The sequence below is a fragment of the Rhipicephalus sanguineus genome, chromosome 3, assembly GCF_013339695.2.
Source record: "Rhipicephalus sanguineus isolate Rsan-2018 chromosome 3, BIME_Rsan_1.4, whole genome shotgun sequence".
NCBI lineage: Eukaryota > Metazoa > Arthropoda > Arachnida > Ixodida > Ixodidae > Rhipicephalus > Rhipicephalus sanguineus.
The window spans coordinates 186,462,523-186,585,861 of NC_051178.1; the positions used below are offsets into that span (position 1 = coordinate 186,462,523).

The 123,339-nt window shown below is 46.1% G+C and overlaps 1 protein-coding gene and 1 non-coding gene across 6 annotated transcripts; both read left to right on the top strand.

Moving 5' to 3' along the window:
• The first annotated feature begins 48,290 nt into the window (after positions 1-48,290).
• On the top strand, positions 48,291-109,993 carry LOC119387837 (histone deacetylase complex subunit SAP130-A). 5 transcript variants are annotated; one of them, XM_037655367.2, is made up of 25 exons: positions 48,291-48,442; positions 49,299-49,500; positions 54,246-54,366; positions 55,885-56,085; positions 58,629-58,738; positions 62,685-62,777; positions 66,307-66,404; positions 68,355-68,526; positions 70,178-70,360; positions 71,631-71,723; positions 71,817-71,976; positions 75,838-75,969; positions 78,402-78,690; positions 80,079-80,248; positions 90,432-90,698; positions 91,515-91,811; positions 95,093-95,273; positions 95,877-95,993; positions 100,644-100,774; positions 101,636-101,720; positions 101,849-101,946; positions 102,710-102,829; positions 103,004-103,107; positions 104,678-104,815; positions 106,875-109,993. In XM_037655367.2, exons 1-25 carry the CDS (start codon positions 48,348-48,350, stop codon positions 107,022-107,024), a joined length of 3,807 nt encoding a protein of 1,268 aa, XP_037511295.1. In that variant the 5' UTR covers positions 48,291-48,347; the 3' UTR covers positions 107,025-109,993. The 5 variants fall into 5 exon arrangements, with proteins under 5 accessions (XP_037511295.1, XP_037511296.1, XP_037511297.1 ...); XM_037655368.2 differs by having other exon boundaries at positions 75,841-75,969; XM_037655369.2 differs by having other exon boundaries at positions 68,373-68,526.
• Positions 109,994-115,086: 5,093 nt separating this feature from the next.
• On the top strand, positions 115,087-115,211 carry LOC119388462 (U5 spliceosomal RNA). Its single transcript, XR_005182742.1, has one exon. It is a non-coding gene; the product is annotated as a U5 spliceosomal RNA (small nuclear RNA).
• Positions 115,212-123,339: the final 8,128 nt, after the last annotated feature.

Below are 123,339 nucleotides of genomic sequence, written 5' to 3' on the forward strand. Positions count from 1 at the left end.
TCTATACACGGAGAACGCGACGCGTATTCAAACCTTGTATCTCTATTCTATTGTATACATACGTATTGCGCGAGTGGGAAGCATCGACGACGAACCCCAATGACGCGTGGTCTGCGTGAGTATGCACGCGATACGGATCTTATACTATACATGCGGATCCCCCGCGAATAAGACATGGCATCGGGCCAGAGCCTGTAATTTGTGTGCGCTGCTGCGGAGATATGTCCCCATTATTGTCCTTATAAAAGTAGCACGCGGGCAGCGAAGCCTTGCGGGATGTGATTACATGTATATGTGCTCCGCAGTTGAACGCGTGCATAAATTGAACCCCTTCGAGCTTCTCTTCATGTGCAGGCCTTCAACGAAGAGCTCTTTAAGCTAAGTGAGCGTACAAAGATATATTCAGCATATGGCGAGCTGCAAACAACCGGAAAAGGGAATGAGATCGAACGAATGGCACATTTGTTGAACACAGAGAAGAGCATCGCTCCTATCGTGTTCCTGTCACTTGTCGGTCAGTGCTGATGATTTGGGCTGGTTGATATGCCACTATAAATGTTTCGTCCGCGACATCGCTTGTGCAAATGAGCGCTCGCTCTCCTGTTTTATTCATCAGGCGTTTAGAGCGGCGTGTGTGTGTGTGTGTGTGTGTGTGTGTGTGTGTGTGTGTGTGTGTGTGTGTGTGTGTGTGTGTGTGTGTGTGTGTGTGTGTGTGTGTGTGTGTGTGTGTGTGTGTGTGTGTGTGTGTGTGTGTGTGTGTGTGTGTGTGTGTGTGTGTGTGTGTGTGTGTGCGCGCGCGCGTGTGCGCGTGCGTGCGCGTGCGTGCGTGCGTGCGTGCGTGTCATCTTATCTACATATTATCTGCATCACACGCAGAGGCGTATTATCCCCGTATACAAACAGAAAAGGGGGACGAAAACATATATAGCGAAACATGATGTATACAGTGTGGATATATTTGCGTTATATTTGGATACACCGATAAATAACCAACCCACGATTCGAAGCTTAAAATTCAATATGCTACTCCACGTACTAGTTTACTTTATTTTATTTTGCCGGGATAGCTGAGGCGGTATACGTATTTCCGCTGGCAGAAACGAAAAATTTATCTAAGCTCGTGCCCGTTGCTCAATGAGAATCGATATGTCTTTGGGATCGCCCTGGCGGCAAGGCGGCTCGACTTTGGCCATGGTGTAAGTGTACACCTCGCATTATGGGCACATTTACATTCGGCAGAACTGCTTTTGTGTCCTTCCTGACATTCGTTCCACCCACTTTATCACCTTGAGCGCCTAATCTTCGATGTAATGTGTATATACATCCCCACGCTTGAACACAAGGATGATTTAAGAATGTTCGTGCTTACAAGTTTACTGCGAAGCGCGCACGAAGATAGAAAGGACAAAAAAGCACGCAGCGGTGACATAGTTTTTTGCCGAAAACAATCATCATGCGCAGTCCCTGCCAAATGTTTCCGACGCAAATTGGTTCGAACGGAGGTTATAGGCCAGAGGTTATACACACAGCTGCTCAAATATGGCTTTGGCTTATTGTTCGTCGCTGCTTCGCGGCGTAGCGAATTCATTCCAGGCAGGAGATGCGCGCGCACACAGCTCTTCGTTTTCTGCGTGACCCTGGAACACGCGTAGATTGCGAGGCCTTCCCATCGGCTGTCCATCCGTTTCCTGTCATACAGGAGCACAATATATCGCCGCGTGACAGAGATCACATACCTTCGTTTTAGGAAAGATTCCTTCGTACGTTCAAATGAGAGGGAGAAAAAAAGAAAAATGAACGTTTCCGGATGGCTGGCGTTTCACAAAGAACACCAAGGACACGAAGCAACGTGACACCGCGGATGATCGTCGAGCGCGAACGTTACACATCGTTGTAACACGAAACCACGGAACTCATTTAGGAGAGAACACAATTGAAGGGCGTGTGTGTACAAGAGAAATCATATACACAATCCAAAGGAGTTGGGAAAGAAGTTATTTGAAATACCTGAAAAGAGAAAATGATATTAAAAATAACTTGGAGGACGCTTGAGCTTCGCCTTCAAGAGTAGAACGCGATAGCGAAATTGGGTTTCGCTTCTCGCTGGGCACCTCAACCGCGTCGCGAGTAAGGAACTTTTCGTCGCTTTAAAATATTCTAGAATGCCTATACTGCAGATAGGACGGTAAAAATTGGATTTTTCCATTTGAAAGGAAAGGGCGCAAAGAGATAGGGACAGGGGGAGATTACTAGACACGGTAGTCCTCCGGAACTCTCCTTGCCCAACTCGGGATGGCCTCCTGGGTGCCGGGTTTGGAGCTGCGCAAGGCAGCCTCCCACTGCTCCTGCAAGTATATAGTTGCGAAGTGTCCACTGCAACGTAATTAATTATTCTGCGAATTATCGAAGTTCCGACTACGTGTCCGTAAGGCATCACGTGCACTTACTCATCTGCACACTTTGTTGATGCTGTTGCCGCTGATGATGATGAATTATTATGCCTGAGCGATGAGTGGGCATAGTTTTTTTTTTCTCTCGTAACAGTTTCAAGCAGAGGCGTTACTCCGTGGAAGAACACCTGCTTTCCACGCCGAAGGCCTGGGATCGATTCCGGCTGGGAGCCATGATTTCTGTTTTTCGCTGTTTTTCGCTCACAACTATATATAACGACGCCATCATTAGAACTTCTGCGAAAAGAGCTCTTTAACGCTATCGCGTTAAAATTTGCGAGCACTTTAGCTAACGCTAAGGATAGCGCATGCGAAAGCCTATACGCATTGACGAGGCGCTCATCAAATTACTTTTGATTAAATTTAATTCACTTTAATATGTCACTCGCTGTGATCCAGTTAACATTTGATTCACTTGCATACCCTTACTATACTTCAACTCCCTTTAATTGAACTTTGATTTACATTTAGTTAACATTAATTTACATGTCATTGGCATACCCCCCCCCTTTTTTTTTTCGCGAAGTTCTTTTTTCTGCACCTTAGCCGGTGCACGCACCTCCCAGTGACTCTCTTTTTTTTCCCTTCCCAGCACTTCCGGTCGAGCTCTTACTTCCGCTGTTTCGAATATAAAAAAATGTATTCTGAAATATAAAACTGCTACGAAATCGACGGTTCTGGTTCCAGTTGAGAGTTTTAATGGATACATAAGTTATCGGATCATTAATTCACTTAAGATGTGGGCCAATTAAGTGTCGAGATAATTAATGAAAATTAATTGAATGAGTTAACTTAGGGAGCAGACTGTTTTCTTGTGAGCTGCTGGGATCGTTGCGGCACCTGGCGGAGCAGATCTCAACCACGCGCTTATTTCTGCGTGGCCTCCGAGATCCGCTTCTGTCCTATCCCTCTCTCCGCCGCAGCCGCCAGCTGTTGTTGTGTTTAGTGGCAATTAAAGCTTGGTCACAAGTCGTCATTTGCTATTTTTTTTAGCCCTTCGATGAAACTCGGACCCCCCCCAATAATGGAAAACAGTACATTTCCATTCACAACGTGCCAGATACCACGTGAACCGCAATTATGCCGCTTCTTTTATTTAGTTAGTTATCTTGGATATGTCTCGCCCGATTGTGGTTTCCCATTGCTTCGTGAAAATCTGCTCCAATACCCGTGTTCACTGTTGCTCGAACAAAGGGCCCCCCACTCCAGAGCCTGCAACGTAGCGGGCTTTCGTAATTTTAACTCTCGGCAACCGTTCCGTTCGAATAGACCGGATAACTGCATCCATGCAGTCAGCGACGCGGAAACAGTAGCACACCAACTCGTGTGTACGTACAGCTGCCAACTTCCGATTTCATCGTTCCCATGGCGCAGGTCGAGCGAGGTTGGCCGGGTCAGTAATCCCAGCTAAACATCCGCTACTCCCGTTTTACCGCCCCACGTACGCCGTGTATTAAAACGCAACATCAACTGAAGCTTCCTAGATGTATAACACACACGCTCGACCCAGATCCAGGGCGCATATAGCGGAGCTAGCCATATGGCTCGCACCTGCCTCTTCTTCGTCACCGCAGCGAGCGCCCTACTGTCAGAACAACAATCGGGAAGCGACGTCGATTCGTCGTCGGCGTAGACCGTGTCGCCCGGCGTATGTGCCAATAATGAGAGGCTGCAGGTACGCACGAACGAAAGACAAGCGAGAAAGAGAATAGAGAGGGAGATGGCGAAAAAAAAGATGGTAAAAGGAAGTAAAGAGACACCAGACACGTGCGCGGCCCGCTGCCACCGCTCGGCCCCGCCCAAAAACCCGCGGCGGGTGACTGACTGACGTCGTAAGTGTACGGTACGCGTTCCCGTCGGCGTGCACGACGGCTCACGGCACAAACGCACGCACGACCCCGGGTGCGCTGTATCGTCGGCTTTCCCCTGCGTGAGCAGCCTCACCGCTCTACATGTACGGAGGGAGGTCTGTTGCTCCCGCACGCACAACAGCTCACGCCACACGCATACATGCATGCACGCACGCACAGACTAGTGGGAGAGGATGAAGTGACAGCGGCTTCTTACTCCCAGCGTGATAACGGCCTAGATCTCGCGCTGCTGCACTCGTCGCGTAGTCGGCGGCGTCATCCCGCGGTGTGGGCGTCGGCGGTCGTCTGCCCCCGAGAACACGACCCGATAGTGTCGAAACGCGCCGCGGGGGCAGGGCGGATTTTTTTTTTTTTTCCACTCGGTATCCTTTACTCGATCACATCCTGCCACCACACCGTGCTCTCGTTACTAAAATCCTCCCCGAACCACGTATTATTTTTGTACTAGTGTGTTTTAACAGCGTTTTTGGGTTACCATCGGATCGGTTCACACGGTGAGCGCCCCGTATAGCGCATTCAGTAGATAGGAAAAACACGGGGATCAGCGTGAACTTGTTTAGCGCTCACAGGCACGAACGCACGAAGCGATAGCAGAGGGCCAACGAAGCGGTTCGAGTGTCTGTACCCGTGCGTCACTCTCTGTTAGTGCTAAGAGAAGTTTACTATGAATAACAAGCGTTTATATATTACCGCAAGCTACGTACAGTGACCATATAGTATGCGGACCGGTCTTATTTTCTCTTTTCTCCTCATGCCTTCTGATTTTACCTCATACACTGATGCAGAGAGCCCAACCGGGCTGATAGCCTGGTTGACCTCTCTGCCATTCACCTTTTCTTTTCTCTCACCCTCTTACTAGTGACCATGGCATCAGTTTTGTCTAATAACTCTGCCACGCGGCGTGTAACTGTGTCTACTCGTTACACTGGTTGAACGACACACGAAAAGGCTATATACATAACTTAATTTTATCCTACGTGCTGTTGCGATCGGCGAGCCACCCTTTGCCGCGGGGCGCCGGGACAGAATAAAGGCAGCCGCCTCACCTTGCGGCGATAAGGAAGAGCGCGAAGGCGCCCGGCTGTTTCTCATACACCAGGAGGTGCATGGTTGCAATTGCTCGAAACAACACCGTTGCCGCTGGCGCCGGAACGGAAATGCGACACATGGCGCCTTTGTGCCCCAGGAAAGGCCGCGACGCCGAGTTTCCGCCGAAGACGAAGATGGACCTCAGACCACGCGCTGTGCGTCTCCGGCTGACAGGCCGCCTACGCTCAAATCAGCGCCAGCTGCCCAGACACTTGCTATTGGATTTGCCTGGCCTGCGGCCGCCGTTCGACAGCATGGGTGGTCGGCCCGAGCAGCGAAACGAGAGACTCACCACACACCGCATGCTGGATGCATGTTTCTCCAGGTGCGACAGCGTCGCAAGAACAATACACGTGTTTGGGTTGTGCGTGCGTGCGTGCGTGTGTGTGTGTGTGTGTGTGTGTGTGTGTGTGTGTGTGTGTGTGTGTGTGTGTGTGTGTGTGTGTGTGTGTGTGTGTGTGTGTGTGTGTGTGTGTGTGTGTGTGTGTGTGTGGTGTGTGTGTGTGTGTGTGTGTGTGTGTGTGTGTGTGTGTGTGTGTGTGTGTGTGTGTGTGTGTGTGTGTGTGTGTGTGTGTGTGTGCTTGTGTTGGGGGCGGTGCCAGAAAAGTGACCCGCAGAATTCGTGACCTGATTGGAAGGAAACATCGTCCCCTGTTTCCCTAGGTCTGGCATCTATAGGGACTGCGAAGAGGGTAAAAGACGCGAGCGAATGCATGAGAAACGAATTCTGAAAAAAACTTTTAACCTGTAAAAATTTAAATAAACCTCTCTTGTACGCTTTGTTCGGCTCCTCAGTCCGGTTCCCTCCAACAGCAGCTTTTCTTGAGGACGAGCTTTGCCACCGCCTGCACTGGACGCGAGGAAACCAGGGCCGCCGGGAGAGCCTCAACTTCGAACAGTGCCTACGGAGAGAAGTCCCGAAAGAAAATATTTTTCGCGGGATTTGTGGTTCGCTCACGATGGAGTGTTCTCCATTCAGCAAAATTATATGGATCCGAGATTATGCGATTTTCTTGACCCAAATGAACGTAATTTCGAAATTCAGAAGTGCATTCCAAACTTGGTACTGCGAACTTTACAGTGCGTTAGTCAATTCATTCTGTGCGCCGGAATTACCAATTAGTTCATGCACCCCCCCCCCCACCTTTCTCAAAATTTTTTCTCAAAATTTCACCTCGGAGCGGTGAGTGAGCAAAACGACGTCAAGACGAGTGCTCTGCCAAAGGAAATCGTAGATCCGGCTGCTTACGTCACCGTCGAGGAGGAGAGATAATGGAGGCGAAAGAGGAAGAAGATGATATGCATTGCATGACGGTTCTCTCGTGCTTGGAGCGGCAGCGGTGGCTTAGCGTGTTGTTTGTCAAAGTGCCGTGAGTTACCATACACATACACACACTCACAAACACGGGAGTGCGCAAACGGTCGTGCAGTTGCGTGCAGTGTACGGGCACCATGAAGTGCTCGGCATACACGGCTCTTTTCCGCCTGCGATATGGGCCAGCCACTTGTTTCCTTCCATCTCCTTATACTTCTTTTTTCGTTTGTCAGTTCCTGCCCACATATTTTTCCTCAGGCCCGTACCTGCTTTCCCAGTAGCCCATATCGCTCGCCTTACTCGATACCGCGCGAGGAGGCTGCCTTGTCGACCACGACAATCTCTCCCGAGGATCGTGCGCCGTGTCTGCTGCGCAAATACCGTCTTTGCCGCCGTACAACCTGCATTAACGTTTACGTGAAGTAGTTAACGTCGGCTTGGTCTGGTTTTAATACTGGTCGTCGGGGTCGTGAGAACGCAAAAGCGGGTCGAACTGTGTCGACCGAGCGCCGAGTCGGAGTTCTGTCGACACGCATGTAAGGCGTGGGCTGGCTCGCGCGACCAAACCGCTTGGCGCTGTCGTATTAACCTGAATAATCTTGTATTCTGACTCGACCCACTCGCGTCGAGTTGGCTTAAACGTAGCCACACAAAAAGCCGATAAAGTACGTCCATTGATAAGCACACACACTGACGTCACCACATGAAGGCCACAAAAAAGAAGAAAGGCCGATATGAAGCGGATAACATGCACGACCAGAGCGTATATGGTTAACGGGCAGGAGGTTCCCGGGTGTGCCAGCGAAATCCTCACGGGGTCAGGGTGAAACTTCCTCTCGGATCAGCTGGTAATTAGCGATTGTACGCGAAAGCACGCTTGGTAGAAGTTGCCCCAATTTAATATGCGTCCGTTTCAAGCGCTAATTCGAAAGCTGATCACGACGTTTTCAACGGTATGGGATGGCGAAACAAAGTTAAAGGAAGGACCCCCGGAAACTCTTGCCTCATTTGGACAGAACTTTCCATGATGCTGTCAGATATGCGCACGGTTGATAGTGCACGTAAACTTTGCGAACGTGAACACCACTTGCTGGCGTATTCCACCGCTTATAAGGAAGCGCATGCAGCTGATAGTGATTTTGTAAAGACGTTTATTGGACGCCGGGGGAGGGGTCGACCGGTATCTTGATCAACGGCTCAAATCACAGACGCTGAGAGCGAGCGGCGTCCAAGACGAGCAATGCGCGTTAGAGACCGACCCACTATAGATGCCGCTGGAGAGGGTGACCCTCTATAGCGTTCGCTTCTCTTCGCTGCAACATATATATAGATGAAGAAGATACGCAAGAGAGGACGAAGATGAAGCTCAGCCACGTGTAGCGCTCACAGAATGTAAACACCAATGCTCACACACTGGTGCTAAAAACCAGAAAATACGGCACGAGAGATATCGTCTCTCGCCTGTCGCGCTGGAAAAAGTTACGTTGTCGAGCTCCTTCAATCTACCGGCGCGGCTGCGTGATTCTCGGCGTGGAATTATTTTTTCGTGCCGCACAAGCTACAGTCGCTCCCATTCGCCTCCCGTCCTTCACGGAAGATTACTATGCTCGCATCTCCGGAGACCCCAGAAATTGCACGCAGCCAGACCAGGCCGTCTTTGTTATCGCACCCGCCACTCGACATTAATGCGTCCCGCATGAGACGGCGACACAATGGATACCGCAGCGAAGGTTATTCGTCGCGGTGGGGACGCTTGTTTCCCGAAGATCGCGGTAGAAGACACCAAAAAAAGAAGTGCAAGTTTTGGCCACGCAAAGAGTGCCGGTATAGCTGCGCAGGAGTCATAACGGTTTTCCCACCTGCTTAGTTCGCGTTATTACGGTTTATTCCGGCGTTGGTTGATGCAGAGGTGACTGCGAAATGCGAAGCTGTAAGAGCGACATGTGCCGGTATTAATACGGGACACTGTTAACTTGAGGACGGTTGCTGCAACTAAAAATGACAAGCAAAAGAAATGTTCGATATGGACACTAAAATGCACCTTCCTTAATCATAATTATTACGTGTAATTCAGGCCGACGAAGTGTGCGGGGCTTCGGCTGCCCTTCGCCTCAAGTGCACAAAACTTGCTCGTTGTCGCTGACAGTTCCCCTTAAATGTGCACATAGAATGCATACGTATACATTCGCTTTAGCATTGCAGTAGGAATCATATTTACATCCATCCACACTTTCCCACGCAAAAAGATAAAAACAACACGCAATACAAGTTCGGAAGCGCATCGCGGTATTAGTTGAACCGGTCACCCATGCATATATGGTAGGGCTAATGGTGAATTCACAGAACTTGTCTCGACGTTCGCTCGGCCAGTCCCGCCAGCGTTTACATGGACTCTGTTTGATCAGAATCACGTAACTGCTACGCACTCCTCAGTCTACCCTCGACTCTTTGAAGCAAACTTGAAGCAAAGCACAGGAAATCCAGTAGTGGTTGCTAGGACACTGAAGGACTCTGCTAGTACTCTGTTCATACCTACCCGAATTAACTTAGGTTGAGCGTCGGGCTAGTTGGTGCAGCATAATTCGATGTCTTACAATGCAAGCAGCGAGGACGACATCGAAAGACACACAAAACGCTGTGTGTGTATTTCGATGGATGTCTTCGTTCCTTGCGCTGTAAAACATCGAATGCCCGAATTATTGTCCGTGTGCGTTTTCTTTGTGATCGTCTGTTCGTATACAGTGTTCGCCGTGTTCGGAAAATGTATACAGTGCTCACGAAATGAAACGCGTCAATTTAGGACTATGTAATGCGCATAGTTTCGTTTTCCACCGTCTTCGGTTCGCTTCACGTCGGAGTAACAATTGGCTCGTCCACCAACATCAGAGCTACAGCATCACCTTCAGTGGCCAGCGGCCGAATTCCCAAAATATCTTTTTCGTGTTTTCACATTGGTCAGCCGGCTTCGCTAATGATGTGTCCCGCATCCTGACTGGCTGAAATATTCTCTTACGAAAATTTGTATCGTCAGACGCTTTCGTGAAAACAGGCCTTAGCGACACGGCGTGGGTATCTCGAGTAATTGCGTGCACCAGTTGCTATACAAAATGTTTTGATGTCGCCTTCCGTTCTGTGAGCACTGTACACATGTCCTTCTCGTATGAATGGGATGAATGTGGCTACTACAGAACATCCGTCTCTCAAGAAAAAAATAAATCGCAAAAAGAAAGAAAGAAAGAAAGAAAGAAAGAAAGAAAGAAAGAAAGAAAGAAAGAAAGAAAGAAAGAAAGAAAGAAAGAAAGAAAGAAAGAAAGAAAGAAAGAAAGAAAGAAAGAAAGAAAGAAAGAAAGAAAGCACTGAACATCTATGTTATTCTCTGCACGGTCATCGCGTTCGGTTCGAAAAGATTTAAAAGATAGATCGTCGGCTTTCCAATACAAGCGACAATTTGTTCTTTGTCAGCCGCCGTCCACTTTACCAGCAGCACAGCTAGGTTACAAAGATTCCGCATCGATATGTTCCCCGAGAAACATCTAAGCATACAAACAAAAATAATAAGGGAGTAGAGCTTTGTTGCCGGCATCCGTCAATGGTCTACATCCCACTTTCACCGACAGCGGCGTATTCGCGAGATAAGTACGCGAAAAAAAAAGAAAAAAAAAAAGAAAGCTGCGGAGTGATGAAAATTGAGCGAGTTCGCTCAAGGGCACGAAAAAACGCTCAACGCCGCGCACTGTGCACTCTTTTTTTTTTTTTTTTTTTGCTATTCGCCATTCTTCCGTTCAAGCTCGTTTACGCGATTTCCCTCGCGTAAACCCTTTCCCCTTCACAGAGCGCCCACGATTCGCAACAGTTACCGAGCAATTTCACTGTGTTTCTGAACCATTCTCCGCGCTTCCACTCTTTCTTTCTTTTTATATTTCCTTATATGCGTGTTTCGTGTATGTGCCTCGTAAGGGGTGACACGAGCCGGCGGAAGAAACGGCGGATGCACTATACACGTACGTACAGACACACTGCGAACGCTTCAGTGCGCGCCATTCGTGTACAAGCAGCGTGATTCAGCCGTGGGAGTGGCAAACAGCGTCCGTCGCTATGCACCTCCTCTATACTGCGGTGCATGAACGCGCTTCATGTTTTATTCCCACCGGCTGCAGTGCTGTTTTATTTTGCTCTCTTTATTTATTTCCTCGTGTGTTAACGTTATCGTCTTCGCCATGTGTTCCTTGTACTCACGCGATACAACTAGCGGCCATCATTTCCTCTCCAGGGCCAAACGATGACGCACGAAGCATATCGCGGTATATATACAAACAACCAAACAAGATAAGAAGCAAGATAAAAAAATAAAATAAAGAGGGAAGATGGCCCTTCTTGGCGCACGCGCACCACAGTGACGGCGAGAAGACGCCGGAAATGGTTCGCGTGCGAGCCGTTAAAGGGACTCGACGTTCACCGCCCTACCTGTCGACAGGAAGTGAAAGCAAACAAAACAGAGATATCAAAGTGGCAAGGGGGTTGTTACGTCAGAAGACCAACCCATTCGTCCATGGCGAGGGCATGAGTCTTACGTTTTCTTCGTGCCATTCATTCATTCATTGACTTTACTCGGCTGCCTTATTTGTGTCGACGTGTCCTTGAGGCACGACCACGAAGCTCTCGGAATAGTATATATATCTTCAGAGATCTTTAAAGCGTGCGCTACACTGCACGCGCTAATAATCACAGAAGTATGATAAAATAGCAGTCTCACTCAGATAGAGAGACGTTCTTTAGGAAAGCAAGGCATAGACTGACGTTGCTGCCCGTGTGGTTGGCTACCCTTTTTTGGGGGAAGGGAAGAAGATGGGAGACATCACTGATGAGGAGTTAGAGATTAGGATAACGTGCATCCTTAGTGGGCGAGAGATTAGAATAATGTGCATACTTAGTGGGCGGGAACAAAATGATGTAATGACAGTGGTGTGAATTAAAGAGGCATTTTTGATTCTCTATCGTGTAGTAAAAGCCGTAGCTAAAAAAGAAAAAGGGAAAAAAAAGAAAGGCGGGGCAAGGAAGAAGAAACTGCACGGTGTGGTCTCGACTCAGGCCTTCTGGAACATCGCTCTGTTAACTCCATTAAATGTTGTCCTGATTTACAATGGCGTTCTTAATTGATTATTCGGGCCTGTTGATCATAGTGGAGCCGTTTACTGACCTATTTTTTGGTTATCCATGGTCGATATCCCCGTAAATGCTGCCTTTTAAGTCGCTTTTTCTTGAAAGCTTGCGCTGCTTACACAGGTTTAGATGTGCCTGATCCTCTTCATCAAAAGTGTGGAAAGATTTACTTAACTTTTTCTACATACTACTCTTTGAGAACCACTATTCGCGTCGCGCGGTTGGTTATAGATGGCTTGCACTGACGTCACTGAAAACGCCGGGTTGGAGCACCGGGGGACGCGATGTTTCCGATGTCACATTCAGGTTATCGAAACATCACACGCAGGTTAGTTCATTATTCACGTACAGCGACGTTCCTGCCGCGTCGTTTTCACATAGACGCAAATTGTTTGTCATCAAAGCCGCCATCGTGGAGTCCCAGTTCCCTTCAGAAGCTGCCTCCATGACGTCACGTGCAAGCCATCTATAGATGTAAGGGTTAGAACTGTTATCACACGAACGGTCCAAGTGTGACGAAAGCGTCACCCATCGTACACACGTGCTTTTGTTTGAGGAAACGCTTTTCACGTCGCTTGTTTTGCATGTCAAAATCATTAGGGATGACAATTATGAGTCCTTTCACATAGGTACGTATTTGTGCTCATTTGTCGGAGCGCTTCGTTACGCCGGCGGCCGCCCCACTCCTTCTAGACTGATGCGTATGCCACCGGCGTTACGGAGCAGTGACCGCAATTACCATTGCGCATTACACGCTTCGCTTCCAATGCGTGTCCTTTCTCGGCAGCTTTCGCATCTCGAAGGAGCTCAGAAGAAAGGTGCGTGGGAGGCTTGACTCGTCACGCCTCGTAGAGCGTCGTCGCAACAAAGGGTAAACGCTGTGGGAATGTCCGCTCGTTAACCGATAACAGCGCTTCCGCTCGAGCATGTTACATACACACGCTTGCTCGACCATCAAGAAGAGAAACGCAGGCCGAATCGCTTTATTTCTTACGCCGGGGCAACCGCCTCTGTGTGTACCGAAGAGCACGGCGAGAAAGCTGCGCTGCGGAGTCTGCTGAGAACTGACCGGCGCGCTAATAAACTTCGCTATTTCCCTTGACAGACTGTTTGTCGTCCAATGCCACTCACGTGCATAGATAGTCTCAGATAGTTACTGCAATCCTCTCTCTTTCTTTCCATATTTTGTAGCGTGAAAACAACGGCCTCAGCGACCGATTGCAGTCCATCTATGCATGTGTACTGGTCACTGGTCCCCTCTTTCCATGCCCCATTATGTTACCTCCAATACGCATGAAGGGTAACAAAGGGGGCGCCACTTGTCTGGTAGACGTCCCTTCATCTATCTATCTATCTATCTATCTATCTATCTATCTATCTATCTATCTATCTATCTATCTATCTATCTATCTATCTATCTATCTATCTATCTATCTATCTATCTATCTATCTATCTATCTATCTATCTATCTATCTATCTATCTATCTATCTATCTATCTATCTATCTATCTCTTGCTTGCACCGCCAACAGGAGATGTCACTTGCATGGTTAACATTCGGGCCTTTCTTTCTTCAGGGTATATTAGTGAATCCAAGTTGAAGAGAACACCAGGAAGATAGCCTCTTCTCTTTTCAGCGCCACGGCATCATCTCTAGATGTGTGTTTTGGCACTGCCGCCTCTGGACAGCTTCAACTGGACAGATTCAACGCAAGGCACCCGCCTATACGCCCCTCATCTAACCCTATACTCCGCCTTGCCTACGGTCCCGTTCCCATTCATGCAATATTATAGCAGCACTATTTTTAAGCCTTCACCGCGGTGAGATGAAGGCGCGAGTGTACGGTTGGAAGAAATCCGACAGGCCTATTGTGTGCGACTTGAATGACTCAGTTGAGCTAGCGGCCCTATTAACGGTCTGGCGACTCTGCACTTGACTTCTAGTTGAGACGCACATATACACCACTGCCCAAGACTACGCCCTGCAATTCACGCGCTCTGCATTCTTAGCGCTCAATATAAAGCCATTATCGCCGATGCGAAGCTCGCTCGCCGAGACATTATTTTCGAGTGAGCGCCAGAGGCACACATAGTGAAATCAGAAACACCGGAAGTTAGAAGGCTTTGGTCTGAAATTAGGTAAGGCGTCATTATTTAACGTGCTTAAATACTCGAGCTTTCGGGGGAAGAGGGGGGATAGTATATCGCTTATAGGCGTGCGCAGGGTCTAATGTAAAGGGGGTGAGGGTGCTCCTCACACACTCTTCTTTGGCGACCAGCAAATAAATAAATAAATAAATAAATAAATAAATAAATGAATAAATAAATAAATAAATAAATAAATAAGAACAAAATGCTCACTTACACGTTTAAACGGAGTAATTTACTTACTTCCCCTGAAAGAGGGATCGCAACTTGAATATTTACTAGAGTTACAACGCGACTTAGGGAAACTACAGGAGAACGCATTCCTAAGCTTACATATAACAGCTGTACACAAAGTTCAAAGTTTCTCGAAAAACAACCAACATTTATTGGTTTGGTTGCCTCACAAGTTACGTATGTCGTTAAACATTTTAATCTTTCACATCTACAACGCCTTTGCAGTAGACGACTGCCCGGCTGCAGTCATATACGGCAACTAGACCACTCGATCTTTGCGAAAGAAAGTTCGCTTTAGAAGGAGCAAGAAACAAAAATTCAACCAGCTCCGCTTAGCGGACACCGACGAAAGAGCGAAGCTGGTGGCGTTCCCTTCGTCAGGCTAACGCATTTCTATGTTTTGCAAGTCTTTCCGATATGTTGTATCACTGCTCTTTTTAAAACACTCTTTGTTAAGCTTTGAGGTGGTAGCATAGTTTTATTGGATCTTGACTATTCCACTCTTATACACAGGTTTACAGAGAAGCCTTCGCTTAAGATGCTGCGATATGTTGTATCACTACTCTTTGTTAAACACTCTGTTAAGCTTTGAAGATGGTAGTATAGCCACCACCATTTATAACCACAAGGTATCACGTGACAGTGATGTGACTGTGGTAACGCGCACGCCATTTGTTGGGCTAACTGCTGCCTTCTTCTTTTTTAGTGAAAATTGTGTGCAGTGGGATTTAATTACCCCAGTTTATGTGGCACATACGCGTTTACGATGACGATAGTTTTCTGATAGGCCGCACAGACTTCTGTGGCACGTACCCGTTTGTTGGGCTAACTGTTGCCTTCATTTTTAGTGGACCAGTGGTGAGTAGCGGGATTTACCCAACGTCCGTGGCGCATACCCGTTTATGATGCCCACAAGCGTTACCACGGATCCCGGATATGAAGTGCTCAACCAAGAACAGCTACGCTTTTAAGATGGTATTTGTAACGTAAAGTGCTTTTTTTTTCCCCGCTGTTCCACATAGACACAGGTGGTGACGAGGCTTTGAGTGCAGCCTTATAGAATACGAGCAGCTAGCAATAACGGCGCAAGGCTGAAAGCAACTGCGGCCATAGGAGAGCTTCGGCAATGTGCCCTATAGTTTTCGCAAAGCCGTTCAATACCTCCTATCCAATTCGCGGCTAGCAAAGCCCAAGTGCGGACGCAGAGTGTTTTCAGGGCTCTTCGTCGTCACTTACACCATGATATATACGGACTGCCATGTGTTACTTGAATAAGATAATAAAATTTACAAGACCAAATGCGCACGCAATGTTGACGGAGTGCCGTCGAGTCGTCGTTGTGTTATTCGCATTGACAATGATAATTGAGAAACAACTTCTGGTGCTTATTTTTCTTTTTGTTCCTGCCACTATAACTTGCAACTTGCGCAGAGCGTAGAGAGAGGCTCGATAAACAGCGCAACGCTGGAGTTTCTTAGAGCTCATGTTGCCGCCACGCCACATTGCTCAGCAGCGGTAGGTCAGGGAACCGCCCTGATCTGGCGTGGAGCGGTGCGACCTCTGAAAGCGCGGTGGTCCGCTGCCCGCATGGACAGCGAAGACACGGCATACAATTCGGAGCCGTTGTCATTGCGACACAAGGGGATCTTAATGTTTCCACCGTGTACATCACGTGTATACCGAAACCGATGTTGCCCCTCGCGTTATAAGCCTACGACCCTGTTGTTCTCTTTATCCCCCGCAGCAACCGCCAAGATCGCTCCATTAAATGTCCCTGGCACATGGCCTCCTGAGCGACAGCATATATACGAATGGAGAGAGACGTGCAATTGCAGCAGCCAAAGCAGCGGCCACTGATGGCTCAACTGCGGCATAACGAGCCGGGAATACGTACAAGTCCCAACAGGTACGCATGCACGGAGGCGGCAACCGTGTGCTTTTATTTCTCTTTCGGTTCCGCACTGCGCGTGTACCGTTGCGCATTCCAGGGGTTGGAAAGGAGATCACTAAACACAAAACAAAAGAAGGAAACAAAAGAAAGTGGCAAACGACGTTGTGAGGCCGCCCGCGCGCGTATCGTGCATTGAAGCGTGTACGCATACGCGCGCCGCCGCCGCCGCAGAGACCCGAAGACAATGGCCACTTAGGAGTGCTTTATAAGACGCAGGGAGGTGGGCGGCTGCGGTTGAAAGGCCAGACGAGGACGGTCGGCAGCCGCCGCCGAATGGAGCACGACAGCTTTAGTGCTTTATTATGATGACGCTACAGTTGCGGCACTTTATGTGGACGAGTGTGTGTGCCGCTACCTGGCCACGCAAGATCGAGGAGTGTATTACCGGCCGTCTCCTTCCCGCAGGCGTGCCCTCTGGCAGCTATACCATGCACTTGATTACCCTCTGTGCTACTGGAAGGAAACAGAGCGATTTAGTTTCTGTCGTGATTTCGGTGCGCTTTATCGAGCCGGTACTTTGTCGCTATAGTCTGTAAGGCGAGCCATTGGCGTCGCGCGTGAAGGAGCGAATTGACGCAACAGTGCGTTAAAACGTGAATCGATTCTAGAAATGTCTGTAACGATTAGACCATTGGAAGTTAAAAGTTGGCGTAGATAGATAGATAGATAGATAGATAGATAGATAGATAGATAGATAGATAGATAGATAGATAGATAGATAGATAGATAGATAGATAGATAGATAGATAGATAGATAGATAGATAGATAGATAGATAGATAGATAGATAGATAGATAGATCTGCACTTTCTCCACACCACAGTCTTAGCAAATTACACGAAGGAACCCTCAAGCTGGGTGCAACAAAGTACGAAAACCGAGCAGCATGGCTCTGCAAGACAGGACTTACTAGAAAATACGTATAAATTAGACGCAGTGTGTAAACTATTATTAGGTGGACTGAAATGCAGGACGGCCCCACGATCAAGTGCAAGCGACATTTTCGTACCTCGAAGACATTGGATATTTAGGAGAGAGGGGCTTCGGCTCCTCGTATAGTTTCCTTTGTGATAACGGCTCGGAGTTTGAATGGTGAAATGTGTGCGTCGAAGTAATCCGGATAACGCGCGACGCATTGCTACCTCAGTAACATTTGGTGGCAGGCTAGTTGGTGATGCATGTATAGTTCATAGGTATAACGGCACGAACGTAACAAGAAACCGTGAATACATTGGACAGAGTGCTCTTTCCTGTGTCCTGTGTCCTGTGTCTCTAGTGGTTATGGCGCTCGACTGCTGACCCGAAGGTCGCGGGATCGAATCCCGGCCGCGGCGGCTGCATTTTCGATGGAGGCGAAAATGTTTGAGGCCCGTGTACCTAGATTTAGGTGCACGTTAAAGAACCCCAGGTGGTCTAAATTTCCGGAGCCCTCCACTACGGCGTCTCTCATAATCATATCGTGGTTTTGGGACGTTAAACCCCAGATATTATTATTATATGTGTCCTGTGTCTTGGTTTCTCGTTACGTTTGTGCTGTCACACCTGTGAACAAAGGATTGTGATGAACTGTGTACAGGTGGTGATGAACAGGTGGTGCTCGGGCGCAGCAAGTGCCGGAAATATTTGCTAAGCTAGATTTACCCTCAGAAGACACTCTCCTATATACTTCTTTTCCTGCTCCTAAAAAGAAGAAGAAATGTGGTTTTGCTTTTGCTGTAAGGTCGAAATACGTCAGTAGAAAAAAAGCATCTTCTGGGCCATGTGGCGAACACCTCTTCTATACAGTTTCGATGTTTAACTAGAGACAGAGAGAGAGAGAGAGTCTGGAGCTGCCATCTTGGTGACCTCAACTTTCTCTATCAGTATATATACTATATAACGACCGTGTAGCGGCCCACCCGTTCGTTCGTTCGCATATAATTTTCTCAAATGATGCCGGTGGGACTCTTTGGCTCCACGCACTCCGTGGCCGCCCCAGCGGTTCATTTAGCCTTATGGCGCCACGCTCCATTAAGTCGCGACGTCTTCTGGCAGAGTGCGCTTATATGCCCGTCCATGGCCTCCGCGCATACGCCTACGCGCCTGACTCCTCGGCATCCGTGCGCACCATTCGCATTTTCACGTTTTCAAGCACCTTTTTCTCTCAATGGCAAAAAATAAATGACCGTTTGTGGACTGTCAAAGAAAAGGCATGGAATGTCACCTTTTATCTTTCAATGGCGTGACGCTGCGTGTGCTATACGTAAACGTTTTACTGTATATGCATGTACGTAAGCGTTTTCCTAGAAGTCGCTGGCGTATGTATACGTGTTCTGCCGTAGGTGTCTAGACCTCAAGATATATCAGGGACCGTCAACACTTTCCATTCGTATAAGTGGTGTATTTGCCATTGGCTGGCCGCTTTCCTTAACGATATACGCTCAGCATTAGGATTGGACGAAGTGTGATCTTGCGGAAGATGTAGCGTAACATCTTTTTGTGACTGCAGGGCGAGATGTTCACAGTGCCGTCAGCATTCGTACAGTTTCGGGTGGCAAGAAAATAGGACAATTATTATAAACAGTCACTGTATTGAATATTACTTTTTATCGGAGCTATAGATGAAGAAGAAGTCATCAGACAGCACGGGTGAACGCTGACAAAAAGCGAAATAAGAGCTCGCGTCCGCCATGGACTACATCCGAACTCGTCACTGTAAATAATGTAAATGCAGTTGTGTTTCATCCTATGTCGTGGTCATTTATTTGACACACTGCATGGAATGTCTTGTTACTTGGTGCTTGTTTGTTTTTTGTTTTTCTGCAGCGCGTCTCCTGTACAATATTGTCAAAAGAGACAGTTGAACGTATAGCATAATACACGCCTTTAGAAAATTTTGTACCGTACCCACGCTCTTCACACAAGGTACTCTATCAAATAGATACAGTGGTCATCTTGCTGAAAGATACCATCAATATAATTATGTGACCCGCGTTCAACTCTTCGTTCACGTACCAGCTACTTTTCTTGGTCAGCTGAATTATTCGCATACGGTGGTATTACGTAAGAAATACAATCAGGATATCCCACTTTAGCTATAGGGGTGTTAACCGGTCGACTTGGGCACCTTACTTGCCATCTTGCTTCGAGTCGTATTAGGGGATTGCATAAAAGACCGTGCAGCTTTATATATCGCCAAACTTTTCATTTGGCGATATATCGAAATAATATTGAGGCATGTATGTACTACGTACACGGCCGCTGCATAAAAAAAAAAAAAGATATTTCATCTAGCGGCCGTAGTACGTATAGTTACAGACTACTGTTAATCTTTAGTTTTTATTATTTCTGAAATATTTCTTTTAATTCTTGTTCTTTTTTATTTCAATTTCCTTTTTGTCTTTTTTGTTATCTTAACTTAACTTAACTAGCTTAACTGGCGTAACCAGCGTCCACATATGTGGACACTTGTTTTCTTCTAGAACTAAAGCTAAAATTTCCAGGTTTTCGGTTGATTCCCCATTGTTATTGCATATACGAGAAAAAAATATATTTACTCGCGCAACTGGTTTAGCCGTGGGATACAAAGGGTTAAAAAATTGCTGTATATCTAATTTCGGTACGCATATCCTACGCGAGTAAAACGTTAGAAAAGAAGCCAACAACGGCTTCGGTGAAAGGAAACAAAGTGAACGCGCTCTAACCGGAGTCCATAACCTCGTCGTTCCTTTCACTTTTCACGTATACGAGAATGAATGATGCGGTTATGACTGGCGGTTTGTCTTGGGTTAATTGGCAACAGCGCAATCACAGCGCCGTACTGGGTCAAGGCGTGTATATCTACGCCTGCTGGGCGAAATGAAATAGATCCGCGCGGGGCACGAGTGCTAGTTTTCTCGCTCGGTATCAAGTACATTTGCCACCATGGAGTATCCACGTTCGCGCGAGTTGCCCGTCTTTCAGATATGCATGCGCGAAGAAAAAGAAACGCGCTTTCGCATAACCTCGCGCTCGACATGCGCAGCGTCCATTAATATCTGGCGTCAGGCGTGAAATAGGCCTTGTGAATGAGGTTGCGTGTGATCGGGGCGGAGCTGCGCGGGACGTCTTAATTAATTCCGCAGACCGAGGCAGATAACGTTGAGCGGTTTCCAACTCTTGAGACTTTCCCACCGCGCGCATAGTCGCGCCATTTTCTTCCTGGAAAAGAGAGGGTTAGAATGAGAAATTTTGAGAGGATTTTAAGGTATGCTCTCCCCCACCACTTAACCCTCCCGTCTTTTTTTTTCTTTCCGATTTTCTTTCGTATAGTAAAACATATTTTTCCTCCCTTCTCTGTTCCAGAGTTGCAGTGTAGTTTCCTCGATCCGTCCCTTCTTGACACGTGACTATAAATCTCCTGGATACTTTAAACCTGTCTGCTAACTGCCACGCACTCGCTAGTTGCAGCACCGCGGTAAGAGGGCGAGCTGTTTTACTATTCCGATTAAATAAATGACCAACAGAAAAAGTAAGGAAAGTCTAGCGTGCTTTTCATCTGTGCACACACGCCCACGGCAGGTTTGCCTTGTGCTGAATGGGCAGTCGTGCAGCGCGGTCAACTTACTTAACCTAAAGGAAGGTTTACACAGAGGTAATGGATTTATCGCCGGCAGTACGCGCGGCGTTTTCCACAACCTTTTACGCCCCTTCGACGAGCCTTTCCTGTCCAATAATGCGTATTACACTCTTTGCAAGACGCCTATCCAAAGTTAGGTCTATTTCATTCTGAAAGTATATACACCAAAAGATAGCACTGGCAATTTTTCGACCCCTCGTGCGTACAGATTCGTGCCATGCATGTGTGAATACCTGGTGTCCGTACAGGCTCCGGCGCTATGAAAAACACCTGTAAGTTGCAACACCTGCGAGCGTCGACCGTACACTTCAGGTGTAAAACCCCTCTGTCGTGAACAGAAAGTTGCGGACGGTTGACAGTCCAAAAACCGCCTCAGATGCCCCTTACTATCTTTTGAAAGTTTGTGACTATGTCGTTGTTCAGGGTGTCAATCAGTAAATAGTGCTAATCTAGTACTAAGCCTTCCTCTTTGATATCCACAGTATTGTGCACTTGTCCCTTGTTTAGAAAGTGATACATCCTAACTCTATATAGATACAAGAAACTTCTAAGGCCCTATAGCCTACACGGACTTCAGCACGCAAAGGCGTTGCTGCAGTTCCTTAGAGACGCAGGATTGAACGACACATAGTGAATGTGCAATGATGCCGTGTTTATCTTTGTGTGCAGTTGCCTCTCATCTTACATTCTCTTTCATTTCAACATTCCCTTTCCCCTTCTCAATTACACGTTATCCAACTGTAGACATCTCCTGCTTAGCCTCTCCTCCTTTCCTTTACCTTTCTCTCTCTCCCTCTCTAGTTGGAGTCGTACTACACTTACAGGATAGGTGCCGAGAAAAGGTGAGGTCGACAGGGAATGAAGTGATAAAATGAAGAAATTCGCGTGCATAAGATGGTCTCAGCTGGCACAATTAAGACGGGTGATCGCACATCGTTGGAACATATAGGCCTTGATGCTGCAGTAAACACAAATAGGATAATGATAATGATGACCGCGTATTGTATATTAAACTGCGTTTGAGGTGTATCAAGTGGTTTTCTTAGAAGAGAACCTATAGAACACGAGCTATTGTTTTGTGTAAAACTTTCTTCGTTTATTAACCTTCCTGCCTTTTCATCATTTGCATCTCTCTCTTTCTCTCTCGGTCTATTGGTAGGTGTGCTAGTCGGTACTACACACTAATTAGCCCACCTATTAATCGTCCTATTACATGAATATCTGCATTTAAAAGCGACAAGTCTTGTTAATACAGTCATTAACGTGTGTACTACACGCGACTGAAGACGATGTACGTAATTAACATCGTATACCCTATAAGTCAGCGTGTTCTTCCCATCTGACAAAGGGCTTCTAGTTGTTCGAAGCTGCACTGTGCCACATCGCGATAAGCCGGAAGTGACGTATATATTTCCATCTAAACGTTACGTCCGCTTTCTGCAGAGTAATTTCTGGGCTTCGGATGATCGCGCACCCACTCGAACTTCCTTCCAGGAAAAGACCTTCCCGCGTTAAGAAGCCCCCTTTTTGTGACCCGACGCCGTGACGCAACAGAGACTGCAAGGCTATTTTCGGTTCTAAACAGGGGCGGATGGGAAGGGTGACAATATATCCGGCATCGCGGGACCGAATAGCCGCGTCTCCCATATATATGCGCGCGGGAAGGAAAATGCTTGTGGACAGTTCGCAGGACACGGAGTTGGCTAACATTGTTTCCAAATTCCAACACAGTGTCCCGCATACCAGGAGATCGTATCTATACTCGGCGGCATATGTGCAAATAAAGCGACTGAATGAAATAGTGCTACTGATACAATGAGCGAGAAAGGGAGGGTAAACCACAATATATATAACCCGCAAGGAATTGCAGGGTGGAAGCGAACGACATAAAAAAAAAATGAGTGCGCGTATCACGTTATCTCACCTCTTCAGAGCGATGAAATAGTCCTTCTATAGGAGAACAACAGTCCAGCTAATTTAAACATACAAAACTTCAAGTGTCCAACGCGCTTCGACTTAAAGGAAAAAGAAAACAAGTCACTAAAAAAATGATCTGGTGGTTCCAGTCATTCGGGCGCGGTTTGCGCGAGGGAGCAGTTACACGTGTAATGGGGCAGTAACTAAAACGCCATGCCTGCGCGGAAAGCGTAGCACAGTCACAGCAAAAGCTGGAAGAGCGGCATTTCTAGAGCCCGTTATAAACTCTCTTGGGGCTACTAATAGAAGTACACTAGCAACGTACCCACTACGACACAAATCATAATTTTTGTGAAGTTGGGAAGCACCCACCACGACATTACTCGTCATTCTGCGGAGAAGCGAGCTACTATCTGTAAGGCATTACGTGCATTATGTCGATGCGACGGCTGATGACGACGAAGAATTATGGCTGAGCCATTTGTAATGGGTTGGAAGCTTTAAACGACCCACTAGTTACGTAATTCGCATTGCGTGACGCCCGGTCGTTATTTCACTCTCCCGCCACGCCTTATAACATATGTTAACGTGAGCAAGAAAGAAAGAGAGAGAGAGGGGAAGAACTTTATTGAGGCCTTAAGGAAATGGATCATGGGGGCCTCATGGGGGCCTCATGGGCTTCATTGGCAACCAATAGAAGTGCACTTGCGAGGAAACCACTACGCGATAAATCATCATAATTTTTGTGAAGTAGGAAAGCACCCAAAAGCAGCCACTGTACAATTTTTCGTCTTTCCGCGGGGAACCGTGGTATCCGCTAAACACCTGTAAGGCATTATGTGCACTTTGTTGATGCTGTGGCTGATAACGATGAAAAATTATGGCAGAGCCCTTTGTAATGTGTTGGAAGCATTCAACAACCCACTCGTTGCGCAGTTCGCATTGTGTGACGCCTAGTTACAGAATTCGCGTTGTGTGACGCCTGTGGTTGTTATTTTACTCTTCTACCACGCTACATTACTTATGTTAATGTGGTTCCTTCCCGACATGAAGCCTGTATAGAGTCTTTTTGCAAAGCAATTTCAAGCACCAGCATGGCTCTGAGGTAGAATACTGGGCTCCCACGCAGAGGGCCCAGGTTCGAACCCCGTTCCATCCTGGATATTTTTTCTCATTTAGCGCGATAGTGGTTATGGACGGCGGCGGCGGCGGACAACTGAGGCGCCAAAAACGGCCCTTGTTGTGATCTCATAACAGCTTTCGCTGTAAAACACCGAAATGCGAACAACAAAAACACAGCAAGCTTAAATAAAGCATTGATATCTCTGGGCGCGAGGAATATCCGTGACGTTACTAACCGTAACTTGGGGCAAGGTAGCTTCCTTAAGACATTGACAGCCTTCCGTTCTACATTGCTTTTGGTTGTGTTTTCTTTTGCTGTATGCACAGTTGATCTTATCGGACTGACCTCGCGGCACTCTAGCCGTTTTTTCCCGCTTTTATACACACGCGCACTAATCGATTCCTTGACACCTCCCTTTCCCATTATTCTCAGAATAGAGGCTTTTTTCCCTCCTGAGAAATGCGCCGCTTCTAGTTAGCACGTCGTTTCTTCATCGACACCGCTTTAGAGGTCCTCGCAATAAGACAAACGGTATAGTAATTGCATTCGTGTAAAACGATCTATCTTATGCGCAGAGCGCAATCCATTTTTATAGGGAACTGTCTGCAAGCGATTCGCGTGCACGATTTTTCCCCTCTGGTGAGTGTGTGCAGTTTAGGAGGAGGATGAGAAGGACAAAACTTTTATTGGAAGCCAACGATAATGGTTTCTTCGATTGCGGGAGGCGACGACGGTTAGTCGGCCAAGAGCCCATGCTCGTTGGCGGCTGCCTCTGCCCGCCCCGTGATCCAGGCCTGCTCTTCTGGGTCGGAACTGAGAGGTGTGGCCTCCCACTGCTGCGTCGTGGTAATTTGCAAGCCCTGTGGGGTATACCATGGAATGAATAAGTATACTGGGACAGCCCCATAGGATATGAAATAGGTCGACCGGGGGAGCTCGGCACAGCTTGCACTGAGGTGTAAAGGCAGAGATGTAGGAATACACGGTTGGTGACGGAAGGGAGCCTGTCTGGAGCTGCCTGCACACGAGCTTCTGCCGTTTAGTTAGCAACTCGTGCGTCGGGGGATAGTGGCCAATCTATAATGTTGAGTAATTTCATGATAAGTCACCACATATATGGTCACGTGTCGACCACCTAATTTCCTCTTTCTCATTCACCGTTCTGACCTGGGTTGGGCCGTGGGCTCAGGAGGCAAAAGCTCGAGCCTGGTGGGGGGCGGCTTCATTACCAGGAAGGGAGCAGTGGGCTGGTGCCCGAGGATTTGGACAGTGCAGAACGACTTGTTAGGCGAGTTGGGCACCTTCGTTGGGTAAGGGCAACATCACTCGAGGGGTCAAGGAGGAGCTTCTTGAACCAACATGGGTTACTCGTATTCATGTATTTCTATTCGTGTATGTTTACGAGATAGGTATGCAGTATGTATTGATGCATATATGGATGATCAGCAGACGAGTGGAGCCGGGCCCTACCTCTAATGTTTGTGGAGGGTCCGCGTCACGTAGAAGACATGCAACAGAATACAGTGAAGAAGCCTTTCATTAATTCCCAACACTTACAACGCGAAAGCCTTAGATGCCTCATCAAACGCGAAAATTGACCGTCGGCATCGGCGGCGGCGTGAAGACGAGTGATGCAGAAAACTGTCACGTGATGATGCCACCATAAGACGTCATCACGACTTCACAGATCACCAAAATTTGTGACGTCATCGCGTGACATCGTCGCTTGGTCAAAGGTGGGCCGATCACGGAGGCAATGATCCGGCTCCAGGCGAAGTGCAGAAAGCTTGCAATGCCTCCGATCCTTGAGGCTGTGCAAAACCGCGTTAGGTGCAGAAAGCTTTCGGAAGCGGGGGAGGATCAATACATCGACTGAGATGAAGAACAAGAAGAAGATGGTGATGATGATGATGGCTTTCGTCTTCGAGTCATTTTAGGCGAATGCAGGAAGTACTCTGTGAGTTTTGTACTTCCGGGTACAACGGAATAAAGCGTGTCGTCGTTATCATCATCATCGTTCACAGCCTATTTATTTTTATTGTCCAATGATCCCCAGTTCGCCCTACCCTGCGCGAGCTGATTCCGTCTTACCCGCGACAAAAGTGACGCGGCTCTCACGCGAAGCGCTTGTCTGGCTCTCGTGCTTGCATCTCTCCGCATTCTGTATCACCGGCTCGTATACTATACGCTGAGTTGCGCCTCTGCATGCTTTTCCAGCGAACATTACGCACGCGCGTACGTCGCACAGCCGATCACCATTGCGCGCCACATTCGGTCCGGCTGAGAAACAAGTTCCTCCCTGCATGTATAGTATTTTCGTCTCGCCTCCCTGCAAGAGAGGCATTAGTCACGGCTGCTTCGAGCCGCAAAGCGATCGTGCAGACACATATACACGGGCGCGCGCACGCAGCCAACTTCGTGATACGAGAATTGCCAAAACGCGAATTGCGGAAGGAAAAAAAAAGGAAGAAAAATCTGGCAGCGAGGACAAACAGTCGAGGAGCGTGGGAGAAGAGAACAAGAAAAGAAAGGGGAAACCCTGACCTTCTCCAGAATGAAGTTGGCTGCACGCTGAGCGCCAACGGAACTGCAGCGCCATCTGACGGCTGTACATGTACACTAGCGCGAGAGAAAGACAAAGGGTACAAAGAACCACAGGCGTAGAATCAATTTTTACTCCTGGTTTACTGCTTTTTACTCCTGTTTTACTCCTGTTTTACTGCACCCCCCCCCCCTACCTCGAGATTTATCTTTCAAATGCCTTATTTAAATTTCTTGACCGTGAAGTATAGCGCACTCTCCGTAAAACCAACACGCAATGTTGCCACAACGTTGAAGCAACGTTCTGAATGTTGCGGCAACGTTGTGTCAACATTTGGTGCTATGCGAAATCTGAAGTCCTTTCAAAGAGCAGAGACGAAGCACAAAAGTGAAAGCTGCTTTTCGTTTAAAAAGGCACTGTAGAGCACGAGCTCTATGAAACGCTACGGGTTGACGTGGCGCGAAATGTTTTATTATGCCGGGCTTTAAAATGCAAAGTAAATAAAGAATGCCTTATCATCTATACCGTTATTTATGTCGACGATTTTCTGGAAGCCATTGACAATAATGTATGAATCCGAGTGCTCGACTATGATCGTCTCATTAAAAAAGGTCATACACGTTTTTATTTTTTAATATTACTTCAAAGCACACTTTTAATTTATATATTAGAAATAAAAGCTATATTTCTAAAAACAAGGTGGCCGCCATGGCTAGATGTGTCCCCGCTTGTGATTTTTCTCTATTTACGCCCCTTCATAGGATAGGCGTGCGCAGGGTTCCCCATTAGGGGGGAGGGAGGGGCGAAGTCTCACCGCAGCGCCCCCCCCCCACCTTCACCTCCTACTCGTTGATAGCGTTCAAAAGAAAACAAGCTTCCAAGCTTTGCAGTAGATGCAAAAATGAAAATGAAGCGATGACGTGCTTCCCACAACTGCCTGTCTTTGGTCCCCGGCTTTTCGGGGGTGAAAAATGGGCAGTAAACAGCTCTCGGACTGCAACATCAGCGGTGCTCGGCCGCCATTATCGTCAAAAACCTGAATGGTTATAACCTTGCACTTTAAACAATGACGGGACAGGTCCGACTGTACAAAGGTATATGGGCACTCTTAGTGCCTCGTCATATGATTAGGCGGGGGCAGTCCCTACCATCCTTGCACCCCCTCATGCGCAAGCGTACGCTTCAAAGAACGAACGGATAAAAAGTCTATCCCTACCATCCTTGCACGCCCTCATGCGCAAGCGTATGCTTCAAAGAAAGAAGGGGTAAGAAGTTTATTCCTAACATCCTTGCACCTCCTCATGCGCAAGCGTATGCTTCAAAGAAAGAAGGGGTAAGAAGTCTATTCCTAACGTCCTTGCACCCCCTCATGCGCAAGCGTATGCTTCAAAGAACGAACGAGTAAAAAGACTATCCCTACGATCCTTGCACGCCCTCATGCGCAAGCGTATGCTTCAAAGAAAGAAGGGGTCAGAAGTCTTATTCCTAACATCCTTGCACCCCCTCGTGCGCAAGCGTATGCTTCAAAGAACGAACGAGTAAAAAGACTATCCCTACCATCCTTGCACCCCCTCATGCGCAAGCGTATGCTTCAAAGAAAGAAGGGGTACGAAGTTTATTCCTAACATCCTTGCACCCCCTCATGCGCAAGCGTATGCTTCAAAGAAAGAAGGGGCAAGAAGTCTATTCCTAACATCCTTGCACCCACTCATGCGCAATATGCTTCAAAGAACGAACGAGTAAAATGTCTATCCCTACCATCCTTGCACGCCCTCATGCGCAAGCGTATGCTTCAAAGAAAGAAGGGGTAAGAAGTTTATTCCTAACATCCTTGCACTCCCTCATGCGCAAGCGTATGCTTCAAAGAAAGAAGGGGTAAGAAGTCTATTCCTAACATCCTTGCACCCCCTCATGCGCAAGCGTATGCTTCAAAGAACGAACGAGTAAAAAGTATCCATACCATCCTTGCACACCCTCATGCGCAAGCGTATGCTTGAAAGAACGAAGGTGTAAAAAGTCTATCTCTACCATCTTACACCCCCTCATGCGCAAGCGTATGCTTCAAGGAACGAACGAGTAAAAAGTCTGTCCCTACCATCCTTGCACCCACTCATGCGCAAGCGTATGCTTCAAATAACGAACGAGTAAAAAGTATATCCCTACCATCCTTGCACGCCCTCATGCGCAAGCGTATGCATCAAAGAACGAATGAGTAAAAAGTCTATAACAACACATTCCACAAGACACTTCACTACACAACACCGGCCTAACGGCGCACGTTTAATACAAATATACACAACAAATATTACGCCTTAAGGGCGAGTCTATGTCGCAAATAAAAAAAAGGTTTATAAATGTCTGTATACACTACACTATGCGAGGATTTATATTCGCGTTGCACCTTCGGAAAGACGAATAGTCCTACGGGGAGACAGCCGAAGTGGTGTCGGGTTTCCAATTTCCGTCGCACGCGGGATGCCGGCATGGCTTGGAAGTTGCAGATCTAGTCTGCGACGACGCCCATGGGAGGGGGGGGGGTACACGTGTAACTGGCGTTCGCGCCTTTTCGGAGACTGGCGTGTTTGTCGCCTGAAGCGGGCGTTGCAACGCCCCGGAAAACGTTCGATAACGGGCCTTTGACCAGAACTGAAAGAAGAAAAAGAAAGGGTGGGGAGAGAAGTCAAAATGCCTGCACGTGTCGGCGCTACGGTGGGCAAGATAAAATGTTTATGAATGGGCGACTCGGAAAATGATAAGCGTTTGCGGACGGGTTTTTCTTACAGTCAGGTTGAACTGTCCTGGCTGCGAAGCAAGAAACTGGCGTACGGAGCCAATTATACGTAGTTACGAGTATTAATGCACCGTTACCCAATAAAAATTAGTCCAGGCTATGAGACGAATGTATTATACGACCCGGCGTCTGTTTTTACCAAGGCGAAAGGACAGAGTAGGAAGACTGAAATCGAGACAATGCAGTAAAATTGAACAGCTTTGTTTTCATATCAGTGTCACCAATCTTTCGCATAGTTCCTAGGCACAACAGTGCCCAAAGACCATGCGAGACTAAGAATTTTTGATAGATTAAGAATTTTTAATAGATATTTACGAACTATTTCAGGAGAACATGGCGAGTGGAAATCGACAAGAATCATCTATAAAAGCGAAACAGGAATTTTGACCCCCGAGCGATGAGAAAGAGGTTAGCAACACAAAAATGCGTTTAGATTAGCAAAGTATCGTCGCAAAGTATGCTGTTATTCACTTAGCAGGAAGGGACTTGATACCGGTCAACGAAAGCCAACGTTCTCTCTTTTGCTATGGCTTTTCCGCTGGAACATTAATGCAGACATGCCAGTGCGGTGCCACAGAGTTCGAAGTCCTTTCTCTTGCTTGGAGCCTTATTATTATTGTTGTTCTTTTGACAATTGCAAAGTTCTTGAAACTTGCTAGATTATGTATCCGGGCCCTTAGTAGCGTAATATAGTCCTGCTTGACCAACACGTTTGACCCGAGAACTTCCTTTCAAAAAGGAAGACATCGCCGCGTTTTGGTATTATACTTAACATTGGCGTCACCGCCTATACTTCGCCTGTCTTTCGTTTCTGCACTGTAAACCACTTTGCACCCTTAAAGCGGTTTCAAGCAACCAAAACACCCTTTTGCCTCACCAGAATTTGCAAAAATGGGGGTGCAAGGGTGTTCTGCTTGCCCAAACAGCCTTTTCATTTGCGTAAGGGTTAATGCTTTACTAAAACAACCTTTAGTATGTAAGGGTGTTGTGGGTTATCAAAACACCCGTGGCCCATATATACGACAGGAGTGCCAGCTGATAATCGGAACTGGCAGGTTTAGAATAACATATATCTGTCTTTTATAGCGCTATCTACAAACCCACCATAAATTTAGCCATGCTTTGTGAATATTGTTTAATTATGCGCAACAGGAAGATCCCCACCGGCACTGAACCGCGGCTCAAGATACCACATGGTCGGTGTATGGTTGTGCAGCCCGAGCGCTCAGCCCATTTGGTGCTTATGTGATATATATCTATGTGTACGGTTGGGTGTGTATGTGCGGTATTGAGTCCTTTGATGCTAATCCAATTGGGTTTTCTTTGACTGGTAGATTTTATTTTTCTGTTTTTCGGAAATGAGGGTGCTCAGAGGATTGGTAACCCCCCCTTGTTATGGGTGTTTTGATTCAAGAAAACACCTTTTCTTGGGGTGTAAGAGTGTTAGTTATATACGCGGTAACATCCGCGTAAGGGTGTAAAGCGGTTTACAGTGTGCGTCCTTCCTGTAAGACTACCTCCCCCCTCTCAAAGAAAATGTGGCCGACTTGCTACTGCAGAAGCGTAATTCTAATAGCACAACTTAACTTAATAGAAAACTCCACGCAGAGGACGCATGCTCGAGCACCACTCACCACTATCATCTTGCTTGCATAAAATATACGCAACCGGAACGCCTCCTCCCGTCCCTTATTTTTTTAAAAAAAAGGAAAAGTAAGAATGTCAACCAGATGAGGGTCTGGTTTGCTACCCTAGAGTTCGTTTAACTCACTACGGCCGCGTACGACTGTCCGTTTTCGTAAAACGCCGGGAAAAGTCAGCGATAAAGATGCACACAGCTGGTGATAGCGTATACATCAGAGGTCTCAAACACGTGGCTCGCGGGCCGCATGCGGTCCGCGAACCTTTCGCCAGCGGCCCGCGGCTTCCCAAGGAATAAACTTATGTGACTTTGCTACATGGTATTAGCATTATTTTCTCGCCTATTGAGATTAAAAACGCTTTCTTCGGGGGATCGAGCTACAGAGACAAAACTGGTCTCAAGCACTTTTTTTCCTGAGGCACCCCATGCGGTCGCTATGTGTTGAAACATCAGTGTAGAACGAAAGCTCTATTGCAGAATTTTGGTCATTCTGCAAATCGGTATCGATATCTTTCTCTCAAAACCTACATCAAATCCCCTGCAGCTATGACCCATATATGAGATATGGGACAGGCATTTTAAAACGCTATGGGTGTCATTTTCTTCAAATCCCCAATTATTATTATTATTATTATTATTATTATTATTAGTAGTAGTAGTAGTAGTAGTAGTAGTAGTAGTAGTAGTAGTAGTAGTAGTAGTAGTAGTAGTAGTAGTAGTAGTAGTAGTAGTAAATTTATGCGCGTCCCAGTCCAGTGCGCTTTTTGACAGCAACACGACGCAAATTTGTATGTGTATTTCTGAATCAATAATTATTATGCCTAAGGGCAGACTTTCGAAAATAAAAAATAAGCTGAGAAGATGAGCTTCTCACGTGACTGGCGCTGCGTACACAATTTTCAAGACAGAATCAGCCTCGTCCTAACATCTACCCCGGAACCCATATACACTGCTTAGAGCAGCAAAGCTGCCCGTTGTACCTTCTACAGATTGTGCAGCGGTTAGCTATTCTATATCGCACTAGACAGACCTTCCGTCGCCAACGCCAGTCAGTGTCGTAATCAACGAGCCCGACGTCGCCTAGCGGCATACGCAAAGCGTACACGAAGCACATCACGCTTCGGATGTCTACCGTCGGCACGCAGTGTTTGTCAAAGCGTGCAGGCTCGCTGCTCCTACTTTACGACACACCCGTATACGCTGTCTGTCGCCACGGGCTCAGTTACAACGCGGAGGCCCCCTTTTGCTGAATCGTACCGAGAGAAAGAAAGGTTAAATCGCTTGGCGTAACGCGGGCCGGCGTATCACATGGAACCTTCTGTAGCCCCCACAACGTTCACGCGTCTGCCCTTCTACGCACCTGTGTGCCCACTGGCGTTGTATACACACCCACTAGCAATTCCATGCGCCGACAGCACGCACGATGAATTTTTAACGCCTACTACCGAAGAAGCTTCGCGCGCATTTCTACCGCCGCCTCGTCGGGAAGCGGACTGCGCACGCGCGCACGCATTCTACGCACGCGCTGTCTTCAACGAACGCTGCCTGCAAGGAAGATGACCGGTTGCAAAACGTGCATCCTTCTAACCCCCGCGATTTCAGTCTAGGCGCTCTGTCTCAGTCGAGTTAAACGCAGCCCTGTGCACGGATGCCTTGACCAATTAGTGGGGCAAAAACATTTAAAGGGTATCCGTTCGTGTTTTCTCGTCCCGCGCAAGCATCCGCGTTTGCAGGTCTCGCGACCCAACCTCGGCCCTGCTGCACGGAACTACTGAAACAAAATACTATAGCGTATATCTGCTGCAGCATTCAGGGCTTGTCGCAGGCGGTGAACTTATACGGTGAACCCGACTACAGCGCTGCTATATACGCGATCGGGAGCGGAGTAGTAATTGACCGACCGACATGCGCTCTTTACAGAAGCGGGCGCTTTGTCCTGGCCCTGCTACGGGGGACCGTCGCGTGTTCATCGCGGGAGCCACTTGGGACCGCGCTGGTGCTCGATGTTCGTGCTTCCGCCCTTTGCTCCCAATTCTGTCACGCGCCTCTGCAGCCAACACTTCCTCCTTTATTTGCGTCCTCGATGCACGGCACGTAGACGCTAGGTCGGTTGTCGACTGCGGAACGAGATGCAAAACATCACGTGACAGGTGACGAAGTAATTCGCATGTGGTACATCGGCCTCTGAATTTTCGAGCCTTCATTCGAGTGGCGCTGGTTGCGCTAACTACACTTGCGGTATAGTCCCGAATTGGTAATGCATTTCTTTATACAATGATGTCGATTTACAAGTACTCCCTCGAGCATTATGAAAGCGAATAGCCAAATTACCCTGAAGGTACTTCGTTGGCTGCGTGCCCCGCATGAAAGTTTGTTTGCATACGAACATGCCAGCTCACGTCGCGAGTAATGTATCATTGCTTGAGAGCGAATATGATGTTCCACCTCATAGTGTTCTGGACTGTACATTTAGAGGGCGGATAAAGGGGGGAGTGGGGAAAATTAAAGGGGAGCAGCGCACAAAACTAACAAAGACGAATTAAATATATGCACGAAGAAGACGCAGCCAATCGCTGAGGCCAGAATTACAAAGAAAAAAATACACATAACACCGCGTTTTTCAGCTCGACTGTTACGTTAAATTTACGATGGATATACGTGAAAGTACGCCCACTCACCCTTGTCTTCTCAGGGTTTTCAAAACTCTTCACCGTCTGAAATTTCCTCTTGTTTTCCTGATCTTTGTATACTATAAGCGCATACGTTATTATGCCCTGCTGAGCACGAAGTTTAGGGTTTCATTTCCCACGTCGACGGCCGCATTCCGATGCAGCTGGAATGCGAAAACACTTGCACGTATGTACGTGCGTCTGCTCTCGCCGCACGTTGTAAATAACCCCAATCCACGACTAATTAATGAATCTCAAGTCCGCCTCTAGGCGCTGTCATGCTGATATAGGAAATATTAGCACTATCTTTACCGCACCGTAACGGTTCCATGCATGTTGTCCGTTACCACTATTACAACTAAACGAAACTGCGTATCGCGCTTGCAAGCGAATATGTATGTGCGTGACATCGACAGAATTGGCGAGGCTCACACACCCGTGATGTATACATATAAAAACCGCGTTCACACTTCAATTCCACCGCGTACATATTACGGACAGGCATGCACTTCCCGTCTGCTAAATTTTAGTGCATGCAATCCTTCGTGTTTGATTGGCACGAGTCAGGTAATGCTCGAGCAAACATCCCAGCGCTTGCCACGCGCCGTTGCCGCGGATGCAGCACGTATGCCCGACACGCGCTCGCTATAGAGCAGCTATTGTACACTGCCTTGCTTCTTGATGCTACATGCAAGATGGCGGCGCCCCGGTGAATGACGTGTGCAGTGCGCGTGACTTACCGTCGCGCGCGTTACACGCACGCACGCGCACACACGCACACACACACACACACACACACACACACACACACACACACACACACACACACACACACACTGTCTCTCTCTTTGTACTTTTAATGCGCGTGCGTGTGTATTTATAATGTACGTCATTCTGAAGCGTGGTATATATGTTAAAATGCAGAACAAATTACGGAAATCAAATGTTAAAATGTCAACTGCCTACACTTCTGAACCGCATAATGAAGGAACATAACATTAACATATCTAGTGTATCACCAAAATAACTGCGATTAGTGTTCGTGTAATGATGTGATGTGACGACTACCTCTTTTCTATGCCTTCATTGTAATTTCCTTCTTTTCTTCTTCTTTTTTTTTTTTTGAGACCACGTTCTGAAACGCGTATGTACATATTTCTCCTGTATGTTGTACTTATTTAGCCGCACGCTTCTCTGCTATCCTGTGTAGCCGCTCAAACTGTTCTGACAGCATTTACCTGTCCTCCTCGTAACATACTCTTGTTGCGAAATAAAATTTCGATTTCAATTTTAGCTTGTTATACACACGAAACTAGACGCGAAAAATAAATAACTCTAAATGAGGCGTATTACGCGGGAATAGAGGAAGGTATGCACCTCTTAGAACTTTGCCTAATTTACGGAATACCTCGCAAACGCACGAATCGTTGACTTCAGGCTTTGTCAAAACCGGGAAGTCTGGTGGCGGGGTCCAGGGCAGTGCGACGCAGATAGGGTTAACGCAGATGAACTACTGTGTGCTCGCGCGTTACCATGACACGCTACATTGCCCTTCGTAAGCAGTGTAAACCGTAGCTTATGCCTCCTGGCGTCGCCTATACACAAAAGGGACACCACAACATACGTCTCGCGAGGCGTCCACTAAGTACGTACGAGTCGTTGCCGTATAAGCTCCTCGCGTAAGCCGATTGTTCGGTCCACGCGGCTCTCCAGGATATGCAGTCGCTTATACAGCACGAGCAAACCGTAACAGACCTGCTCGTAAAGTGGCCCAGACGACACCGTGACCTTAATCGGGGGCAACAGACACTGCGGAAAGGTCACGGTGGGTATACCACTGTCCGCTCCAACTTCTTACGTCACAAAGCAAGTTGTATACTTCGGCAAGTCGCACATTCGGTATGCGTGCGGCGTTCCGCGCATGGCCCGGGTCAACGACGCATTGATACACGTTCCCTCGATCCGTTGTTATTTGGCCGTGAATTCGGAGATGCACGATGAGGGACAGACAACCAGACAGGGGGCGACCTGACATTGTCTGCGAGTGGCTGCGGAGTGGATACGTGCGTGGTGGCGGCGGTGGCGGCACGAAATGATACTGTCATACGCATATCTACCGAAAAAAAAAAAAGAAACGCTTGAAGGAACGGGTTCAAGATTGGCGCACGTGTATTGGTACGTGAGCCGAGGACAAAGTAGATCAAGTTCGTGCAGTTCGCAGACACCCGTGTAAAGACTCACGCGTGTACGAGGCTATCATCGGCTGTGCACGAATAAGATGGCCCGCGGTGTACACGTCTGGCGATTTGGTTAGGAGTAACAGATGTCAGAGCGAAGGTTGCACGATGTAAGCTGTGCTAAAACTTCCTTTACTATTACCGTTTCATCTGTGCCCATAGGCGTGCGCAGGGTCCTCCATTTGGGAGAAGAGGGAGGCATATATTAACCGCAGCACCCCCCCCACCTTCCTTGGACGAGTCCGAAAGAAAACAATTCTTTCCAATGCATGCAAAAAAAAAAAGTTAAGGCAGCTTCGACCTAGTAGCGCCAAGCCGGAAGGAACAACGGAGCGGAGCGGACTTCCTTGTTTTTCTTTATTTTTCTCTTTCTTTCTTTCTGTTTTTCTATCTCTTGTTTCTCTGTGTTCCTTTCTATCTATTTCTGTTTCACTCTTTCTATCTTTTTTCTATTTCTTCCCTTTCTCTCTCTCTCTCTATTTCTCGCTTCCTCTTTCTTTCTTTCTTTCTTTCTTTCTTTCTTTCTTTCTTTCTTTCTTTCTTTCTTTCTTTCTTTCTTTCTTCTCATGCGGAAGAAGCCAATAGCATCGTTCCTAAACCGTTTCGCTTTTTCTCCCTCTCGGTTCTGCGTTGTGCTCATAATAATGGTAAGTTTATAAATCGTGCAACCTGCCTGCAAGCACATCTTGTGAGGCTACATCGTTTCACAAAGCGTATCGACATTATCGGCGCATCGTTTGTTTGTACAAGGCCCGTTACCCCACTTCGCCTCACGCGCATTCGGGCACCTTCTTCCGGAGGCGCTTCACGGTCTCAAAAACACCGCGATAAGTTTTCCACTATTACCCAATAGCGTCTCTGTGACATCTACGGGCCTGTAATCGTAAGTCGTGCGGTCCGTTTCCTTTCTATTGTGCCTCTGACAGTCAGAATAGAAAAAAGGTAAATATATAAAAAGATAACTAAACGTGGGTTACCATTATCTTTATTTGATATCAAAGCGATCCTTACAAGCGTAGTCCCGTGTGATATTCCGTGCGACAATAGCGCTCTGGGGCCTCTGCAAGTGCAGCCGTGTTTTCAATCGTGCTTTGAGAACGACCCGACCGCTCCCGGGTACCGAATCGCGTCCCCGCAAGGCGGTACCCTGGACGACGTTCAGCATCGCAGCTCATCTTTTATAGGCACCGTACAGTCGAGTTTTCCAGTGCGACTGCAGCGCCAGAGCGCAAAGCCTAGCGGATAAAAAAAGCAATAATGAGACGGGGTCCGTCAAAATTGAACGCGATGCGCGCGTCTCCCTCCCTGCGTGAGAGCGCGGATTGTGGCCGGGCTACACGGGGGACGCGTGAGCGCGTCTACTTTCTGCGTGCACCTAACGGCCAATGTCAGCGGACTTGGGACGGGCCAGTGCGAGGAGCGCAGCTCCCTCTGGCCAGTGTACGGTGCCTATATCCTGACATAAATAAAAGGGCAAGCCAGCAACAAGGCGTCCGCGTTCGTCCACTATCGCGGGCAGGACGGAAATCAACGGGACGCAGCACCTCGGCCGAAGCGCGTCTGTAGGAAGGAAGCGACGCGGTGCGGCGGAGAAGGAAGGAACGAAAGCTCCAGAGCGTTGCACAATGGGGCTCGGCCCGACGGAACAGAAACACACGCAGCAAAGGTGAGACGCCGACGCATCGGAGACAATGGACAATCGGGTGTGCGTGCGTGTGATGGGAGAAGGCCTCTTTTCAAAGCGCGCCGATTCACGCCGCAGTTCCGTCGATGAAAGAAGAGTTATACCCCCGAAGAAAACAAAAGGAAGTAAGAGGCTTTCGCTGACAGCATGCGGCTCCAGGCAAGAAACGCCCCCCCCCCCCCCCCCCCCCTCTTCAGCCTTCTTTTGTTGGTGGCGGTGCAGGGCCTTCAAAGGCGCACACTTTTTTCTCAAGCTTCATTTTCCTAGCGAAACTTCCCATTGGTGATGTGATTTTGAAACTTTCGCTTTTTTATATATACCGCCGCCCGCAGAGAGGAATCTGAGGTGTGTATGCCTTGAAGTGTCTGCACGGAGCCAGCGTTTCTCTATGCGCTATGGGCGCACCTGTGTTCGTAATTTTTTTCTCTCTTTTTTTTTAAATGTCAGTGACAGGGATTCGAGAATGGTCTATTGCGCACAAAGCGTGATTACGTGAGGGTCGTGACCAGCTCGCGGAGACACCAAACATGTTTTACAAAAACGCACTGTAGAGAATGAGGCAGACAGTCACAAGTAGTCAAAAACAGTACTTCCTGTTACTTCTTCTGTGCAGTCGTCTGTAGCCTACGACGCAGTGCGAACGAACGAACGAACGAACGAACGAACGAACGAACGAACGAACGAACGAACGAACGAACGAACGAACGAACGAACGAACGAACGAACGAACGAACGAACGAACGAAAAAACAAACAAACAAACAAAACAAAAAACAGACGTAAACTTCTAAACCCAAACTTCTGCATTGTCTACGTTACAGGCGTGCTAAGGTGCGGATGTAAAACAAACAATATGTGCTGAAACTTCACTTTTGAATGCTTATACTGCGACTGGCGGAGTTATTTGGCAATTAAAGCTTAATATTTAAAAAAAATTGAAGCGCGAATGACTAAACAATAAAAAAAGCTCAAGTTTTCAGACTTTTCCCGATATTTTACGCGTATTCACTATACATAAGCGACGTTACTGTCGGCAATTCGGCAGTGATGATGACTAAGGAAGGCAAATTGTGCCACAGTTTTAGTTTAATTGGTAACTGTTTCATCGTATTTCTCAGTCAAACAAGGAAAATTTCGAAGCGGTAACCTAGAAACCGTGAAGTGTTGGCATTCAACGTTATTTGTATTCTTTCAGCGTTCACTAGCACTGCCACTGAATGTTTCCGCCCATGCTCTGTCCTCTCTTTTTTTGCAGTGTCATGTTATAGTTTAACCACGCAGGGCGCCGCCACACGTCGCTACACTTCGATGCAGCCGGAGGCTATCAAACGAAGAAAGGTTTGAAATAAAGTTTTGGGTGCTCATTCATCGGTGGTTACTTCTTTGCATTTAATGTATATGAGTTCGTCTCAGAAATAAACACGCATGTCACTGTAGCCGACTTTCCACGTATCTGTACTAACTTGTCGCCGTATTTACAGTCATTTCGCTTGGTGATAGGCTCAGTGGCGACAAAATTGATTAAGTAGGTTAAACGCCACTCCCATAAAAGAGAGCTATCAACTTCATTTCAGGCTTGTGTTCACTTATGAGTATTTTGATTAATGCTTAAAACACGTGTCACCAAGCTTCGCCGATGTAAATACGCATAACTACCTTCAGTAAGCAGCGACATGTAATACAGGGAACGTAAGAATTGGGCTTCCCCACGCAAAGACTGTTATTGCGAAGAAGCTACCTCTACAGGTATTTTCAATGCATACGTGCAGACTCCTTCCAAGCTATGTAAGACACTAAGCATTAATGTGACTAGCGTTCGCTTTCCGAACAATTCGATCATAAATCAAGGACATTGAAGATTATTAAACCTCTAATGCAGTTCCAGCGCCATTCGTAAGTCGCGAAGTGTTCGGGCTGCCACTGAAGTTGACAAAAGCGGGGGGTTCCACCCTTCCCCCCCCCCCCCCGAAATTTTTCTCTTTTGCATGTGTATATATAACGCGCACACATACAAATGCACACACGAACATACACACGCGGTGGTTGAACCCAAACCCTTGAAAAAATTCTGGCTACGCCCCTGCTGGCTGCCATTGCTCAAAACCAACGCAAGGCCTAGCAATTATTGATTTCTTCGCTGCACTTGAGTCTTTTCTAACTCTTCGTTTAGTAACATATAAGCTCAACCGATCCTGCACGATGGCTACACCAGCGGCGATTTCCGACGGATATGCATGCGCATGATGTTGCTGCAGTGCATGGCCGGATTGAAAAGCGCGCTCCACATTGGCCGCAGCTGGCCAGCGGACGCTCCGAGCACGCGACGCAAGTTGCCTTGCAGGGATTTAGCCATGGCACTAGCCGTCCGCCGCCACCAGGGCCCGGAATGCAAGCTCATGCAAGCGTTCTCATCGACGCTGTCTTCACACGACCGCTACAGGGCTTTGACGCATGCTGCAATGCTGGTGGCGACTCGAGTGGGTGAATTGCGAGCGCGCAGCAGAAGCTGTTCTAGCTGAACGCCGCTTATGGCCCGCTCCGAGCGCGTCTCGCGCCCTCCAACGTTCAACTGATCTCGCACATTTATTTAAACGCGTCTCCCAGCAACGCAAGTGAACACGCTTGCTCGCAAAGCAGCGAAGTGGACGCATACGGACGCTACGCGCAACCGGCGCGTCCGAGCGGAGCGAGGGCGGCTTGAGCCTTGTGCGTCGCGTCAATGCGGCGTTGCACAAGCGCTGCCTACCACCAGATCTGGCGTCTTGCTCAGATTAACGTTTACAGTTCGCTCTGCTCATAATGTCCTTCGCTTACAACTTACGCACAACTGCTCAACGGGAACGCTGGTGCACAATGCACGGCCGCGACGAGCGACCAACTCGACTCGTACAATATTTCAACTGTGACACCTATAGGTTAGATTCTCTAAAGCAGACGTGTCGTAGATTGCTTTCACGTGGGCAGGAGTCCCTCTTGCCGGCATGGCGGCCACGTCAGCGTCCATATCCCGATACATCGAAAAGCTGCTCGACCGGACCTGTGGCACCATGGGAACCCGTATGAGCCGGCCCCAGCGCTTTGGACGCGTGTTCTAGCGACACAGCTTCATTGATGGGCTTCGCAAGGTGCGCCAAGTTATCTTTTCTTTAGACTACTTGCACAGCCAACCCTCGTAACAACGAAATTGGTTTTAACGAAGTATTCGACATAACGAAGTAATTGGGATTCCCCTTTGAAATCCCCATCGAGATATGTGCAGTTTTGAAACCTCGTATTTATAGGAATTGAAATTTTCAGTGTCAGTGACGAGTCAAATTTGTATCCGAAAACTTAAAAGAAATTAGAGCTGACCCTCATCCTTGACACAGTTGACTGGTAGTGTCACTTGCACCTCGGCGTTCTTGTGCCCTGGCAAAGCGGATCTCGGAGGCCACTTAGACAGCAGCGTGCGGTTGAGATCTGCTCCGCCAGGTGGCGTAAGAATCCCAGCTGCTCTAGAATTACTAGAAAAATTTCAGAGTATCGCATCTGTTTTCCGCGCGCCGCCGCCGACGCGATTGGCTTACTCGCATCACGCGACCTCTCGCCGCCACATCCCTTCCAAGCGCTTTTGGTGCAGGCGCGTTCAATGCAGAGCGTGGCCGGACATTTAGCAGTACTACGGTCCCCAGAGCTAGCGTCATGCAGACAGGGACGTAAGCATACATTTTTTTTTTGGGGGGGGGGGGGGGGGGCACCTCGTTGATCTGAAGTGGGGGCCTGGCAGGCAGATGTGGTCGAGTGTCATTTCGTGCTAAAGCTTTCGGGAGAGGGGGGGGGGGGCATGGGCTCGGTACGCCACCCCCTGGCTACGCCACTGCATGCAGATGCCAGAAGAGAGTAGCTCACCAGCAATCGAACGTATACTGGTGAGCTAACCTGGGAATTTCGTTTATTTGTGCATGCCGTGTCTACGTGGCTGCATAGCGCCGTCTACGTGGCTGCACAGTTGGCCGGAATGAATTCGCCCCCCCCCCCTCCTCGAATAACACTCCTTCCTGCAGTGAACTACACTATGCGACAGGATACTTCATCTTTTCGGTTCGCTATGGTCAGCGACATTGAAGACTACATATCTTTCTATTTGCTCGGCTGTTTTATATCTCGATCTGTTGAAGAGATTACGCATGCTATCCGAGTTATAAGCGTGTCACGCACGAGAGCGAAATCGAAGATTTATCAAATTAATAACTGTTTACTGGTATACCTTGAACGCAATTGTGGCATGATCATTTGCTATTGCGCAAAACAGAAGCGTGGAACTCTATTGTTAAACATGGTATAAGGCAATATGTTATCAAGCGTATTTTTAAATTTGTTGCAAAAAAAAAAGTGCTGCTAATGCTGCATTGCGCCGAGCGTACCCTAAAAATACTGTTTAGTGGGTGAGAAATGGTCACAGAAAAAGAAAAGGCAGATCCCACGCATTGAGGGGGTCGATTTTATGCGATCCCTAGGTCTATATACATACTTTGTTGTAGTAGCATGCGCTTTAAAAATTCCAGGATGTGCTATTTCTGATCAAAAGAACATAAAGCACCGTGCCGAGGAAGTTTTAGTAAGAGTGCATTATGAAAAAAAAAAAAAGTGCAGCAGTGCAGAAACCGAACCCCAGCTGTTTACGCGCTGGCAACGCAAAAAAAAAAAAGAAAACTTTGTCGGAATACAGCAAAATATTTGCAAATTCATTGCAACGTTGGGAATATTAAGGAGACAAGAAATAGGAAATGAAACAATTAAGTAGTGATGTATATCATTTTTGATGGCCTACTTTCGATGTATCGCAAGATAAGATGCACCTTACCTACCGCACGCCGATTCGCCCGTGCGTCGGCTGCTGGCGTTCCGAATCAAGACATAAATACGTCGCGCACAACTTCCAATTACCGTACACACACAACTTGTATTACAAATATCAGCCAGTTGAACGGCAAGCATGGTGCGCAAGCAAGCTATGCATCAGCGATCAGTCGAGGGACGAAATGTTGAATGTTCTCGATGTTGTTCGATAACGTTCTCGAGTGCAGCGAACTTGAACACCGACTGCAAAGCTAGCGCAAACAGTCAAGCTTCACCAAATGTCGAAGTAAATGGCATCTCGCACGATGTCACTGCGCTAATGCAATTATGTTTACAGCTCCGGACCTAGCGAACACACCCGGGCGTGACACGAAAAGAGACCGATGGAGCCAATATGAAGAGAGTTCGCGAGCACATGGAAACAATCGCCGTACATTTCATTAGTTACGCCGCTAACCACGCAGTCGATCCATACCTGTCGATGAATCGAAATCACTTCTAATATCCTCTTGAAGAAACACACACACATAGTGCCGTTCCGCCGAGCATAACACGACACCGAGGCTAAAAGATCGGTCACATCTCAACACACGCTAGTAACGCGCCGGACGGTCTGGAAGGGAAATGGCCGCCGCCGCCCAATGTTGCCCGCGTGCAGCCTACCTTTGCGGTACTCTGATTTTCCAGTGACTCTAAGCTGCAGCTGCTCTTTAAGCTGCTCACAAGAAAAGCGTCTACTCTTTCATGAACTCATTCAATTAACCCAACAATCACCCTAAAGGTTAATTGGCTTATGTTCCGATATCATATGTATATAACTCTTAATCTAAACGAGAACAATCGATTTCGTACCAGTTTTCTTTTTTACGAGGCTTTTTCTGAATATTCGGAAAACCGGAAGTTAGTGCTCGACCGGAGGTGCTTGGAAAAGACGCAAGAGTCTCTATCACTCGTTGATAGGAAACTCTATGACTCGTTGCTAGTGCCACTATACTCCACTAAAAAGCCTTAAGCTTTCGCTTTGACTATACATGTAACGCATCACTATCCGCGAACACTACTGAACGCTTCGCGCAAGCGTTCAGCAGCGTTCGAGTAAAGTTGATGTATAGTTGTTAGGGGTGTGCGAATATTCGAAAATTTCGAGTAACGAATCGAATAGCGGTCTATTCGGTTCGGTACTCTAATCGAATGGTGCATACTAGAAATACCGAATATTTTGCGAATATTTTCGAATATTGAACAGAGAAGGGTAATAATACTTAGTCATCGAATTAGCAGGATACACGTAGCAACTTTTATAAGGTTCTATAAACGTTGGCACGTAGCCCAAGGTTTCAAGGCGCTATCATTGATAATAGGATGAAGGCGTTTTTGCTTTTGCTTAAAACTCCAGTGTCGCCGAAGCGACGAGTCATCAATCCATTTTCTTCATCGTGACATTCATGATGATGCTTACTCATATGGCTAGTGTTTAATATTTATATATCAGTTCATTTAAAAGTTGTTGACAAAGTGCCGCCTTGAAAACTGCAGCTGCATTCAACCTGGAGTTACAAAGATATTTCTAAAGCTCTAGTTTAAATGCATGCTACAGACTGATAACTTCCTAGCATCCATATCTGCCGTTGAAGTGAAGCCTTCGGATCAGAGTGACAAGCTCTGATGCCAGTAAAGCTGTTTTGTGAAATCAATCAGGACAGCACAGCCCGGCTTCTCTTCCTGCGCTGAATCGTGATGCAGGCTATACTACAATTTTATGTGCAGAGGAAAAAACGTTTCGTTGTAGGCAGACACGTAAATGTCTGGCAGAACGTTCGATATTTAAATGACAGCCCCAATCGAAAAAAAAAATAATAAAGGGAGAAACAGAGCCCAATACGTGGTTTATAAGTTGTGCAATTTCAATATGCTCACCGATTTGTTGCGGGCATTCACGGATTCACATTATACGAGGAGCACGCGATCTCGGTACAGCCGTTCCGTGAGAAACTTCAGCACAATTTCAGCGAGCTCCCTCCCCTAAACCGGATCGACCCGTCATTCTGTACACACACGTCGTATAGGCATAAGCGAGAAATTGAGGCACGCATCATCACACAGCTTGCACGTCCGCCACCGCATCATCCCGTTTTCACCCACCCACTTTCTTTGTATACATATTCTTGCGCGCATTTCGCGTCCATACAAGCGTGTGCGCATCGCGCGTACAGGGCGCGCTCCTCCGCGCACGCGTGAGTCCGCGCGCACTTCCTCGTGGACGCATATATTGCTTCACAGCCGGCATTTCTCTTCTTGTTTCTTCACTGCGTATGTATATGCTTGTATTGCTCCCACTCTCCTTCCTGGCCGCCTAATGTTCCGAAACGGCGCGCACGACGACATCCTTCCCGATGCTCCACGCGTGGACAGGGAGAGAGACAGAGCTGTTGCTGCACCCTCCTCGCCGCGTATGATTGCCCCCCGCTCGCAATGGCGATGCGTCGGCGTGGCCAGCCGTAGATGAGAGATGGCGCGTGTCGTGATTTGCGCATGACTGTGCACGCGCTCACCGCATCGCCCATAGCACGCGACCATCATCGGTTCTACGCCGCCGGCGGGTGACTGCCCTTGGCGCCCTTTACTCTTGCTGTTCGTGTCCCGAAGAAGGAAAACTATAAAACGGAAGACAGGGATACAGAGATTTAAAAAAGAAAAAAAAAATGGAGAGGCCATTTCGCATTCATTTCCGCACGACCTGCGGACGTGAGAGAAATTGCGTCATCGTATACGTAACGACTTCTTTGCACCATGACATTGTCGATAACTCAGAGTAGCGTAAAAATAAAAATAAATAAAAACAAAAGCTATATTGCTTCGCGGTATAAATATACAGAAATGTATATTTATTTATTTCAAGAATACTGCCTCCCTCTGATGAGAGGCATTTAGCAGGAGTGGTTGCAAACATGAGGAACAATACAAAATATGAACAGCGTGTCATTTGCGAAACCTTTAAGCGCAATCATTGTGAAATCATTCCAAAGTATAATATACGTGACAAAACGGTTTCGCAACGTACATTCTGTAAGACAAACATAACGGAATGGAGTGTGTAAAAACGCTTAGTTGTGAGAGCACCCAGACGTAGGTGGCTAGATAGATAGATAGATAGATAGATAGATAGATAGATAGATAGATAGATAGATAGATAGATAGATAGATAGATAGATAGATAGATAGATAGATAGATAGATAGATAGATAGATAGATAGATAGATAGATAGATAGATAGATAGATAGATAGATAGATAGATAGATAGATAGATAGATAGATAGATAGATAGATAGATAGATAGATAGATAGATAGATAGATAGATAGATAGATAGATAGATAGATAGATCTCATCGTCTCCGAGTCACCAACACAATGGCACGTACAAAGTTTTGCTGTCACACAACAGCGAACGAAGGTTGGTGGTGGTGGTGATGTTGCAGCAGGTGGGGTTAGCCTGGCCTGCATGGCCGGCAATTGTTCCGCCTGAGCATCTCCTGAATTGTAGGGGTATGTCACCAAGTGCCGAACAGCCCAGTGTCTCGCAGGAAAACCAACAAAATTCGTTGCACGCTCCTCCTCGTTGCCGCGGGCCCTTCAGGAAAAATGACGTCTTCAAATGTCCGGTGCCTATGACAACCTTTTTGCAAGGTGCGGACCATCGCTGCTCTTTCCACATCAAACTGCGGGCAAAGCCAAATAAAATGTTCAATGTCCCCGATGTCACCGCAGAAGGCACAAAACGGGGAAGCGTATCGCCCAGTATGATCAAGCCGGGGTGTATGCGGAGCCGGTTCTTATGCGGTACAACAGCGTCGCTTGTTCACGAGAAAGTCCGGTGATTGCACATGCTTGGTGTGGAAACTTGTAGATCGCCTTGAAATGATTGCGTATCGCATCGTTGTTGTTCTGGTAAGTTTTAGGAGTTCTTACTTTTGGAACAGGTGTCCGCGCTTCGCATGCAAGGGCATCAGCCTTTTCATTGCCTTCAATGCCAACGTGGGATGGTATCCACTCAAACTTTATATTAAAGCTCTTGCCAATAAGGTGTTTAATGAGCGCCAGAGATTGCCTGGTGAATTTTTCTTGAGGCAGGCCATGATGCAGTCTTTGTAGCGCCGACTTGGAGTCCGTCAGCACTACAACATCTCGTGCAGAAAAGGATCGCAATTTTCGCAAAGCCGCGGTGATTGCAGCGCTTTCTACCGTTGTGGACGAAACCACACGATCCAGGCGGCCCGACCATGACAAGCCAAGGCAGGGTATGCAGAAAGCCGCTGCGCAGCTATCCGTTTGTGTGCACACTGATCCGTCGGTGTACACTTGTAGGTGGCCGTGGTACATGGTACTCAAGTGGTTCACCGTCCAGCACAAGAAACTTTGCTTCCGCGGCTGGAATGGTGCTTTTCGCTGGTAGCTTGGGTACGCTGAAGTTACAGGCAACATCCGCAAAAGACCATGGCGGGTCCATAGGTTGTGCACAGCAACCAACGCTAACTAACTAACTAACTAACTAACTAACTAACTAACTAACTAACTAACTAACTAACTAACTAACTAACTAACTAACTAACTAACTAACTAACTAACTAACTAACTAACTAACTAACTAACTAACTAACTAACTAAGTCCCCGAAAATTTTCAAGTCTGCATGCATATGTATGCAAACGTACAGACAAGGTCTTATCTCCTCTTCCCACAAAGACAAAATCCTCGCGACGGCCCTGCTCCTGTGACACCTCTTTCTTCTGTACATCTACCAACAGAAGAGTGTGTTACATTTCTTGAATCCAAAATACAATGTTACAGTGAATGCAGCATTGGTAGTTTAGCGAGAAGATATCGAAAAAATCAAAAGATGTGTGGCCACATGGGCGTGGCCGTGGTACTTTGAAATTCCCGCGCGGAGCTTTCTATATTGTCATTATGACAATATTTGATTGCTAAAAACTGGTTTGTTGTTTATTTTAAAGAGGCATCGTATTGCATTAGAAGGTCGACAAATACTTGAAGTAATAAACTTGCGGCAATTTTCACTTACCAAAAGCTGAAAAGAACATACAGTGTCTTGTTGCCATCGACATCAAACATTAAGCGCAAAATTTAAAACGTAATTATAGTTTCGCCTTTCGCCGCCAGCAATTTATGCTTTTTAAATCAAGGAAATGTGCTTCGTCAGGCTACCATGAGTTTCTCTTCAGCGCCGTTTTTCACTCTAAGTTGAAAAAGAAAACCTGGTGTGCCGCAAGCATCATAACTTCGTCAAAGTCGAGCTACGCGTAGCGAAGATAATGGCCAGTTCAGATTGACCGCGCAATCCAGTGGACCTAATTTGAACACCACCAGGGGCGTAGCCAGAAATTTTTTTCGGGGGGGGGGGGGGGGGGCGTTCAACCATACTTTATGTATGTTCATGCGTGCGTTTGTATGTGTGCATGCCTATATACGCAAGCAAAACTGAAAAATTTCGGGGGGGGGGTTGAACCCCGCCAACCCCCCCCCCCCCCCCCCCCCCCTTGGCTACGCCCCTGAACACCACAGTATGAAAGTGTGCAGCTGGCGCAGCTTCAGTCACACAGGGCACTTTTGATCCTTATTGCACTTATTGGACTTGGTCGCGATTGAAAGTGCCTCGTGTCGTGCGACTGCTGCAATACAGTAACTCTAGCATTACATACCACTAGCGCCGACAACCGACCACAACACAAAACATCGAGCAGCGCTTTGTGAAAGTGCTGCCATCTGTTTAAAATTTTTAAAAGATGTAATTGTAAAGTTGCCAGATTTATTTTTTGTTTCGCTACATCTGACAATAGTGACACGCAAAACGTGAAACGTACAATATTTTTAATTACATTTTAACAAATCTAACATTTATTATGTAAGCTTATTAAATTTATTTTACTACAGTGGCAAAAAACAATTTAATTATAGCAAATTTGCACACCGCACGATGATGCGGTGGTTGCTGTTGCGTTTAGTTTCTATTTGCGTTGTTTTTCTTGTTTCCGAGGCCTCACGCTTATCCCGCCACATTTTCGCCCCAGCCGGACATGCGCACAAGTACAGTAAATTCGACAGCTTATGTTGCTTCGTGGGGGCAGGAGTTTAAAATACCTACAGCTGGTATATCCGTCCGAATGCAAAAGTAAGTCGAAACTGTTCACCAGCAGCTCGCGATTTTGCGGACCGATCGTCGGGCACACTTTCTCGCGTATTCGGAGCGATCCAAGCCGCTGGCACAACTTCTTTTGAATTGGCGCTTAGCTGTCTCCGAGCTACCTAGCTCAGCCAGATATGCATTTTTTCTTGACCTACTATAAACAAAGCGTTTTCCTGGCTGATTTCTGCCGAGTGATAGTGCCCCAACGTTAGCCCGACAGGCCGCCGTCACGCGCCGTTCATCCCCGACTGTCTGGGAGTAGCGCGACGTCTTTTTTTTTTCGGTCGCTTACCAGGATGATTTCAGCCACCAGCGAGCCTGTCGAGCTACCTGAGGGCTTCCGAAGGAGCGGCCGTTTGCGTGTTGCGCAGCTAGCTGCGTGAGACGAGGGAGGCGACGGGATTTTCGAAGAAACGGCGTCGGGTGAAATCGACGCCAAGTCGCGAGCCCGGGACCGCTCGCGATCGCGTAGACACAGCGCAGCAGGAATCGCTGCCGCCGCCGCTTCTCGCCATGATTGTGCTCGCATCGTCTGACGCGACGTTTGCGTCTGCCCAGCGCATTCCTAAAATCCTCGTGCCTACGCGGCTATTTGTCTCCCAGCTGCGATCGTCGTCGCGCGGCCATTCAAAAAGCCGAGCGAGCGGTCGTCGGTCTGGGGACCCCCCCTCCCTTGAGGCCAATACGCAGGGAGAGTTGGCGCGGCTGTCGACCTTGCGCACGGCTTCATGTCGTTCGCGTTGCTTTTGCCTAGCTGCGTGATTTTCGCTTCTCCGTTGCTCGTCGTTGTTTCTGACTCGAGCCGTTGATCGCCATGGCCCCCGTTTCCTTCGTTCCTCAGGATGTCAGGGGTGCAGAAGGCCCCCGGCAGCGTCGAGCTGAAGCTGCCTGACAAAGGGGAGCAGCCGATGGACCTGGCTCCCAGAACGGCGCATCAGCACGCCGCCGTCGCCGCCTCCGCAGCCAAACCGACGCAACTGCAGGTCACCACCATCGGTCCCGCGCTCCGACCTCACCTGGACACGGCCAAGTCGGCATTCACGGTAAGGAGACGTCGCGGCCTGCTTGTTGTGCTCACTCACACACCGAGCCTCTGTGTTCCCGTTTCCCGACTCGTTGACGCCCGTGACTTCGTCATAACTTTCACTACTCGACTGAAAGAGCATCGCCTCTGCGGAAAGAGAGCTCATTCGACGCTCTTAAACTCGCACGCAAGTGCAGTGTACAAGAGGACTGCACTAGCGGTCGTCGATCTCGCTTTTAACTCTTCCGACGTTCTGAGAATACGTGTATTTAGCCGTTGTAATCCCTTCACCATCTTTTGCTGCATGGAATCCTGTGCATTTAATACGTGTAGCGTGTATCAGCTGTGCATGTCTGCCACTTTGTAGCCCAATCTCATGTGCTAGTCGTTTACTGTCGATATAGCTAGAACGGTCCCACCAATGTGCTCTTTAACTGGGCTTTTTTTAACACCAGCGTGGCACAGATCCTGTTAATGTGATTATGATTCCTGATGAAAGCTTATAGGTTCAGCGATAACATACGTTTCAGCAGGAAGCTTGAAACATAGGCAGCATGTATTAATGCACCTCATGCTTGCATGTATATCCTTATTGTTTGGTGCATTTTCTGTACAAAGTTGTGTTCTGGTGCTTTGTGAGACAGTTTGGCTTTATATGTTAGAAATAAAAATTTAGTCACACGAGTGTAACATATTTCACATCTGGACAGAAGTGCAAAACCAGGTGTCAATGGTTAAAAAGACACATCGGTTGGTTGTTTTAGCCCTATGTTATTAAAAAAAATTATTGATCCACATTTATGATTTGCAATATTAATTTCATAAAAGCTTTGGTTGTTGTCACGGAATCTGAGTAACACAGTGTGTTATACTACTTAAGTTGCGTGCTTATAATTTGAATGCTGTGATTAAATGCACTTAGGAATATGCATGAAGTGCGCGATGTCATCACAGCTATTTAAAGCATTTCTTACCTTGAGTGATACGCACAACTTGTAGGCATGTTAAAAATTGGAATCTGTTCTACTTACTGTCCTCTTTGTTTACATCACTTAACACAGAATGATCCCGATTTAATGTAACTAGAAAGTTGTGCCATCGCGCGCACATTTCATAATCTGTTGCAGCTTGTAAAACAGACTCACGAGAACCTACCAGGCAACTGTTATTGATGAGAAACAGTAACAACAGCACTATGATCACTGTGTGCAGAATGTGGCACTGATATTTTATTAATTTTTCTTGCCTATTGCAAGCTGCAAAACCAACCACTGGCATTTGCTAACAAAGATGGCAAAGGCTTTTTTGAGCTCATAAAAGTTGGTCAAAATCCACAAGGTGGGTAAGATCCATGAAATGGAGAGTGTGCATCATTCAGATGGATTCAAGCATTTGGTTGTGTTAAAGGAGCTCTAGTTTGTATCAGAGCAGTGTACAGTATGTTCATATGTAGGAAATGGTTATATTCAACACAAATCTTATTGATTGGTCATAACCTTTTCTTTATTGTGTGTTTCTATGCAACTGATGTCAATGTGGCTTATGATAATTATGCTAGTTAACTTAATTCTATAAGTTTGTTGGCAAGCTCACACAATAGGGGTGCCTATCGCTTCAGTATGGAAATATTCTCAGTGGTGCTACATGCACTCACTGCATACCGGTTAAGGGGGACTGGAACTGAGCAGTTTTTGGTTATGGCAGTAATGTTTTGCATGGAAATGAGCACAGCATTTCGTTTTTCTAGACACCATGCAACCTTAAATTGAAATGTAGAAAATAAGATAAAGAGAAGTTCAATAAAAACATATAAAATGCGAAGTATTCCAACAAGCAAACAACAAAGTTGCGAAAACAAAAAGGTGCCACTTGAATTGCAGTGCATACTGCTATTGCTGAGTATTTGAGATCAAGAACCATTTGTTAACTCCTGGCTGATTGGATGGGTGATGTCCACATGCGGTGTCACCAATGATCACCGGCGGCTTCTCGGAAGGGCTTCCACTACATCTTTGGACATGACGCCTTGTTGTGCGTAAGCCGTAGGGCATCTTGGGGCTTGCTTGCGTGCAGTTGGCTGTGATAAAAATTTCATTCAGTGGAGCTACTTTGGCCATGAATTGCAACGTGTGAAGAATATGTTCTGCTTTTCTGAAGGCAATAACGACCGTGATATGTCCTAACTGTGGCCTGCAGGAGCATTTAAAATTAAATTTTAGGATTTTGCGTCTCTAGAGCTAAGATATCATTACGAGGCACACTGGAATGATTTAGAGCACTTTCCTCGTTTGCCCCCATGGACATGCGACCACTGTGGCTGTAAATCAAACCTGTGCCCCCATGCTTAGCCACTAAGCCACCCATACCCATGGTGGGTATCAGAATCGAGCTTTGCTTCGCACGTTCTACAGACACGGCTGCCGCTAGTACTCAGCCAATCATCATGTTCGTTAGAGTTCAATGTAAGGCCAAATAGGAATGCTAGTTCTGCATTTCTATTCAATTCAATGGGAAAAAATTCAGGAGCCCTTGCCTTATTTGAGAAATGGGGGCAAGCGAAGCTTGTTGGGAGGGGGGGGGGTGCCTGATTTACTACTTTCGTTTCCTTCTTTCCTTCATTTGCATTGCGCAATGCTCCCTCCTAACATAATCGTTCAGTTCTATTATAGTTAGTGGCTGTCCCCAGAACACCGTTTTCGGCCTGAATCGGCATGGCATCTCTCATGTTCTTAACAGCGTTCATCAGCCTCTAGAACGGCCCAACAAAAGGACCTTCACACGATCATGGGAATGCGGGTTGGGAATTCAATTTCCTCGAAGGCGGAATTTTTCGGGAATGTGCAATTCCTGATGGCGACTTTGCGCGTCCAGCAGATTACTTTTAGTCCGCCAACATGAAATATTTCGATGAAGCGCCCATAGCAAGTGTACTGCTTCCCAATTGTCTTTTTGCATCATCGGTGGAACGGATTCGTATGCTTCAGTTCAGTTCACACTGGGCAAGCATCATGGGCGTGTGGCCTAGTGGTCAAGGCACTCGGCTTTTGGAATGGGGAAACCCAGGTTCAAGCCCCAGCCCCGGAAAGAAAGTTTATTCAGTTTTATTTATTATTTCTTTGATGCGTGCCAACTGTGGGTGAGGAGGGTTTTTTTTTTGGTGCGCCATCACCAGCTTCACAGGTCAGTCAATACAAGCTTCGCTTGACAAATCACCGCCCAAGCACTTCATACAAATGGTTAACCAGCGAAGCCGAAACGTGCGGTCCCGGTGTTTATCTCCGGGTTAATCCTGACGGTTTCCTAGGTCTTTCTCAATCATTGGTTACATCTGTCCAGAAATCTCAATTGCCGTTTGGCACCTGTGGACCAGTGGTGGACCAGTGGTGTGTAGTAGGATTAGGCCAATTTCTGTGGAACATACGTTTTTGCCCGCGGACAGCTTCTTCATTTTTAGTAGACCAGTAGTGAATAATGGGGCTTGCCCAATTTCTGTGGTGTATGCACGCTAGGAGTTTTTGCATGCAGAGGAAACATGAATTTTGGTTTTGCCTAGCCACATACAGCTTTGCTGTAAAAAATCTTTTTTGACATTAGCCTAAGTGGTGTACAGACTGGCATTCCAACAATGATTTCCTCCAAGTAACGGCCACCAATTGCGAAGGCTAGGCTTTTGCATACTGCCAGGACAGAGTTCATTAGTAGGAGCGGAAAAAGCGTTATACCTGCCATGTTTAAAGGCCTCCTAAACCGACCAGTGGACGAAATTTGTGTTGCAGTTGTGCACGAATCTTCAACAAACACGCAGCCGCGAGAATTTTTCAGAACGGTGCTGTAATAGAGGAACTACAAGCATTTGATGATCCAAAAGCGGCCCCTGCTCGCTTCGCTCTTTCCTTCGCTAAGCTCCGTTCATCAGCTCGTCTCTCCTCCTGGCCAAGTGCTCCTCCTCGCATGGCGAGGAGGAAGAGCGGCGAGCTCATGTACCTGTGGGCAGACAAAACAGGTTCTTTTTGCGGATGACATGACCAGACGAGAAAGTTGATGTTACGGCCCACGCTGCGGATTACCGCAAGGCCCAGAGAGGAGAAGGAATTGTTCCTTGGAACTTGTGGTGCAACCGTGGCTCGTAGAGTTGCCGCGTTTTGGCATTGTTCATCATTCGGACCTCTATGTGTGCGTTTACTCGAAATGTAAAAATTTATATCGGAGGTGGTTTAAGGGACCTGCAAGGCACCATCTCTTGATAACAACGCGGTCTACTTAGTTGGTCGAAAAGGTTTGTTGCTCTTGCACTCGCATTTCACTAGCCCTATAAAAGTTTAGTTCTTTGCCGGCTTTGCTCGGTTGCAAAACTCACATTGGCATGTCATTTCACATTGTCTCTACCTGCTAGTGGGTCACCTCTGGGAGACCGTTTACAGAGACGTAGTGCATTTCTAGCACATATTTAGTACGACTATTTCAGTGGCGTTGCTTGTCTGCTCAACAGACACGACTTCACTACTGCTCATTAAATTTTACAGCAGAAATTTAAAGACCGCTCAGCAAATTTTAGGTAAGTTGAGAAAGTACTAGTGCTTAAAATTCTTCTCGCTGACAATGTCTGTCTTGCCATGCAGCCTGGCCACAAAAATTGCAGGAGCCTAAATTTAACAGCTTTTTTTTTTGTCGAGGAAGCAAAAAAAAAAAAGTCATATTGATGATAAAACCCCTGCATTACCTGCAGCATGCTCACACATGCTTGTTTGTTTTCTGTCTTTCCAGACGCTGGGACAGAGGCTTCCTGCATCTCCGAGGCCAGTCTTACAGCCAGCCATTTCTGTGTCCTCAACTGGCGGAAATGTAATCGCTGCCTCAGTCACGCCATCATATACAGTAAAGTCTGGTACGTTCATGCCTTAATTTCGCTAGTGCATCTCTGGGGATGCGCACAGATCCTTCAGCATTATTTTTCTTGCCTTCTGAAAACAATTCTACAGTGCTTGTGTGTTCGAGAACCAGGGGCCACATAGTATTGCAATGGTTTTTTTTTTATGTTGTCATCTTTTTGCTCTGGGTGCACATATCTGACTCGCATTAGCCATCTACTGGAATGGCTTATAAGAAATGAAAAATAGATCTGACACCAATTATTTCTTACAAAATAAAGCCCAAGTTTCAAAGTTATCTCCGATCACATGTAACGTTTGGCATAAAATTTGCGTGTACTGATCAAAAAGAACATTGGTCACATTTATTATGTATCATCGTGGTCTGCAGAGTTGTTCTATGGGTCCGAAAAATATGAAAAGGCATCTAAATGAAGTCAAATTTTGCAATTGTACCTAATTTGTTGCGTGTACTGTGGGTTCTGATATGTCTGAGGAAAGCATTATGATTTTTTTTGCTTGGGATGACCACGATACAAAGAAAAGTTGTCACCTTGCAAGGTTATTATTGTGGTGTCCGAAGGGCTCAGTTACAAAGAAAACAACAGTGTTGTAGTGTGAATTCTTAAACAGCATTAATTGGTCCTTCTGTGCAACAGTGCCAGCTAGCTGAAATACAGGAAAGAAAGAATTCCTACGTGTAACATGTTAAAGAAACAGCCTGATTAAAAAGAAACAATCTGAAGGTTCGAAAGAAATGCTTCAGCGCAGTACGAACTTGCGTGAAATGATCTTTGCATCTTCAAAGTATCACACCTGCGAAAGCGATTTGAAATAAGACTTAACCATTGTAATGCTTTCACTCTTATGTAATGCCTCTGTTGTCTCCTTAGGAAACGGTGTTTGCTTTCCCTAAATTTATAATTGAGCTCACGTTTCAATAAGGGCAAATTTGAGGAAAATGCTAAGTTATATTTTATATTTGGATCTTGATTCGTGCTATAATGAAGTGTGCTTTCTTAACCTAGCTAGTATGAAAAATAGAGGTTTTATTTCTGAAGTATTGTAATAGCTTTACGAGCTTGCTGCAGACTCAAGGCTTAGTATAGCTTGTGTGAACATTGTTTCAACCATTTGTCAGAGGCCTTACCCTGATGAAAAATTTTCTGCTGTAGTAACCATTCATGTCCAAGACATGTATTTAGTGGGCACACGATCTTTGCTGCCGTAAAGCAGTGTTCTGGCATTTTTGTTGGGTTCTGGAGAACAGTTCCATTCTAGCTACAGGTCACCGGAAGTTTGAACGGCTTTGCAGCAGGCACGTCTCTAGGATGGGTGTCGTTTTGACAGCTTCTAACTTACGGGGGAACACCCATCATAAAACTTACTTTGTGCTTGTTGAGTTACCACATATACTCGTGTAATGGCCGCAGTTTTTACGGTAATGTTGTATTATGGTACAACATTGCTGTAATAAATCTGAAATATCATGGCCCTGAAGTATTACTGCCTCCTATTTTCTTTTGCATGATCAGTGGGGGGATCTTCAGTGCCACAGCTATCTACGTTGCGACATATGGTGACGCCATCGGCGACGGGGTTGTCATCACCGAATGCTGGCACCATCGTTACTTCGATAGCATCTCCGATGGCATCCATTATCCGCGGCAACACCATCACCACCACCCAGATTGGTCACACTCTCTCGCACCAGTTCTCTTCGCATGTACCACGAGGTGAGCTTTCTCTGAGGTATTGTTGTTAGTATGAAGCATTGCAAAGAAAAGTGAGAGTGTCGTGTATTGTAAGTTTCGTAACAGCATTCTTTGTGAATAGCCTCCGACAATGCAGCGCGTGCTTTGAAAACGTTGCAGTGATGAAAAACTGGCACCGTGGTATATCGTGCAGAGCTATGTGCAACAAATGTAGACATACGCTTGTGCGGTCTAGATGGCCTTTGATGGCTTCTACTTGCAGTACTGGGGCAGATCTCGTGGTATCAGATAATAGTTTCAGTGGTAACCCTTAAAATTTATTAGGAAACATGCTGAAAAGGAGTTTTGCAGAGTTTGAAAAGAATATATGCTGGGCACACCACATTGCGTGAGACAATCTGCTAACATGCTAATAGCTTCCACTGATGAATAGCAGACTCTTTGACTTGTATTTGCTCCCTTGTAAAGTGCCCTGAACTGTATGGTACCTGTGTTACAACATTGCTATGGGGGGCGCGCATCAATTGATCGTTTGTATTCGCAATGCCCACAAACCATAGGTGGCCTGCTGTGTGATTCAAGATGGCGCCCAGAGGAGGGTCAACCGGTCTGCTAGCATAGGGACAGATAGGACGTGCAGATGCACGCCCTGTGCCGGCTTCACCGGATGAAGTCATGAGCTACACTGGAACGGATATGAGACCAAAATACTTGCCGAAATCATACAAAGTGCTAAATGCTCGCCATCTCATTATTTGCCGTGGTGTGAAAACTTGTATTACAGCTCCGTTAATGTGCATCAACGATGATTTGTAAAATTCTGTGCGTGCTACAGAACACTGCACGAACTAGAATTCACGTATGAACTGAACAGCGCTCTGAGGTATGTACCGAGCCAGCCGGACGGATTTGCTGCACGGGACCGCATGTTCAATGTGACGATGGTTTCTAAACATGTTACGCCGTCATCATTACTTGCGCAGTCAGGAACACGGAGTTGCTTCTTCAGGGGAGCGCAAGCATTCAACATCCCACTCAGTAATCCTTGGGTCATGCTCAGACATGCTCAGACTCTAGCTGCGTGCAGTTCACTTCTCTCGGATGTTGCCGGTTCGATCAACACCTCGAAACATGAATCTCGAAAAGAATGCACACGCATGCTTTTTGCGACGTCGAAGAATTTGAGTTGTGAAAATTTGTCGAACAACAATACCATTGAAACGGTACAGGTGAAGTTAACACAGCGGCATCGATTGTGACCATGACGGCAGCGTGTTGGCGGCATGTGGTGCTCCACAAAATCCACAATAAGTTGTACTACATGCAGTGCATCAGAAATATTGTGCTTTTATTTTGATCTCACTGAGCACTATTGTACATTAAATACGATCAAAGTGACTCACGAGCATTGAAAAAACCTTTAATGCACGAGGAGACGTGAAGTGCAACTCGCTCCTCACTAGTTAGCAGCTTATCTTCATCGTCGCTGTCACTGTCGGTGCTTTCACAGCCTTCAATGTCCAATGAAAAATCCTCGTTGTCAAGATGGCTGCTTTCAACATCACTGTTAAAAGCAGTCTGAAAAATTTCCTCCACTGAGAGCCTTCGACTTATCTGCATCACCATGTTTACAAAGAGAAACGTCTGGGCTCGGAGAACATTTTGCTGTCAAAGCGGTCAAGAAGAAAATCACTTGCAGTGTGCTGCCACCTATCAACAAACATACAAAAACAAGCGGCGCAGTGCTAACTATGAAAGCAACACAGGTGAAAGACAACATTGAGAGCGTTCGCTTCACGATAGCCATGGAGCGAAGGCAGCCTCGAATGACCGAATGGTCGCTGTTGCGATTCATAATGGCGTTTTTCCTGACAAAGGATAAAGCGCCCTATTGTAAAGTTTCACCTATTTGATGTTGCTCGGTTATAAAAGAGGACATCGCGAGCTCGTGCGACTCCCCGCGTACAATGTTCTGGGATTCACGTGCTGTAAAAGCACCGACGGATGCTAATACAAGCGAAACAGCGGGAGTTTCAACTGAAATGGTCAGACATTTCACTAACTTACGTGGTGTAACATTTTGCTTACTTATGTGGCTACAGAAAACCTCATGAAGTTGAAATGTGTATTTTGTGGGCTATCATTGGCTGAGCGACTTGCCCAGAATGCTTTGCCATGTATTTTCACGGAAATTTCGCGTCCCGCTAGAAAGAGTCGGATTTATCGTGTCAGGAGGGCCCGGTTTCTTCACTGATGCAGGAAACATGCAAGGTCGTAGTGTTTTTCTGCCACTGCGTTAATGATCAGGCTAGCACAGCCAAACAAGGGAGCGGCTGCCAGAGCTACCAGTTTGTCGTCTGCTCACCCTCCTCTAAGTGGTTCTCCTGACATCCGCTAGGTGGTGCGACAGTCTATGGGCATTGAAAATACACAGAGTGGCTGTGGAGCAGATCTGTACTGAACCACATGAACACAAACTGCTGATGACATTGTTAGTCACTTCACTTTTTTTCTTTTCTCAGAATTGCAATGATGAGGAGAGATTGTCTGTTCTTCATTCACAGGGCCAGCAGCTGTCGCAAGCATCAACACTGCTCCGAAGTCGGCACTCGCAACGCCCATGTTGCGGTCTTCAATGAGTCAAGCAAGCACAGCACCTCACATACCTGTTGGCGTAAGAACCTAGTTCTCTTTTTTCATTGATCACCTTCAACAGGTAAAGGTATCCAGGTTTTAAAAGGTTCTTGTCTCTGATTCTCAATACAGCTTGCATAAAAGTCGCGCAGTGCTTTTGTGCAAGTCAGCCTGAGCCAATGACCATTCCGCAATGCATGATAAAACAGTTAAAATTGATATTGTGTGCATGAATACAAACATCTGTAGCAAGTGTTGTGTTACATTTTATAGCATTTGTTGCAGCATTACAGGAAAAGGGGCTCTGTGATGAGTTAACATGCATTGGTCATAATTAGGCTTGTGCGAATACTCGAGCAGTTTGAATATTCGAACGAATATTGCAGTATTCGAATTTGCTTTGAAACGAATTCAAATTATTCTAAATTTCGAAGTATTCAAAATGAGCGAATAGACATATATAAACCGCATGTAATCCCCTGTAAAGGTAGTTTCACTGCAGTAGAGTTGTGCTATACCTTGAATACACCTATCCAGGAGAAATCTGCACTGCCGCAAAGCCCCACTTCAAAGTTAAATGAACATGTTACCCTCACAACGATTCATCGCTTTTTAAGTCAACTGGCTTTTCTGCTCTAAGTATAGTATATTTTTAAATGTAACATAGTTTACAGGTTATCACTTTCATTCTACCGAAAGTCAAATCCTGCAATTATTCAGAGTTGCTTCCACTTCCCTTTGAACCAAAAAGAATGACATTTGCACATGCCTTGTTTCAATTAAAAAAAAAGTATTGTGCAGGTCAGTTGGGTTATGACAAATATGCTCATTTTTCTTTATATGTGATATATACTATTCGAATTCGATTCGAAATTATTCGACCAAATCACTATTCGCTTTGAACTTAAAATTTACTATTTGCACGAGCCTAGTCATAATGGGTTGTGCTGTCAGAACACACTGTCATATTCCCTGTAGCACTTTCTAAATGTATTTCTCATGCAGACTGTTGTAGGGCATACATCTTGTACACAAATTATGATGAAAGAGGCTCGCTCATGCTGTACAGAAAACACATTCCGGAGATAGGACTGAATATGGACATGTCAGCCAAATTTTGCAGTTGTGTGTGGCTTGTAGAGTTCACAGTTTAGGGGTACCCTGCTGTTTGGAATGAAAAAGAAAATTCTTGATTGATTTTGATAAAACTTGCTGAGTGTATGTACATTTTTGTGATGATTTCAAATATGCATTTGAATCTACAATATGTAGTTTTTACAATATGAAACATTCTATGTACTTTTTTGGGAGCAAGAATCTTTCCTAAACTGACAGAGTTGCAGTGTAAATCAGCATATCACAATAATCAGAATTGAGAACTGTATGTAATAAAACAAGAATGGATGTCCTAAGCCCATTTGAACAAAAGTAATGTTGAAAATTCATAAGTGAAATCCCAGAGTGTCATCGACTAACTCGGGAATGTTCAACATACCATAACTTTTGTTCAGATGGGTTTAGAACTTCCATTCTTGTTTTACTACATACAGTTCTCATTCCAGAGTATTCCAGAAAGTTCCTTCAGGATATTGTGCAAACTTTCTTTGTGCTTTATAAAATATACCTCTGATGCTTTGAAATGCTCGTGTAATTTTCTGCGAAGGCTGTAGTTGACCTGTCTATTTCAAGCTTGGCCGCTTCACGCTGGCTGTTTAACTGTAAATTGACTACCGTAGTCCAGTGTAGTGTTGCTGGGTTGCTGGGTATAAGCACTGTTCATCGAGATGGAAGATACTCGCTGCAGTGACATAATGAAGGCTCATTCACACCTGCGACTAGCACCGGTCGTGCGACCATTTGCAACTGGAGACCAAAAAGCGACTGAAGGCGACACAAGTTCGCACCTGCATGTGACTTATACCCGTCGCCACAAAGAATTCATGTTTGCTCGCACTGCTACTGCCCCTCGAAATAAGCTGACATCCTGTTCCTTCGCATATGATTGGCTTAGAGATGAGCGACTGAGCCAAAGTAGTCGCTTTGCTGTCAGGCCATTTGCAACCAGTCGCTTTGCGACTAACTTGGTCTCACAACTGGTGCTAGTCGCAGGTGTGAACGAGCCTTAACATTTGCATTGTGTTGCCCAGCAGCGACGTCAATTCCTAGCCACTTTGGCTGCATTCTGGTGGTGGAGCAATGCAAAAACACGTTCGCTAATCGCTAATGATCGCTAATCATTAAGAGTGCCTCACTGTATTGTCTCTCATAGCCAGTTTGTTGCACTGGGATGGTAAACCCTGTAATTAGAAAGGGGAAAAAAAAAGCTACTTAATTTATTGTGCTTGCATTGATGTAGACAAAGGCTTTCATTTTGCATTTCACATTCGACTTAGCGGGGTACCTTGCATTGTATTTAGAAAGATGCTTCAAATACATGACAAACTGTGTGTGTACTTTATCCGGTGTGCATCGTAGCTGCTTCAGAAAAAGAGCCGTGCAACTGAGCAAGCTATGACGGAGGATAAACTTTATCTGCCACGGCAGCTCAGTGGCTAGAGTGCTGTGTTTCTAAACTCAAGGTTGCTAGTTCGACCTTGCCTGCCGCAGCCACATTTCGATGGGGATGAAATCCCTAAATGCTCGTGTACCCTGATTTAAGTACAAATCATAAGAACCTCGAGTGGTTAAAGTTAATCTTGAGCCCCTGCTATGGCGTGCCATCGTGATTGTGGCACATAAAACACCGTGTTGTCAGATGATTCAAAGTATAATAGTGTCAGCATAGTTGGTGCCTGCATCTAGGATAGAATGCATTCAAGAACTAGCACAAAAGAGCAAGGAATGAGAAATAGAAGACACACAGCTCATCCATTCTTTTTTTCTCCCTCGCTTCTGCAACATGGTCTTAAGACACTTGCAGGAAAGCCAAACTCTGGGTATCATTGGAAGACGCAAATACACATGCATGAGATGTGTCTTGACTCTGAGCAAGCAAGAACAGTGTGAAGTGTGTAAAGAGGCTAAATTGTCAATAGGAAGTTATAAGTAAGTGTGTATCTTCACCCTCAGTGCAGCACACTAGTTTTCTTATGAATTTTAGCATAAGGTAATTTTTTACATGATTATCGTGGTGTCCGCACCCATGGACCTCGGCACGAGCGCAGGCATCCTGCATGAACACGCATTGTTGTGTGTGAGAACAGTAAGCTAAGTGATTTGGCAACTTTGCATTGCAGAAAACAGGGCTATGAAAATGTGTTGAGGAGCTTTCTCAGCACAAGTGTGCGTTCTTTGCCTCATCCATTTTTGCAGGGCTGTTTTCTGCAATGGGCTGCTGCAGCACATGTAACAGTGGGCAAAACTCTAAAGGACGACGACAGACAAAGAGTGTAAAGAGCGCTGCATTCTTTACACTCTGTCTCGGTCGTCATTCTTTCCAGTTTTGCGCGCTGTTGCATGTGTTGCGATGAACCAACTTGCCCAGCAAGCAATCATTCTTGTACTGCTGCAGTATATCTCAGATCCAGTGGTGCTAAAACAGCCCATCAAAAAAAGTTCAGGGAGGCAGCATTTGTTGGAATCAGTGAGGCTACCAGATGTTGGATCATCATCATGCATGATGCTGATCCAGTCTTGCCAGCCATGCATGGCTTGGAAGACCGGTGTGTTATGCCTTTTAAGAATCACAAAGACAAAGCACAGACCTGCAGTTCAACAGGTTTGTCTTGTAAGGGAGACCATCGTGCATGTATAAACGGCCCTCTCCTGAAGGTTTGTGCTCTGCGCCAAGGAGCGGCTGCAAGCCCTGCCCTTCTGCTGCTTGATTCTGAAGGGGCCAGCATCGGGGAACGTCGAGGATGCAGTGGTGATGTAGTGATCAAAGTTGCCTGCGCTGCAGCCAGCCATGGGAAGCGACATCCAACAGTCTGCGTCATCGTGTATTTTCCCCCGTTCTTACATGAAATGATGAAATCACACTTTTGCAGAGGACGCGCCCAGTGTACAAGATGACCAGATGGATTGCGAAGTTTCACGAGCCAGTGGAGGAATTTATCCGTGAAGACTATGAGTCTGCACAGGTATGAGCAAAAGCGCTACACCTCGACGGTGACTACAAGGCACTCTTTCTTCATTATCTGTGTAGCTGAGGTCGCATAGGCTCAGGAAGTGACTCGCATGTAAGGGATGTATTAATTGTCACCGCTATCTTGAACAACTACAGCACCAGTGCCAACACTACTTGCGTCAGCACTTTGTTTCCGTCTAGTTTCTTTCTTTGTTGTTTCTGCTGTGTGCTGCTTATCTTCGATTCTTCAGAGTTGAGAATGTCGGAGAATACTTCTTGGATCAAGAAGCAACTCGCCTAGGACATGTATGGGTTATCACTGCTGTCTTGAACAAGTGCAACATCTGTGCCGACAATACTTCCATCCACGTGAACATCTATTGGAGCTGAGAATGCTGGAGAATGCACTGCTTGTCTAAGGATTCAACTTGCATTGAAGATGTATGATGTATTAATTGTCACCACAATTCTGAACAAGGGCCAACACTGTTCACATTCTTGCTAATATCTGTTGGAGCTGCTGATCAGAGTTTGACAGACTTTGCTGCATCACTCGAGAGGCAACTTGCATAGGAAGAAGATGCGTTGTCATCATTGTGACGAACAAGTGCAGCACCAATGCCACCATCACTTAAGCCATTGTGATTGTCAGAGCAGAGGGTGTCAACACACTGGAGAATACGCCATAGAACTTTGAAAAGGTGACTTTCACGCAAGATGACACAATAAATTTTTGCCACTAAATTCCTGGATGCAACGCCTGTACAACCAACACCTGTACCAACACTGCTTGCATCTGCATGAGCGCTTCGTTGGAGTTTATGTCGAAGTGCCGAGAATTCTGCGTTATTGCGGAAGTGACTTGCATAAGGGATAATGCGTTGTTGACGCTGTTGTGAACAAGTATAATACCAGTGCCAGCTTTATTTGCACCTTCCTGAACATTTGTTGAAGTTGGAGTCTAAAGTGCTGGAGAATAGGCTGTGACATCATGAGGAACTTCAGCTTGCCAAAGAGCAGTCACATATGAGCGTTCACTTGAGGCTTGGGAGTATGCCTGTGTTTATAAGGCACATGAGGACATGAGTGGTGTCAGTGAAGCTTGGAATGAAGTTGCAGAAGTATGAGCGCAAGTCCAAGAAACTTCATAGCCTCTTTCTCACAGACAGGCTGTTTGCACTGCTTCAACGACCACAGTCTTCTGGATTTCAAGTCTTGTGGGGTCCGGTGCTCACCAAAATGGTGCCTGAAGTTGAGCATCAGGACGACTGCTTAGCCCAAGCAAACAAGGGCAAGGTCCAGAAACATCTTGCTCAGTAAGCTTTGCCTGAAAATTTTGCATCGTCCAGACAGCGCATGCAGACCTCCAGCATCAAGCCATGGGGTAAGATGTCTTGAACCTGGCATAGAGAGCAGAAACAGAATAAACCTATTCATGTCAGTATTGACGTACGAGTTATGTGAGGCGTATATACGAAAGAGAGGTATCTTACAAACTTAACTGTGTTATGAGACACGGAGTAGCGAAGTCCACACAAGTAATTCAATGTTCTTACTGTTCCTATTTGTGGATGTGGTACGAACAAATGTGGCCTCCAGAACCACTGCTTTGGCACACAAGTAAACAATATGAGAAATGTGAATCTTGTGTGGCAGGACATTCGAAATAAACTTCCATGTAGGGTCATATCCAGCTGGTGTTTGTAAGAAAGAGTGGCAATCTGAGGACATCCGTAGCACTAACTTGCACTGATTGCACCGAGTTGTAGGGTAACTTTATTGAAACTCAGGGGCTGTGTTGCACAGATGCTGGGTTGTTAAAAGAATGAGCTATTTATGAAAAGATGACATCGGAAGGCTGAGGTAAATCGGGTGTCTCGCAAGACAGAGACGGCAAGCCGTTTGGTTCATTGCTTTCTTTTATCGAATTGTAAGCTGTTGCCTGTTAATGTTTCAGGCTCTGGGCTAAAGCCTCCTGATGACTTGTGTTCTGATGTCACAATTCTTTGTGAGAGGACTTGCAAGAAAGAGAAAGAACCACACACCATGTACTGTGAGCAATTTGCACCTTGACACCATAACCCAAGAACTATTGCTCTCAACGTTGCCCCAACTTCTAGCAGCTAAAAAGCAAACTCGCCTAAATTACGAAATTGGATGGTTGAACGTGTCAAGTTCCAAACTGGCATTCAAAATGAAAGGCGAAAACACGTGAGTTGGACTTTTACAAGAAGCATGGGCTGTTTAAAGAAACATGACATCGGAAGGTTGGGGCAAGACAGAGATGGCAAGCTGATTGGTTCATTGCTCTTTTGCTAGTTGTTGCCTTTGAATGTTTTAAGCTCAGGGTTAAAGACTCATGACAGTGTGGCTTGTGTTCTGATATTACAATCTTATTTGTGAAAGTACTTGCAAGAAAAGAACCATGTACTGTGTACCGTTGGCACCTTGACACCACAACCAAGAACTATTGCTCTCGATGTTCCCCAGCTTCTAGCATCTAAAGAGAGTATGCGGCAAAATTTTGAAATTGGATGGACGAGCATGCCAGATTTTGAACTGGCATCCCAAGTGAGTGGCTAAACACATGGACAAGTCTGACTCCTGCTTGGAACTTGAGCAACTTAAATGTTGGCACTTGAAGTTTTAAAACATGCACGTTGGCTCTGCATGATGTCATACGTTATAGCAGTGTCTGCCTGAGACTAGATAAAATTGTTATTGATGTAAAAGACCATGTTATCATAGCTGATTACTCTATGTGGCATTCTTATAGGCTTTTCAAGAAGTTGAGGTCTTGAATATGCTAGAACACTTCAAAATTTGAGATTTTGTGCTGACGTTGCTGGCACAGTGGCCTTGACAAGAAATACAAAGGGAAGCAGCTCCTTGCTAACAAGCCACATTTCTCTGCCAAACAACTGAAGAGAGTACTAGGAAAGAATGATCCGTTAGTCTAGCCCAATCCATTGTTACCCTTTAGTGATTTATTTTCACTGCAGTACGGCTTTGCTAAATCAAGACATCAAGGTCCGCCGGTGGATCTAGTCGCATTGCTGGATAACAAACCTTTTCACCACCGTGTGATGCCTTACAGTGCATTGTTTCGTAATTTCTGCACTGAAAAATCTTCCTCCAAACATTTGACAGAATTTTGAAAGGACTTAAGAAGTATCCTGGGAGGCTGACCTAAAAAGTATCTCCAGTCTGGACTCAAGACGACAAATGAGAAGGCACTCTTACTTCCTCACATGGGCTGTTGTGTATGACACTGGTGCAGTTAATTGGTTAGGCCATGATTGAAAGTTGTAATTCAAAGTAATTAGCGATGAAAGGTTTCTTGCATATCTTCATTCTGTTGCCATATCATTGTAGAGCAATCGTACTTGTGCGTAGGTTACGCATGCATGGTGCTTTCACTTCAGGCTTTTGTCATTCATCATTCTTTGTTACTAATACTGTATTTATCTTGTTTTGTGTTCTGAGGGCTTGGAAGTGTCAAGTTACTGTAATTCTTTTGTTTTTTTCGTGACGTCGCACAGCAGGCACGGGCAGCGGGGCTGGTTCCTGCTAGGGCGGCGTTTCCATCCATGCCTCGATCAGCGGGCTTGTCGATGGCGCAGGTGATGGACTTGCAGAAGTAAGCAGCTTTCTACATGCAGATGTAGAACATTGCTTTTGAAAATTCTTCTTCTTTCTTTCTTTGTTCCTTCCTTTCCGTGCACCATAATTTCATACTGCTAACTGTTATGGGCTGTTCACTGGCACGTGGATGTGTTTGAAGCTGTGAGCATCTGTCCTAACATTGCCCTGGTTTTCATATTTAAAATATGTCTGCAATAGTTAGGCATGTGACTCACACGGGCTTGAATATGTACGTAGAGTGCTTCTTTGATAACCATTAGTGTTGATAACCATTGGTACTGTTGCTTTATGCATCACTGTCATTTACTCGCCCCAGAACTATTTAGGGTTGTGTGAACAGAGAATTTTAGAATCGAATCAAATATGAATCGAATACTATATTCGAATAGTTGCTAATAGTAAGGCAACCATTTTGACAAAGGAACATTGCAGTCACTTTTAACTGGCAAAAAAATTCCACAATTATGTAAACTGAGGTAAACTCGTACACAGAAGTGATGAGAGCCTTCAAGATATTTTGTGTATTTGTAGGGGGAATGCAGCAGTTACCTCAGTATTCGGTGTGGTACTTTGTCACCAGCTTTTAAATAATAAAACTAAGGCCTCAAAATTAATGTTTCATGGACCAACTTCATCGTGAATCTCATGATGATAATTGTTGATTGAGGATGCTTTCACTTCGGAGACACTCGAGTTTAAAGTAAAAGTGCCTTTGTCCGCCGACTGATATCGCTTCGATAGTGCTGTAAAAACTTGAACTGCATGTATTTTGGTAATCAAGTAATTAAAACAAAAGAAAATGATCTCTTGCTCTTCCAGTGTATTGTTCCTTTGGAGTTTTCCTACCGGCGCTGAATTTTTGAAATACTATATGAGAAAAATATTCAGTATTTCGAATCTGCATTATTCAGTGCAGATTCAAAAATTTCAAACCTTCGTGCACCCCTACAGATATTTGAACAAATGCTTAAAGGTTATATCTTACACCTGTCCTGTTGTCAGTGCATGTCATTTACAGTGTATATACCGCAGGAAATCTTATGAGCTGGAGGGAGGCCTGTTCATAGTAATTATCTTTTCACACAATAAATCACATCTATGTCCCTTGAGAACACTGCAGTTTTGTGTGCATTTGCAGATGTCCTGGAATGTCCTCAGTGTAGTTGCCTAAAAATTCCCAAAACTGTTGCTTTTTTTTTTCTGTGGTTCGAGTATTGCTCTCCCTTTTGATCAGATGTCTTTTGTTCGACTATGTGTACCTTAAAGGAGTACTGACACCTTTTTTCGAAGGCGAGTTTACCCTGCCATACAAATCTCCTATATGCAGAGATGGCTCTGAGCAAGTGTGAAGCTCAGCAAATGCTGATAAGATATTTTATTTTGGTATTAAAGTCAATTTTTCCGTGGAGCAGCTGCTGACATCGACACTAGCTTGACGTCAGGCTACAGTACAAATTCTGGTGACTTCACGCAGCAGTCTGGCTAGTTGTGATGACGTTAGGCACCAAAATTTCCAAGATGGCCGCTTGTGCGTCACCAAAACTTCCAAAACGGCCTCTTGCGGAGCGGCCGTGGAAACGTCACTATATATTATTGTGAGAGTACGTGACGAGAGGCTCATACCATGTTGTGACGTCAGGGTACAGTACGAACCGAAACTAGCTTTTAAAACCATACTGTAATTACTTTTTCAGGGCACACTCGCGCTTAGCACTACTTTTTCTAGGCTCTTGAGAACTTGACACTTCATTTGACGCAAAAAAACGACAGCTGAAAATATTCGTGTCAGTACCCCTTTAAACACAAGAGCGTGCTACAATAACCCTAATATGTCTTCGGCGTCCGAGTTAACTGGTAAATGCTGTCCTGAAACGGCCGTGAGCTTGGCTGTGTTCAGGTAGAATTTCATTGTACATAAGGGCGTATGCAATGATGGCCTTCACAGAACATATGGGGTGCCCAGGTCTGGCTCGCACGGAGGAGCCGGTCAGGTGCAGATTGGCTTTGCCTCGGGACGCTCCTTAGAACCCTTGGCACGGACTACACTTGGCCACCCCTCGGTTTCTGTAGCCAAGTCTCTGCACGTCACCCAACCCATTGTGCACAGCCTTCATCAGGTATGTCACCCAAGTTCCACACTCATGCCTTGTTTCTTTTTCATTGAAATAGCAATTGTATGAACATACGAGGCATGTTTTCACCGTCGTGCTATTATGCTTCCGACGCCATATAAACAGCTTGTGCGCGAAGGGCCAGAGGGCGTCTGGAGATGCAGAATGCTTTTGGGTGCGAAAATGACACAAAGTGTACGCACTGTCAACGCTCTTCTCAATTGCCATGGTAGCAAAATGAAGACCGTGTTCTGCCTTCTGTTGCTGGTGTGAATATCGGGTACACGTGCGCTATACAAGCATGCTATGTTCCTGCTGAACTGCGATGTGTAATGGTCTGAGTGGAACAAGCGGGAAACATTAAGCTGGCATTACCAAATATTTCACTGTATACTGATTAATACGGACGATTTCCCAACGGTCTTGTCTTCTGCACCATCGAGTGTGACACCTGTAATTTCACTAGTGATACTCCTTATTGCACCATCATTGTGAGATGCTTGTTAGCGGCCAGTGGTGCTGTTCCTTCTTCTCAACATCAGCTGCCTTGCGTGTTGAACACCGTCTAGCAACATGTTCCTGTTTAGTTAGTGTTCTTTCATTCCCCAGCTTTGCGACAGGGTGCAGATTACAGAAATAAGTTCACCCAAGAGCTGTAAATGTTTCTTACTAATGAGTGTGCAGAATTGCCATAAAATCCTGCATATAGCTCAGACCTGCATATACATTTTCTGAGCTGTAATTTGGAGACAGCGAAAATTGGAAAAAAAAAAAACAGGTTTTATCCGTATATAGCCTGAGGTGAGCGGTATCTGAAAGCGTTTTTTTTCCATAGCATTTCAATATTTAGTCATCATTGTCCGTTGCACTTCCTCCTGAAAGTTCCTTGTTGGAAATACCGTCTCATAAAAACTTGTCTTCCATGCCGTCAAGTGCGATCAAAACCGAACATTTCATAAACACGCGACGGACGTGCTCCTCGGAAATGCAGGCCCAAGCTTTGGCGATTCAACAGCAGAGCATTGCAGAAGAAGCTCGTCTCAGCCTTCCGGCTAGAGTCACTTCAGGCCCTCTGAACCTCATCTACTCTATATATAGGCATCCGATGTGATCTTTCAACAGTTCGTTTACAGACACATCAAGCGGTTGCAGCTGGGATGCCATCTCTTCTGGGATGATGGCGAGCTTCATGCAGAAATCTCGAGTTTTTAGGGTACACTTAGATTATTAATTAGCAAACATTCACAGCTCATCAGTTTGAGGAGCATCTGATAAGCTTTTGTTTCTTTTCACTTAAATATCTGGAATGCTAAATGATTACCCGCCATGGTGGTGTAGTGGTCAAGGTGCTCGACTGCTGTCCCGAAGGTCGCGGGATCGAATTCCGGCCGCAGTGGCCGCATTTTCGATGGCGGCGAGGATGCTAAAGGCCCATGGACTTAGATTTAGGGGCATGTTAAAGAACCTCAGATGGTCGAAATTTCCGGAGCCGTCCACTACGGCGTCCCTCATTTTCATATCGTGAGTTTGGGATGTAAAACCCCAACAATTATATATAAAGCTAAATGATTACCCAACTTTATATCTCCTAAGCTTTCATAGGTGCAGAATATCTGTGGTGCTACAGAATGTCTTCTCATTTGCCATAAACCAACAGGTTCCCGAGAAGACGTTCAAGTGCAACACATCTCCAGCCACCGTCCAGTATACAGCGGTGCCTGGTCTCGCCGCAGGCACAACAGGCCATTCTGCAGTTATCCCTTCATCACCTTCACCTCTCACAACTAGCAATAGCAGCACCGCTAGCTGTGGGGCCACCATTGTGTCACCTCATGCACAAGTGAGTTTCCAGGGAATGACAGAGCAGCTTCATTTGTGAAATGCATAACCGATCTGCTCATTGCAGTACAATCTCATTAAACAGAACTTGAGGAGACTGGGAAAATATGTTCCGTTTAAAGTAGTTAAGTTTAATGAGAAAGATGTGTGGGAGTGCGACACATATATGCAAAAGAAACCAAATTATGGGCAGCTGTTTTGTTTAGGCAGCAATTCTGTTCAAGCGAGTTCCCTTTATCTATAATGCCACGCGCACTTCTTTCGCTACTTTTATGTAACTGGTCCGTTACACGTATAACCACTGCCTTGCGCAATTGGCACCCGAATGTCTGGGAACCTTCCAGATAATTGCAGAATCTTCTAATAGGCTTGAGCGCGCAAACGCGAACAGTTGAGTTCAATATAGAACTAACGCGGCCACCGGGGACAAGGCTTAAAGGTTCGATGCCGCATGCATAAATACCACCACGCCTTACCGCAGACCAGATTATCGACGGCCGCCGCTCCGTCCGCCGCTATCAATGTACAGCTTGTATTGCTTGTAGTTTTAACTTTTCGTTTCCCGGGCACAGGTTTGCCTGAATAAAAAAGTTAAGTCTTTAATAGCCCGACTGCCGTTTTCGCTGTCACGACCACGTGACAATATTCTACTGCATTTTAACTTTGCAAGACCTGCAATAGTAGTAATAGTAATCTTTAATGCAAATAAGCGCAAAACGCTTATTTAAAAAACATGTCAAGACACTTACCTGCTTGAAGTAGTCGATTTCAAGGTATTCTCTGTCCCCTTTGGTTGACCTCTGTATAAATGATTTGACAAAATTCACATATTCAGTATAGAAGCCTGTTCATTGCAGCGCACATGTCTGATGAACTACTATACTGGGTTGTGAGGGAAACTCAGCTGCTGTCATTTGGTGCCCTTGGCATTACCACCGCTGTTCTCATGTGCTTTGAGATGTCTGTGTCAGCCTCAATTGCCCACATACTATTTTATGTCAACATTTCCAATAGCCTGCTTTATTTTGGTGGGTAAGCAAAGGTGATGCACGTACTTCTTTATTTTGTAGTGCAATAAATATAGATAATGCAATGTTTATGATGAGTGATACAGAGGCTGGATGAAGTTCGAGGGCAGGAGCACTATGCCCAGCTGTATTTGCAGGAATCTCAAATCTTGGCAATGCCTCTGTTGTTTTCTGCTTCGACGGGTGTCTCTTTTTTTGTATCATGCATTCCCCTCCCTCTCCCCCTCTTTTTTTGTCTGGCAGGTTGTACAGCCCAGTGTGCCCATCCGAAGCAACATGGGCACTATGTCCCTTGTTACATTAGCTCCCACGTCTGCAGTACAGTCGGCACCACAGGTTAGTCCAGAACTTGTCTGCTGTCTTCAGTGCGGGCTTATGATTGTTGTTTTTCATCATGGTTCTGTGCATCAATGCGAATACCTCATGTAGGTGGTGGCAACAAGTCAGCCTGCATCTCTTCATGGTTCCAATCTGGCGACTGGAGGCTCAGGCATTCACCCGATTTTCACGGTGGTTTCAAACAAGAGCCCCCTGTCCGTGGCACCAGCATCCACAGCACCAAGCATAGGAATACCCCAGAACAGACTTGGTCAGTGGTCAATTTGCTTCTGAAAGTTAGCGTAACGTAGTGTCACCTTGTTAGGTGAACTTGGATGTGTGGTAAAGATCTGCTTGTAAGAAATTAACAATCCTTATCGGAACTTTTCGTATTCTTTTTTTAATTATTCCATTCTTCTAGGTAGTCTACATTACGAACCTTTTAAGCAGCTAGGCATGCACAGTTGCCTCTTTCATAGCTGCTGTGATGTTGTTTTCTTTTATTGCCACACCTGATTGTTTTTTATAAGCTAAGTTTGTAGATGCCAGCACTTCTCTAGTGATCGTCAGTGGCCAGTGGTATAGTTAGTGCAGTAATGGTTAGTTCACTGTTACCAGGATGATCAAATGTGGGCAGACGAATGCAAGGAGGACCTGCCTCGAAGGTCGCCTTTAAGCTTAACCTGTGAGAGCCAAAGCCATGACTGCATGATCTTGCTCATGTTGGTTTGTGTCATTTAGTGGTTAGTACAAAGACTGTGGTAAAGCGAGTGTGATCATTTTTGTCTATATTGTTTGCTTTTCATTCTTGTAAAGGATGAAGTACGCCCTTAGGGAACAGTGCCCTCTAAATGTACAAACTGATTTCACTGTGCTGAATTTTGCTATTGCAAAACTTCTACTCAAGTTACACGTTTAAAAATGGTCTAAGGTAGGCTTGTACGAATATCACTTGTTTGTTTCAAAGCAAAGTCGAAGCGAATGGTAATTATAGTATCACATAATTTTGAAGCCGACTTGAATAGTAGCAGGGTGCAAATCATAAGTGGTAACGTACTTTACGTTTTAAAATTTACCATGGCAGTATGAGACTGTGTGACACAGTTTTGCACGGTTTTAAACTTAAAAAAAAAAATATAACAGTTTCGCTGCAAGGGCACAGCAATGAATGCAGTAGCAACAAATTGGAGTGTTAAACAAAGTAAGGCTAGCAGGCTAGCAGCTAACTCTCTTGGATCCGATCTTGCACTGCTATATGCAAACACTGGTTTAAGCGAATACGGCTGCTCCAGGGGGCAAAGCGGTTTTTGTGCTGTCTGTCGTCTCAGCGCGAAGTGATGAGAGCACAGCACGTATACGAGTCGTCGACTGACATCTGTCGAGATAACGTGCGTGCCTGCTCTTGTGACTGCGTCCTTTTGATCAAAGTTCGCTTGAGGAGCCATCGATGGCAGGCCTCGAACACGTGGCGATGTTATCGCGTGCACCTTCCGTGCGGTGGAGATGGCCAGCTCATTTCACGTATGCTGAGCCGCGTTCATCCTCAGCGTTTGCCCGGTTGTACTAGTGTGTAAAACATGCGATGCGCAGGGTGATGTTATTGATTTGGGCTTTATACGGAAAATGACAGGGACGACAAAAACCTTCCGAGAGTGTCCATATAATTGTTATCCCAATAAAAGAAGTTACTAATTGGGTTGCATGTAATATGCAGGTGCAGCTTTGCAACAGTGCAGATTTCCCCTGAATAGGTGGTTTCATGACATAGTGGCCCCACACTAGTGAAACCACCTTTTCAGGCAGGTCACATGTAGTAAAATGCATCTATTCGTTCGTTTCGAATGCTTTGAAATATCAGAAATTTTAAGGGGGGGACGTGGCTTCTGGAGACCGAAAAAAAATCATTGAAGAAAAAAGTGTTTTTTCTTTATTACATTATTGAGATCTACAGCTATTCTTTCGCATGCAAAGCCTAATTTAAGTCTTATAAGATTAGGATTTCATCCGCAGTTTAAATCTGTGCAGCGAGTACGAGCTGAATGTTAAATATTTTTGGGTCACTTAGCTTGAACGAGTGATAATCTCATGATCTAAAACAGCTACAGCTGTAATTACTTTTTTAACATAAAGCCCAAGCTGTGTATCACGAAGTTCTGAGAGCAGAATTCTCATTTCTGCTCATAAATTTTACATTTGATTTTGTTTTTTCTTTATGGTATTCATTGTACAAACATTGAATTTCTATCATCTGCAGAATGACTAGTTATGATGTGATCTGAAAACTGTTTGCAACATTGTACTTATTGCATATTGTAGTAGTATCTAGCTGTCTGATAATATGCACTTTCTGTTAGACGGTTTTTTCCTGTTGTCTCCGGAAACAATAGAGAGGCAGCTTTGTGCATACCGTAAACCATTTTACCTACAAGAAAAATTATTGCATATTTGAAATCAGCACGAAAACCTAAACAAGTCTATTTAGTTTCATCAGGTTTGGACATAAAATAGAGCAAATACAGTCGAACATGGATATATCGAACCCACATATATAGAATTTTCGGCTATATCGAACTCCCTCTTGAAAATCCTGCGTAAAAGTATAGAAATTTGCACGTCTATATCGAACGGTATTTTTGCCCGCCATCGGATATATCGAACGCCGCGCGAGCTGGAAGGCGTGCTTCAGCACTCGCTGAGCCCCACGACCTTCGCGGCACGGCACCTCAGCCGACACCCAATAAGCTCGAAAAACATGAGGGCGAGAGGGCTCAGACTGTACTCCTTTCGGCGCATTCTCCAACTTGCGGAACGGCATTTTTTTTCTTTTTTTCTCTCTCTCTCTCTCTCCTTCTCATGCTTTCTCCGCGTTACCGTCGACTCAGAGAGCAGTAACGAAGGAGCCGGCGGCCTCCTCCTTTCGCCTTTTCTTTCTATATTTTTTTTTGTTGCTGTTTTGTGAGTTTTGATCAGCCAAACACAGCTCGCGCCTTGCCTTTCGTATTTGCTCAGCCAACCACAGCTCGCGCCTTTCGTAGGTTGCTGCTGCCCTCGCAGGTAGCCCGGGTGCCCGAGTAGCCATCGCGACTGATCGCGAGTGCTTTGTTGGCAGAGTTCACTTCCGTGAGTTGTCGCATACCACCACATTCCTCTTTTGCGTGCGTGCTCCCCTGCAAGCTCAAAAACATCGAGCTGAAGTTTCTGCTGGCCAACACGACAGCGAAGCTGCAGCTGCTCGACCAGGGCATCATCAAGTCCTTCAAGGTGGGCTGAAGGTTGACCTGCTTGGTGCCGTTCAAATGGTGACGGGCGCCTGGCGAGACGTGAAGACGGACACAGTGGTCAACTGCATCCGGAAGGCAGGCTTCGTGACGGTGGAACCTGCGGAAACCAGTGAAGACGGTGACGACAAGCGCATAGACGACGCATTTCACGAGTTGTCATCCCTCCTCCCGGCTGCTGTTCCACCCAAAGTGTCTGCGGACGATTTTGAGGAAGCGGACTGCAATGTTCAGGCTGTTGCGAGCCTCGCTGACAAGGACATTGTAGCTGCGGTCGCAGGGACCCAGGATGCTTAGGCCGACAACTCAAGTGGCGACGAAGGTCATCTGGATGAGGCGACGGCTACAAGCGCGTACTCCGCCGCTGAAGTGGCGGCAGCGTTCGGCTCGATTCGCCGTTTTTGCGGCGACATGGAGTGAACCGGGCTGTCGCACCTGGACAGCCTCCTTAAGATCGAGGCCAGCGTCTTCAATTTCATTTCGAAGACGAAGAAGCAGGCCAAGATAAGCGATGTTTTTTCGCGCAAATAAAACATTCTCTTGCATCGTGTGTGTGGAATTAGTTGTCATTCTTGAATGCACCGATTGTAGGTTATCATCCGCCACTGGTAAGGTCTCGGGGCCTGTATTTTTTTATATTGAATTTTTCATATATCAAACTAATTCGCGATCCCCTTCGAGTTCGATATATCCGTGTTCGACTGTATTTCCACAAGGTGTGTCCCCCTTAAATTCATGCATAAGCAAATACGAATACTACCATAATATTTGTTACAATATTCGAAGCGCTCAAATATTTGCACAGGCTTAGTGTAAGATGATTCCTTCTGTTCTTTTTTGTATTAACCATGCAGCAGGCGCATCACGTCTCGCAACCACTGCGTCTCCAGCAGTGCAACCAACAAGTGTCCAAGTTGCAGGATCAGCGACTCGCCCGATAACGACGACCGTGGCCATTCATCCACCTACTATGTCTGTGCCAACAGGTACGTGAGATAGCTTTGCTAGGAAAGCTTCAGACAATTTAAATTTTATGTCATCAAATAAATGCTCAATATTAGGTTTGCATTATCTTCCCGATTCATTTGTGCCCCCTTGTCACACTGATAATGACTGCCATCATTGTCAACAACACACAACGATTCGTCATTGTCAGGTCATGTTGTTATCCCTAGCTTCATTACCACCAGAGGGCAAAGGAAAGGATAGCATCTTCACAACTGAAGCCATTGATATTTGAGCCCACGTTACTGCAGCATTACTGCGAGGTTTGGCACTTATTGTAGACTCTTAAAGTGGTGGTGCCTATGCTCATATTGAAGTATGCTTCTTGTCACACACTTCCCTGTAGTGGATAAGCACAGTTATGTGATGGAAAAGGTGCGAAGCATGTAGGCATGGGTGTTTCAGCTCCACTAACAAGAAACCTGGGGAGGGGCAAAGCATGCAGTGTTTTGAGGGAGATTTCTTTGATGAGGCACTAGTGGTGCCAAACCTGAAACCAGGCATATAGGGAAGAGTGTCTCCGCTCCACTAACGTCATCAGAAAACTGCATCGAAATGCAGCTTACCCTAAGGTGGTGCTTCTTCTTCTTCTTCTTCCCTACATGCTCGGTTTCAGTTCCCTATGGCATATGGAAGGATCTTTCGGCTCCACTAACCTTGTTGGCTATTTGTTGGGTTAACTGTTGCCTTCTTCATTTTTAGTGGACCGATGGCTAGTAGTGAGATTTACCTAATTTTTGTGGCGCATGCTTGTTTTATGATGGAACATGACTATATGACACACCGTGACGACATTCGACGCTGACAAGCCGAGCCCCTAAGGTGCTTCGCAGCTAAAAACAAATCATAAGGGTCTTCTTAGTGGGACAGTGTTGCTATTGTGTATAATAAGTTCAGAGCCAAAGAAATCACTGAAACGTGGTGCCATTTTTTTATGCGTTGGCACCACCAATAGCTGACTCTTGAAAAACTTTCACTTTATGAAGTACTAGCTCTGTACATGAATAGCTTTTACAGCTGATGGAAATTTATAAAGTTACCGTAGCAGACTTGCTGATGCCAATCGTTCAGCTATTTTGTGGATGATGGTTAGCACACCTGAATTTTTATGATACCAGTGCTTGGGAGCTTAATGACTTTCCTGTATCTTTATCTACTGTAGTGTAGCTGCCTTTATTAGCCCAGTTTTTAAAGTAATCTATAGGTTTATAAATGCATAAAGCAGTAAGACTTGTGGTGTCAGGCATAATCACAGGGAAATGTTGCATTTGTGATGAAGTATTTTGTTGAAAATGATAAAATTTGTAATGTCGCAAAGCCACTTGAAATCATAAGGACACACATTGGGCAAATCCGTATAGTACTAACCATCATTGCCCTGCTGGCTGAACCATCATGCTTATAGCTGTACCAGCTTTTATGAGAAACTCTTTTACTTTAAGTGCATGGATGTTCGAAACCAATTTTAATTAAAGTTATGGTATGTTGAACATTCATGAGTGAGTCCACATCAGTCTGGGATTCCACTCACAAATGTTAAACATATCATAACAATTGTTCAAATAAATTTAGAACATCCATTCTTGTTTACTTGCATACAGTTCTTCTTTCAGATTATCGTTACATGCTGATCTACTTCATAATTCTTTTAGTTTATGAAAAATCATGCCCAGCTAAATGCACATGAAATGTTTGACCTTTTTGAAACCTACGTATTGTGCTGGAGAAATAATTGCACATTCGAAACCAGCACGCAGGTATACATAAGCTCAGCAAGTTTCAACAAAATCAATCAAGAATTAAAAAAATAATTTTGAGAGAAGCTTCCCCCTTGAAAATATATTCAATGCGTTCCGAAGGGTTCTCAACAGCAGTGTTTTTAGAGCAACAGCACTAAAATTTCCAAAATTCGTGTCGGTACTCCTTCAACACGTGATTGTTTGTGCGTACGGTTTTGCTAGCTTGGCCGCTTTGCAGGCGTGCAATCAGCTTTATTTGCAACTGTTAGTGATATAAAATGCAAATCTTCAGCTAAAAGCGACAAATGCAGCAGATATTTTCCAGAATAAACAAGCAAAAAGTATGAATTGACCGAATTTATGTAATGGAGCAGTTTGAATTGGGTGGCTTTAGGATCCATTGATATCATAGCCGGCCAACCAAAACTTTGAAATTTATTTGAATTAACCAAAAGTTTGAATTTTGGAGAGTCTGTTGTAGTAATAACATTAGATCACCGTAAGCAGTGTCCTAAGGTGTGCTGGATGAGAGAGGTCTGGGCTTGTTGGTGCATTTTAGATACTATGCTGTGTCATTGCTGCCTCTGTCCCCATGTTCTGTGTGCACCTTTTTTTGTTTCTTGTGGTTATTTGTGGTAGTTGTTCTTGTTATTGAGCATTACCTTGGCGTGCAGTCTCGGTTGTAAAGACACGCTCTGAGGATGCCTCCAAAGACGATCGACGCTATGTGCCAGGGACCAAGGTGTTTGGGCCCACGTCTCTGGTGGGATCTACAGCAGGCATGCATTCCAGCAGTGGTCTGGAGGCAACGGCTACGGTGTCGGAGCCCACGGGAAACCTCTTTGTGACTGGTGCAACAGCGAGAAACCTCGCCACAACCATTTCCTCCGCATCGAGCAACGCACCGACAACTGCATCAGCATTGCCGGCAACTGTCGTCATTTCCGACACCCGGACAGACAGGTAAGGAATGGAGTTGCAAGTGTAAAGAAGCAATCCGGGTGATTTATGATGCATCTTTGGGTGGCTGAATTCAGCTTCAAATCAAGTGCATTACTGGATGCGCTGAGAATGCTGAATTGTTGGCGGGATCTACCTGTAGTTCTGTCGAATGGCTCTAAGCTAATGCATTTCCAGATGCTCTCGTGTTTGCACATCCGCTTTCCATCTGGTCTGTACAGGCCCCCGAAACAGCTCTTTGGTATTATGTAAGCAGTTAGGCTACAACTAGAGTAGATCATCCACACCATAATTTAAGCAGAGCACCTTGTATCGAGGGAGCTACGGGCAATTAAAGGTGACCCTTCTCCCAAGCGCCACTCTTCTTCAGCTTTTTCCCCAAACAGTCGGAGAAAACTGTTCGGTGAAAAACTTTCTCCAATCCTTTGGCAGATCACCGTTGGAGGAGGCACGGAGTGTTTCAGAGTGCAGCTTTTAGGCACTCAAGTTTTCTCCTGCCATACAAGCACAAAAATAGCCGAACAGATCTGTCGCACAAGTGATGTCCCGAAACAGTGCCACGTCCCGAAACAGAGGTGGCTGAAAACTCGACCTAGCAGTGTGCTGCGATTGATAGTGATGTGCATGTTTAAAACAGTATAATTAATCATGCACTTTACGTAGAGTGCTTAAATTGGCCTGTTAACCCTTTAACAGCCGAGGACTGTCATGCATGGCACTGTGAACAAGACCCAAATGGTCGATGCCATGCTCACACGGTGCAGTCTTTATGTTTCAAAACCATTCCACTTTTTCAACTCTTTCTTGCGCAGCAAGTGCTGTCACTATACAGGGATGCAGGGAACTTTTCGCTTGCAGTATTGAACGTCAGTTTCCATTCAAAGGCTTGTTTAGGCCGATACATTGGCTATGTGTGAACATTTGATTGTGTATGGGCACATGGCAATAAGTTTAGTTTTGTTTCTTGTGTGGTTCCTGTTAGTTGCACTCGCAAAAACTGTGATGTCTATCTGGTTTCTAATCTCTTAATGGGTAACTGCTTTATATTAGCTCGTTTATTGCCCACATTTATGCGATTTCATCTGTTTGCCGACTGAAATCACATCCATTTCATTTATTCAGTTTAGTCTGATTGACTAAGCAATTGACATTTCTATTAAGACTTGTAGGAGGTAACATCATCGCTGTTTGCTTTCATTCCTCATAGCCATCAAATATATAGACTAGATGGGTAGCACAAATGTGATGCTAGCGCATTTTGTTAAAGCACAGTTATTATTGTTGTGCCACCTGAGGAAATTCTCCACTGTGATCCCTCGATGCAGCTCCTGGTGCAAGTAAGTGAGCAAACTATGTGACCTAAGTTTGACCAGTATTTCTTGCATTTTCAGGCCGGCACAGTTGCAGGGAGCAGCGGCAACACCATCATATGCAGTACCGGCAACATACTTGTACGAGCCCTATCCAATCCAGGGTGCCACCATTACAATGCATCCATATGCAGCAGCTACTCCAGCAGGTGTAACACCCGTCTTTCCCGTGGCATCAGCGCGACCCAGCCGTGAGTGATTCTGCTTTTGGTCTCCTTTTGCTAAGTTCTCGGCTGCATCCATGGTACGCTGTATGTCAGTGAAGTTAAGCACACCATGTGTTCGGTCACTCCTTGAAGGGGGAGGAGGCGAAACGGACTGCCGAGAATATTCCCTTTCAGTGTGGTGCAGTCCTCGAGTTAGCTGATTGCTGCGACTTCTGCAGCAGCTGTCCCTTTCCTTCCAACCTCAGCCCTAATTATAATGTGCTCATTATGCAGCGGCAATTAGACATACCAATTCTAGGTCAAAAGTACGCTTGAAATGTGTTCAGTGTGGTTATTCATTTACACGATGGTGATGGCTCATCATCTTTGTTTTTTGTTTTTTTGCATCGCAAGCACAAACTCTTGGGCTATGCCACATCTTCATGGCGTTTCCAGCTTCCAGTAAGTCGCTGGCAACCAGTTACGGGGCATCCCTGCTAGAAATGTCTGAACTGCTTGTGACGTTCTGAGGCAGCTACCAAACCCAGCCAGAGAAAAGGAGCAACCCCCATGACACGTCGTACTGTAACATTTGTCCGCATACCGCCAAACAAACCTACGTAGGAGTGTTTTGGAAAACGTAGCTGTGTGGAGAGGAATACCATCTGTAGCTTGCTCTTCAAACCAGCTTTCCAACTACCTGAAGCAAAATGTGCGCGTGACCCAGGATGCTCGTGGCAGGATTGTACAGAGAAGAGGAGGGTTTGCAGAGAAAGGAAGTGCTGTCTCTCCCAACCTCAAGGCTCATCGTTTGGCTTGGGAAATGCTTGAAGGCACGTGACAGTGCATCTCTCACATTGGCGAAGGAAGTGTGGCTGTCGGTAACTGACGACGATTTCTGCTGCCCCGCCATTTTCAGAGGCCATGGCCTGACGCACATGAAACCATGGTGAACACGGACAGCGGAACAGAGAGTGCGCTTACGGCAAGTCCAAAACTTGTATGTCCTGCTGGTAAAAACAGAACAAATGCTTGCGCTGACAACTTTCAGGGACAATGTCTGCAATGCATCTCTGAGCTAATGATGCAATATAAAGCAAAAACAGTGGTCCTGTTTGTCATTAGGCATCATTCTGTGCCTTTTGAATGCAGTAGTTGCCGGTGCAATCGTTACAAAACTTTATTGAACATGCGAGTCATTTATGTGATGTTGAAAGCCAGTCTCTGTCTTGTGTTGAGACAGACGTAAAGAGTGTGCACAGCAGAACGAAGAAGCATATTCATTCATTGGCTCCATTAATGCAGACTTTCTAGTGTGCTATGTTCTTGCCAGGAATAGCGTGCTTTTAAAGATGTTTTCTTTTGGTGTTGTATGCTTGTGCCATACATTTTATATTCTTTAAAACAAGAATGTCAACGTTTTAATTCTTGCGTTGTTCTGAGGACACAAAAAAGCAGCGTTGCTATTTCTGTGGTGGAATGATAGTACTAATAACCGCAGTGCCATGCCTGATGGGAAAAACACCGCTTGCCATATCATTTGTCATTGTACTTTGCAACATGCATTGTCAGAGTTTTTCTGGGAAACATGATTACAGCTAATGCCAAATTCTTGAGGACCCCTAGAAACCACAAGATCATCCGATAAACCAGGTATGCAGTACAGCTAAACTTGGATATAACGAAATTGACAAATTCCCGAAAAATGTTGTTATAAAACAGGTTTTCGTTACATCCAGCTTCAGCACGAGAGTTCCGAAAACAAAACGCACAAATTAAACACAAGGGGAATTGAAGGTACAGCTCACCCAAAATTATTTAGCGACACAAAACTGCCTTATTTTGCTCTATTGCTTGTTTGTGAGGGATAACAATAGTGAACGTTCATAGGACGTCAGTAGAATGTTTCTCCATCATCGTCTAGCCGTGGCCTCCGAGATTGGCTCCGGCAACGCGACAGCGCGTTGCCGGAGCCAATCTCGGAGGCCACCATCTCGTGAACCCGTGGCGCGGCGCACGACGGCAAAGTGCGTGACGACAGTGACAAGTTGACCTCCAAAGATCCATCGTTGTCGCCGTTTGTCGCCGGACAGTTTCCACCAGCGCCTAATCTGACGCATCCTCGGTAGTGACGACACAATGGTCGGCATTTAAAAAATATCACAAAAACTACACATCGTCAAGGGTTGCTCCATGCGCGCGCAGTGAAACCACGCACGCGTGAAAAGAGCAAACTCCATATGCGGTGCGGCCCCACATATGCGGCATGAACTCGAAGCGTAACGACACGGAGAAAGGATTTATATTTTTTAGTGGCGTCACCTGATGTAATGTTAACGAAGTGCAGTTCAGAGACTACTGCAACAACCGAAGAGTGGCGCTGCCAACGCAAAAACCGATCTTTTATTTTTAAGAAAGCCAGCACGGTTAGCGTGGTGGCACCCGCGAGCGGCTGGATGAGGTTTGAAAGGAGGGAGAAGGGGGGTGGAGGGGTACGCCTATGCACGCGCTTGCGGCGGCAAGAAAGCTGGCTCCAGGAGCGCAGGCCTCGCCTGTCTGTCTCACGCACACCAGCACACACAAACGAGCGCTCGCTCTCACCTCGCAGTCGCCGGGGCTTCGAGAGCGCCATGCGCAGCGCCTCCGCTTGGCGCTCCGTCGTCGCCGGGGCAACCGCAGAAGATGCATGCGGTGCCTGCTTGTGCCAAAATGACAGAATTCGGGGCAAAATCCCTAGGTTGTCGGCGGCGAAGATTCGTTATATCAAGGGTGTCTTCCGCTGCCGCTTTGATACATAGAGGTCGCAAATACATGGTTCTACGGAGTAACAGCGGGGAACAGAAAAACTTCATAATATCGAGGAATTCGTTGTATGGAGGTTCGTTATAGGCAGGTTTAACTGTAGTACGAAAAAAATGAATATCTGCCTTCTTGTTCCCCCCAAGCACCAAATCATTACAGCCACATCTGAAATGGCTCTGGAGGCCTGCGAGTACATTTTTAACACGAAAGTGTTTTATGCCGGGGTCCACCACGGCTCCACTGATGTATTTCCATCACGGAAATGACGTAAAATATAGACTATCAGATGGCAAGGAAAAAAAACTAGAAGAAAAAGTTCTGTCACCGGGAGTTGAACTTACGACCCCTCGCTCCGCAGCGCACGGTGCAAAACGATTCGGCAACAGACGGCACGTTCTTTGCAATGCTAATGGCGAGCTATTTATTTGTCCGATTTTTCGAACTACCTGGGGACCGCGAAATCGTCCGAAAAATCGGGCAGTCCGAAAAAACGAATTCATGCTTTTTTATTCCGCTCAAGCGGTCAAATCGCCACAGCCACGTCCGAAATAGCTTTATTGCCTCCCAGTACAATTGTCAGGCATTTTGGTGCGCGCCCAGGCTCTCGCAAATACATTCGGTACCTGCCGCGAACCCCGCTTAACTACGTACGTGCCAACTGCCACTTATGCATCTCGTGATGAGCGCCGCTGATATCAGCAAAACGCGAAATAGATACACGCGAATGAGCGCGCGCCTCTACAGCGCATGGTTGCTCGTGTGCGCGCTTATCTCGTGATAGCGGTTGTTTGTACGTCTTGTGCTCTCACCGCAAGTTTGCGTTGAGAGCACGAAGGTCACCTCGCTCACTGCAGCGGCCGCTTTTGCGAAAGGAGCCCGCTGCTCACACAGAAATAAGCTGCAACTGTGACAGTTCGTGCTCATCCTGTGTATGTTCGTTTCGTGCGTCCTTTCTGCTTGAGCAGTGCGTTGCAAGTTTCGAGCTGCTTGCCGTTATTCGCGTGACATTACAATTTGTTGCTGTAGCATTCGTTCCTTCGTGCTTGGGGTGGAAGAATATACAACAAACGCTCAAATACGTCTGTGAAGACACGTTTCGCTTTCGTGCTATACGGATTCCTATGGCAGAGTGATCAGCCATGTTTCTTTTTAGTTGTCTTGGTGTTTGCACTGAGGCAGCTGCACATATGAGGAACACTCCGTGCCCCTTTTCATGCACCTTTCACGGTAAAGCTTGCTGCAGAGGGTTCACCTTCTGAAATTCCAGGTCTCCTTACACACTGGCTCTGTGGAGTAAGTTATAGTGCTGCTAAGGCATCTGAATGAATCAGGCATGTCTGGAAAATTGGCCTTCTGAAGAATATGTTGTTGACCATGTGTAAGAACGCATGTTGTGCATGTTAGTGCATGTCGCAGTACTTTTAAAGGGGCCCTGCAACACTTTTTCAGCACGGTCAGAAAACGCTGCCGATCGGCAGTCGAGGCTCCTGAGAACACACAAGCCGAACATTATAGCACAGCACGCGGCCTGGAATTTACAATTAATTTTCAGTCAGCTAGAAATCACTCCCTCTTGTTTCTACAAATGATGCCATATACCCAAATTCACGACCATCGGCTGGTTTGAGCATCGTCAGCTGCATAGTTACCGAGGCCGCCCCACGCACGCACTCACAATCACACAGAAAGTAAGCCGCGCACACCAAGAAACCAGTGATTCCACTCCTGCGCCAACTGCGCCAAAGTGCGCCAAATTGTATTTACTGCGCCATCCTGATAATATCGACGAAATTTGCGCCAAACTGCGCCAAAGTCTCGGGTTTGGGGGCGTCTATCACCGGCAATCGCACCGCCGGCGCGTCAGAACATGTGCAGCTCGATCTTGGGGCTGCCAATAAAGTCGCAGTCATGGACCAAGAATTATTCCGCTGAATAAATAGCGCTCGCGCGTGCGTCCCGAGTAAGCCACGATGCCATGCACGGTGCCGACGCAGCTTCTGTTCTGCAAGTCGGCTCGACAGCAAAACGCGCTCTCCGCAGAGGCTCGTAACGTCTAGGCCTATCGGTAGCGAGAAAGTGCGACGGCGATTCATCGGCGGACGTCGTCTGTTCCAGAAATGCTGCTGATAGCTCGTTTCAAGCGTCGCACAGCACGTAAGGAAAGCAATGTTAAGTAATAACTACATGAGTGCCGCTAAAATGCCTGTCACTTCGGTTTCCGGACATCGCGGAATGAAATCTGGGATCGCTCGCAGTAGATATATGGGACAATATCGAATTTTCCTTGCTTCGCGTTTATGGAAGAGCACGCGAACGGTGGAAACGCGTTGACACTTTTCCTCAGATATACTTTATCCATGGATCTTCATCCAGAACAGCTTTTTCGTAATTCCTTCCGCCAGCACGTCCGAGTTTGTAATCACTCTGCGGTAAATACCCCCTAAAAGGCCCTGCCCTTTCGAGCTCACGTGCTAGGGTTCCAATTTGAATTTTTGCTTGCTTTTTTTAAAAATGTCATCTCATTAGTAAAATCATATCTCCTGGTCGGAGCAGCCGCAAATATGCACAGCTAAGTTTCGCTTAAGAGCGAAGCAATGAATGCGATACCAAAAAATTGTATTGTGAAACGAAGACTAGCAGCTAACTCTTTTGGATCCGATCACGCGTAACTCAACAAAACGCTGGTTTAAGGGAATGTGGCCCCTCCAGGAAACGAAGCGTTTTCTTGCTCTGAGTTTTCTAAACGCGAGGTAAGCGTTGAGAGCACAGCAAGTTTATGAGCTGTCTCCTGATGCCTCGAGATATAGCGCGCGCGCAAGCGACTGCGCCCTTCGAACGATGCGGTCCCCCCCCCCCCCCTTTCCGCTCCCCTGGCATCCCTTCATGCTCCTTACGAAAGATGGGCGGGGCGTTTCCTCTCTGTTTGATGAGCAATCGACGGCAGGCCCGCACGCGGGAAGATGTTATCTCATGCGCTGTCCGTGCGGCGGAGACAGACAGCCGGCTAGTTTAATCTCCGCTTCAGCCGCGTTCGTCGCCAGCGCTCGCGAGCTTTTACCCGCGCCTAGAATGCGCGTGGTGATGTTATTAATTTCGACTGTATACGGAAAATTATGGCAACGGCGACGGCAAAAATCCGCCGAGAGTGTCCATATATTTGCTATTGCAAGGGTCAATGTACGGGGCAGATTTTGCGCCCCCCCCCCCCTCTTTGGTGATTAGGGGGGCGGCCGCCCCCCTGTGCGCACGCCTATGCTCCTGAGATGATTTTTTCCATGAGATTTGCAATGAATCGAAATATTTCTAGCCTTCATAAGAGCCCCATAATAATACTCAGGTGCTTGACTGTTAATGCAATATGCTTCTGTATTGCACTCCAGGATATAAAATTCGCTGCTACAAAGTGCTCCCAGATGCAAAATTATCTGCTCCAAAGTGCTCCAAGATGAAAATTTTGCTGCTCCAAAGTGCTCCAAAACGGAAATTTTGCTGCTCCGAAAATTGCTCCAAATCAGAAGTCCTCGGTAGCATCACTGAGAAACAAAAGGAAAAGTGCTCAAGGTGATGACGTGCGTGTGACATAACTTCATTTCCCCGTGCCATTCCTCCCTGCTTAGCTTCCAGCGCGCTCTTCGGGACGAGAGAAGAAAAAAAGCAATTACAGCGTGTGATAAATCTCCGTAACCCCGCTCCTACTTGACGGATTCTAATATCTTTTGCAGTGGTCAATTCGTGTGGCAGTAAACTCTTTTAATGAAGCCATTAAATGGTTACTTGGAAAAGTGTTGCAGAGCCCCTTTAAGGGTTTCTATTACCATCATGCTATTTAAATTAAATTATCACAATAAATGTAAATGTGAGAGCTTTCCATAAATATAACCACATTTGACACGAGCAGGGTGCTTATTTTCAAATATGTTAATAAAGAGATGACTACGCTCTATCAACAGATTTCTTTTCTTGATGAGTGCAGTGGAGACTGCTTGTTTAAATGTGAATTTGAACATAGAAAACATCTTGGTTTCAAAAATGCTTTTCACTGGCTTAGATTTTCCAATTAAGTCTAGCATTGTATTGCAAGACTTGAACCAGTATGATTAAATGTTACAGACGCAGGAAAAAGCATGTAGAACAGGAGTAAAATATTTTTTTCTTGTACTTCTGTTCCTAAAATGGTTGTGGGCACGACTATGTCTGTAGTACAGCGTTTGTGTGTGTGTAGAGAATTTTATAAGTGCTGTTTGTTTAAACATACTCACAAATTACAGAGCATCATAGGTCGGCAAAAAATATGGAGCTCACTCAGACTCACTCATGAAATATATTTTGCCTTTAGAGCTCACTCGGACTCAGACTCGCAAAAATTTTCCTCAACAGGACTCACTCCGACTCAACCTCACCAAATTATTACTCACTCGGACGAGTCGGTTAGCGTGTAATTGGCTTTTTCGACCATGGTGTCGATGCTGTTTCACACCAATATCTCGCATAATTGGTGCTCTACTTGGCGCCTTTTGATCTCGTATCTTCAAATATGAGTTGCAATCCAATAAGGAGATTTTACTGAAAGAGATGACTCGCACGAGATATTTTTATCAAGAACTTCCTGTGAAAGAGTTTTCGGGGGCAGGTCATGGCACCCCCCCCTCCCCTCATCTGTGACTCATGCCTCTGATCAATACATAAATATTGAGCTGGCGTATGAACTCTAGGGCTTTGAAGTATGTGTGAGCCGACGGGAGTATAAATGTGAGCCAGCATAAGGCTGATGGTAATGCTGAAGTGGCGTAGATAGGATGATAGGTTGGCAAAAAGGTGTGGAGCTCACTCAGACTCACTCAAGAAATATATTTTGCGCTTAGGACTTACTCGGACTCAGATTCACCGAAGTTTTCTTCAACTGGACTCACTTGGACTCAAACTCACCAAAATATTACTCACCCGGACTTGCTCAGGCTCGGACTCGCGGCTCGATCTGAGTCTGAGTATGTCTACTCATGAATGAGTTTGCCGACCTATGCAGAGCAAAGAAATTCGTATGTTTGTTCACTTATTTTATTCTATATATTTAGTTATTCATTTGCATATCAACATGCAGCATGAGGACCTCAGTGACAGCATTCCATTGCATAGGAGGCAATGTGATTTGTTTCTTGCAATTTTCTGGTTTATTGGCTCATAATGGAAGATAAAAATGGTGCAATTTCTTTGGTGGCTGTGGTATTTTGTTGGTGAAGATGAGGTCGTAGGTTTGATTCCCAGACATTTCAGCTGCTTTTCAGTTGTCACGGAACGTTAAAAAAGAAAGCAAAAGAAGCACATGTGGTAACCATTGCGTCCGCATTAGAGGAGTACTGACACAATTTTGAGGCATCGCAAAAGGGATCTGTTTCATTTTCTTGGCATTCATTGTGAACGCTTTCCAGACACTGGTGCCAGGAAACACGTATAAAATATTTTAGTTTGATATTAAAGTTTTCAATGCCCAGCATCTACAAGCCAGCCCCATCGCAGTGGACATTTTCATGACGAATCAACACAGTCGCAGTTAAAGTCTGCTCGGTTTGCGAACTCTGGTGTGATGAGTAGGGGACAATTTCAAAGAGCGCAATGGACGCAGAAGTCGAAGAAAACGAAGTGCCTGTTATGGTACGCTATGCGTGAAGAGCATGAGAGAAAAAAACGGTGTTCAATCCAAGAAGGCAGACACAGGAAGCAGATGAAGAAGAGGTTTTGAGAGCAACTGCGGTGGCTATCTCTCCATTGTGGCACTTGTACTTGCATCCTTAGTTGGACCCCTGATGAGCTCCGGCGGCTACTGTTCCGCTCCTCACCATCCGTGCCTGCAGTCACAGCCTAGTGCTGAGGTCGAACTGGTGGTGACTTGGCCGCTGGGCAGTGTTCCTCAGGCAGAGAAGCCCGGCCGACTTCCTGGTGTGCTCGGCCATCAGCCCAGCCACCTGTGTGGTCACAGAGGAGCACTTCACAGGCATCCTTCAGGCATCACAAGACCTTTATGATGACGACATCATTCTCGTTCTCTCTTGCTTGAATGCCTGGCCTACGAACCACCGCACTGCATCCCGCACGTGGCCGAAATTGCCAAACCGCTGTCGGACTCGCTACACGACAATTGACTCATAGGTGTTCACGTGCACCACGTTCCTCACGTGGCTTAGACCTACGTCAGGCTGTGTTGACACATCACTGTGAAACCGCCCCCTCAATCCAAACCGAAAGTGCTTTTTTTTTAAAGTAGCAGTATTAAAAGTGTACTCAATGCATTGCGAGGCACCACAATTGTAGTATTTTTAGGGTTCTCGACACCAGTGTTCTTATTTAGAGCAACAATATGCAAATTTCTAGAATTCGTGTCAGTACTCCTTTGAATAACTCCAGACACCCAAAATCAATCCAACGTCCTTCAGTATGACATTTGTCGTAGTCTCTATATGTTGCTTCAGAGTGCGAAATGACATCATTGAGTCATCAACGCAGAAACCTAACACACCTGGCTTGCTGGCTTCTTTTTACCAATTAAAGGTAGTGCTCTCAAAGTTAGTTTTCTGGTGAGTGTGTTCAGTGTTTGGTAAACAGGGATTGGTATGTGTGTCCAACCTCATTACACCTGTAGTTGGATTAGATGTTTTGCCGCAGTATTGACATACTGCTGTCTTTCTCATCTTCATCATATAGCAGGGCAAGAAACGAACCTGGAAAGAAAGGTGGAGACAAAACATCGGCTTTTCTTTTTCAGCCAGAGGTCTAATAGAAACTTGGGAACAAATGTACTACATATTACAGAATGGAACATGTGAAAATGAAAGAAAAAAAGGAAACGATGATACGCTGTGACGTATGTGATTAAGCATGGTACAGATATGAGCACTAATCTACTGTTGGGAATCTGGGACTGACTCGCATGCATCTGCATGTACTTATGAATATGATAGACCACTGCTATATTGCAGGTTAGTATAGTTGACGGCGCTTGTGCTGTCCCTTCTTTGTGTTGGCTGTATAACGAATGCATTCCAACTTGCCACTTTCCTTCACCTAGCGAGACAGAAGGTGGGCGAGTTAGTTTTGATGCATCGTGCTTTGTGTAACAGCGCGACTTTTTGACATGGCCAAAGGAAGAAAACATGACACGGCGCTGACTCACAACTAAAATTCATTCATGAAAATCACACTGTCAGCTTTTTTGAGCGATATAATGTGCGATTTTCATGAATAAATTTCAGTTGTGAGTAGGTGCCATGTCATGTTTTTTTTCCTTTGTCCATGTTAAAAAGTTCGCTGTTGCCTTCTCCTAGCTTTGTCCCTCACCGACTTGATCCATACCGTAGCCAATATGGATGAAGAAAAGTCTGCTCACTGTTGCCTCTTCACGTCTTTATAGTTGTTTATCTGGATACCTGTACAGGGCCACACCTGGTGAGTGGAGGCAGCATGCCTTCGTCAGCGACTACCGTAGTGCATCCGCCACAGCCACTGCAGCAGCAGCAACAGCAGCAGGCTCAACTGTCGCAGCCGCAGCAGCAGCAGCCGACGGCAACACACTTAGGTGCCTTGTCACTGGGTGCTTCTCCGACACTCGGAGTTGCTACCACCTTGGGTTCACCTTCCCCCCTTGGGGCTGCCAGCCCTGTGGGTGCCACCTCCTTATCATCAACTGTGGTGCCTACCATGGGTAAGATGCTAGCTTTTGTGCGCACATGGCTTTTAGTGTTATGCGTACTGCCTGGTATACGCCAATTTTGAAGACAGTGATATGCCAAGGTTTTGCTGGCTAACAGTGGTACTGCACTGTTGTTGGTATGCACAAGTGGCACCTTGACGTAGTTGAGTCTTCTCTAATGTTTTTGCCGATCGTAACTGGTTTGCATACGCGATTCGTACAGTAGCACATCCTCTAACATACTCCAGCACTAGGGATTATGCTGGAATGTATAGGACTCACAGTATACATAACCACCGCATTAGGCCCTTAATTAGATTTTCGATGACTGACGACTGTGCCAGCCACCGTCATTGTATCATGACCTTTCTTTGTTCCACTGTGCATAAGTTCGCTCAATAAAGAGTTCGTTCTTTAGCTTGTGAATCACAAAACGGGACAATACAGGCATTATACGAGTAAATAAAGTATGTATCGTACTTTTATCTGCCAAAATATGCCGTAGTTACTAGATTGAAGGTGCTGCAGATCTAAGTTCATTTAATGCAGAAGGAGCAGAGTGATGCGCTTCTTGTGACCAGCGACACCAGTGTCCTGTTTGTTGCCACGACCAAAATATAACGCACTGCGTACTGGATTCATGCTAAAAGACCAGGCATGCAAACACTGTGCCCAGTTCAACGTACCAACTATCTCAGCTGTCAGTTTTTCTTGCCTACTGGAAGCAGAAAGGAGAACATGAATGCTTGGATGTCTGTGCGACATCTGCAGGAACAGGCTCTCGTCCTCTACAATCCCCGAATGCCTGTCTCCTCTCTTGTGCTGCAGGTGCCACAGCGGGTCAAGTTGTCAGCGCAGCGTCTGTTGGTACTTGTCAGGCGACGCCTTCTGCTATTGCTGCTCCTCCTCCACTGGGCAGTATGCAGCAGCCATTGGGAGCAGCTTCTTTGGGCGCAGCTGTGCCACTGGGCTCAACAATGGGATCCGGTCCCTTGGGGGCCACGACAGTGCGCGCGCCACTTATGGTAGCCGTGGACTCGACGAGTGGCCGACAACATCAGCAGCAGCAGCAGCTAGTTTCCCATAGTGCTCTTCACACACAGCAAACGGGATTCACATCCACTGGTATGTACACATGCATACTATATATATGTACAGTACTCAAGAATTGAAATGCTACATCGTTGTTTTTTTAGTATAACGACTGCTATGAGCAAGTGCTCGTGATAATTGTATCATGTTGCTCCAAATCTGGCCACTAAAGATAATGTTGGCTCTAATGTAAGTGTTCGAGCCAAACTTATGCCAATATGGCACAAACTGTAGACACTGGAAACGAAGGTTTGTGCATTACTTAGTCCTATATTTTCGCGTTTCAATCCGTGGGTACTGTACATTAAAAAATTATTTTTGTCCCAAATGCAGTCGCATGGCTGCATTGTGCAGTTCTCTAGCTCTCATTCTCTGCTGCATGTTTCTCTAATATCACACAATCATTTGTTCTGCCTTTCCTTTTTTCTAGGGGTGTGCGAATATTCGAAATTTCGAATATTTTTCGAGTAGTGTTTGCTATTCGATTCGATTCGCACTCAAATTTTGCTATTCGAACTATTCGAACTTCCCAAAGACAAATACAGTCAACGTCCGATTGAAAGTAACCCCTTCAGATTTTTTATATGCTTCACCTCATTACACTGTCGTATTGCGGCAAAGGTGCCTTTCAAGCTCCGTTACGGTCGAACTTAGGCAAGACGCAGTCAAAGTCCGATTAGAAGTGGTCCCTAGATTTTCAATATGCTTCACCTCATCGCACGCCCGCATTGCAGCAAAGCTGCCTTTCAAGCTCCGTTACGGTCGAACTTAGCCAAGAGTCCAAGACACAGTTAACGTCCGATTGAAAGTAATCCCTAGATTTTCAACATGCTTCACCTCCTCACACCCCCGTATTGCGGCAAAGCTGCCTTTCAAGCTCCGTTACAGTCAAACTTAGCCAAGACACAGTCAATGTCCGATTGGAAATGGTCCCTAGATTTTCAATATGCTTCACCTCGTCACACCCCCGTATTGCGGCAAAGCTGCCTTTCAAGCTCCGTTACTGTCAAACTTAGCCAAGACACAGTCAATGTCCGATTGGAAATGGTCCCTAGGTTTTCAATATGCTTCACCTCGTCACACCTCCGTATTGCGGCAAAGCTGCCTTTCAAGCTCCGCTACGGTCGCAAATGTATTAACTCAAGAAAAGGCTGGTTCCAACATGGAGATGACAGATGCGGCAGAGGTGGGGGCTCAATTAATGCTGTTTCGGACCTGAAATTTGGGCAGGAAGTCCGAAAAATTGGACGCCGAAGCTTTTTAGCATCCAAAATTTCAGATGTTCTTATATATCGATGTCTACGAGGCAGATTTGGAACTCCGGACTTGAAGGGAGCACACCCTTGTCCGCCACATCAGTTGGGTTTTCACCGAAGTTGAAAGAGGAGGAGAGGCTGAGGCAATGGCATCTTTGCCTGTCACGTGTAAAGTGTTGTCGGCAACAGTTTGGTTGAACCAAACCATGTACATAAATACAATTCGGCCTCTACATTGCCTCATTCTTGATAAGACAACTATGAAACACCACCCCGCCAGCGCTTCATCAACCTAGCGAAAAGAAACACTTTCACGTTGCTATCTCATAAGAATATGCTTAGGAATCCTCTCCAACTTTTTTTTTTCTCCAATTTCGCTTCGAAGTATTCGAGAAATAGAAAAATATTCTATTCGATTCGCACTCACACTTCAATATTCGAATTCGCTTCTCACCCAAAATTTTGCTATTCGCACAGCTCTACTTTTTTCCTTTCCTGCTTGCTTCCAGCCCCCCACCCACCCGCTCCTGCAGTGTGGGATAGCAGACCATGGGCAATTCGGTTAACCTCCCTGTTTTCCCTTTTCTTTCTCTCGTTTTTCTACTCTTAGTGGGAGTTGCTGTGCAGGTTTAATGGTTAACAGGGAGCTGCGGTAGAAATGAACTAAGATGCTACAAGAAGCTTAGATTCAAGTTCCACAAAGCAGTTCCTGTTTGCCTTAAAGGAGCACTGAGACAAAAATTTTTCACCTTGTTTTTTTTTTTGTTGCAATAGATAGCTTATGATCCACTTATCACGGCTGCAAACCTCGTTTGCACGAGTGCGCAGCAGTTATTTATTTAGAGACGTTTTTAGAGCGCCCTGTCGCAGTTTCGGTTTCAAAGAGCATCGAGCTAGGCAGCCTTACTTCCGGAGGCTGGGTAAACACAGCTGGCCATGTGACCACGCAAAATTGTGACGTAGGCGGCGCGCGAGAGCGGGTGCGGCGGCCGCCGCACTGACAGTTCGTCTGCTACGCCAGTTCGCCTGACGCGGGACGCTTCGAGCTGCTTGCTTTTTGATCCGCGTTTTTCACACTAGAAGTGCGGACGTCGTCTGTGTCGTTAGCAGTCAATAGAGCGTTTTAGTCTGTCCGGCATTAAAAAAAGCGTCGCGTAAAACCAAATAAAGCGTCCCCAAGCTGGCACCAGGTCAAGTGGCGCCAGCTATGGAGGATTAGAAACAACTAACAAACGCGTAATCTATGTCCTCGGAGCATTCGCAAGCGCCCATCTCAACTCGCTAAGCCTACAGCATCGAATATTTGACTATGGCTCTCAAAAACGGCGCCGAATCAGGACGAATACATTGCTCTCGAACCTTAAGGACATGAATCTAAAGCAAATGGAAGCATCAGTTCGGAGCTTACGCGCTACAGAGCGCACTGCGGCCACTTGATAGATTCGAAGTGGACGGCAACCGCTTTTGGCAGTGCGGCCATGTTTTTCGGAGGCGCGAATGCCTCGCCGGCGAAGCTTGCCGTGCACGTTGGACAGCTCTCGCGCGTGCGGCGACGGCCAACGTTCTACGGCACCACGCCGTTTCGGCAGGCTTGCCGCTGGCGTGAGCGGGCTCTGCCAAATCGCACGACGAGCGAACGGGGGAAGGGAGCACAACCAGCACACGCAAAGCCGCAGGCACGGAGGAAGAAATGGCAGGTAGCACAAGCGCAAGAGCACAACCAGCAACCAGCCAACACAAACTCGTGACGTAGGTTTGTTTACATATCCACCGCGTTGATGTCGGCGTCGCGATGTGCTCGCATCTCGCTCAGTCGCGCGGCGTGTACTTTAAAATTGATTTTAAATATGTTCTAGGCTATATTGGCCCTTGATATTTCGTAGACGTTGTGTATGGCTCCGCATACATCTATTTCACGCATTATCTCGCCTTCGAAATTTTGTGTCAGTGCTCCTTTAATGTTACTTAATTAATATGATGCAAACACATTAAAGGCATCTGCTCACTTGATTTCTTGATATTGTTTTGTGACTATTTATGAATTGTCTTCGTGCACAGGTTTGACGGCACATAGCAACTCGGTAAGCGATGGTGTGGCCACTTCCCAGCCTTCGGCAGCCACGCAGCCCTACAGCTGTGTAACACCATCGAATCTGCTGTCACCTACACACAGCTCAACGCCACCGAATCACAACACTTCACCCCGTCCTAGCATATTGAGGAAACGGACATTCGAAAGGTGGGCTTCCCTTCTTGTTGCTGACCTAGCCTCTGACTTTGGCGGCGTCAGCCTTTGAGAACATCATAATTTCATGTGATTTATTAAGCACACTACTATTGGCCTGAACAAAATTCAGGATACATATCTATCCGTATTGCGATGTCTGTGATACCTCGGGTGGTTGCATCTGGGGGCAGTGTTTTCAAGTGTTTTTATAAAAATTTGTCGAAGGATTTCAAGTCAGCCTGTGAAATAACACTCCATAGTGAAAGAGTTTTGTGTATGATCAGTCTTAGTGTTATGTGCAATGCAATCCGCTGTTGAAATGGAACACAAATGCCTTCAAAGTTAGTTTTTTAGCGTTGCATGTTTACCTAACACTAATCAAATTAGGCACTTTATCTCTACAAAAGCAAGTAATACGTTAAAATTATATTGGTTTGAATGCCAGTTAGGTGTTATTTTAGAAAGTGGACTGTTTTACAGTAACAAAAATGTCTTTTGCAAGTCATATGGATGTCACTGCCTGAGGGTAACATTTTGTTGCAAATCATTTTTCATTTTGGCTGTTCACTGCTTACTGTTTCCATACTTTATTTTACATTTCCATTGTTCCACTAGTGCCCACCTTAGTGTAAAGAAGAACCTCATGGCATCGCTTCCCGGGTCAGAGCCTGCCAGTCCTCGTTCTGAAGCACCTGCATCACTTTCAACTACCTCATCTCCGAAACCTGCGAGGTAGGCTTACAGCATTACTTCGCAAGTCATTTTGCAGAGCATATCAGGTGTATTGCTGCAGAAATACAGGAAAACACGTTTTCTACGTTTATTAATATTAATTTAGGGAAAGTATACCACAGCGATCACTTTGAGGAGCACTACTTTCACTGTCTTGAGATTTTGCAATGAGTAGCGCTTGATATCTGCGGGTAGCCGCATTCCTTTTGCAGGCTACAACAGCACGCTTCACACTGTTGGGAAGGCCTTCACTCACAGGCGGCGGTGCAGCCAGCTAGTCTCATGAAATCTTATGAAAGTATCCCTGAATGTGATTGTCCAAGAATGTACTCCCAGTGCTCTGAACAGTGACACACAGAAAGCAAGAGCACGTTTACAGGTCGGCTGTCTGCCATCATTGCAGAAAATCTTTTTATACCTTTTCATGAAAGTCAGGTTTTTGGATTGTTTTATTGTTTTTAACAAGCTCATTCCTGTTCAAAACGCTGTGCAGGCAGCTACAATGAAAACACTACATTCTGAATAGCTCACACTTGTGAACACTTAATAGGCATCGTGCTTTTCTCGTGTTTCCATCAAGGCAGCGTAAGCAGTAAGGGACAAGGCCAGTCCTGAAAAACCGCATACAAAATAAATTTTAGGCTTGTGCGAATATTCGAATTCGCCTCGAAGTGAATTTAAATTCTAGGAAATTTCGAAGTATTCGAAATGAACGAATAGACATATATAAACTGCATGTAACCCCTGTAAACGTGGTTTCACTGCAGTGGAGGTGTGCTATACCGTGAGTACACCTTTCCAGGATAAATCCGCATTGCCGCGAAGCCCCACTTCAAGATTAAATGAAGATACAGTAAAACCTCGTTAATTCAAAGTCACTTGGACTGAAAAATCTAATTAAGTGGGTTTTCGAATTAACCAAACATACAAAAAGCGGGATGCAAGGAACTTTTAATTACTGCAAGTAATCAAAGGTGGTCGTTTGCTGTGCCTGCTAGTTTGCGGCTACAAGGGTTATGTCTTCCAGCAATACCTGGTCCCAATTTTGCCGCTAAACCGGGGAAACGAGTGGTGTCACTGCTGCCAGCGCAAGAAAAAAAAAAACATGGCTGATCCCTCTGTCATGGGAATCGGTATAACATGAAAGTGAAACGTGTTTTCACAGACGTAGTTGAGCGTTTGTTGTGCATTCTTTCGCCCCAAGCGCGAAGGAATGAATGCTACAGCATCAAATTGTAATGTTACGCGAAGAACGGCAAGCCGCTCGAAACTTGCAATGCGCTGCTCAAGCAGAAAGGACGCGCGGAACGAACATACACAGGATGAGCGCGAACTGTCACAGTTGTAACTTATTTCTGTGTGAGCAGCGTGCTCCTTTCACAAAAGTGGCCGCTGTAGTGAGCGAGGTGACCTTTGTGCTCTCAACGGAAACTTGCAGGCAGAGCGCAAGACGTACAAACCACCGAGATCACGAGATAAGCGCCTGCACGAGCGACCACGCCCTGTTGAGGCGCGCGCTAATCCGCGTGGGGGACGACTTTTAAAGCACGCTCTTCAAGCCCTTCGCGCCATCTCGCTAGTGATAACGAAAACGCACTGTACCGCCGATCTCTGAGTACCGCCACCTGCAAATGGTGTAGTACATGAATAGCTCACCATTAGCATAGCAGAGAACATGCCGTCTGTGGCGGAGTCGTTTCATGCTGCGCGCTGGCGATTGAGAGGTCGTAAGTTCGACTCCCGGTGACAGAACTTCGCGAATTCCGTGAGACCGCCTTTTATTCTCTATTTTCCCAGAAAGAATGGGTGAATCATGACGTGCTGACGTTGAGAGAAACATGTGTCATGCTGCTCGCGTGTCACTGCTGTGTTGCAGTGAAGCACGTCTTTTCCGCAGGCGCACAATTCAGCTCATCACGAGACCGCCTTTTGTTTAATTTTTTGGGATGCTTCACTTGTCACTCATTAGTACCGCTACATTGCACTGCCTTGTGGCTCCTAAGGGCCATCGTTTCTGCTAATTTGTGGCTAAATCAGGATTGGGAAATTGGCACATGGCACCCTAAGTTTTTGAATTGACCGGGCTGGTACTGACCGCCGCTACAAATTATCCACTCAAACTTACATTGAAAAATACGGGGCCGCAGAAATCATTCTAATTATGCGGGATTTCGAAATAACAGAGTTCGAATTAATGAGGTTTTACTGTATTACCCTCGCATCGATTCATCATTTTTTAAGTTTAAAAGCTTGTTATACTGTCTTATATGCTCTAAGTATAGTAAATTTTAAAATGTAACATATTTTACAGGTTCATCACTTGCATTCTCAGTGATTCCACTCCTGCGCCAACTGCGCCAAAGTGCGCCAAATTGTATTTACTGCGCCATCCTGATAATATCGACGAAATTTGCGCCAAACTGCGCCAAAGTCTCGGGATTGGGGGCGTCTATCACCGGCAATCGCACCGCCGGCGCGTCAGAACATGTGCAGCTTGATCTTGGGGCTGCCAATAAAGTCGCAGTCACCAAGAATTATTCCGCTGAATAAATAGCGCTCGCGCGTGCGTTCCGAGTAAGCCACGATGCCATGCACGGTGCCGACTCAGCTTCTGTTCTGCAAGTCGGCTCGACAGCAAAACGCCCTCTCCGCAGAGGCTCGTGACGTCTAGGCCTATCGGTAGCGAGAAAGTGCGACGGCGATTCATTGGCGGACGTCGTCTGTTCCAGAAACGCTGCTGATAGCTCATTTCAAGCGTCGCACGGCACGTAAGGAAAGCAATGTTCAGTAATAACTACATGAGTGCCGCTAAAATGTCTGTCACTTCTGTTTCCGGACATCGCGGAATGAAATCTGGGATCGCTCGCACTAGATATATGGGACAATATCGAATTTTCCTTGCTTCGCGTTTATGGAAGAGCACGCGAACGGTGGAAACGCGTTGACACTTTTCCTCAGATATACTTTATCCATGGATCTTCATCCAGAACAGCTTTTTTGTAATTCCTTCCGCCAGCACGTCTGAGTTTGTAATCACTCTGCGGTAAATACCCCCGAAAAGGCCCTGCCCTTTCGAGCTCACGTGCTAGGGTTCCAATTCGAATTTTTTGCTTGCTTTTTTAAAAATGTCATCTCATTAGTAAAATCATATCTCCTGGTCGGAGCAGCCGCAAATGCGCAGCTGTCATTAGTGGGCCCGTCGCCGACGGCCCACAGTGAAGCGGCTACGCCATGTTACACGTCCGCCCCTTGCTTCCGGGGGTCAAGAGCTAACGGTTAAAAAAACTAAGTTTCGCTTAAGAGCGAAGAAATGAATGCGATACCAAAAAATTGTATTGTGAAACGAAGTAAGACTAGCAGCTAACTCTTTTGGATCCGATCTCGCGTAACTCAACAAAACGCTGGTTTAAGGGAATATGGCCCCTCCAGGAACCGAAGCGCTTTCTTGCTCCGACTTTTCTAAACGCGAAGTAAGCGTTGAAAGCACAGCAAGTTTACGAGCCGTCTCCTGATGCCTCGAGATAGCGCGCGCGCAAGCGACTGCGCCCTTCGAACGATGCGGTCCCCCCCCCCCCTTCCGCTCCCCTGGCGTCCCGTCATGCTCCTTACGAAAGACGGGCGGGCGTTTCCTCTCTGTTTGATGAGCAATCGACGGCAGGCCCGCACGCGGGAAGATGTTATCTCATGCGCTGTTCGTGCGGCGGAAACAGACGGCCGGCTAGTTTAATCTCCGCTTCAGCCGCGTTCGTCGCCAGCGCTCGCGAGCTTTTACCCGCGGCTAGAATGCGTGTGGTGATGTTATTAATTTGGACTTTATACGGAAAATTACGGCAACGGCGACGGCAAAAATCCGCCGAGAGTGTCTATATAATTGCTATCGCAAGGGTCAATGTACGGGGCAGATTTCGCCCCCCCCCCCCCTTAGATGATAGGGGGGGGGCGCCCCCCCTGTGCGCACGCCTATGCTCCTGAGATGATTTTTTCCATGAGATTTGCAATGAATCGAAATATTTCTAGCCTTCATAAGAGCCCCATAATAATACTCAGGTGCTTGAATGTTAATGCAATATCCTTCTGTATTGCACTCCAGGATATAAAATTCGCTGCTCCAAAGTGCTCCCAGATGCAAAATTATCTGCTCCAAAGTGCTCCAAGATGAAAATTTTGCTGCTCCAAAGTGCTCCAAAACGGAAATTTTGCTGCTCCAAAAATTGCTCCAAATCAGAAGTCCTCGGTAGCATCACTGCATTCTGCCGAAAGTCAAATCCTGCTATTACTCAAAGTTTATTCCACTTCCCTTTGAACCAAAAAGAACGACATATGCATATGCATTGTTTCAACTTTAAAAATATTGCACTGGTTAGTTGGGTCATGACAAATATGTTCATTTTTCTTTATAATATGTGATATAAACTATTCGAATTCGCTTCAAAATTCGCTTCAACCAAACTACTATTCACACAAACCTAAAAATATTTCACTTGTCTAAATTGTCATGTCGCTCGTCTAAGCTGTAACTCTTATTTGACTTGTCAGTGTACAAATGGTGTGCTTGTGTAGTATTGCAAACGTTTTTTTGTTTCTCGGGCACTGTTTACCTTACTAGAAGCTCACTTTTTTTTTTCTCTTGAAAACTCGTTCTTTGTGCAGTGACATTCAGCAGGAAAGCAGCAATAGCAGTAGCACCGCTAGTGACCCACTTTTACCAGAGGCTTCCAAGACGTCATCATTGCCTATGGTCAACATCAAGCAGGAGCCACCAGACACATGTGAAACGCCTCGTAAGTTGTGCATTCACTCCACATTAGAGGTTTTCAGCTTGTACAGTATTCCGGCTTACGCAAGGGTGTCTACGAAATGCCGGGTTACCGGACGATGGCATCGACATCTTGCAATGCTTTGTGCAACCACAATTATATAAACATTTGTTTGTTTGTTTCCGCCTAGTGTTTTTCGCACAAAAAGATAATAAAAAAGCAACTCATTCGGTATTATGCTACTGCCGAGAATATACACCATTAAAGCAGTAGGTTTCCGCACTAGGTTTCTTCAATAACAATTCCATGCTTGCTTGGTTCATCTCGCCCCCCCCCCCCCTCTATGGCACTACCTATCCAGCCTCTCACATTTGTGACTATGATAGCCCTAAATAACTTTATTGTAAAGAGGTTTGCGGGTAAAATAAAGCTCTCTAGTGTGGTATCCTTGCATCCTATGCCACATTTTTGGTCTAGCAGTTTGTTTAATGTAGAATTGAATTCCTATTCCCGTTGACATTACACACATCAGACTGCATATCAGAATGCAATGTTAATTATAATAATTCAAAATTCCAAAGCAGGTGATGTCGAACACATGCACAAAACCAACCAGCCAATGTTATATATTAATTAAGCCCTCAATGTGGCTGCCCAATTTAACGGTTCCCTGTGTCCAGAAAAGCTTTAATCTTTGGTCACTATTCTGAAGCATCAGCAGCCTCCATTTAAGTCGAGGTAGAGAAAAATCTTGTTTATTTTTTGTTGTTGTCTAGCGCTCATGCGTGATCTTACTCTTGCTGCATTGGGTGCCTGCACATTGTCTCCACTTCTTAGTGTCGAAGTTCTGCACGAATAAGTAACCTTGTGCTTGCGCTCTTCCAGCAAACGGAAATGCCTCGGTCCTGCCTGCTCTTCAAAATTCTACAGTGGAGGCTTCCCCACGAAAGAAACCGAGAAAGCAGTTACTGTAAGTGGTATGGAGTTACTATCACATTGTGGAACAGGAGCCATAGATTATTCTCGCTTAGTTATATTTTACGTATGGGAACAGCATGACAATGCAAAGATATTGTTTCTTTACTTTGTGTATCTCAGCTGTGCAACTGAGCTTTTGGACATCCATTCCACTGATGGAGATGATGACATGGAGAAGGAGAGCCTGGAAAATCTCAAGAAGGAATTCTCAAGGGGAGGTGAGCATTAATGAGTTAGAAGCGATTCTTGCGTTTCGAGGTGCATATGCGATACAGTAGAACCCTGCTATTACGTTTCTCACTGCTGTGTTTTCCCAGCTGTTCAGTCACTTTCCGCCGGTCCCGGCATAGTTGCTATAGGATCCCATGTGCTGGGAACCCCACTGTTATGTCGCAACTGTGAAACCTTTCCCGTATGTTGAAACTGCGCAAAAGACTTAGGACACAGAAAGTCTTGACAACACGTGTTGTCAAATCTAATTTGTGAGGCAAGGTTTGCTTGAACACAGTTCTTGACTCAACCTTCCAACTAAAAATCCAACTTCGTTACATGACACAAAGGGTTTTTACTTACTGTTTACACTGTCTGCCAATGGAATAAAAAAAAAAAAATGCCGACCAAAGTAAAAGGCTTTTATTCCTTTTATTCCACTATTCATTTTATTTCACTATGTTTGTCCCCGACCAGACGGGATTCCGTCGGACTCTTTCTTGACTATGTCTGCCAATATATATAAGAGCACTCAGTTTCTCTATAGAAATGTGTTTTATAGAGCACTTTTCTGACACATGACATCTTGGCGCTAATAATTCTACTGAATGGCCATAGAAGGAAGTGCTAAAGAGTGTGCATCAATAAATGAATGGAAAAAAATGATTATCCGTTATGCTTTAACCTGAAGCTCAGAGTAGCACATAGCTTGAAATCGGTGCCCCAAGCAAGCCTTACTGATTTAGCCTCATGGTATTGCTTGCATTGCAGATGACATGAAGTGTGTGGCTTTCTGCAAAAGGCCAAGCATGTCATTGCTTACAAGCTACTCCCACAACTGGAAAACACGCCAGAACCATTTCATCAGGCACAGTGACGTCAAACCAAAGGGTGAGGCACATTTGTTGTTTATTGAGGCAACCGATCCGTCTGTGTATGGCATTTGTTATTTATTACCATTGCTCATTTTCTGTCTTGCATTATTTTCACTTTTTTTTAATGTAGAAAAATGTCAAACGAGCATTTACTGTAGTGGATTTATTATTGTTTGATTTCGTTATGCAGATGACAAAAAACAGACCGTTAACGATTTGGCCAACCAGAAAGGTGTACTACAGAAGGCCAATGGCTGGAAAGTTTTCCACTTGACGTCGCAGATGGAAGATGTGGTGAGTGATAGAACATTGTTACAGCCTGCTGCAGACAACTGTTGTCTTTTACGTTACCTCAGTGGAGGGCAAATCGTGTATATCAAAACACCGTTGAATCTGAGGCTGAACATCTCACGCCCTTTGTAATGCTTTACTGACAAAAGACTTTTGAAAGAACACTAAAGAAGAGTATACTAGATTTACTGGTGAATATCTCATCTACAGTACCAGAAAGAAACCAATCTTACTCTAAGAAGGGGCTCAGTAATCTAGTAAACTTGCAGAAACAAGATATGGCTGTTGATATTATACCTTCAACTTTCCAGACCAGCTCACCATGACATATGGGTATTAATTAATTAATTAATTAATTAATTAATTAATTAATTAATTAATAATTCAGTTTTGTCTTCCTTTGTCAAAAAAGGAGGGGACGGGACTAAAAGCTACACCACGACTTGGTGGCTTCTACTCTTGCCTGGTTAAATTTTAGTATATCATTAAAACTGAACTACACTGTATTCTTTAAGAGCTAAAGGCCGAACTTTGCAAGCTTCATGAACTTTTATTGAGCCACCTTTGAAATGCAAAAGAAAAATTTGAAATCTGTAATGTCACACTGAACTACAAGTGCTGGTAAGGGGGTGGGGGTTTGTCACGCGTTACACCAAAAAATGGAACATTGATCTACAATTTATCTTGTAGGAATAAACCAGTCGCATAAAATCGTTAGCAACATGGTTGTGAAAGTTGTCCATCTAACCTTACTTAACGTTCCTTTCAGTTTCCGTTCAAGTGCCTTTGTTTTATAGTGCAGTGAAAAGCTTATAATTTGCATTTTCTAGTCTATTTAGTGGCTATGGAGGAAACTGCTATGGGAATCTTTTTATTAGTATAAATATATATTTTAAAAAAGTATGAATTCGATAAGCTTGTGATCAGTATTCAAGGTATATAAATCCTGTCTGTGGCACACTTTAGCTAGCTTAAATATATCACGTTTATCTATAACTCTGCTCGAAACAATGATAGCCTAAAGGGGTCCTAACCACTCCTCGGGCTTGGTGAAAAACCACATTCTACGAACAGCAAACACTGCTGTGTACATTTCAGCCAAAATTGTGTAGTGGTGCGCGGCACGTAGAGTTTACAAACGGAGCGCAAAGTTGCCATTTGTCAAGTGCCCTCCCTTCATGCAGAGGCCCCGTCCTATTCACTTCGGTAGGCGGGGTGCCAATTGTGCATTGTGAAACAGCAGATTGCTACTATGGTATTGGCTGTTAGCTGGCATAAACCAGGAGTGGTACTAAAGAAATTAAAGAAAACAAACAGTCCTGAATTTACTTTTTTGGACAGTCCACTCGAATGGGACTCTCTTGCAGCTGCCTGTGTTAAAAAAACCAGTCATTACCTTTGTATACTCACATTCCTGCCCTTCTAAAATGCTGCACGAGTGCAGTAGGTACCAGAGAGAAATGATCACCTACTTGTAAATTGGAATGGTCTGATTTTCTTAAAGCGGCATAGCTTTTGGTTCTCTGAAAAACCGTAGGTTGTTCATTGCAAGTTGTGGCTCATTTTTCTGCAGGTTGACCTGGAGGATACAGTCCACAGCAAGCTGTCACAGTTATTAAACTTTATTGAAGACAAGCCGCCAGCAATACGAGTAAAGCCACTCAACATGGATGAAGAGCGAATACTCAACAAGATTAACGACCTCATCAAGGTGGGTCACATCATCCAGCATAGTAAACTGTTTCAAGAAAAAAAAAAGCTTGTGTAATAACTGCATGTCTTCTGTGATCGCATGTATTGAAACAGTATTTACAGTCAAACCTCGTTAAATACCTGCTTTAAACATACTAATCGTTAAAAACGTAGTTGCGACGAATCCCCGACCAAGTCTCATAGAGATTAATGCATTCGCTGACCGCTTAAGCCGTAGTGGTTCGTCCTATGCCTACCGGTTAGTGCGTACTGCGATAACTTTTTCTGCCATAAATGTTTACAGTGCCGCTGAACTTGCCTACGCCAAAATGTGCCGCAAAATGTCTTCTATCTTTTCTAGAATCGCAGAGATCGGTCAATCAATGATTCTAACTTCCGCGCGATTGTGGCGACGCCTTTGCAGATGAGCATCGGGAAAGAACCAGGGCGTGATGGTGGCCGCCGACGATTGCGCCAGTATGACTTATTGCCGGCAACTCTATCGCCTTCAGCAATCTGCTCGGGCACGCGTGGGGCGTAGCGCTACCTTAAGCCTACTGCACGACTTTGATACGCGACAACCTGAGCGCGCTGGACCGCCGATCACTGTCGCCTCGTTGTGTGGGACGGCGTTGAAGTTCGAGCCGCTTTGTAGAAACGAAAGCAGCTTACTGTTGCTGAGTTGAGCGTCGCGGGTGCTGAGAAACCTTGCTGCATTGACAATTTCATGCCAAGTGCGTGTACGGTACAGCAAGCGTAGCGCTGTTGTAACCATACTGCACGCTTTTGTTCCGCCTAAACGCGCCTCCGTCTGCTACCAGGAGCGCTAGGGCACGTGGAGATGCGGAGTGCACATCGCTTGCAGAAAGCTCGTCGTCGCTGCGATAACCCAACTAGCTAATCGCCGCATCTGTGCGTGGTCTGGAGCGGAGTGGGTGCGAAGAACATTCACACGGCAAGCGCGCGCGTACGGTACAGCAAGCGGCCCCGCACCGCAGTGACGGCGTGAGCCGAGTAGGCGACGCGCTGCACGCAACTAGCCAGGGACGATCGGCTCCACGCGGCCGTACCGTGTTTCAATGAAACTTGTCAGTTTTCGCTTAGGGGCAGATCGCGATGCAGACGCATACACATGTATTGCAGACCCGATACTGTGCGCTCTCTCGCCATGTTAGCCACTGCGTATCGCGGACCCTGCAATAGTTTCGAATTGCGCCTTGGCGTCTCCAACGCGCACTATAGGATGGTCGTGCGAGAGAGCCAGAATCTTTTCTGCATAAAAAGAAAGAAAAGGCGTCATGGTGGGTACTTGATGGCAATATCTGCTTTGGTACTGTGTTTATTTCTATGTTGGCGGTGATGGTGCACGTCACGAGACGCAAATTTGTACTTACTGGTTAATGCGTACTACCGTTTAGTACATAGTTTTGCCGCGTCTCCGTCAGGTACTTATTAAACGAGGTTTCACTGTAAATGCTGAAAAAGACGTTATACATACTACTCCTAAAATTCTGCCCCGGGAATGTAGGGTGTTAGCCAGCAACACTCACAGCCACAGTGGCAAACGTGGAACATTCCTTGCCAAGCAAAAGGAATAGCAAAATTAATCTTTCCCATTTGCTCTAATGAACACGGGTGGCACTGGCCAACACTCCCAGGTTCACACGTACAGCAGTACTCAAGATAGTGGGTGGGGTAATGGCCATTGCCGTGGCACAACCATTAGTGCAATGCACGTGTCATGCAGTGATTGTGGGTTTAGTCCTCAGGTGCGCCATGCTTTTCATCTATTTTAGTTCTCTTTTCTTTTATGTAATAATGACAATACTTAAATTAAAACATACAGATAACACCTCATATACTTTCCTTGGCTTCTTCATCTATCGGCTCTGTATGGTTGTGTCTAACAAAAATGGGGCCCTTGATTCATTCCCCTTCTTTCGTTTGTTCATGAAGCGATATCCTTTAGCATCGTGTTTAGCATCCACTGTTTTATTTAAAAAAGATTTGCGGGTCCTCTTTAATAACAACATGCGTATTGCCCCATCTTTGACCCCGATCCCTTGTTATGCACACAGGGCAACCTTCAGCGCAGCAAGATTGTGCAGGACCAGGTGACGGAAGCGAAGCAGCAGGTACTTAAGGTGCTTGATCACAAGCCTAGAATAGTGGAGATCATCGGCAAATATGTGAGTAAACGGCCGCTCAAGAAGCGAGAGAAGATGTGACTCCTGGCACCCACCGCTCCATTTTAAACCTCACCACAGCCATCGCCACCCCCATAACACATGCCTCTGCCACAGGTTTGTGACCTACCCCGACCTGCTGGGGGGACGTGCGGACAGTATGCACGAACCCACGAGTGCGTCCACATCGCATCCCCCGTGTCATCACCGTGCACTGTATACTCCTCATTGTCATTTTTGCTTTCTCTTACACGATCATGCCTTCATTGTTTGTAAAATAGGGACTTGGCTGGCTGCCTTCATCTCAGTTAGATGCCTCTGTACAAAGATCACCTCAAAGACCACATCATTAATGCGCAGATGGATGGCACTGCCCACGGAAAGACGGTGAAAGCCATCCCGACCTTCACCTGTTTGGCCCGTGTTCCGCTGTCTTGGTGATGAAAGGAAGGACCTTAACAGGCTTTTCTTCGGCAGCACGTTACCCGGTTGGAACACGCCTGTGCATAGCAATTGAGGCACGTTACTATGTGCCCCGCATATTGCCCACTACGATGATGTGGCCAGCCATGGTGATTTGTGAATTATGTTGTTCTCATTCAGCCATGGTTTTTGTTATTTATGTAAAATATACTTTTGTTGTGTTTGTAGCCCTCGTTTGTTTTATGTTACAAGTTATTTGGCTTAATAGCCCGGTCTGGCGCGTAGCAACGGCGCATTGTGGGTGTCAGCTCCGTACCGATGAAAAGGTCGTTTTACTGCTCATGTCCCCTCTGCTTTTTTCCAACATCTCCTCCTCCTCCTTCACGACTCCTTCGTAACAAGCACCGGCACTTATTCTATCTCTTCCTGTGCGCCGGTCAGTCACTCGCATCCGAAAAAAGTCTCACAGAAAAGGCCTGCTGTGAAGCGTGACGTAAAGATGCTGGTTTGCCCGTAATAAGTCAAAGCAGACAGCACAAATCAACATTCCTTGCCTCGATAGAAGGTCCTGTCTCTTGCTGTGCAGTTGTTTGATAATTCTGGAGTGCTCAGAGGGTATTTCCTTACACTTGCACACTCACGTACTGGCATCAGTGATGTCATCGTGTTCAGACTTTGCTTGCAACTTGTATGCTGCATGTTTGTTTGTATGGTGTATGTAAATATATATATATATATATATATACATTGTGAAGACGTGGGCTTGTCTGGGTAAGCTGATGCTTGACAACCGTTGTGGGAGTAATAGTCTCTATCGATGCTCAGAAATGGCTATGTTGTGCTGCAAGAAGGATGCTTATGTTTGTGGCAAAGGACACTTATCATAGCTACAATGCATGATGAAATCTTTACTGTTTCAAATAATAATGACCGAAACGAATGCCCTCGGAATGGTCAGAGCAAAAAGCAGGAGGTTGTCTATCGAACCATGAGAATGCTTTTTAACTTAAACGCTGTGGCACTTTGCTGCTCGAATCGCTAAGTTTAGGTGGTGTAGTTTAGAGCTTGTGTAGAGTTAAAGCTACATTCTGCATGGTGAAGGGCTACATGTATGCAAGTGAACAAATGTAAAATCAAGTGAGGCAGTTATAAATGTTTTCGAGATGGCAGCCCCGTCAAAGCAGGGCGTTATCACTTTAAAAATGCATGTGAATATTTAATTTGAAAGTGCACAACTTTCTTTCAGTGTGCCACCATAATTTCCGTTTAACAAAGCTTTATTATCACACTTTTTGCTACGCCTAGTAACAGCTTTCCCTGTAAAACTTGTTCTGCCTTCATAAGCATCATGATGAACACTGTTAATGTCAAAAGATTGTCGCAAGCTCCATTTGTGTTGCATGTACGGACAGTGGATGTGTAGCATGGATGACGATATTTTCTTGACACCCATCTCTTGTTCTCAGTTCTGCCCGCTAGTCCCAACAATGCCATAGCCGTCTTTTTCAGGCCACTGTTTCTTCACTGTGCCGATTCAGCTATAGAAGGGGTCATATTTTGAAATTGTTGTGGTTGAAGAACTGCCTTACACAACGGACCCTTGTGCCAAGATTTTAAGTACATCGTTTGCTATCTTGTCTCACCTGCCAACACAATGGGTCCTTCTGGCAAATTTTAGGCACGAGCTCCACGAGTACTGAAACGAACCGTTTTCAGCAGCACTTGTCAGGGCTTCATGCTGCCCTCGTGTCTCGTGTTTACGGATTTACGAGAGAGGCCTCGGTCGCGTGACCGCTCTCATGCATGTTTCTCTTCTTTTTTTCTTTAAGTTTCAAGAGGGAAACAGTTCAGGTATTACATGCCAACCTGTTTCTTATTGAACACCCAGTGAAACTACGCTCTTGTAACATAGGCAGTAATGTCTGACGCGAGGGAGCTCAGTGACTCGTGTTTTATAAAGCGCATTAAATTATTTTCTTCATACCTTGTCTGTGCGTGGTTACACTCTTGTGCACATTTTGTCTTGGTTGCTGTCAACTGTGTACACACCATTCATATCGTTTTCTTGCATTGTATAAAGTATCATTACTCTCATATCTATATCTATCTATATGCATGTGTATACATGTACTTGCTTCAGTGCACTAGAAGCTAGATGCAGGAAATGGAGCATGGAAAGCAAATATCATTTACTTTATCTTCAGGATTTTAGACTGTGTTATATAAAATGTTTTTGCTTAACTGCTGCCCGTCTTGATAATGTTACATCAAAATGAATTGAGTCGATCTTGGGTCTCTCGCTTGAGTTTTTGAAATGACCATGTCTTGTTTTTCTTGTACAGATTTTTGTCATGGCTTTTGCAGGTTGTTGTGTACATTGTTTTAGTTTAACAGTTTAACTTTTAAGTGCCGACATCAAGTTTTGTACATGCGCGAGTTTCATTTATGGAATTCTGCCATTGTCATCATTCACGGTCTTCTGGAATGTATCCACTTACTTTGTGAACGCGAATGTTGATATATGCTGCCTTGCACTTTGTCATATTTCACAGTGTACAGACTGTACATTAAAAGTGACTGAATCAGAAGCCTACAGGCTAATGTCTTTTTGCTCTGCGACCATACCAAACACATTTACAGAACCTGAAGAATGTGTGCCTCGTACCCACACTTTGTCGAGGCAACAGTGTAGCACAAGCTTTATTCCAAACAAGAAGATGCTACTAGAGGTGCGAATACTAATGTACTTTGATGATGGCAACATAGTGATAAGGAAGATACACACATGCAGTACTCATATGCAGTCTCTTCAAAACAATTTCATTATGTTAAAGGCAGTACGTGCACAGGTTCATGCACTTGACAAGGTAAGTTAGCTGAAGCTGGATAAGGATTAGTTGAGTATTAGGAACTAGAGAGAGAAGGGGGCTTTCAATTGACACTGAAGGCTTGTGTGGCAATAAGCCCAGCATTACAATCCAAATGAGTGTGATGAAAAATGCTAAACTATAATGCTTCAACACCGGTAAACATTATGAATTGTAGGAGTTCGGGAGTTCATTCACTCAAGCCTCGATTGAGTGGGGTTAATCGTGGCAGCTCCAACACATATATATTGAAACGTGTAAAATGAACCTTTTGTGAAGCACTTATGCTAAATAAACTGTTCATGTTCAGTAACACATCCAGCTGTGCAGCAATAACGTGCCTGCCTGGTGAATCAGCAAGATTCTTGCCCCCACGATGCAGCCGAAGTGGTCCAGGCACCTTTGGATTGTACTGGTGCCACACGAGTCACTTATGATCATGATTAGGCCTGATCCCGATCAAAATTCTTTATCATCATTGACTCCTTCATGCAAGCACCAGAAGGGAACCAATCACTGTTGAGAGATTTGATGCCGATCGGGCTTAATCGGCAGTGCACCGCGAGACACTGGTATTAGTTCGCCTCTTGTTTAGGTCCATGCATTTATTATTCGAGGGCCAATCCTCAAGATCGTGCAATTGCACATTCTCATGGACCTGCCCATCCTTCTCAGCAAGAAGACAACCATGCAGATGTGCCATAATACAGGAAAGAAGCCATAGAAAGAGTTGCTTTATATATATGCATATATTTAATGAAGAAACTGAGCTTCACGGTGTATATTTGTTGTACTGAACATATTCAGGTATCATTGTTTCACTGCAAAATCCTGTAGACAAGTGCAACAATTGGCACATTCGTGGAGGCAGTTAAGGTAGGGCTACTTATAAACTTACATTTTCTGTAGCAGCTACTCTACTCATAAGGATGCCTGCACCCAGCAGTACAGTTCGGTGTTCGAGAGGCTTCGATAAGTAAGCTGGGATGATTGTCAACCCCAGGTGCTTTGCACTTCCGCACTGCAAGTAATTTTGTAATGTGCATTGAACCAGCGCCTCTGTGAGCAACATGAGAGTAAAAGTCCGGCGATAATTGTGCTTACGTGTTCACTCGCGCTGCTGTTACAGCCATAAAAGCTTGAGAAGCATAACCAGCAGGTTATTTTGCAGTATCAGTAATGTTAGGCCTTCGTGATTTGATAAGTATCAAATGCCATTCTTTTAGACAAAGCTGTCACTTTCAACATCATATCGTGCGTCCGATGTGGGTATAGCTCATCTTAGTGTGAGAGCACGTGGCATTCCTCTCAAGCGCTCTTGCTGGTTGTCACGTATTTTAAAATGGCCTTCGAAAAAGAAAATTATGTGCTACTTGCAAGCTTTGGAAACAAACTTAAAAGCATAAAATCCGAAATACTTTTTATAAAACAGTGCTCATTTATTTGCAAGATATCGCAACATACACGAACTGTTTACATACACTATTTACATAAAGAGCAACACTGTGCACATATTTATTCTATTCGTTCACGTGAAAGGCACTGCAACACTGGCACAACGTGTTCCTGGTGATGAGCTTTACCTTAGACATACGAGTGCCTTAAAAAAAATAAAACTAAATCCAACATTATTTTTTGAAGTACAAATAGTTAAACAGTAGCCACTCTGCAGCTATTTCAGAGGAGCCTCTCTTATTCTTGACTTGTCAATGACCATAAAAGCATACAAAGCAAGCACTAAAAGTGCAGAGTTTGTTTGCTTAAAAAGCAATGCACTTTGCAAAACCAAGCAATTACTGCGACAGTCCATGTAAATATTCACAAGCAGTGCAAATGCAGCTCTATTAATTATTGGTAGCTAGATACCAACAAGTGCAGCATACACTGAAACTGCATTGTTCATTAGAGGCTTGCAAGGGGCACATTGTTGCTCAAAATGCGATATGTTCTCGGCCTCTGTATAACTCTTTCAACGTGGATGCATAGCAATGCTATCTCGCATGTTTTATGCATGTCTTCCTGAGATGACTCACTACCTCCTGCATTAAATGGGGGCATCACAAACACCACACCCTTTCCTTCTACAGTTATAATACTTGCGAATACCTAATTCTTGCCAAGATTTAAGTCACCTGGCTTCAAGGGTTCTAGAAAGCCAGAATCTTGTGTCATAAAAGAATCCGTCTGACGTGCTCTATAAACTTTAGGAACAAAAGTGATCATTCCATTGTGAATTATTCCAATTAGGTACCTCATGGCATAACTTCCCTTGTAGTTTGAGCACATTAGACGCTGACAGTCGGGTCTCAATGACGTCTCTGTTCACTTCTCAGTACAGTCCATTACAAAGGTTTAGTTTGGGTAAATATCTTTAAATGTTAGTGGCAATGACACTTCAATGAACTCACGAAGAGGTGCCATAACACACTACTGCACAGTGATGCTATGTCAAAAGTCTTGGTGAATGCACTTTAAGCTGTAGTAGCACTTGCACTAAATAAGGCAGCTAAGGCAGTGCCAGTGACCCCAGCCGAAGTGTCGCGTGGCATGGCCACAATAGGCAGTTTTCGAATAGCGTACACAAAGCATTGCGTTGGCTTTTCGCGCAACTGCGCATGTGTCGTACGCTAACCGCTTGCGGGGCTCCCGTGACGGAAATAGCGGGCCACAAACGCTAACTTAGCGTACGCTATTCGAAAGCTCCCTAATGTCTTCAGAATTCGCATCCCTTCTCCTGTACCTTGAAGGAGACAGCAGACAGGAAAAAAGCGGAACACTGGAAGCGTTACTTTGCACAACTTCTGCAATGTCTCACATTTTCCTATAGTGAAGCAAACCCCTAAAGTACACAGCTGAATTTCATGCTTCATCCGTGATGGCAGCCTTCACAATATACATTGTGAAGATCTCGCAATATCTGCAAATTCGCTGTGATAAAAGTCACATACTTATGTACCTCAACCACCGCAGTTTTAAGTTCCGGGTTGGATAAATACACTCAACTGAAAACTAAACTAGTCGCACCTTATCTCTTGTTTCAATGTGCGAGACTTGAGCTGAAGCATAAGTCCCATCCCTTTGACAAATGAAGAATCGGTTTCCCTTTTGTTGATGGCTCTGTCTGGCAACCCCTAAGTAATATGTTTTGTCTGATATTCATAGTTTCTGCAGTGTTTGCTAATGCAAATTCAGCTGCTGAAGTATTCTCTGCAGGTTACAAACACGTTGGTTCACGTTCATATTTGTGAGCTCCTTACTTTTAAAGACATCCGCACATGTGGGTGGAATATGTTCTGCTCCCGCACTTGTGTATATTCAGCACGTTCATCAACAGTAAAGCTGTGCATGGGATTGCAAGCTCGTATGCTACCTTCGTAGTGCTGTGGCGAGATGTGACTGCGCTGAGTGGCCCCTGACAGAGGCATAGCCAGAAATTTTTTTCGGGGGGGGGGTTCAACCATACTTTATGTATGTTCGTGCGTGTGTTTGTATGAGTGCGTGTATATACACGCAAGCAAAACTGAAAAATTTCGGGGGGGGGTTTGAACCCCCCAACCCCCCCCCCCCCCCCCCCCCCCCCCCCCCCCCTTGGCTACGCCCCTGGCCCCCTGATGATCGATCTGCTTCAGCAGGAGCAAACTTTCCCTCTCTTCAGGTTTTTACTGCACCACTGATGCCATCCTTCACCCAACTGCATTGTACTTTTTTTTTTGCCCACCTGCGCTGCATAATGAAGAGCAGAAAATTGTTATGTACTTATCGACCACGAAGGCATAATTTTGATTGCTTACGTACGGTCACGCGTTTTTCTCTCTAGTAGAGTGCAACGATGATTGGCACATAAGTGTGTGCTGCAAATCCTAGAAAAGTGCCAAAAAACAAGATGTGCTCAAACTGAAAGTAACGTTGCTTCCATTAGTTTGCGTAATTGCTTATGACTTGCGAGGGCAAATTCACAAGAAAAACAAGAAATAACAAAGCCCACGAGCCGTACGTGAAAGATTGTACAAAACCATGCTGCTGAGTCGGTTGCGAGTTCGTATCGCTCGGTCGGGTGGGTGCCCGTGTGGGTGCCCTTCACAAGTGGCGTTTTCATCGAGCAGTCAAATATGCACGAACGAGGTCGATCAGAGAACACTTACAATCACACAGAGCACGGTTAAACACGATACTAAGCAAAACATTCAGAGGTTACACCGGACACAGCATCCATGCGAGCGAAAGAAGTTTACGGAGGATTTCATTTTGCATTTTCATTAGTCGCGGCCGGACTGAATTTGTGATCTCCGACGTCACGAACGTCTGGGCGACGACATCATGTATCCTTCCGGCGTTTATTTATCAAGAGTCTGTTCGTAGAATGAGACGATCAACCAGAGGATCAACTCTGTCGTAACATCTCAACTTCCCGTTTCTCTGTAGTGTCCACCAAACGAAACAGCCCCATGAAAGAATCTGCATTATAACGAAAAGTAAACACGCAATTCATAATTCTCCAGCCTTTTTTTTTTTTTTTGCATGAGAGCTTGTGCCGCTTGCGCCATCTCTTGGCATTCAATGTACACTCACGTCCCGAGACGATGCTGGCGCAATATTGCTATCATAAAATTAAATACAAAGCATGTATACACGCTCAAGAGCTTATTATTTATTAAAAGAAAGCATGCAGCCAATTTATTGAAACATAAAATATAAAATTTATTGTTAGTAACTTTGTACACATGAAGAAATATTGATTTAAATGTAGGAGACCACTGGCCATTGCGGCACGGCCTTCGTAAGTGTGGTATCCAGGTGAGGTGAGTTTCACGTCATCGCTCAGGCCTCTCCACATGAGTTCGAACTAATCTTTCGCCTTTTACTAAAGATTACCGTGCGGAGGGGCATTTTGATGAGCCTATAGGCCAATTTTTGTAAGGTCTTGCCCGTTCGGGCAAGGCCTATTATGAGAATCAAAAGACAGATCTGTAATTGTGTGGCACTTCCTGCGTGCTCGTAGCCGGTGTGAAATCGTGGCCTACTGGTACTGGTGGCTGGCTGGTTTCGCACGTGCAGGGAAAGGACTCATTGCTGAATTTAAGGTCGTAATATAATCATCCTGCCGTGCCCTCGTAAGGGTGGCTAAAGTTACGAACTACTCGTGTGTTTCTGTAAGGAGCGATTTTACAGCAGAGCTTTACTCTGCTTTACTGTCGAGGTTTGCCGTGTTGTCGTAAGTAGAAAAGTATTAACTGGCACGCGCTCAATCGCTGCCTAAGCGTGCTGCACAGATGGTTAGCAAGAGAAGCTGAAAAGTGCCCAGCAGGTCTGCTGTTATTAAGCCTTGCGGGATTTAGTGCAAGCTGCGCTAATTTTAAATGCGAAGCATTTCTGAGCGAACTTTGAGCGTATTTATCTATCTTGCCGCCTACGACTTTCTGCCCTCCTGGCCGTTTTGTTAATGGGATATACACCAAAATTGGTATGGCGTAACATGACCGTATGACGAACATAAATGACAGGTCATAACATCAAAATCATGACATGCAGGTCATGAACGGCGTGATTTACATGCCACAGTCTTGGTGCTCTTGCGGCCGTTTCGTTAACTTCATGTATACCAAAATTGATATGGCTTGACAAGAGAGTATCCTAAAGCCCCTCCATGCGTTTTAAGTGGCAGTAGACGCGATGGAGGGGCTTTAAAGGGCCCCTCACCAGGTTTGACAATTTTGAGCTAACGAGCGCAATGCATACACTGGGCGTTCACGATCACGTCTGCCAAAATTTGCAACGCTACGCGCCGCGGAAATGGGTCAAATTTCAAGGTGAACGCTGCTTGCCCTTCCTCTCGCGGGCGCGCGCTTTAGAGAATGAGGGGATGACGTACATGAGAAAATGGCCCTACGTAGATGGTAGTGCTGTGACGTCGCTCCTCTGCGTAGACACTGTGCTGTGACGTGTCCAACAGTAGCACGTGACACTGCGATAATTATTTGACACGACATGTGTAGTTTGTGTAATTTGTTGCTTGAATATATTAATAAAACTTGAGAGAAATAATGAGACACACAAAGGGAATGTGTGCGTCTTTTTCATTTTTTTCCGTGAATTGCAGCGAGATGCGGGGCTAATGGGCCTCACTTTCCCATGCGTTCGTGTCCCCGCGGTTAGCGCATCGAGCAGACGCCAGCCATGGAAACGAAAGTAATGTTCTGGCGCTTTCGAGCACTCATTATGCTCATTTATTCTACCGCGTCCAAGTAAACGTTAATGCGGCACTGGCTCATGATACCGCCACTCTCGTGCCCGTACAAATGCCTCAACTTTCATGCCCGTCCCGCAGAAACAGGCAGTACACCACAGAGAACGCCGACAAAACGCCCACGGCCGCTACATAAAAACAAAGGTAGTGGCGGTGCAACGCCGCTCGCGTGCTCGGGCTGGCTCGGGCACGTCATGCGCACGTGACCATGCATGCGCATGACGTGTCCATGCGTATGTGTCAAGTGAAGAGGGCAGGGAAGGGATTTGGCTTGCGAAGGCTACACGGGGCGAGTGGCAAGGGTTTGAAACTCGCCTCCTCGCATCATGGTTTCGCGCCGCTACAAATGATTGTTTTTCTCAGCTCGTAAGTAACCGATTTGAAAAATTCTTGCGGCATACTGCTCTTCATTCGACACACAACAACTTCCAGCGTCTATCTAAAATTTGCTATGTGGCCTGGTGAGGGGCCCTTTAAGGGGTATTCAGACGGGGGAGAAATGCTCGGGGGATAAAGGCGGAGCCTAATGACGTAAGCTCGCGAGGAGAATTCTCCACAAATGCCCCCCCCCACTCACACGGACGAGGCGAACGGAGGGGGAGACCAGTGTTACTAGACTACTCTGGTGGCTTACACCACCCGTTTGACGAGCTGCAGACTGTACACCCCCTGCCGCTCTTTGCAGGAGCAAGTGCAACAATGTGGCCAAACAAGAGCTCGAAATTTCGCTATATCCCCCACCGCCGGGGTATCGTTTGTCCTTTCGGGGAAGAGGTCCCCGTCTCCGCCGAGGAGGCGCAGGGGGGTCACGCCCACTCGCTAATCCGTGACGTCGTGGTCACGTGATCCGCAATCCCGCCGTCTTCCCCGAGCATTTCTCTCCCGTCTGAATACCCCTATCAGCCTCGTGCGCTGCTGCTTTCAGTGGTACTGGTGGCGCCACCAACGGCGAACGGTGGCGAAAGGTGGATACGCGCGGCTCATAGAAGCCGTGGGCAAAGCGCCCGTTACTCGCCGTTTTTCTATTCATTTTTCATTCTGGTTTGATATTTGTACTGTCGACGCTGCTCCACTAGACAACCATGCCGTTTGTTACGTCGATTGTTCTATATTATTTGTTTTAAAATGACAGGCCCGTTTTTATATGCGTGCGCGCTATGCACTGCGTGCGTTTCTTACGTGCATGTGTCCAAGTTGTTTGCGTGGTCTGTTAACACAGATGAAATAAAAACTGTAGCAGTACGAAACAGCATTCTTGTTTTATTGAACACCCCGAACAGTACAACAACAATGACTATTACTGCTGTATGCCTGCAGCTTAAGAAACGCACAAAAGACACGCGTTTTTATCTTCGCCCAACACTCGTAGCACTCAACCAGGCCAAGAAAACCAAAATCTAACTTGCTGAACGTTTTAACAGCCGTCACACAGCAGCATAATAATGCGTGAAAGTACTTCAGCAAATGACCAACAAACATTCACACAGCGTTTTTTTTTTTGTTCACAGACCGTGTTAACATATGAGAAAGTTCTAACTGCATTGCAATCACATATTTCGGAATATCTAATCACTTTCACCATTGAAGCCACAATCCTCTAACACATGCGCTTTAAATTGAGCATGGCATTACTCCGACTTATATAGGAAATGCGCACGCGTGGCATTACTCAGATTTATGTAGGAAATGCGCACGCGTGTAATGTATCTCGTATGCTAGATTCTCCGTGCAACTCAACATAAAATGCGATTCTAGAAGTAATGTTCGTGGAGTAGCGAGCATATAGAAGGGCAACTACTTACAGCTTCACTTACCTTTGCAAGAACGGTATTCCAATTGCAATTCAATATTAACCGACGCAACAACGATAACAACACACTTGTTGCACACAGGCGTACCAGGTTGACGCGCGAGGCCAAGCGCGGTATTTTAAGTGTAGCACAATCGTGCGCGTACAGTACGCTAGAATATTCTGGTACGTCGTCAAGCTTGCAGTCACTTCAGCGGTTCCCACGATGTAGCATCAGTTGACGTCCTCGCGTCATCAAACTGCTGAGACGCCGAGAACTACACACACAGCTGACTTGGAAAAACACGGTCTTGCAGGAAGCCATCTTGTCCAGCAACCAACGGACAAAAGTACACAACTGAGGCGTCTGAAACATTGCCGTTGATGAGATGGCAGCTGAACGAAATCAGGGTTCATCGTCCGACGTGTGGCCACCGCCTTACACAATATTAACGTTGCAACGTCCAAGGAAGACGCGACGAAAGTGACGAGCCCAGCCGGACTTGTCGGGTGCACTGTCGACTGGATAGATGGATGGATGCTATGAGCGTCCCCTTTAAAACGGGGCGGTGACATGTCTGCCACCAGGCTCGAAGAAAAAAAAAAAGCTTCCTTGTTTCATGTTGGCCTAATACCTTATCTACATTGATTAAATCGATGTTATTATACGAAAACAATATAAATTCACGGTCCATGTCTCTGCCTCTTAAGGCAGAATGACCTTATTTTTCCCCCATTATTTATTTTTGTTCTTTATCTCTACTTTTCTGCCACCAATACTCTAACCGTCTCTTACTTATTTCTATCGCGGACGTGTGCAGCTTTCCATTGTTGTCCCTAAAACCCAAGGCTTCATGTAGACTCGTGCCCACACGTATACCTGGGTGAATATCGCCACATTCAATCAGTACATGTTCCATCGTTTCCTTAGTTCCCCCGCAGCATGTGCATTGTTCTTCTTCGTTACTAAATCTCGCTTTATAACTACGCGTTCTAAGGCAGCCCGACCTTGCTTCAAACAGCAAAGCGCTTCCCCTTGGATTATCATAAAACCTTTCCCTCCTTATTTCGTTTTTTCCCTTTCGGTAGTTACTCAGAGCCGGCTTCTTTTCCATCGCTGCCATCCAATAAGTCCTCTCCGCCTCTCTGACCTTCCGCTTAATGCTCCTTGTTGCCATATCGCCCGCACTGCTAGCCGTATATTTACTGGTGAGCCTCCTAGTTCTTTTTCTCCACTGCGCGTCAACGCTTTTTCTATACAAATACCTGAAAACCTTCTCTGCCCATCTACTGTTCTTCATTTTCCTCAGCCTCTCTTCGAATCTCATTTTGCTCTGAGCTTCCCTCACTTCAAAGCCTGTCCATCCCATATATCACCCTTTACAGCCTCATTTGTCGTCTTCCCGTGAGCGCCCAACGCGAGGCGGCCCACCGTCCTTTGATTTACATCCATTCCGGATTGTACCTCTGACTTCATGCACACTACTGAGTTCCCAAATGTAAGCCCCGGGACCATCACACCCTTCCACAGCCCTCTAAGCACCTCGTACCTATTGTATCCCCATAAAGCTCTGTGCTTCATAATTGCAGCATTCCTCTTTCCCTTTGCTACCGATGCTTTCTCTTGTACCTCCATATATCTATCCCCCTCATTTACCCATACTCCGAGGTACTTGTACTCGCTTACCCTCGGTATTTTTGGCCCTGTATAAAGACCACATGGTCTTCGTGATCATTGAATACCATCAATCCACATTTTGTTGCACTAAATCCTAGTCCTAGAGCCTCACATTCCCTTCCGCATATATCTGCCAGTCGCTGTATATCATCTTGACTGTCCGCAAATAAGACAATATCATCAGCATAAAATAGACCTGGAAGCTTCTGCTCAACCATCGTGCCGACCTGCTTGTGTGACAAATTAAATCCAATGTTGCTACCTTCTAGCGCTTTTTCCATCCTCACACAGTGAGGATGGAGAGTGCGTGAGAGTGCACAGCGCGCGCTCTCACGGCCACCGAAAGAAATAAAAGAAAGTGGAGAGAGGAGTTAGCTTGGGGGGGGGGGGGGGGGGGCGATCGGAGATCTCTGTTCTGCGCCGTTCGTTTACAGTGTACTAGAATGGGGCAGTGGGCTCACTGCCGTATCCCTGCGCTGCGCCGCCAATCATGGCCCTCTCCGCGTCGACAGCCTGGGCGCCCGCCAGGGGCGCTGCCGCCAGTTTCTCCTGAAAACTTCTCTTGCGGGGTGCGAAGCGCATCCCCTGGTCGGGGTTACGCTGCTTACGATGTAGTTCCGGGGGGATCAACAAACGCGGAGTTGAAGGCGGTAAGAGGGCCACCACAATGACACATAAAAGAGACCACGAAAAAAAAAAAATGGAGGAAGGAGGGGGTCGAGCATGTTGTTCTTCTTTTAAGCTGATGCCCCGGCAGGGTTCTATTTGGTGTCGCAGAAGTCTGTTGCCAGACTCGGGGGTCAATGTTGCCAGACTGCCGCCAGATTTGGCGGATGAATTTGTCCCTGCGGTTTCAGCTTTCCCGTAAGGCTTCTGTGTCATCCGCGGTGCATTTCGAAAGTGCCTGTGCGACATCGGCCGTTTAATGAGCGGAACGAACGGACCCCGCGTGTTGCAGAAGTCGGGACGCGTTTTTTCGCTGCGTGCGCCGTACAATTAAGATATCTGACTTGAAGTAGGGAATCCACGCGCAACGACTCGTTTGAGTCCACGTACGCGTAAGGGAAACTGAATTAATCGCAGAAGCCCGGACACGCGTGTGCGCTGTGTTGCGATACATCGGACTCATGTCCCCGAAGTACAGATTATCTCCGTAGCTGTGCGTGCCGTGTCGACCATGCCCAACGACGCTCACACTTCCGATCGCATCGCTCGACGAGTATGAAACATACATACCACGGCTGGAGAATTGATGCACGTCGCATATATCAGTGCTAGCTACGCCCGTAGGCTGCTTTATCGCCGCTGCTGGACGACACTGCTAGGTCTGAGCTGGTGGTGGGAGGCGCGCGACTCGTGGAACTGTAAATGGGGGGCCCTACATGGAAGAGGGGCTCCGCCCACAATAACCACAAACAACCAAAATTCTAATTAATGCATGTTTATTTTTTCCGGGCTTGAGCACTATCAAAAAGTAACAAAAACGAATGAAAAAAAAAACGCACACAGCAGGTTGATCAATCTGCATTTGTCGCACTATCGTCTTCAAAGGGGATACCTCGATGAGCCGAAGGAACTTGTCCTTCACGTTGGGACGTGCGTTCACGGACTTCCACCACAGCCAGGCGAGGTGAGAACGCATCAGAGCGGGAGTCGTTTTGTTGCAGTTGCGAACGAGTCGTCTTTTTGCTTTCTGCCACTCGCTTTCGATGCGTTGCGTGTTGGCGCCTGTTGCAGGATCGATGAAGTTGACGCTGTGGTTCACGGTGTGCCAGTCGAGGTTTAGCGGCGTCCCATTGGCATTCACGAGGCCGGGTATGCTCCGGTATGCGGCCCACTCGTCACTGAACACCGTCGTGCCGGGAAGAACGTTCTTTGCGATCAGAGGACCAAGGGTGGCCGCGTCTCTTTTGTCGACCTCGAATAGCCTTAGCTCCTTCGTGGACACGCACAGCATGCCGAAAATCCACGGGCCCTTGTCTGACAGACCACCGTATTTGTTGCGGCGCCTGGGGGGAACATTGTCGCCAGTCAGAAGGCGGCCTCGGTTCGCCTCGGTCGACACGGCACGCACAGCTACGGAGATAATCTGTACTTCGGGGACACGAGTCCGATGTATTGCAACACGGCGCACACGCGTGTCCGGGCTTCTGCGATTAATTCAGTTTCCCTTACGCGTACGTGGACTCAAACGAGTCGTTGCGCTTGGATTCCCTACTTCGAGTCAGATATCTTAATTGTACGGCGCACGCAGCGAAAAAACGCGTCCCGACTTCTGCAACACGCGGGGTCCGTTCGTTCCGCTCATTAAAACGGCCGATGTCGCACAGGCACTTTCGAAATGCACCGCGGATGACACAGAAGCCTTACGGGAAAGCTGAAACCGCAGGGGCAAATTTATCCGCCAAATCTGGCGGCAGTCTGGCAACATTGACCCCCGAGTCTGGCAACAGACTTCTGCGACACCAAATAGAACCCTGCCGATGCCCCTGCAGCGCATGTTCACGCCATTCATTCTTTTGAAGGACCATTGTCGATCGGCACCACGCGTGCCGCTTTGCTGCACTTACGTATGCTTGTTTTTGTGAAGGATCGGCATTTGTGTCTGTCCGCAAACTGCAACTGTTTCAAAGACGGTCCGCCGCTGCATCTGGACGGGAGGGACGCGTTACAGCCTCCGGCGGTCGTGCACATAGGGCATGCAGCGTACGTGCAGAGAAATTGCTGGGGCAGCGTTTGACAACAAAAACAGCTGGACCCAACGAAGCTAGGAGTGACCGCGTAGTCAAGTGCCATAACAATAAAAACAAAAAACAAACAGGAGGGTGGTGAGAGCAAAAGCATACTCGTGTACAGAAAAAGGAGATGTAGAGGGGAGAAGCAGCTGTCATTAGGAAGCGGGAGACCCGTAGGGATTGGGCTCCTTTTGGGATGCTCCAGTGCCTAGCTGTTAGATCAACGTCGTCGTCGGCTGTTTATTGGTCGTGACCATTTCTGCATTGTTAATCATGGAAAGCATTTGCGCATACATAGGCAGGGGTTCGTGTAAATAAAATCAGATCAGACGTCTATCGGGCCAGGAGGAGGAGCAAATCTGCCTGCTCATTGCCGGGTGTGCGGCTGTTCTCCTTATCTGAAAGGCACGCAAATTATTGGTAAGGGAAACCACGCAATTAGTACGAACGGGAAGTGATTGAAGCGCAAATCTGGAAACATATGGTTCGAACAAAGGCATTACTGTATCTGTCACTATCAAAGAAAGAGATTGCTTTGGTTACTGATGTCATTCTCTCTTATTGTGAATCACACGTGTTTTATGTACGACGCATGCGCGCTTGGCTTATCAGGGAACGTTA

What these genes read in the sequence shown, in the direction of transcription:
- LOC119387837 (XM_037655367.2), top strand. Translation starts at nt 48,348, where the DNA reads ATGCGCACAAGTACAGTAAATTCGACAGCTTATGTTGCTTCGTGGGGG. An exon ending in CACCTCACATACCTGTTGGC is followed by an intron (nt 58,739 to 62,684) that starts GTAAGAACCTAG and finishes ACACTTTTGCAG; the next exon opens with AGGACGCGCCCAGTGTACAA. An exon ending in AACGGGATTCACATCCACTG is followed by an intron (nt 91,812 to 95,092) that starts GTATGTACACAT and finishes CTTCGTGCACAG; the next exon opens with GTTTGACGGCACATAGCAAC.